This window comes from Microtus pennsylvanicus, chromosome 1, assembly GCF_037038515.1.
Source record: "Microtus pennsylvanicus isolate mMicPen1 chromosome 1, mMicPen1.hap1, whole genome shotgun sequence".
Classification (NCBI taxonomy): Eukaryota; Metazoa; Chordata; class Mammalia; order Rodentia; family Cricetidae; genus Microtus; species Microtus pennsylvanicus.
The window spans coordinates 162268540-162412718 of NC_134579.1; the positions used below are offsets into that span (position 1 = coordinate 162268540).

At 46.0% G+C, this 144179-nt stretch overlaps 1 protein-coding gene across 1 annotated transcript; it reads right to left on the bottom strand.

Annotated features, from left to right (window-relative positions):
• Positions 1–7474: 7474 nt before the first annotated feature.
• Positions 7475–118536, bottom strand: Prep (prolyl endopeptidase). The gene is made up of 15 exons (XM_075944316.1): positions 118338–118536; positions 107697–107771; positions 87246–87379; positions 85424–85554; positions 83110–83319; positions 80112–80233; positions 64275–64380; positions 54407–54598; positions 52547–52744; positions 48026–48129; positions 20277–20413; positions 16299–16393; positions 13750–13881; positions 11056–11212; positions 7475–8220 (listed from the first exon to the last, which is right to left on the bottom strand). The coding sequence occupies exons 1-15, from the start codon at positions 118380–118382 to the stop codon at positions 7926–7928; spliced, it is 2133 nt and encodes a 710-aa protein (XP_075800431.1). The 5' UTR covers positions 118383–118536; the 3' UTR covers positions 7475–7925.
• Between the last annotated feature and the right edge of the window lie 25643 nt (positions 118537–144179).

Sequence of the window (144179 nt, forward strand, 5' to 3'; positions counted from 1 at the left end):
CTGTGACACTGTGCACGTGAATGCTGTCACTATGCACATGGGTGCTGTGGCACTGTCCACGTGAGTGCTGAGACTGTCCACGTGACTGCTGTGACACTCTCCATGTGGGTGCTGTGACACTGTCCACGTTGAGTGCTATGAGAGTGTGCATATGGGGCCTGTGACTGTCCACGCGAGTGCTGTGACGCTGTGCACATGGGCACTGTGACACTGTCCATGCGAATGCTGCGACTGTCATCCATGGGCACGGTGACTCTGCATGTGAGTGATGTGATACTGTGCCCGCCGAGTGCTGTGCTGCTGTGCACGTAAGTGTTGTGAAACTCTGCGTGTGGTGTGGTCAAGACTGGGAATTACTCTGATTCTACTTCAGCACCAGTCATGACTGGTTCAGGCTGCATCTCAGGGCTCTCGACTCGTGCTGAAGCTAAGGGTGGACAAAAGCACTCCTAGCCAGAGACACCAACATCAGCAGGATGGGGCTGGCGAGATGGCTCAGCAGTTAAGGCACTGCTGCTCTTCCAGAGGTCCTGAGTTCAATGCTCAGCAACCACATGGTGGCTCACAACCATCTATAATGCGATCTGGTTCCCTTTTCTGGTGTGCAGGAATATTTAAACACATCTATTTTTAAATAAATATTTAATACAAAAGACAAAAATGATTCGGAAAGGCCAATTTACTTGTATCCATTTCTAAACGTCTGTTCTGGAACCCATGCCTTACCAGGACCTCTCTCCCTACACTGCTAGTCACCAAGTTAACCTTAGGTAAGCTTTACCCAAATGGTGCCATTCCTCACCACCCTGCGATTCACATGGAATAGCTAAGGGCAACTCGAAGGTACAGTGGGTACCAGATGCTGAAGTCTTCACCGACTCTCTCAAAAGCCATTAGACTTTAGCATGTCTTGATGGATCACGGGGAATTTCCCAGTGCTGAGGGAAAGAGCAGAGACAGAGCTGGCTTTGGGAACCATGTGCTCTGTATCCTGCATTTGGGGAAGCAGTTTGCCAGGATCTGTGGAAAAGGCCACTTGCGAAGCTGGTTCCTATTCCCATGTCCTGCTGCTGAGCTGCCTTTAGCCTATCCCCTGGAATTTCCTCGGGTGGTTATGCTTGATGCTGGTCTCAACTTCAGCTTAACTAACCTTAGTTCACCTCGTTAGTTATAGGGAGTAGGGGTTCCTCTTGCCATTTACTAAAGTCTTCAGCACTTAGGAACTAGAGTACAGTTTTGTTTCCATTGTCAACTCCTGTGAACAATTCCCTAAGCTGCCATTAAGGTATTTGTTTACAATTCCAAGGGTTATTTGATACAGATAATGTCTACAAATGGCATCCCAACCCCCACGTCACAGATAAAATAGAAGCCTGGATGTTTGCTAAGACTTAATGGAGTCAGTCAGGAGTGGGCATGGCCTGCCCTGGGGCTTCCTGGATGCCTCTGCTGCGTGCAGACTTGCGGGAGCCAGGAAGAGGATCAGCAGGCTGACTTGGGTCCAGGAACCATTTCAGTAGAGGAAGCTGAAGAGCTTTGTCCTGAGATGTGAACTCTGATGTAAAGACCCCTGCTTAGAATGAATGCCTCTGCCGTCTCAATGACATGAGTAATACACCAGCTTTTTTTTTTTTTTATCTCAACTGCCCATCACCTGCTTTTCTTCTTTGACATTGCAGTACACCCAGGCTATTCTTGGATGACACCCATCCAGGAAGACTTACTGCTGCTTTTCTCTTTCCCCACCAGTTTGACGTCTTTATTGAAGAACAATTTCCACAGCATGAAATGTGCTCTCATGAAGCACATGGTTCAAAGACGTCCTACGTTTGCTGGGCTGAGCAACCTTGACCCTAATATCGCTCAGCAGCGAACCTCTATTTCTACAACTCCATGGACCCTATGAACTGCAATTTCACCAAAATGGAACGTATGTCCCATGGTTGTTTGAGCCTGGCTTCTTTGCTTATCAAGTCTTTGAAGTTCTCCTATGATGTAGCATCCCAGTTATTTGTGGGTTCCTGCTGCTCTTAGCCCCAAACCCCCTTCAAGGAGTTAGGACCACCTGAGCCATGTGGCCTTCTTGCTGCATTCAGGCTCCCGTTGGGTCACTTCTCAGTTCCACCCCAATGGCTTCTCCTGGGTTCATTCTATTCTTTCTGGCCTATCTCCCAACTCTGCCTTGCTCCCTGCTCTCCTTTGGGAGCTTGGTTGTTTCCTGCCTCCAGTTCTGCCCTGGCTCCTGCCCTCACACCATTGCTCAGTCTGTCCCCTCATTCTGCCCAGGAACTTGTTGAAATCCAGCCTCTTTACATCGAATAAAACAGCATTTCTTGTCATGCATTGCACATCTGTCCTACTTGGCCCTATTCAAAGCTCTTAGGTCCTGAAATTGAATTTCTTGTATATTGTTTTTTTTTAAAAAAAACATTTCCTAAATAAAACTATTTCCTAAATATAACACCAGTAGCAGAGACACTGAGAGCAGCAATAAATAAATGGGGCCTCCTGAAACTGAGAAGTTTCTGTAAAGCAAAGGACACAGTCAATAAGACAAAAAGGCAACCAACTGAGTGGGAAAAGATCTTCACCAACCCCACATGAGACAGAGGCCTGATCTCCAAAATATATGAAGAATTCAAAAAATTAGACATCAAAATTCCAAATAACCCAATTAAAAAATGGGGAACAGATCTAAACAGAGAATTCTCAACAGAAGAAAAAGCTCAAGTGGCCAAAAGACACGTAAGGAAATAGTCAACATCCTTAGTCATCAGGGAAATGCAAATCAAAACAACTCTGAGATACCATCTTACACCAGCCAGAATAGCTAAGATCCAAAACACCAATGATAGCTTATGCTGGAGAGGATGTGGAGTAAGAGGAACACTCCTCCATTGCTGGTATGAATACAAACTTGTACAACCACTCTGAAAAACAGTTTGGCAGTTTCTCAAAAAAATGGGAATCAGCTTACCTCAGGACCCAGCAATACCACTCTTGGGAATATACCCAAAAGATGCTCAATCATACTACAAGAATATTTGTTCAACTATGTTCATAGCAGCATTATTTGTAATAGCCAGAACCTGGAAACAAGCTATGTCCCTCAACCGAGGAATGGATAGAGGAGGTGTGGCACATTTACACAGTGGAATACTACTCAGTGGTAAAAAACAATGACATCTTGAAATTTGCATGCAAATGGTTGGAACTAGAGAAAATCATCCTGAGTGAGGTAACCCAGACCCAAAAAGATGAATATGGTATGTACTCACTCATAAGTGGATACTAGCTGTAAAACAAATGACATTGAGCTTATAGTTGACTATCCTAGAGAAGGTGGGTAACAAGGTGAATCCTTAGAATACATATAGACAAGATTGGGAGCATGGGGGTGGTGGGAGTGCAGGGAGGGTGGACGGGGAAGAGAAGAGGAGGGGGGAGAACTTGAGGAAACAGGATAGTCGAGATGAAGGACAGATGAGAGCAAGGAAAGAGATAATTTTGATTGAGTGAGCCATTATGAAGCTAGCAAGAAACCTGGCACTAGAGAAATTCCCAGGAATCCACAAGGACAACCCCAGTTAAAACCCTAAGCAATAGTGGAGAGGATGTTCGAACTGGCCTTGCCCTGTCATCAGACTGATGACTATCTTAAATGTCATCATAGAACCTTCATCCAGCAACTGATGGAAACAGAGGCAGAGACCTGCATTGGAGCACTGGACTGAGCTCCCAAAGTTCAGTTGAAGAGTGGGAGGAGTGAGAATATGAGCAAAGAGGTCAAGACCATGATGGGTACACCCACTGAAACAGTTTACCTGAGCTAACGGGAGCTTACCAACTCCAGCTAGACAGGGAAACAGCATAGGTCTAAACTAGTCCATCTGAATGTGGTTGACAGTTATACAGCTGGGGCAGACTGAGGGGCTACTGGCAGTAGACCACGATTTTTCCCTACTGCCTGTACTGGCTTTTTTGGAACCTGTTCTCTTTGGATGGATGCCTTGTTCAGCCTAGATATAGTAGGGAGGGCCTTGTACCTTCCCCAAAGCAATGTGCCTTACCCCCTCTGAGGAGTGGATGGGAGAAGGGGAGCGGGAACTGGGATTGATATGTAAAATGAAAAAAAGGTAGCTTTCTTTTAAAAAAACAAAACTAAAAACTTTATTTTTATGTGCACTGATGTTTTGCCTGCACATCTATGTGAGGGTGCCAGATTCCCTGAAATTGGAGTTACAGACAGTTGTGAGCTGCCATGTGGGTGCTGGGAATTGAACCTGGGTCCTCTGGAAGAGCAGTCAGTGGTCTTAATTGCGAGCCATGTCTCCATCTCCAGTGTATTGTCTTCTCAAGAGACAGAAGGCAGTGTCTTCATCTGTTTTGGGATGTTGTAACAAAACATCACACACACAGTGGCTCACACACAGAAATGACAGCTCTATAGGTTCAAAAGTCCAAGATCAAGGGGATGACAAGCAGTCTGTTGAGAGGGCCACCTGCCTGGTCCACAAACAGCTCCTTTGCTGCTGTGCCAGACAGGGTGGAGGAGACTCTTTCAGAAAGGCATCAATTCCCAACCCCCAGAGGCCTCCCTCGCCCAATTCTACCACCTTGAGAGCTGAGGTTTCAATATTTAAGTTTCAAGGGGAAGCATCCGGATCATAATAGTCCCTGGGGCTATGGTTCTGTGTACTTCCGGGTCTTTCCTAAATGACGTAAGGGTGTAGCACAGGCTTTGTAGGGCTGCACGGGGACACTCAAAACACATGGTGGTTAGTGCAGAGCAGGGCAGGGAGAGCTCCTGAAACACTGTCATCTAGACTCTCCCTGGGAGCATCCACTTCCTGTGGGAAGGACTTTCTCTTTATACCTACAGACTCTGGAAATGGCCTTGTTCTACCAGCCTTGGTCCTCACTTGACTGAACCCCCAGACGATGTTTTCATGGCCTTTTTCTAGTCCCCCCTCCCCTCACCCCTGTTTTCTAGCCCATCATTAACCCTTGGATGTTTGCACCCTGTTCTGAGGATCACTGTGGTCTTCCCTGGATAGCTCCCCATGGCTGCTAAAGCTGTCAGCAGACGGTGGAGACTGTTGTCAGCTTCCTTTTCCAGCCGGTACCACCATTTGGATGTAGCTGCCTTCAACTGTAGGGCTTCACAATAGTCCCTGTATGAACACATTAAATGTCATCAGTCTTACTAAGGGTAAGATGCTAAGCAGGCTCAGCAAGGCTCCAGACCAGGTAGTTAGACCATACGTGTAGCAGGCACCAACCCCCCCTACACACACACACACACACACACACCACAGGCAATGTAAGTCAGGAGAAGGGCAGAGCATGGACAGAGAAGGGTGGCAACGAGTAAGGAAGACTGGCAGTTCTGGAAAGACCTACCCTCCAATCTGAATCCCAGCTCCTAATTAAGACTGTTTAGATGTTTATGTGCTATGTGCATGTATAAGCCAGAGGACAAGCTGCAGGTGTCAGCTCTCTCCTTCCATCACTGGATCCCAGGGGTTGACCTCTAGCTGCCAGGCTTGGTGTCAAGTGCTTTTACCCACTGAGCCATCTCACCACTTTATCTCCTATGCTTAAAGCTTAAAACAATAAAAAAAAAGTAATCTTGCCGGGAGGTGGTGGCGCACACCTTTCTTTAATCCCGGCACTAGGGAAGCAGAGGCAGGTGGATCTCTGTGAGTTCGAGGCCAGCCTGTTCTACAAGAGCTAGCTCCAGGACAAGCACCAAAGCTACAGAGAAATCTTGTTTTGAAAATAAAAAAAAAGAAAAGGAAAAAAAAAAGTAATCTTCAGTGTATGGGAGCGGCACCCATCTAAAACAGATATGAAAATTAGGTTGGAAAGAAGAGGTGACATATGCTAGGCACTTGGAGACATATTGCTTTGTTTATCCCCCATCTCTGCCAGCAACCAGCAAGAGCTGGGCTTTAAACACAGGCCCTGACACTGCGACAGGTGCCGGGCACCACACTTCCACTCCCAGCTGTCCAGGAGACCTCAGTGGGGAGGTCCTGCTGGATTCTGCAGGAGCTGGAAGGCATCTTGTGTGGGGACAGCTCAGCTACCTCCCTCAGACAACTCAGTAGCCGGCAGAGGCGGCCTTTGGCTTCCCTGGGCAGAAGTACTCCTTCTCTCTGCCGTGCTGGCCAGAGGTCACACTGTCGATTAGCTAGCATCTCTCTAGATTAACACTGCTGCTTCTGCTCTCAGTGTGGCCTGCAGGTGGTGGCATGGGTTTCCTCCAGAAGGGCCACAGAGTCTAATGTTCAATGTTGGCTGCACTCAATACGCATGGTACTCATGTAAGGATTAGTAGACAGCAATGGTTCCAGAACAGAGAAAAACCTTGTCCCACTGTTAAGTTGTGTTTGGTGTGTATAAGCAGGTATAAAGAAAAATGCTGCATCTAATGATTTCGAAGAGCAACACTGCTTAAAGGGCATAAAATGTGCTTTGTGATTGGACACAGTCACTGGGACGAGTAACGTTGTGAGTAACTTTGTGTAAAGTTAAGATCTCTCTTTTAATCACATCTGATAAAGTCACACAAAGACCCCCTTTCTTATACACCAGATTGGCATTCCCCAACTGAGGGACAAGGAACAGTATTTTGTGAGATGTTAAAATACACCTGGAATATTCTTCACAAAGCCTAGTTTGAGGAATCTGCATTGTTCCCTCAGAAATTCCCAGAGAGGGGCAGGGCAGAGGGAGGGAGCAGGGGCTGGGAAATGCTGCAGGCTCCAGTGTAGCGGAGCCTGGGTAGATGACTCTATCTGGACATTCACTCGTGTAGTCTGATTTCCACAAATACTCTGTGACCAAGTCAACACACGGACAAATGGGTGAAGGATCTTAATTTCTCCAGTTCACAGTTTTCCTTTTTTGGGTATGTCTGTGGTCTTTGTGTGTGGTGCAAGCATGTGAGTGTGCAGGTGTGCCCTCGGAGGCCTGAGGATGACCACTGCCTCTTGTCTTTCTCTGGCACCATCTCTCAGCGCTCACCATTTTGGCTGACTTGGATGGCCACTGGATGTTAAAGATCTGCCTATTGCTGCCCCCACTGCCGGGGTTACAGGCACACGGAGAACTTGCCCAGCATTTTACATAGGTGCTGTTACTCAAACTCAGCAGGTCCTTGGCCTTTCATAGCGAGCACCTTGCCTACAGAGCCATCTACCGAACCCCAGTCCAGAGGTCTTTAAAAATAGAAGCATTGAAAATGAAAAATCTCAATCAGATCTTTACCTGAGTAGTAACAGTGGAGATGGTGAGCCATCTCCCTTAGCTGCATCCCTCGAAGTGAGATGAGGTGGATGATCAGCCTCTTTTGGGTGGTACTCATATGCTAACTGTTTGGAAACTAACCTGAAGGTTAGCCTTCATTGTGATAGTCATCCGCATTTGGAGGGCTGCCTCTCGTTGCAAAGGAACCAAAACTAAAGCCTCCACTCTTAAATAGCATTTATTAGTATTGCAGTGGAGTCTCCCTCGAGGTCTCCCATTTATTTAAGGATATATGCTATGGTTAGAGAAGCAACTTCATTACTATATATGAGTATGTCCAACTACGACCCTTACTCAATCCAGGGGTCTAATATTCACATCATGTGCATTGCCATTGAGTTTCTTATCCAAACATGCCCCCTTCTCCCCCCTTTTAAAATATGTGCCTTGATAAAGTGGGAAAAGAACTAAAGAAATGAAACATCAAGGGCTTGCTATAAAGGAGAAGCCTAGAAAAGATAAAATCCCCACGGCAGTTCTGTTCAGTTGCTGTCTGTGAGCGGAGGCACAGTGCTCACACGGGCAGCGTTCTGCCCAGTGGTTTCTTGGTCAGGATGGTGAGAAAGCCCTTGAGGTTTCTTGTGGCTTTTGGGAGGAGCTGGAAATCCCATTTACTGAATCCACTCAATGTTCAGGCATCGCGCTATGAACGCAAACATATCAGAAACTTCTTCTATCACTTTGGCGGTGGGTTTCCCGGCCCCGTGGCCAGCCTTGGTGTCCACGTGGATCAGCAAGGGGTTGCTCTGCTTCCGGCTGCGGCCCACAATGTATTGAAGCGTGGCGATGAACTTCAGGGAGTGCAGCGGGACCACCCGGTCGTCATGGTCAGCCGTGAGGAGAAGCATGGAAGGGTACTGGATGTCGTCTGCCTCTGGAAGCTTCACGTTATGCAGTGGTGAGTATCTGTAAGGCAGAGGAACTTCTGTGAGGACGGATACCAAGGGCAGAGATACCACAGACAAGAGGACAGACGTGCTACACCAGCCTGACCACTGCTGAGGAGGGCTGGAGCTAACAGCATACGAGGGCCATCATTTAGGCCAGAACTGTCAAGGGCTACTGAAAACTGGGCAGCTGAGTCACTTTACTTAGCTCTAACCTTGAAGGGTGAATAAAAAAGGAAGTCACAGGGCTGCTGAAATAACAGAACTGTTTCGAGTATACCATCTCTGCATTGTTTATCTCTTGGCAGAAGGACCTGGAACCTGCCATGTGTCTGTCCTTTAGCTGATCTAACGCTTGTGTGTGTGTGTGGGGGGGGAGCTGCTGCTTTAGGAAGGAAACACCTATTCTCTGGGACTGGCTGCTAACCTGCACACTGAGAAGACCTAGCCCCAAGGTACTGCATTTGGCCAATGGAGGGAAAGTAGTAGGAGACACTTCTAAAGCAGAAGGTAAGGAGACCTTCATTAAGAAGGCCTTTAAGAAAAAAAAAAAAGAGTTGAGTTATAGGATGATTGCTAACAGTTTAATGAAAGGAACATCTAGGTATCTTTTCTTTACATTTTACCCATTATTAATGTCTCGGTTTTCACAGTTTTACACTAATGGATATAATTTGTTTCAGAACAGACTGAAAGTGTAAAGTATGGAAACCATAAATTCTGCTTAGCTTATCACATGAAGTCAAGTAGCCTGAGGCTGTAAGGTTTTGGAAGGCAGTGGGTCCGTCTAAGCAACCCCTGCATATGCGTTAGCTCTCTGCACAGCGTGGAAACCTTGCCTATTAAAATTCAAATAAGTTTTGTGGGAAAATAATTCCCCATTAAGCTACAGGAGCCCCTGCATGGCCCTTTCTAGTTGATGTGCAGGGCTGATCTGTGTGCTCAGTAGCTGCAGGAAAAAGGAAGGTTCAGTCTTGAATGAGCAGCATCAGAACACTGAAATATTAAGTAGGAGTGCCATAAATTCTTCTAGAATCTTCTCCCCTTTTAAAACTATTTAGGAAACATCAGATGCTGTGGAGTACTTTTATTTTTTTATTTTGAGACAGGGTTTCTCTGTAGCTTTGGAGCCTGTCCTAGTTCTTAGCTCTTGTAGACCAGGCTGGCCTTGAGCTCACAGAGATCCCCCTGTCTATGCCTCCTCAGTGCTGGGATTAAAGGCGTGCGCTACCATCCGGTGCTGTGGATCACTTTGACATACAATTCAGAGTTCATCATTTTAAAGGTCTTGATCCTCCAGGTGCTCATCTGCACTTCATCTGAATTATGACTCCTCTGGACACAGCTGCATCAGTGAGCACCGGTGAGTGACCACAGTATTCATTTAGCCTTCTCCCCTTTAAGGATAAAATGTTGTTTCAAAGCACTGAATTAGACACTTCAGATGAAGTTCTAAGGAGGGAAGCTAGTTACAAAAAACAAAACATGACAAATTAAAAGATGTTTTCAATCAGAATTTATGATTTTTCTGAGAAGACTGCGATGAGAAACAAGTTTCTTGTATAGCCTGAGGGAATTCCTAAACAGAGCCGCTAAGTAATCTGTGAATGTTCCACGTGGGCCACAAAGAGCCAGAGAGAAGGAAGATGTCTCTCTTACTGCTGTCCTCAAAGCTGCTGGGGGTCATGAATAAAAGAAGTGTATAAATAAACTAATGCCTCTAATTCCAAATATTTGTGGGGACACTGAGCATAGAAATGGTCTAACTGTGTTCTACGTTCTTAAGAAAGGCAATGTCTCTACTGATACACAGTTTTAGACCATTCTATCTGAACTCCAGTAACAAAGGCTACTGGCACAGAACAGGAGACTCATGCCCCTCTTCCGCCATCAGCACCGTGGACTGCTCGGCTCAGCTCTCTGCTCCCAGTGTCTCAGAGTAGGCAAGGAGTGAGCGGTCAGCACTTCTGGGAACACTGGGAAAGAATGGCAGCCGTTGCTTCTGAGCAGAACTCGGTCTCACACAGCTACAGGGCTGAGGTCTCCATTTCCTCATGGCTATGAATCACAGTGAATCTCAGGTTCCAGAGGACCCTCTTGACACCTGAAAAATCCTTTCTTCATAGCACGACCTACATTAGTGTTTGTCAGGAATCTTAAATAGCCATCTTTATGAAAAGAGTAAATCTGGGGGTTTGGCTGTGACTCAGCAGTAGAACGCTGGTGGAGGAAGGTCATTGGCTAATAAAGGAACTGCCTTGGCCCATTTTATTGGTTAGGACATAGGTAGGTGGAGTAAACAGAATAGAATGCCGGGAGGAAGAGGAAGTGAGCTCAGACTCCACGGCTCTCTGCTCGGGAGCAGACGCCTCAGAGAGGTGCCATGCCCTGCTCCTGGGCAGACGCACGCGATGAAACAAGCCGCCAGGTCAGACATGCTGAGTCTTTCCCGGTAAGACCGGTGCACACAGATTATTAGAGATGGGTTGATTGGGATATCAGAATTAGCCAGTAAGGGCTAGAGCTAAAGGGCCAAGCAGTGATTAAATGAATACAGTTTGTGTGTTGTTATTTCGGGCATAAGCTAGCCGAGCAGGCGGCTGGGGTGCTGGGGACGCAGCCCCGCCGCCCTTATTACTACAGAACACTTCTCTAGTATGTGCAAGGTCCTGGACTCAACCCCCAAACAAACAAAACAGACAAAACTCAGGAAGACAGGAGGGCGCCACCATCTCCATGACACTGCAGTAAATTACATGCAGTCAAAACACCAAATGCTAATCCTGTTGAAAATGGTCACGATTAAGATAGCAGATTTTGAATAGCATATAGGCAAATATTAAAGAAAACATACTTGAGAAGCCATTCGAAGTGTTGCTTGCTGTCTGAGCACCCATAATCAGTGGTCCAGGCATGACCAATGGTAAACTTATGGAACTTCAACATGTCCATCACTCCAACCTGGGCAATAACACAGCCGAAGAGGTCCGGACGTTGATTTGCACAAACAGCTAAGAACCAAGAGACAAAAAGAGGGAAGTGTTCATAATTAAACATCTAGATGAAGCCAGTGCTTCATATCTTCAGGACGCTGGCTGTTTCATCCCTGGAACACAGGCAGAAGTTTTCATAAATGATTCAGGCATGAATCTCCAAGCAGCCCAAGGGAGAAGGCGGGGTCTGCCCAGTAATGGAGCATTTCCCCCCCCCCAGTAACAGTGGGGGGCGACTTGCTACGTTACTGGCTGGCGCTTCTCCGAGCCAGCTTGCTTTCATGGGTAATGGGGATGGGAGGGACTTGTTCAGATCTCAGGACCAGTTCAGCGCAGAAGAGGGGCTGAAATGCAACTCTAACCAGCACTGGTACAGTCTATCCTGTTTTCAGATGCTTTGTTGTTGCTTTTTAGCAGAAAATCTACTGAATATTTGCCAAGTAATAGAATATTTCTAGGTAATAAAACCAGATGCACTGGGCAAGAGACCTGAGTGAGCTGTTAATAAAGCACGGCAATCACTGTTGCTAAACAAGGTCGGGTGCCATGAAGTGGAGCCGGTGCCCTACAGCAGCCAGCGAGGCTGGTTGGAAGCCCACCAAGACCACATGATGAAGGGTCAGTCAAAAGATCTAGACTATTCCTGCCTCTGGCAAAATCCATAGTTCACAGCCTATTCTAATTAGATCACATGTAATAAATAGCACAGAAGCCTGAGTCATCCCCTTAGAAGCCCAGATCCTCTTGTAGGGTTAGGAATGTGCATGCCCAGAACGAGCACCCCATCATCTTGAGGCGGTGCCCAAACGAGCATCCCATCATCTTGCTGCGGCTGTCTTTGTGGATTTCTCAAAGGACTTGGCTTAAGAGGGACAAAGCAAAACCATAGCAGAGTTAGTGGTGAACCAGCAGAGTACGAACATGGCCTTTACAATGTTCTTTCCCGCTAAGCCTGGACTCACCCGTAGTTCTGCTGGTCCTCTTATTTCTATCTATTCAGAATCTATTCAGACTCTGACTACTTATCTTCCAGCGCCACATCTTGGTCCAAGCCAGTGAGTCCTCTCACCTGCTCAGCTTCTCGGCCCTTACCTTCTCCCCATCGGTTCAAGACTCCCAAAGCTTCCTGCTTCCCAGAGCAGAGAGAGAACTCGGGCTGCATTCAAAGTCTGTCCTTTCTGGTTTGGCTTTGGGACACCTACCTGAATCCATGAGGACATGAGCCTCCAGAACCTCTCACCTAAATCATCTGTGTTAGCCTGCAGGACTTGGTTTGTGTCTGACTCATCTGAACAGAAGCAAAGCTCCAGGAAGATAGCAACATCTGTCTTGCTCGCCCATCTATGCCTGACACCTAAAGACATGCATGGCATTTCTTTCTTTCTTTCTTTCTTTTTTTTTTTTTGGTTTTTTCGAGACAGGGTTTCTCTGTAGCTTTGGTGCCTGTCCTGGAACTAGTTCTTGTAGACCAGGCTGGTCTCGAACTCACAGAGATCCACCTGCCTCTGCCTCCCGAGTGCTGGGATTAAAGGCGTGCGCCACTACTGCCCGGCCCATGCATGACATTTCTTGACAACTAAGAAAATTTGTGAGCTGCCCCATGTGAGTCTTAAGACTCCAACGTGGGCCTTCTAGAAGATCAGAGAGTGCTCTTAAGAGCCGAGCCACCTCTCTCAGCCTCACCCTTGCCAAACTGAAACGAATTATTCTGGACAATACAGTTGACATCCACGAGCCAGCTGTGCACTTCTTTAGCAGTGCCTGGGATTTACGCAGGTCACGCATCACTTCACTATCACCAGCTAGAAAACATTTGGCTAAAGACGGTGCTCTGTTGGGGAAAGCGTAAGTATAGAAATTCATGTTTGGACATGTTCCAGATGTTTCAAAGATAAATGAACATTCAACCCCTCAACGCCCAAGAACAGTGGGTGGAAAACGGTCATGTGCTGTGCCGCCTGCACATGTAACAACATTAAACACCTCAGACCCCACTGGACTCAGCCTGCCGGGCGCATGCTCATGAGTATGCCAAGTGCTGCTGAGGGAACAAAAAGTAAAATTTCACTAACCACCAACTTAGAAAAGTGCCAGGCTTAACCCGGTGACGTGACAGGAGGAGGCTATCTAATCCTCAGTGTTCTTTAGATGTGGACAGTCACAGCACATCTGCCTCACAAGGTGCTCAGCAGGTGTCGGTATTCATGCCAACCACTCCCTCCACTTCTGCATTACTAATAGGTTCCTCGTGTGTACCCCCTGTATGTCCACGGCATTTGGCTTCACACAGCATAGGTCTGAACAAACGTTCCATTCCGCGAGGCTCACATCTTACTAGGCCTGAGTGGCAACATCAGGTTCAGCTGAGGGAGACCACGCTGTGGGTTTAGCCCATAGGGAGTAGAGAGGTCAGGGCAGGCGATGCTCAAATGCAACTGAGTTCTGCTGTCTCAGCACCACTCCCATCAGTGAGCCTCCGGGTTAAATGGAGCTGGGGGAAAGCCCTAACGGGGGCAGCTCGTGACTGAAAGAATAAACGCAAACGCAGCTCTCACCCACTAAGAGGCCGCCATTGGAGCCTCCGTTGATGGTAAGCCTCTTGGGGGACGTGTAGCCTTCTTTAACGAGATATTCGGCAGCACACTGAAAGTCATCAAAACAGTTTTGTTTGTTGGCCAGGATACCACCTGTAAAGTGAGAGACAATTAAAAACAGCACAAAAAGCAAGTCTGAGCTATTTGGAGGTTTCCACTGCTGACCAATGTCAACAATGGCTGCATAAGCCACATTGATAGAAATGCCTCAATTTAAATCTTAGGGACTATGGAAATCTCAGCATTTCCACATTGCAGACCCATATAGTGAATTTGTATTTTATTAACAAACTACACAACTTATAAGGCAAGAGCCCCAAAGAGCAAAAGATGATCTACTCGGTGAAAGAGGACATTGAAAAGAAACTGGATGAGCAATGGACCAAGAATGCCCATGCCTGCCAGTCCTCTGAGCTCCACCTAGCACACACCGCCAGAGCTGGTGGCAAGGGCTGTACCTGCTTCCTGCCCTGGAGAACCACCCTCCCTCTACAGTGTTGTGCTCAGCCGCTAATTTAAGGGAAAGCTGAGATTAGGGGGTGCAGCAGCAGAGCATACTGGGGACGCCCGACTGTCACGTGCCCCCCCCCCCCCCAGGGACTCCTGGCGCATCAACACCTATCACCCTTCCCATGTTCCAAACCAAAGAGAGCCCTCAGGGGGAAGGTACAGGTGAAGGCCTCAAAGATGTCTGAAGTAACTGCCTCAGAACGAACAAAGAGCAGACCCAGATCTAATTAGATATTCAAGATTAACCACTTGTGCAGAAATTCAATTAAACATGAAGCAGTGCTACTGAAAGAATTTTTTCACATCAAAACAAATGTTATTAAGATTTTAATAAGCAATTACCGGTGAATTAGAACAGCTAGGATTCCTTAGTTTCCAGGAACAATACCATTTGGTGTATATGTCTATTTTTAAAAGTGCATTACATTTTAAGCTCAATGAGCAGAATGAGAATTAGACACATCAGTGTTCTGCATACCAGGCTATAACTGGAAAAGGTCCCCTTCTGGTCCTTTTATTAGCTTTTTGAAGCAGTCAGAAAGTAATCTGGCTGTAGTCAAGCTCCAACTTGTCTACTCCCAAGGCTTTGGACAATGGTTAGTCTAATTAATGGATGTGTGTAGAAGCAAACCAGGGCAAACGCATCCTGTCTTTTAGACCACAGGGTCCATTCTCCCAGAGGGAAAATCTGGGAGTTGGAGCTGGCCTCAGGATCACACACTGTGGCCAGGATATGTGTATGTATGAATAACAGCACACAAAATCAGATGCGTGGAAGGGGCTACTCTTAGCCTATGACTTTGAGATGTCATAGGCTAATGTCAAATTTATGCTATGTATACATTTTTTCTTTATTTTCAACCATCTTTTCATATCATAGTATGTATTCAGTGTAACTGTGATCCACCTACTATCAAGTCAAAAATCACACAGTCACTCCTGTGTTGTTTCAAATCCAGTGACAACTGAGTGAGGTAGGAGTAACCAATTGTGCTGTAATATTGTCAGGGAGCCTAGGAAGATGTGCTGACTCCAGGGTCAGGCCTTGGCCTCTGCAGCATCTCAGGACCTAGTAGGCACATAGAACAATTGTTTTATAGGTTCACTCTTGTTGCTGACTGATGTGGGGAACCAGGCCTTGGAGGGTGAAGAAGAATGGTCTCAGGTGTTCCTGCAGTTAAAGAAGATGCCTGTTGTTTGGTGCTGATGACAACTCCTAGCCCTAGTGACCTCTCGGCCGTATTGTAAATGCTGGCAGAGTTTGGGAAATGTGAGGCTGGAGGGAGAGTTGCCTTTTGTTCTCCACCATAAGGAAATAACGAGTGAAGAACAATTCTGGTTGCACGGAGTCTGGACAAGGCGTGAGAGGCTCCAGAGAGAAGGAAGAGGCAGGGATTTAAACAAATGACTATCAGTAACAATCCCAACCTGGCCCTCTAGGATGAAGCTGGACTAGTCCAAGAGCTCCATGGGGCCAGCAAACAGATACAGAGAAGAAAACCAGAGAAGAAAAGGGCTAAATTCTGGTGTCCAAAGGCTACTCGGCCTTCCCAACACAATGCTAGGACACGCTGGAAGCCACACATGAAAGCAGTCCCGTCACAGGGCTGTTTCTTTCTCCTAGCAGAAACTGGCCTGCTTTATGCCTCTTCTGAGATAACTAGATAATGCCAAACTGAAAAGCAAGGCCTTCAGGAGGTGAACTAGACACCGAAAGCCCCCACAATCTCCCATACTACCTCAGGTGTTGCTGAAAAACAAAATTCCATTATGTTTTATGAGGACGATGTCTGAAAAATTGTGCTTCATTATCCTAGGCTACCGAGGAAAACAACATATGAAGAGATGTTTTTACTGGAAGAACGGTTTGTGCAATGAGTCTGAAAAGGGCTCTCATTCTGCCAAAAAGCTCTCAGTTCTCTCTACCCCAGCTCTTTCCAACAGGAAGATCAGCACGACCTAGTCAGGTCAGACTCGGTTCTGCAGAGAAAACAGCCCACCTTTATGCCACGTCTCTCCATATTCGCCACCGCCTCTGATGTTAGCCACTGCGAGGACGCCGCCCATGTGTCTCACAAAAATGAGCCTGGACACGCTGAGGAACAGTAAAGACAGTTTAATCTTCCAGCAACCGCCCAACAAGCACCAAGACTCTTCCCCCCACCTCGAAGTAAAATTGTATCCTAAGAACTCTCCATGCAATACAGCATCCAAATAGAAGTCCAATATTTTTATATTACTTGATTAAAGCAGAAAGCGTATAACTTCTGATTACTACTTGCCTGCAAAGCTCACACATGTTCATAAACAGTACCTTTCATTCTTCTGCGCTGGCAAATGATCCACTGTGAGATTCATAGTGCAGACATTACACAGAAACAACCAGAGACCCCATTTCACACGGAACTACCTTTGTAATGACTACCACGGCAAACAGAAGCATCGGGCCAGGCGACTCCCAGCCCCTTCCGACAGTGGACCCGTCAATAGGTAACACCGTGTCCAAACTGCTCAACTTAGATAAAGCAAGCTCCTCTTGCGGACTTTAACTGCACCTCTCTGTGTCTTAGGAAATTTAGATGGCAATTAGACAAAACAGGATGTGCAAGGATGGAGATCACACAGAACGGGAGAAGAACAAGCCTCGAGGCTTGAGATAAGACACTATAGCACAGAGTGTCCAGAAAAAATACTATCTCTTTTGAAACCTTGGGTTTGTTTCTTCTTTTTTCCTCTAACCCTAAAGGTACAGTGATATCTTTCTGTTATAATTATTTTGTTTTGAGCACTATTTCTGATGCTCTCCTTCTTCCTTTTGTGAGGGGTGACAGTGAGGCCACAGAGGAGATGAAAGGGAGTTGGTGTGAGGTAGATACAATTAGACTAATCATGACCAATTCGCCAAAATGACTTCATGATTTGGTCCTTTACATTTTCAGGCACCCCTGACAGTTTCTCTCTTGAAACTATGACATCCACTACAGGGATGAAATGGCCTGGAGGGCCTCTCTTGATTCCTAGCCTAGAGGTCTAAAATGAACTCACTGTACAAATGGAGAGACTGCTAGCGTTAGACACGGGAGACCCACTCAGGGACCACGGGGGTGAAGGGGATGTGGAACAGTGTGCATGTGCCCTGTTATCCCGGGATGAACCATGTGTCACCATCCCTGACGCAAACAGCATTCTCACTGGAAATGCTATATAAAGAGTGGCAAACAATGCCAGAGTTAGGCTAATCTAATAGATACAGACTAGCTTGAGTTTCCAGATAACTGCCTCAGAATACCAACGTGGCCTGCGATTGGACCACTGAGATACGGCTGAGATAGGAGATGGCAGCCCAGAGAAGGGTTGCAAGCAGACAGACTGCAACTTTCAGCCTAAATCCAGGCTGTGCCACCACCACGGCACTCTACTGGAACCCGCAGCATGAATACTGCTCTGTACGATGATTTTATACAAGAGGTCCCTTGTCCTGCCAACCACGGCACTCTACTGGAACCCGCAGCATGAATACTGCTCTGTACGGTGATTTTATACAAGAGGTCCCTTGTCCTGCCAACCACGGCACTCTACTGGAACCCGCAGCATGAATACTGCTCTGTACGGTGATTTTATACAAGAGGTCCCTTGTCCTGCCAACCACGGCACTCTACTGGAACCCGCAGCATGAATACTGCTCTGTACGGTGATTTTATACAAGAGGTCCCTTGTCCTGCCAACCACGGCACTCTACTGGAACCCGCAGCATGAATACTGCTCTGTACGATGATTTTATACAAGAGGTCCCTTGTCCTGCCAACCACGGCACTCTACTGGAACCCGCAGCATGAATACTGCTCTGTACGATGATTTTATACAAGAGGTCCCTTGTCCTGCCAACCACGGCACTCTACTGGAACCCGCAGCATGAATACTGCTCTGTACGATGATTTTATACAAGAGGTCCCTTGTCCTGCCAACCACGGCACTCTACTGGAACCCGCAGCATGAATACTGCTCTGTACGATGATTTTATACAAGAGGTCCCTTGTCCTGCCAACCACGGCACTCTACTGGAACCTGCAGCATGAATACTGCTCTGTACGATGATTTTATACAAGAGGTCCCTTGTCCTGCCAACCACGGCACTCTACTGGAACCCGCAGCATGAATACTGCTCCGTACGGTGATTTTATACAAGAGGTCCCTTGTCCTGCCAACCACGGCACTCTACTGGAACCCGCAGCATGAATACTGCTCCGTACGATGATTTTATACAAGAGGTCCCTTGTCCTGCCAACCACGGCACTCTACTGGAACCCGCAGCATGAATACTGCTCTGTACGATGATTTTATACAAGAGGTCCCTTGTCCTGCCAACCACGGCACTCTACTGGAACCCGCAGCATGAATACTGCTCTGTACGGTGATTTTATACAAGAGGTCCCTTGTCCTGCCAACCACGGCACTCTACTGGAACCCGCAGCATGAATACTGCTCTGTACGGTGATTTTATACAAGAGGTCCCTTGTCCTGACAACCACGGCACTCTACTGGAACCCGCAGCATGAATACTGCTCTGTACGGTGATTTTATACAAGAGGTCCCTTGTCCTGCCAACCACGGCACTCTACTGGAACCCGCAGCATGAATACTGCTCTGTACGATGATTTTATACAAGAGGTCCCTTGTCCTGCCAACCACGGCACTCTACTGGAACCCGCAGCATGAATACTGCTCTGTACGATGATTTTATACAAGAGGTCCCTTGTCCTGCCAACCACGGCACTCTACTGGAACCCGCAGCATGAATACTGCTCTGTACGATGATTTTATACAAGAGGTCCCTTGTCCTGCCAACCACGGCACTCTACTGGAACCCGCAGCATGAATACTGCTCTGTACGATGATTTTATACAAGAGGTCCCTTGTCCTGCCAACCACGGCACTCTACTGGAACCCGCAGCATGAATACTGCTCTGTACGATGATTTTATACAAGAGGTCCCTTGTCCTGCCAACCACGGCACTCTACTGGAACCCGCAGCATGAATACTGCTCTGTACGATGATTTTATACAAGAGGTCCCTTGTCCTGCCAACCAAGGCAAACAACCACCTCCTCAGTGTAGTTCAGTCTCATGTAAAAGATTCTGAGGGCAGGGCCATCTTTTAGCGTCATTAGCTCTAACATAATGAGCAGTTTCAGTTACTGGACGTCCACAGCAAGGCACGAGCGTTTGCGCAGTCAGGTTTATTTAGGGCAGCTGGCTATGGGTCCCGGCCGTCATTAGTCCACAAGTCTCCTCACAAATGGAAAGGATCCTGGGCCAATCAGGAACCAGACTTCAAATGAGTCACTATTCACACTGCTGCTCCAAGTACGAACTCCTTTCATTAAAAATACTCAAGGCAAATTCTATTTCATACTAGGAATGGGATCCTGAGGTTGCAAAACAACTGACAAACTAAACAAATAATAGCAATGAACATATGTCATATAAGCATCCATTATCTGAGAAATAATCACAGAACAGTTTAAAATGGAGGAGCCATAGCCTACTCATAAAATGTGGTTATGGCTAAGTATTAACAATCTATTTTAGGTCTCTGCTGAGAGAATACAATCATTAGCTATGAAGGCATTCCTCTGAAGAGGTGAGAGGGTAGTGACATGCTAGCCAATGACATGCCCTGAGGACAGGAGTGTCCTCTTAAGACCTCAAATGATGGTAATCATTTGCAATCAGGCATCTGTAGACGTCAGAGCTACTTTGGAACAATCTATCCTACTGAGGGCATCAAGTAACGACAACAACAACAAAATGATGGGCTTGTAAAGATCCTATGGTTCCTGAGCAAAAATTCAAGAAATTAAATAAAAGTCCTGCCCTCTGTGAAACACCAAGCAAGCAAGCTAGAACCATGTGATTTAGCAGACCCCACTAAGTGCAGAAGATCATGTAGTACAGGCCGTCAAGTGTCCCGTGCTTACCTGTAGTTGGGTGTGATGGAGATGTTGAAGCCTCCATAGCCATATAAGAAAGCAGGATGTGACCCATCCAACTTGATGCCTTTTTTATGCACAATAAACATTGGGATCTTGGTGCCGTCCTTGCTAGGGTAGAAAACCTACAATAAAGGAAAGCAGAAGTCTTAGCTACAGCATGACGTGGAAAGCACGCACAGGACCTTAAAGGTGAAAAAACAAAACAGTTGTTGAATTCTCGGTTCAACGTGTGCGGCAGCATGGGGGAAATCCAGTACTACCGAAGGGCACATGGGACAGCGAGACCCATTTTCATTCCTCAGAGACAGGTGAGGGCAGAGAGCGTGGACCGGATACTAGGAGAGGAGTCTAGCCTCTCCACCCATGGCAAGCTGGGCAACCTTCCCTTAGCCTCAGTTTTAGCCTCCCTGTGTGTACATCACGCCCATCTCAGGGCCTTCACGGAGCCACAAAAGAGAATGAGCGTTCGGTCCTCGGCTGCTCACCCCCTCAGCACTGGAAAGCCAGACTCTGCCAATCAATTTAATCTAAGGAGACTTCTTGTCTTGAAGACAAATTTCATGTTCAGCTTCCTCTCCAAAGGTCAAGGCACTCAATATGTCTTCATTTTTCTATGTTCAACTATTAAACAAATGTTAGTAAGAACAAAAAAGATTAGCTGAGCGAGCTGACAAGGACATCATGGAATCCTATTATTCTTGGCTAAACAAAGCCATTTTCTCAGGGTTGGTAATTAAGCCTCATAAACCTTTTCTAAATCTGGGCTATCTAGGATAAGTTCAGACAACATTTCCATATTCATTACTTTTGGGATAAAGAATTAAAAGAAAAGGATAAGAACGGGAACATTAAATGCTGCTCCTATGATAAGCAGACTGAGTGATAAGCTACAGGCAGTGATAAACAGAACCCCGTAAATAGCTTTTTCTTTGAGCAGACGTGGTATTTTTACCCCAACTGACAATGGGAAGAGGCCTGGCTCAGCTAGGCTGGAAAAATCCTGCTGACCTCGGTCATGCTGGAGGGCATTGAGCTTCCAGTGGTTCTCAACCTGTGGGTCTCAGTCCCTTTGGGGGTCACACATCAGATATTTATGTCACGAATCATAACAGTAGCAAAAATAGTTATGAAGTAGTACAGCAAGACTTTTATGGTTGGAGAAACTGTATTAAGGCAGCATTAGGAAGGTGAGAACAGATAACATATGCTCTTTTATTTTAGAGTTACCGGATCAAAAGCTTTTTAGGGTACAGCTCTGCACCAGAAAGCTACCCCAAAGCCCTTGGAAACAGAGGGAGCAGGGAGAGGGGAGTGGGCAGGACAGGTGTCATAGGGTAGTAGCATCCTGGTTATATTTTTTGTTGTTATTTTTGGTTAACTTGACAGAAATTAGGGTCACCTGGAAAGCGGAACCTCAATTGAAAAAACAAACAAAATAAATAAAAAATTGCCTCCATCAGACTGTCCACATGCAAGTCTACAGGGTATTTTCTTCATTGCTGATTGTGTGGGAAGGCCCAGCTCACTGTGGGTGAGGCCACCGCTAGGAAGCTAGTTCTGGATGGTAGAGAAAGGCTGAGCCAGCCCTAGTTTCTGTCCTGAGCTCCCATGTTGGCTTCCTCGGAGATAAACAATGTGAATGCCAAATAAACCCTTCCACTCCCAAGCCACTTTTGGTCACGGTATCTTCAGCACAGCAATAAAAAGCAACTAGGGCAGTGTCAAGTACTCATCTGGTTTTGAACAAAAAATTTTTTTTAAACTTGTTGATAAAAATTAAAAAAAAAAACCCAACAACTTTGTTTTTGATTGCTGAAATAAACACTGTTGAGACACGGAGTAAATCCGGCAGTGGAGGATCATGGGAGATGCTGTACAGATTCTGAATTGATCAGAGGGGACAGTTTGTGTAGAGTTATGCTGTGTGGCAGGGGCATTGCTTCTCAGGGTCAGAGAGTAGGAGCCACCTGAGAAGCAATGGCGTCTATGGCACAAAGGAGAAGCTGTGCCCATCACAACGGAAACTTCTGTGTAAAACCTGGTGTTCCCTCCAGCTATGCCCAACTCCATGAACTGTCCCCAGTCCCTGCTCAGCTGCCCCTCCCTGAAGCTCTTGGCTGTCACTCAGGCAGGTGGACATATGTTCCTCTCTCTTCAGACCCTCACCTGCTCCCCACAGTGTGACACTTCAGCTCCCCCATAGCCTTTTCTGCTCCATCCTGTGAGACAGCCACTGCCTAGAGCTGGCCCGTCACGCCCAATCTCACCTGGCTCTAGGACCAAAGCATACTTCTAGAGTGTTATGGAAAGCCAAACAAAGCCCCACATGTCTTCAGTGAAGACCCTTAACCGTGGTTTAAGTTGGTATGATTCTGATGATACAATAACAGTATTTTAAACTGTCAAAGTCGAAAGACAAGCAAACACCCTGTATAAAGGTAATTTCTTCCTTAAAATACATGCATCGCTCCTCTTCTACTAATAACTGAGCCTAAACTAAAGCCCATGCAAGCATTTTGGAAACTGTCATTAAAAGTAGTCAGGGATGGAGAGATGGCTCAGCAATTAAAAACACTGGCTGCTCTTTCAGAGAACCTGGGTGGATTCCTGGTAGCTCACAACTGTCATCTGTAACTCCAGTTCCAGGGGACCTGACAACCTCTTCTAGTCTCTGAGGGTACCATGCACTCAAGGTACAGAGGCATACATGCAAGTAAAGCACATACAATAAAAACTAAAATGGAAGGAATGAAGGAGGAAAGGAAGGAGGAAAGGAAGTTAAGTAAGTAAGTACTCCAGGCATTTCCCATCACACACTGGCTTCCTGTCGAGGCCACGTTGCTGGATGAGAAGAAGCCAACAGATTCCTCCCTTCACAAACACCATCACACACTGCACCAAGTGGATCCCAGGGGGTTTATCATCCTCTTTGGCTGGGGCTAAGCATCTATGAAGAATCATTTTATTTCCAAGCGGCATGGAGCCCCAGACCTTCAGAACTGGTACATTTTCTGGAACTTGCCTAGGCAATCTATCACTTTTAAGGCTCTTAGGACAGCCAGTCACTTGTGCCTTCTTTGCTGTCAGCTTTCCTTGTTCTTTCTTGCCCAGTTTAGGATTCCTGGGCAGCCCTGTGACTGTCATTAATCCCTGAAACCCTTTCATTCTCATCTCAATCCATTGGCTTCTTTTCTCCAGCAGCGGGACAGACACCAGGGAATGGCAGTCGCTTCATCACAATTCAGCAACGCCACGAGCGTAACTGGCCCTGAAAGTGTGATGGGGCTCCTGCTCCATGGGGATCCGTGCACGTCTGCTCACGTGTCTTCCCTAAATGTCTCCTTGCCCCACCCCTCCCGGCCACCATGCAAGTCGATCTAGGGTAACTGCTTCCTAGGCTTTCACGTTCGTTCCTTCTCACCACTCCACACTGGCACCCTCTTCCCTTTCTACCTGAACCACCTGTCTCTGTTCAGCACCTCCCTCTCCACCACTGCCCTCTTCCAATCACCACTTAAGCTTTGAACTTTCTCCCTTTCTGGAGCAAGTAAATAGACTTAAGTGTCTCCACCAACGCCGTCTGTATGTCCCGATCTTGATGTAGGTGGGTCTTCTTTCTATGTGTTGCTTTTATTGGTTAATTAATAAAGAAACTGCTTGAACTGACAGGTCAGAACATAGGTGGGCGGAGTAGATAGAACAGAATGCTGGGAGGAAGAAGGCAGTGAGGCAGAAGCCATGCCTCTCCTCTCTGAGACGGATGCAGGTTAAGATCTTTCCCGGTAAGCCACTACCATATGAGAGTTAGCCAATAAGAGGCTACAGATAACGGGCCAGGTAGTGTTTAAAAGAATACAGTTTCCGTGTAATTATTTTGGGTAAAGCTAGCCGGTGGCGAGGAGCTGGGTGGCGGGAAGCAGCTCGCAGCTCCTTCTACACAATCTGCTCTTCAAGCTGAATTTTACCTTCGGCTTCCTTCGGACTGACCTTACCTGGTGTCACCCAGACTCACAGCTTACCCGTCTCCTGCCTCCTGGATGTCTGACTCTCCCTGCTCCTTCAAGAGTCATCAATGAAGACTGTGGTCTTTCCCTCACTCATCCACACAACCTCTATTCATGGCTATATCCCTCCCCACTTTCACATAAGCCTGGAAGCAAGCCTGCATACCCAAATGAGGGTAACCTCAAAACATCTCTCTTTTCTCTGCACCTGTTCTTTCAGGGTGTCCACTGTGGGCCCCACAATGGGACGACGATGCATTTTTGGAAACTTTTAATGGACGGGAACAACAGCTTATGTGGAGCTAGCAGGTGCCCACTGGAGGGGCAGGAAAAGCCTGTAACCCTAGACTAACGGTTTATCACATGGCTGATGACACTGTCTCCACCTTTCTGCCAGGGGCACAGAAAACAGCCATCCAACAGATCCACTTTTCCAAGGAGCCTGTGATGGGTACATCTTTTATTTGAGTAGACTTTAAGTCCCACCCAAGAGTCTTTTGGACAGATGTCATTTGGAGGCACAGTGAGGTCCCGAGAAAGCTATTTTACACACGAGCTTTCATCAAAGATAATGCAAACAGAAAACAATGGCAAGGTAATCCAGAGTTAAACCATGAATAAGAAAGCTTTTTCCCCTTAATTTGTTTTTCTCCCCCTTCAAAATTTAATTATTTTGGAATCCTGAGGAGCTTGAGGAGAGGGCTCTGCCCTTTGTTGTTGTAAAGAAACAGACAAAAGGCAGGCCTTCTCTTCAGGTCCAGGGCCCTGACACTGTGCCTGACAGCCACCCTGCGCAAAGCCCACCTGTCATAGGTGTCCATCCTCAATGAGCAGCTGAGTGTATCTCTTGTGACTAACCAGCCCACCCAGACCCAGAACCGGGTCCCAGGACTGAGCACCCAGCCCATCCAGACCCAGGACTGAATACCTATTTCACTTAGTTCATCCAGACCCAGGACTGTGCACCCAGCTCACCCAGACCCAGGACTGAGCACCCAGCTCACCCAGACCCAGGACTGAGCACCCAGTCCACCCAGACCCAGGACTGAGCACCCAGTCCACCCAGACCCAGGACTGAGCACCCAGCTCACCCAGACCCAGGACTGAGTACCTAGCCCACCCAGACCCAGGACTGAGCACCCAGCTCACCCAGACCCAGGACTGAGCACCCAGCTCACATAGACCCAGGACTGAGTACCTAGCCCACCCAGACCCAGGACTGAGCACCCAGCTCACATAGACCCAGGACTGAGCACCCAGCTCACCCAGACCCAGGACTGAGTACCCAGCTCACCCAGACCCAGGACTGAGCACCCAGCCCACCCAGACCCAGGACTGAGCACCCAGCTCACCCAGACCCAGGACTGAGTACCTAGCCCACCCAGACCCAGGACTGAGCACCCAGTCCACCCAGACCCAGGACTGAGCACCCAGCTCACCCAGACCCAGGACTGAGTACCTAGCCCACCCAGACCCAGGACTGAGCACCCAGCTCACATAGACCCAGGACCGAGCACCCAGCTCACATAGACCCAGGACTGAGCACCCAGCTCACATAGACCCAGGACCGAGCACCCAGCTCACACAGACCCAGGACTGAGCACCCAGTCCACCCAGACCCAGGACCGAGCACCCAGCTCACACAGACCCAGGACTGAGCACCCAGTCCACCCAGACCCAGGACTGAGCACCCAGCTCACATAGACCCAGGACTGAGTACCTAGCCCACCCAGACCCAGGACTGAGCACCCAGCTCACATAGACCCAGGACTGAGCACCCAGTCCACCCAGACCCAGGACTGAGCACCCAGCTTATCCGGACACCAGGATAAGACAGAGAAAGAGCAGACATCGAAGGATAAGGTTGAAAAGATAATCTGTTTGCAGAGGTGATGCCCTCACAAAGAGCCACCTGCCCTTTGAGAGTGGAGTGGCTAATGCTGAGGCGAGGAGCCTGCAGTATGAGCCCCACCCTGTGGTAAGATGGGGCTTCCTCGTGCATTCTCCAGTCATCTACGCCATAGAGGACCTGTGTGAAGGTCACCTCCACATAAGCTAACCCAGAAATCAAATGAGCTCAGCAGGTGGAAGTAGCCATGCCCAGTTACTATAAGGTAAGATCAGCCATCCCTGGAGGAGGCAGCATACCGGCTCCAGACTGTGCCCAAAGCCTCAAAGGGCAAAGGTCAAGGAGTCTGACTCTAACTAGATTCCACATACACTACTGAGTTTTCTGCACATACACGGTCTTGCATATTTTTGGGAAAACTTAAATTGCTCATCTTAGAGACTCCCGGTAGTGTAACAGTGATACTCCAGGAAGTTTGGGAGAGGATGAGAGAAAGGTGGACACACTCACAATGCGGGGCCTCTGGTAAGCAAAGGGGCCCCATCAGCCCGGTGATGATTCCGGTGATGATTCCGGCACTCCAGGTCTCAGGGGTCAGCACAGTCCTTCACCCTCTCACCTGAGCAGCACCAAGGGAAAGCTGACAGCTGCCAAGCATCACTATGGTCTGCCAGCCTGTCACCTCCTCGCCCACACCCTGACCTATTCACGCTTGTAAATGTCTTCACCAGAGACAGCTATGCAAACGTTGCCAGTGTTCCTACCTGTGGGAACTGGACAACACCATCTCTGTCCTTTCAACATAGTGACTGAGCCTCTAGGGCACCCATAGGACAAGTGTCCCATGTTCGAGATGCTCGCTCTTGCTTGCTGTGCTGACATCACACCCTTACAATGGAGACTCACAGACGCACTTTAAAAGCCCTATTTGACAGAGACGGTGACCACGATTTGACAATGAGTCTCCTTAGGAAGACCACCCTGCTCCAGACACCCAGGGCCACCATGCTGAAAAACAAATTCTTAAATAAGGAAAACCCCACTGGATCTTGCTACGCCCTTCTAGTAAAAGTCTGAACAGAATTTTTAAGATAGAAGAGACAGAATTCACTTCACAGATGGAACAAAAACGAACGGAGAGAAACCCATCCCAACTTTCTTAGTAACTGTCATGCATTCTCAACTCATGCTGATTGTCTAAAAAAAACCCCACAGATTCCTTTCTTTTTATTTATGTCTGTGCAGGCATACGTGTGTAAGTGCTGTAGTGGCAGAGGAGGCTACTGGATCCCGTGCAACTGGAGTTACGGGTGGTTGTAAACGTCCAATGTGGGCCGGGAACCCGACTCTGGTCCTGGGCAAGAGCAGCAAGTGCTTTTAACTACTGATTCATTCCCTCCAGGCTGCTAAGGTTAAAAGTCAATCCCCCAAATTCCTACGTGGATGGCATCTGAAGGTGATGGCTAGGGGGAGGGGAAGCTGGGATTAGATAAGGTCATCAGAGGTGGACTACTGGCTTTGAAGAGGTCTGAGCAGACACCTGTCTGCTGTGTCTTGTCTGTCCATCCTCTGCCACAGTATGACACAGCAAGGGCTTCCTCGTCAGAGTCAGGCCTTGGGCTTCACCGCTTCAAGAAGCAGGGACTGAATGAACTATTCTTTACTAGTAAGCCAGCCTTAGGTATTTCACTTCAGCTACAGAAACCAGACTAAGCAAATAATGAACTAAATTTAAAATAATTTCAAATTCTGCATATCTAAAGCCATGTTCTAACAAGTAGCTTCACGTTTAAAGCCATACTCTAACGAGGAGTACATGTGCTTGTGAGCGCTAAGGTTGAAAATACTAGCCTGCCCTAAAAGGTTGGAATCCATCTGTCCTTCCTGTATTCAACTTTGGGAGGGCGGGATGGAATTTAAGAGCCACCCGTGGACAGAAAGTACACAGACAGTCTATGCTAGACTGCGGTGGGGTTTCAGGGATGGATGGGCATTATTACATCATGGGAGGTTTTGACTTCCTTGCGGGAATCTCCACACAGCCGTGGCCTATATACCAGCCTGTTTTCATTAGAAAGTGCCAACAACACGTATGTGCTACGCTCACTGTCTTGGTGGCAGCTCCCAGTTAAGCCTGGTTATACGTTTCTAGAAAAAAAAATGAGCTTTTTCCTGTTGCACGCTGTGGTGTGAACCCTGAAATAGAAAGGGCAAACTCAGCACAGGAAATAGAAAAAAAAATGAGCTTTATCCTGTTGCATGCTGTGGTGTGAACCCTGAAATAGAAAGGGCAAACTCAGCACAGGAGAGCAAAGCGTGCCGGAGGCACATCTGAACCTAGGGAGGTACCTTTGGTGGGTCACCTGCATCAGAGTCAGGAGCGTAAAAAGCCTGGCAAGTGCTGTGATCTCCTGTGACCAGTGAGAACACACCAGGGGACATTCTCATTAAGTGCAGGGATGTCCCCGTGTGCAAGAAGCCAAAGGAAGCGCCTTCTGTTGAAGAAGAGGAGAGAACGCCATGGCTGTCTGCTCATGGCGTGCATGTGTGCCCTCTGCTCCTGCATGTGACCAGAGGTTGTACACAGAGGGTTAGGACCACTTGCCATCAATCGGTATCTGCTAAGTGAATAACAGAAGGGGAATTGTATGCCGAACAAATGTTCTAAGACAAAATGCCTAGGTCAGCTTGTTCCTGGGGCTCAAACCATTCCTGCCCCTTGGCACGGCAGCCTGGCCTTCCAACAGACACCTACATTCAAACTGTGGGCACCTCTTCCCGGATTTACCTCTGAGGCTTCCCTTTTCAAATATGTATTTTATTTTAAGGTGTGTTTATGTGTGGGGCATAGAAGCCAGAAGAGGGAACTGGGTTCCTGCCCAGCAAGTTGGAGTTAAGGCAGTTGTGAGCTACCTGATGAGGGGTGCTGGGAATCAAACTCAGGTCCTCTGGAAGTGCAGAAGGTGCCCTTAACCACCAAGCCATCTCTTCAGCCCCCAAAGCCTCCCTTTTAATGTGGGTGACTCCCCATTACAGACCTGTTTCCATCCACTCCAGAGCCAACATTGCCTTTGCCCTGGATGAATCCTTCCCAGCTTCACTGCCCTCCTGTCTAGGGAAGCAGCTGTTCCACAAAGCCTCATTCCTTAATTACGACCGACTGAACACTCCGACACCCCTGGCAGCTCATTATACCAATCCCTCCCCCACCCACATCCAGCTGGAGACACTTCAGAGCTCCAGGTCAGGCAGGTGTGCGCTTCCCTTGAGAATCCCTATTGCATAAAAAGAAACCTCAGCTAGTGCCCGGCCATTCACCTCACTTCAGAGCTTGTTAGAAAGCTCTTCCTTACCCGACAGTGTTAAAACATCACCTGGGCCACAAGACAACAAACAAACCAGAACTGGAAGTTAGGAAACCCTCGGAGACCAAACCAGTACATCCTACACAACCTAATTAAATACAGCGCCTTATGTTCAAAAGCAAACACTAGGGGCTGGCCAGATGGTACTGCAGGTACAATGTCCTGCTGCCAAGCCTGATATCCTGAGTTCAATCCCTGGGACCCATGTTGTGCTGACAAGCTACAGTCATCTGAGAAGAAGGAATCTGAGTTAAGAAAATGCCTCCGTAAGATCCGGCTGTAGGCAAGCCTGTAAGGCAGTTTTTGATTTGTGATGGGGGGGGGGGGGCAGCACATTGTGGGTGGTGCCATCCCTGGGCTGGCGGTCCTGGGTTCTATAAGAAAGCAGCCCGAGGAAGCCACGTGGAGCAAGTCAGTCTGTGGCCTCTGCCTTCAGGTTCCTCCCCTGTTTGAGTTCCTGTCCTGACTTCCTTCAATGATGAACAACGAAATGGAAGTATAAGCTGAACCAACCCTTTCCTCCCCAACTTCCTTTCTGGTCAAGGTATTGCATTGCAGCAACAGAAACTTAACTAAGACACACGTCAAGGAGGGAGTGAACCCGACACCAGCAAGTTGTTCTCTGTCACCCCCATCCCCCAAACACACCACAAAACAAGCAGTTGGTCTCTATAGTTTTTACAATAGGGTTTGCTTCGTTTGTAACTTTATTAAGATGCACACTGGTGAACTTGGACTTGTGGAAGAACACCCTTGTAGTGCTTACAGGGTACCACACTAGTGTAAGGACTGGACTCTTTCCTTTGTAGCTGGGGCCATTCTGACACAAGGAGGTAACTGGCCCCCTAAGTGTGGTCAAGAACTCCTGCAATCCCAGCTCAGTGAGCAGAACCATTATTTTCAGACCAGCCTGAGCTGCACAGTGAGATTGTCTCAAAGAAGAAGGAAAGAGATGAGAAAAGCAAAAGAAAACAGGTGAAAAAATTAACCAGCCCAAGCCACACGTCCTGTAAATGATGGGGCTGAGGTCTAAGAGGATTTCTGGCCCCAGACTCCATGTTCTTAGCCACTGTAGACAAGGAATTAGCTAATCCCTGGCCACTCCTTCAGGGGTGCTCCTGAGACCTATGTGGGGCTCCTTCCGGGCCTTTCCCAAGGCTGTGCATCTCTCTGCCTCTGCATTTATCATGGTACTTAGAAAAGTCTGTGTTTAGAAACCACAGGCTAGATAAATGCAGATGCATATCCCAGCTGGGTCCTACAATAAAAATAAGTATTTTAAATGGCCTTTCATTAAAAATCCACACGCACACAGTAGCCTACAGTCTGGACACAAAATGCTTTGCTGGAAAATAATAAAATTAGGTTTGGCTAAGGGCTGTAAAAGATTATATATACTTTTTAAGGTCGCAAGTTGCCAGCTTACTACTAATAAAAGTATTTAACATCTGACATTTTCCTTATGTTTTGCTGTTGACCGATTACTTTAGCAATTTAGGGCAGAGAGCTTTATGGATCTTAAACTGTTTAGCTCTGGTAATTTATTGCAAGAGATTGCACCTGCATCATAAAACCAACAAGGATATAGAAACTCAATTTAAATTCTCATTAACTCAAAACTATAGCAGCATACTTATTTATTGTATTAGAAAAATACAATAAATAACAAAAAATGCTTTGACTAGAACATTCAATTACAGAGCAGAAGGAAAGCCACTGTGTGGCTTAAATTTTTGTGGCTGGTAGTTATTCATTTCTTAAGAGGGCAAATTGTTAAAGACAGCCAGATGTTAGTGAGGAGAAAGGGAGTGGGGTCTGTGAGGTCCAGTATGGGAGGATTAAACAGGATACATAAAAAGTAGCCCTGAATGAATGGTGCTGCCAAATGTCCTAGAAATATAATCCCAGCAAAGCATCTATAACCATTATTTTATTTGCACAGTCAACATAAAATTCATACTCAGTGTGAGATACTGAGGAGCAAGAATACACAAAAGTTGTCTTAAAACAAAACAAACAAACAACAACAACAAAAACAAAAATCCCAAATGGTCAGAATCTGAAGGGGTGAGTGAATCTGGTATTGGAAAAACCTAAGGCTGCTATGATCCTCTGCTCTGAATCTTTTGGATGACACACACTTCCAAAATAGATATCCCAGATGAGTCAGAAGAAAGGGGTCCATGATAGATGGTTTCAAGCTACTTAAGGAACAATCTAGGAGCCCAGGGGCACCACGGCTCTGCAGCCCCCAACTGAGAAACGTGAGCAGTCCTTGAGGCTGGACTTGGATGCATGCTGGCAGCGGCAGGCTGCAGGGCGGCTGTCAATTAGCAGGGACTGCCCAGGGGTGCAGAAGCAGCAACACACCGCAGCTTCTAGGAGGTGGCTCACCAGGGGGGAGGAAAAAGAGGGCTGCCGAGGAGGATGGCAAATCACAAAGTTCAAAATTCCTGCTGGGAGGGTACAAGATCAATTCCTTTCTGATTTCTATTCTAAATTGGGCTGTGCAAAGTGTCCCTTTGTATTTCTGCATGCAGATCTCAGGAGTGAAACTGTATCCTTGCCCTGAGAGCTAGCATGATAAAAAGGCTTTGTCTATTGCTTTGAAATGTTCCTAAACACAGAAAAATATACTTTTAACCACACACAGCCTTTTTATCATCAGTGGTAATCAAGGAAACGAAAAGGCAGGGATGAATAATGGAATCGTATTCATGGGTGTCTTGAATAGAACATCGGATGCCATACTGATGATAGATAAAGCACCAGGGTGTGCAGGAAAGCTGCCTATAAAGCCAGCACACACTGAACAAAAATCCCCACTGAGTGAGCTCCACAGAACATTCCTGATGGCTGACACACAAAGCTGGGCTCCACTGGAAGCAAGTGGGCTCCCCAACCCTACCTACGGTGCTGTTTTCATCCCCTGCTCCAGGCTGGCGAGGAGAGAACTGGTTGGTGTCCCCATCACTGCTCTGCTACATTAGATCCCCTCCCCCAACACTTCTCCCTGGCTTCCAGGAAGCACACTGCACACTGTCCAGGTTCCTCTTCCTTCCTATTGGCGTCCCTGCAGACCTCACACTTCACTCAAGTTTCCACCTGCATGTCCCTGCAGCTCTCTGAGCTCCTGGCAGGTAGATGACCCAGGGCGTATCCCACACAGGCCCTTCCCTGGCTGCTTTGCCAGGGACAGACCCAGCCCATGGAGTCTGGATGTGGGCTCCTTTCCCATCACAGGTTCTAGCTGTGCAGAACTGCTGTATTCTTGCTTCCCTGCTGTGCAGGCTGCTCTCCTCGGGAAACCTTCCTAGGTACTGCTTCCCAGAGTGGTCCTAGACCTAACAACTGTGCCCCACCTCACCTCCCCACACACATTAAACTGCCAGACACATTTTATTACTTTCCCATTTTCCCTAGTAAACGCCATCTTTCCTTGTCGTCTCGACATGACCAACGCTGCCAGATAAAAGGCACAGTGCTTAAAGAGGGTCTAAGAAAGAAGTATCTGTTTCACCCTTCTCCACTCCACCATTCCCACTCACCCGGGTGAAGCAGGGGTGGTGGTGGCTCCCACTTTACAATTCCATACTGTTTACAGCAGGGTGTGTCAGCAGAGTGACCATCATCATTATCACCCTTGTACGGGGAGACTTTGGGAACTCATTTAGAGTAAAGCCAGGAAGAAGGGCATTCTGTAAGAAACACAAATGCTGCCAGGAATCATAAAGAAAGTCTCGTTTTGTTTCTCTTAAAGCGAGGCGGCGCTCTTCCTGCTTTGGTTATAGAGCAGGAGAAAATCATTTCTAAAGACTAGCTCTTACAAAAGCAATGCCACAGGAAAACTGGAGCTAATGTTTGTTTTGTTTCCAGTCGGTTCTGACTGGACAAGACCAGAACAGGGAGGTGCTCTAACAGAAACGCTGCAGGAAGGAACGGCCCTGTGATGCCAGGTTCCTGGCGACAAGCGTGTTTCACAGTCCATCACCTGTCATGGCTGTTCTCATTCAGTCAAACATTTATGTGCATCTGTTCTGTGCTCCGAGCGGACAGCAGTGGGTTAACTGCACTCCACTGGGAAGAAAGAAACAAGAAGACAGCTCACGGAGGGAGCAAAGAAAAGCTGGACACAGGGAGGAAGGGCTAGGAAGGGCTCTGTGGTTCATGACGGTGTCTCTGATACACTGGCCAGGTCAGGGTGATGTGGGCGTGGCGTGTGTGTGTATAAGTCAAACAAGGTGGCCAGTATGGCTGTCCTCTAACAGGCAGGAGGGAGAACAATGGACATGAAACAAAGAGACGACCAGAGCCAGAATGGGCGGCGGGAGCCTGTGAGCACTACTCAAGGCCAGACTTAAGAAGTCACAGTAGCCTATGAAACAACGGCAAAGTCCTGTTCTCTTCTCCAGTGAGCTAAGAATGAGTTGCTTTGTCCGTGGGTACCAAGCCTGGCAGGGAAGACAGCGGCTACAGGATCAAAGACAACAGTAACTACTCACCTGTGCAGCCCAACAAGAGCTCTCCATCCTACGGGGTAATACATTTACAAGAGACTACCGTCCATCCCTGCCACCCCAGGGATAGAGGCGACTAGATGGCTCATGTTCTTCCATTTGAAAAAAGAACATATTTGAGGCAGTCTAGCTGTAGAGGTTAACCCTACCCCGATATACATTAGCTCTGCTCTCAGCCTTGCATCTGGGAAAGTCCCAGGAAGCGCCACTGCTCTTCAGAAAGAGCTTGGCCCCAGAGCAGGAGAGACAGGGAGCAGGAAGAAGGATAAAGGATGGAGGGCCAGGGGACCAGAGGGACGGGACTAACGGCAGATGGAGACCAAGACCCCTCTGGCTGAAGGGCTACCGGTCATCCTGTCTCCTGTCTGTCCTCTTCTCACAGACCCAACACTGGGCCTGACCATGGGTTCCTGGATCCAGAAGGTCCAGAGACAGATGCTGGCAGGCTGAGCCACAGGAAGCATGCCTGCAGGACGCCCCACAAGGCAGGAAACATTCCTTGACAAGAACACTGTGCTCAGGGCATACACACTCATGATTTGGAATGTGGCAGAGAGAGTAAATAATAAGGTCCACGGAGAAAAAGAAAAAAAGAATTTTTTTTTTAAATCTGCTTGTATTTTTTAAGGAAAGCTCTTGGAAAATGAAAACACACAATAACAAAATAGATTGTTTTTCTTGACAAGATTTTAGGTAAAAGAATGAGAGAGCGGTGAGGTGACCCACAGAGCCCACGGAGGTTGTCTTGATTCCTGGCTCCACCCCACTCTGACTACTCTCGAGGTCTGCCCTGGTGAGGTGGTGGTGTCTGACGTGACCTGTGGGAGATGCCACTTCTAGACAAAAGGACTGAAGGTCTCTGTGGAGGTCACATTCTCTGCCTCAGTGGCACTGGGAGAAGCAAAGTTTGTGTGGGAAAGCTCTGCAAGCAGGTCCTGGTGGAAAGAGCCTGAGATGATGTCTGATAACAGGCCATGCACGCGTGGACAAACGTGGTCCTTAGGCAAGAGTACTGGCTTAAGGCACACAAAAGGCCAATACCCAGGGCTCCCAAAATAAATGAACAAATGAACAAACGAAAGAACGAATGAGTGAGTGACTATCTGACCTCCAGCTGTAAGGCCCTGACACTCTGGACTGGTTTGTTAACAGCAATGAACAAGCTGTGCTGGCTGGAATCCGAGTATAATATTTCTCACACTTTTCCTTAACTCCGAGCTCAGACCACCAGCTACTGAAAGCCTCGCCTATACAATAAGCTTTATGAGAAGGGGGAAAAAAAACTTATCTTATTGAAAAATGCATCTTTGTTTTCTTGGCGCAGCTATGCACATTATTCTTCAGGAACAAATGGCAAATTTGAAGATAAGCCAGAGAAGTAAGAGAGCATGACAATCAGGAAGCTGCTGTAGGCCACGGCTGATCAATGTGCGGTGCGTTCAAACAACCCACAAGGGAGTTTCCTCTTGCAGGATCAGTGCAGGACCGCGCGCCCATCAAGAGGCAACGCTACAAGTTCCACTCAACCCTCCTGTCTTTCTCCAGCACGGCGCTGATGCTCTCGAGAGCTGTTCTCGTTACAATCACCAGTGATGGTCAAATCTAGAACCGCCTCTTTCCTCCTTACTCCACCAGCGGACAGCACGGAGTGCGGTCAGCCATCTTTCCTCCTTACTCCACCAGCAGACAGCACGGAGTGCAGTCAGCCATCTTTCCTCCTTACTCCACCAGCAGACAGCACGGAGTGCAGTCAGCCATCTTTCCTCCTTACTCCACCAGCAGACAGCACGGAGTGCAGTCAGCCATCTTTCCTCCTTACTCCACCAGCAGACAGCACGGAGTGCAGTCAGCCATCTTTCCTCCTTACTCCACCAGCAGACAGCACGGAGTGCAGTCAGCCATCTTTCCTCCTTACTCCACCAGCAGGGGGCGCAGTCTGTCACTCTCCTGCCTCTGCATCTACCATCTGCATTTTCCTTCCCTTCCTTACTAGTTTCTCTTCCTTTGCTGGCTTTTCCTTGTCCAACCAACCCCCAGAAGATGGTGTCTTAGTTATTTTTTTTTTTATTGCCCTGACAAACCGCCATGAAAAAGGCAACATAAAAGAAAATGCTTAATTTGGGGCTCATGGTTCCAGTAGGTTAAAGTTCACGACCGTCATAGTGGGGAGCATGGCAGCAGGTAGGCGGGCAGGCTGCAGGCATGGTGCTGGTGCTGGAGCAGAAGCTGAAACAACAATCTTGAGGTAGAGAGTTAAGTGGGAATAGTGTGAGTTTTGAAACCTCAAAGCCCTTCATAGGGGCTCCTCCAACAATGCCACACCTCCTCTCCAAACAGCTCCACCAACTGTGGGGACCAAGCTTTCTAAATATGTGGGCCTACAGGACCCATTCTCAAACTGCTGTGAGTATCCATCCTCCTTAGGGCCCAGTCCTGAGGCTTCTCCATGCCTTATAGTCTTTTCTACCATGTGACTGTGTCTTGTCACTGTATTTAAATAACACAATGAAGATTCCCACATTTTAAACTCTAATTCAGATCTTTCCTGTGAGTGTAAGGCTCAAAGCACTCACTATATATATAATATATAATAACCACTTTATGACAGTTGATAATGTTCCAAAACGACATAAATTTGAAAATCATGTTCCTTCAGAACCCATCCTAGCCAAGCTACTGCCAACACATTGATAAGTGGTACTTAGATGTGGAGTCAAAGATTCATCTCTGCTATGGCCCCTTTTCCCTCACCATTGCAATGCCCAGTGTCTGACTCATTCAGGCTGTCCTCTCTATTACCAAGCCTACTGCTGTAGATGTCTCTCCCTGTTCCTACAGCAGCACCATTAATTTGCTCTCTGCAAGACGGAAAAGGACTTTCTTTCATTAGAACCATGCCACTCTCCACTCCAAGACTTCAAAGTGACTCCTACTACCCTTGGAATCAATGTAAAATTTGAACAGGACTACAATGCCTTGTCTTCCTCCACCATCTTGTTCCCCCTTCCTCTGTAAGCATATACTGTTTTCCAGAGCCTTTGCTTTAACATTCTAAGCTGTCTGTCACCCCAAGCACAGGGTTAAATCCTTGTTAGCCCCAAGTTTCCCACATAAGTGACCTCCAGAGGGGCATGGCCCCTCACCATCCCTGGTTGCAGTTCTTCTTTAGTGTATTAAGGGCCTTCCTGATACATGCATTGCGGATGTTTACTTTCTGTTTTGGACCTCATAAGGGTGAAGGCACACCTCCTAAGATCATTGCTATAGTCCAGTGTTTAGAACTCTGCTTGACATGTGGTAAATTATTAGTGGAAAACAACAGGCAGGAGGGATGGATGGCTCTCCTCCATCCTATACCCATCAGTCAAAGCCAGCAGATTCTCTGATGGTGGAGTACAGAGTGAGGTGTGCAGCCAGAAGGAAGAGCAGAAGCAGCTCCAACAACACCTGGAACACCCACCATAGGTCCTACCAGAAGGAAGAGCAGAAGCAGCTCCAGCAACGCTTGGAATACCCCGTCATTGCTCCAACCAGAAGAAAGAGCAGAAGCAGCTCCAGCAACACCTGGAACACCCCGCCATTGCTCCTTCCAGAAGGAAGAGCAGAAGCAGCTCCAGCAACGCTTGGAATACCCTGTCATTGCTCCTTCCAGAAGGAAGAGCAGAAGCAGCTCCAACAATGCCTGGAATGTCCCGCCATAGCTCCTACCTTTGAGGATTCTGAGCAGGTGTCAGATCCAACATAACCAAACCAAACCATAGATTCTCAAAGGCCACTCCACCACGGTTCAGATTACATGTGCTCTATCCAGCCTTTCCCAAATATTTCAATCATTTATGTACACAGTAAAACTCTGGAATGGATAGACCCAGCTTACACAAAAAGGGTCTGTATTCAGACAGCACATGCATACATATAATGGCTTTCCCATTTGTATCTGACATGACTTCAGAATCATCTACTATTTGAACTGGGATTAAAGATCATATCCTGTTTAAAAATATGCTTTCAAGCACACCCACATACACTCCAGCATACACACTTGCAGATGTCCACAGCCGAGGTGTGGAGGACTCGGTGTCAGCTATGGTTTGATTTAGCAGATCCTCGTAGAGAGATGATCTTCAATGTTTCGGAATTAACAAGAGGATGCTTAGCAGTGCAGCCCGAGTACATGACTTATAAGTATTTCTTTTCAAACATCAACCAAGAGAATGAAGCAACTGTCTCTCGGGTCTTAGGAAAGCCCCAGTGTGTTACATCAACTTCTACATGAGGATCTGGAAGAAGCAGCCAAGGCATCAAGCCTTGATTGGAAGAGCCTGACAAGGGGAGCCAGCACAGCTTCTCACAACAACTCAAGTGTTCCTCTCAAGAAATGAGGTAACACACAGAGCCCAGGGGCACAGGCCTGGCACACAGTGCGAACATCCACACTGTGCTGCTAAATGACAGCTGGTGCCTTAGTCTGTCCTTTGCTCCAGACTGACCTCCCGAGGGCAGGAACAATAAGAGAACTTGAACAGAGATGAGAACAGCAGTCACAGGGCTCAACTGAAAGTGAGCCTGGACCGCTCGGCAGGGAGATGGCACCTGGGCAGCGCTAAGTGAAGGCAGGCACCGAGTACACGGCTCACACTCCTTTGTTTAGGGATATCCAAAGCCAAGTCTCTAAGAACAAAATGTAAACCCGCGTAAGATGACCAGGACCCGCAGTGTCCAGCACGGACTCTCACATGGCCTTCCACGTGTATCATCAGGATAGCACATCCATGCTGTTCTGTACATTTGCTCAACACCAGGCATGAGCTGGAACGAGCGAGTCCGCCTCTCGAAGCACAGGCCAGGGAACTCACAATCAAGAGACTACACTTGTGGAAACGGACAACTTTCCATTCCTCTGCTCAGGCCAATGTCAGTTACGCTCGTTATGGCTTTCCCCCAGGGGTGTAATGGAATATCCTCAGCATTGGAGATATTTATACACACATTGTCATCCACTCATCCCCATCCACGTGATCATGGCAGAGCAGAGCGGAGGGGAAGAGGGAGCAGGTTAGGAGTCCACACAGGCTCCTACCATCTCTTCTCTCACTTTACCCTCAAACACAGAGTGGAGCAGGACTCTGAGAACAGCTGTCCAGATGGCCACCGGTGTCCTCCTGGAATGACCGACAGAACAGCCTGCAAGTGTCAGGGACCAGACTGAGAGAGGATGTAGGTTCTGTCAGTAAGATCCTGCTTCTAGCCTCCTAACTCTTGGTCTAGTAATTGCTTACTAGAAGGCAGAGCGATACGGATGGACACTGGAGTGGATGCACACCTGCAAGGCGGAGCGGAAGAGAAAGCCACCTGCCTGGCTGCAGAAGCTGCTACCCACACACGCTGCACAGGAGCCAAGATCTTAGCTTAGCTTCCATAATAGGAGCCTGAGGGAAATAACAAGAATAAAAGCATACACAGCTTCCATTCATTTTTGAATATATTTAAATGGACTCAAGCTTCCACGTGTGGTGATCAAGATTTTAAAATGCAAGTAAGGCTCTGTAAGTAAGTGTGAGTGTGCCGTGTGGCATAAGCCACAAATGTGTGAATGGCAAGCCAGTGAAGTCCCCGTAACATGAAAGAGTGAACATAAAAATACCACAAGATCTCTGTCTCCTAAAAGTTTTACGTCATAAGTAATGTACTTACAAAATGTAAACTTTACAGAGAGTACTTCTATTATTTAATAAGTTCCACAAGAATATACGAAGTACTTACTTACTAGACACTGAGCACAGAAACAGTTTTAGAGGCAAGAACGACGATTTAGGAAATCTACAGCCCATTAGTCTTTTTCCCATCCAAATTATTATAGAGGCAAAAGAAAACAAACACCAAAGGCACACCTCGAACTCTTTCAGAGAACAACTAACTTAGTCAACAGCCATTCTAGAGACTGAGACCTCCCTATGTGTGAACTCTTCATGGATACCGTCAACCACATTAAAATCTAAGACGCCACAGCTCTGTTCTAAGGGCCAGACCCCACGAGGGGACATGCACACTATGCAGGAAAAAGGAAAGGGTAGCTATGAAACTAGCAGCCCAGCTCTAGGATACAGCTCACCTGTGCCATGCCTCCCTCCCTCACAGTAGGCCCTGCAAGGAGGGACCATGTTCACAGACTAGACAGAAAGAGGGAGTTGGTTATCTTAAGTGGGAATCTGGTTCTGGCACCAAGTGAAATGCCCAAAGAGTCGTGTGGGCACTGGCTTCCCTTGTGGCCTCACTGACCCAGACAACCCTTCAGAACTCATCTTGAACCTCAAATACGTCTATATCCTCAAGACACAGATTTATCCCTTTGAAGAAGAAGCATGTCGTTGTCAAGAGCTTGTACTGGGACAGGAGAGACTACTGGTTGGTAAAGGGCCTGCTATGTATGCAGGAGAAGCTCAGTTCCCACTCCCAACATCCTCCTAAAAGCCAGAGTCCATAACTCTAGCTCTGGGATGGGGTTGGAGTGGCAGACAAGCGGATCTGGGAGACACACTGGCCTGCAAGCCCAGCTGAATTGATGATCTCCAGGTTCAGTGGAAACCCCGCTTCAAGACTAAAGTGCAAACTGATGGACGAAGATACACAGTGTTTACTTCTGACCTCCACAGTCACACACATATATGCAACTATCACCCATATGCACACATCCACACAAATATGAACATATACATACATCACACATCCACACACACAAAGTGCTTCTGTCTTTGTAGCATGTGATCACTAATCTCAGTCATCGTACCGTAAACCAGAGACCTCCTGAAGGTGAAAGGATGGAAAAAAGTACTCCACACAAATGCTGCTGTCATAACAAAATAGATTTTAAACCAAAACTAATCAGAAAAGATAAAGGACAATTCATCCTGATCAATGGAACAGTTAACCAAGAAGACACTACAATCCTAAACACCTATGCTGAACCCTGGGACTCCTACCTACATCCAAAAAACATACTACTGGGCCTAAAGACACAGACCAACTCCAGTTCGGCACACCACCAGAACTAAAGACAGCCTGACTACAGCATGCATACACAGACCATCTCCGGTTCAGCCCGCCACCGGAACTAAAGACAGCCTGACTACAGCATGCAGACACAGACCAACTCCAGTTTAGCCTGCCACCGGAACTAAAGACACAGATGACCAACTCCAGTTCAATAGCAGTAGGTGATTTCAATACCCCACTTTTCCCAATAGACCGATCATCCAGACAAAAATAGAGAAACATCAGAACTGAATTATTCTAATACATCAAGGGACCTAACAGTCCATCCAAACACCAAATACATGCTCCACTCAGCCGCAGGCTGAAGCCTCTCTAAAGCAGGTCTTATGCCAGGACACAAAACAAATCTTAAATTCAGGAGAAAGTTTAGTAACTCTGTGCACACCCTCTGACCACAGTGTAGTAAACTCTAAAACAACAGCAAACAAAGTTCTAGTAAGTACATAAGATCAGTACTGAATAACAACCAATTATCGAATGAAGAAGTTAACAAAATTTCAATGGTCTATGAGTTTTCATTTTTTTTCCAACTCTAAGAGTGATATATAGGTACCTGGCCACCAGGGGGCGTGGAGTCCTCTGGTTTCAGGGCATATTCCAAACACCTAGTTGGCTCCTATTCTGTCCTATGCGAGGAGCTGCTAGCTGTCATTGATACTCAATCCTGTTTCCTTGACAATAAGCTCTAAGTTTTAGCTGGGCTCGTCTCTCCCCTTAGAATTTACACTACATTTCACACCTCCTTGCAACTAGGCCTTACTCTTTCCCCATAACTTGCCAGCAGCTGAGACCTATGTCTCTTTCTAGCACACAGCCATAGCTGGTGTGGGCTGAAGAATGGGTATAATGGGGTCAAACCCCCAGCAGCCATGAGACCATGAGTCATGCTGGGAATAGAGGCTATGCGAAGCTGAGCAACAGAAGATGTGAGGAATCCTTGACTAGCTAGGACCCCCGTGCACTCTCCTATGACCTTCAAGGCATGAACATTTTGATTTACTTTTCTGTGTTCAGAGTGCGTCTACACTGAAAAACAGTTTGGTTTGTTTGTCTGTTTTGTTTTGGCTGTTTGAGAAAGGATGAAGGCTGCCTTGAACTTAAGATCCTCTTGTCTGAGAGCTGAAATTACATCCAGACTGATCTCATTTTTAAAAACAATTGTGAAAATGGCTGGTGGCAGGCACATTATGCCACTGGTGTTTTTGAGTATGCAACGAATAGAGTCATGATGCCACTGTTTTCCATGGCAACGGGGCATAGGGGCAGAGTACCTGCCTCAGTATCAGCAGAGCTCACAGCAGCCTTGACACCTCCCAAAGTCACAACTCCTAGGGAAATACTGCACCTGCATAAGCGACTTTATCACATAGAACAGAAATTCAGTAATATATGCAGATAGCTGAAATACAAAAAAATTTTAACACATTAAGCATAGATTTCTTCACTCTTACTTAGAGAAGAGAGTCGCTGGAGTATATTCAGATACTGCTCCATTTTCAGGTCTATGATCTGTTTCTTTCATTTCGGTCCGAGGGGAAAAAAAACCAATCTCTCAGCTGGCTGAACCACAATGAGACTGTGAGAAGCCAGAAGTGTATTCTGGCTACGCTCCATTTCTTTGTTATGCCCTGCTCAACCAGAGCACACAATTCCATCTACTGATGACATGGGCCAAAGGCACTGCTATCACACAGAATAGTGAGGACTAGAGGCTTAGCTTCTTGAATTGACTGGGAAATTATGGAATCTCACAGCAATGAAGAAGCAGACGCATGCTCCGAGTGACAGGAGGTGGTAAACGGTCAGTGATTATAAAAACGCTCACACCTTACACACCCCTCTCAGTCTCCACGTGCTCTTAGTCCCCAGCCAGAAGCATCTCCACATACAATAGCATCTTTCCCTGGACCACGGCAGTAGCATCCTCAGATCTTTATGCTCAACTCTCAGGCCTGACTGTATTTTCCATGGAATGGCTGCATTCACATAGTCCCTGGCAGTATTATAAATACAGTATTTACCAACAGACTAAATAATTAAATTCATTTTGCTAACAGGGAAACTCATTGATGGCAATACATATAGATAGGTTTTTCAGGCAACTTCACAAATCTGTTTCCTAAGATGGCATTACTAACTTATCTTCACTTCTTTTGAAAAGACTTGGGCAGACAGGTCCTAATCAACCAGATATGATTGTTTCACAGTAAAAGGCAGAGGAAATGATGATCAACTAGGGATTTAATAAACCCACCTAAAACTATAATTCTTACATGGACCCCCATACGAGAAGAGAGAGTAGCAAGTCTTTTAGAGACTTGTTTCTCGGGTTGCTGTGAACAGTACCTTAGAAAATTAGCAGAAAAAGTGTCTCTGATGCACTCGGTTTTCCCAGAGCTGCCACCAGGATGGAGACATTGACTTTGTTCTGTCTGCTGACAAAACGCAGCGCCACGTCCTTCACCTTCCTGGGCAAAATGAACAGGTCTTGGGAAATACGGACTGTTTAACAAACACCCTTTCCCCGGGGGAGGTTCTAGCCATGGGTTTCCTTGCTTGTTCCCCACCATCTCCTTGGTTTGGTCCTTCGGCCTGCTGCACCTCCAGGAAGAAGGGACCTCTAGGATGCAGGAGGCCATGGGCATGACCAGCCCTGCAGGCTACTCCTCTCTTCTAAAATCACACGCCTCACAGATGGCAGAAGGGAAGCAGCCTAGGAAGGTCTGTTCAAATTACACACGGAACAAATAGAAACTGAGCCATGTGGGATTGAAAGGGCCAACACCCAGAGTAACTGAAAATAAAAAGAGTTCTTGCAAAACTGCTGCCTTTCCTTACCATTTGACTACACACTGAGAGGATGCTCTTAATTCACACATGAAGCTCGCCCCCTTCTGCAAGTCAGTGAGCTCATCCAGGCTCCTTAAACATGTACACAGGCTAGGTACGGCTCAGGCTTGTGAGTACTTTGCACAGCCCAGAGCGGAAAGAGTGTCTTCTACTTCCCCTAAATAAAAAGCTCTTACTACCCAGGAAGGCCAGGCTTCGAGCCATGGAGCGTCAGGGACTGAGGGATTCTCGAGTTGTGCAATGACACAGGCACCGTCCCCTGGGAATCTCAGCTGCTGCACGCACAGCTAAGGGATTTGTACTCCACACAAGCACTTGCTCAGCTCCAAAGCTTTACCCCCCCCCCATTTGAACTGGAAAGAACGCATATACCACCCTCATCAGGGAAGTCAAAGGCAACAGCTGACAGTGTACCTTTTCTACAGGGCCAGGTGACACATGTGTGGGGCAGCAACCCCGTACAGAAACCCTCCCAGATGACCAAATGGCAAATGGAGCTGGTGTCCAACCTGTCCAACTGATGTAGAAAAATTACACGAACACTAGCTATTTCTATAGTACTCAATCTATATATTACTTCATACACTCCCAAAAGGAAAACTGTTTCCAATGAAAACAGAGTGGCAGAAAGGCCATGCGACTTACCCAATGCCACTCAGTACGTCAGGCCTGTCTGAGAGGGCTTCTGATTTTAAATACTATTCACACAGACCACAATGCACCAGCCAAGTTTCTTCAGTGTTCTAACATGCTAAGTAAATTAGGGCATGTATAATGGGTCTGCTCTCCAATCTAACAAAATGCCAGCTTGCTAATAGTTAAAACAGAACATAGATGGTAAACCACAACCCTGTACCAAACCCAGCTTCTGCCTGTTTTGGTAAATCAAGTTTTATTTACAGTCTATATCTAGCCCACCAACTGACTAGTTCTAAAAAATTGAGGACAATTCATGCCATCTTAATTCTAGTGTCATGGGAACACCTTTGGGAGCATTCAAGATTCTTGAACCCAAGATCTACTGCAGTCTTTTTGATGTGCTGGTTCCTGATCTGTAGCCTGTGTGATTCAGCCTTCCAGGTGGGAGTGCCTTTTATTTTCAGCTTCTTTGAAATGTTTATTATTTTTTTAAAAAGTTATTGAAAAGTTCTAATTGAATTTTTTTTCACACAATGTAATTTTGACTGTGTTTTCTCTTCCTGCACCAGTTCCTCCCTATCTGTTGGTGGAGGCTGCTCGTTCATTCCCAGCCGTCCAGACCCAAAATAATCACACAGAAACTATATTACTTGTAATACTGTTTGGTACTAGCTTAAACGTTATTTTTCGCTAGTTCTTACATCTTAAATTAACCCATTTCTATTATTTTATATTTTATACAAGGCTAGGGGTTCACAGGCAAGGTTCCAGCGTGTCTGTATCTTGTGGTGGCTACATGGTATCTCCCTTTGACTCCACCTGCTCTCCCTCTATGTCCTTTACAGCCTGGCTAATATTCTGTTTGGACATTGGCTGAAAGCAGCTTTTTTTTTTTTATTAACCAATGGCAATAAAACATATTCACAGCATACAAAGGGGAATCCCATATCACCTCCCTTTGCATTGATCTTGGCCTAATAATACAAATTTAGAATTAATTTTGTTATTATTTCTGCACTTCATTAAGGTATTGTGTTTGTGCAGCTCATTTAAAAATGTAATGTATAATTAAGAAATACACATTAAAAATGTCATCTATAATAGTCAAGCTTGTAGTCATGTTAGCTAGGTTTCCTAGATGTATAAAGATATATTTCGGGGGCTGGAGAGACAGCTCAGGTTAAGAGCATTGCCTGCTCTTCCAAAGGTCCTGAGTTCAATTCCCAGCAACCACACGGTGGCTCACAACCATCTGTAATAGGGTCTGGTGCCCTCTTCTGGACTGCAGGCATACACACAGACAGAATATTGTATATATAACAGAAAAATAAATATTTTAAAAAAAGATATATTTCAGATGGATAGATATTCTTCAAAGACTATCAGAATATGGCATTTAAAATGCTTTAATAACTTAGGGCTTTTCATGACAATGAGATTCACCTGCTCCTGGTAGCATACTTACTTCAAGAGGAAGATGGGCATTAAAGAGGCTTCTTATGAAGTCTGTTAGCCATTTGGACAAAGAAACTGCTTTCCCTGGATTGTTTGATGTTATGCGGTATAAATTGGACTCACAGGACCCACAGAGAAATGACTGCTAAACTTGCCTAAAGGTGAGACAGAAAGAGTCTGCCAGACATTCTGCAGGACACAGAAGAAAGTGACTGACAAACTGCCAATATAGGTAAAATTGTCTTTAAAATTTCCTGCTTCATGGGAAAGTCTGCTGGATACTATGGGCCTGTAAGGCTGAAAATGGATGCTCCAATGTTAAAGAATTCTGGGTGAGATTGTCCAAGTATTGAGATGTCTCTGTCAATTCTAGAGTTTTGGAAGTTGCTTACAAAGCACTTCCTCTTTACTTAGGTTATATTATATCCTTCTGGAGTCTTTGATGGAGTTTAAAAAAGATAGTTATAATTATAAAAAATAAATTAGATATAAAACTTTAGACTCACAAATATGGATAGATAATAGGTTATTTTCCTTAATTTGCCAAATGTCAATGGACTAAATATTGTAACTATAATTCTTGCTTGATAACTGCTTTGTTATTCTAATGTTCCTACGTTAAAGTCAAAAACCTTCCTTTTTATTTGAACAGAGAAGGGGAAATGGTATGAGAAGTCCTTCTGTATATGTGTTGCTTTTATTAGTTAATGAATAAAAGAAGTGATAGGGCATAACAGAGCTAGGTGGAAAAACTAAATTAAATGCTGGAAGAAAGTAGGCGGAGTCAGGGAGACGCCATGTAGCCACCAGAGGAGACAGACACCCAGTAAACCATGAATCTTGTAGTAAAACAATAAAATATAAAAAGTGGGTTAATTTAAGATATAAGAGCTAGCTAGCAATATGCCTACGTAATTGGCCAAGTAGTGTTTTAATTAATATAGTCTATGTGATTATTTTGGGTCTGGGCAACTGGGAATGAACGCGCAGCCTCAGCCACCACCTACCCACCCAATTTTAAGTTTTCCTCTTTCTTTATAACAAAAGCAAAATTAAAACCCCCACTGAAAAACAAAAACAAAACTCCACAAAAACAAATCAAAACAAGCAAAAGACCAGTAAGACATACAAGCACACAAAATTCTCAAACAAACAACAACAACAAAAACGAGGCAAAATTCCTATACAAAACACCATTGAGATTGCTTGTAGCTGGCCAACTACTCTTGCGCATGGGAACTACCTGGAGTGTGGCTAATATCCCCAGTGAGATTCCACTGGTGAAAACTGGATTTTCCTTCGCCACCCATTAAAGACAGCTTTCTTCGTTAGCAGTGGGACCTGGGTAGGCCTTGTATATGTCACCACAGTCTCTGCGAGGTTGTATGTGCATCATCCCTATTGTGTCTGGAATGGGTGCCTTTCAACACACCCTGCACTCTGTGGGTAATCTCTCACTGCAAAGGAACAGACACTCTTCGCCATGTCAATCAAACAGCAATTCATTTTCCGGAAGACTCAATACCCTCGTGGAGCTAAAGAAGCCAAAAAGAGAGTTATGCTGGAATGACAGCGACCAGGGACCGAAGTATGGTGTCTGAACAATTTTTTTTGCTCATCCATTCATTCAGATGTGCTGCGAGTGCCTGCTCTACTGAGCAGAGACATACAAACTTCAGACTGGAGATGAAGACACTTTACATGGAGCAAATCTCTTGAAGACCTGAGCGTGTAGTCAGACAGACACAGACAAATGGTGTTGGTTTTCTGTCAAGAACAACAGCCCTGGGAGCAGAACCCAAAGGGCAGTGACTATAGGGCCTGCTTACTGCTGAGCCCTAAGCACTTGGCTCAATGCCTAGAAACAGTGGGAGCTGCAAACATATTTGTCCTCTGTATTACCATGGGTTAGCTCTGTGGGTTTTGACAAGGGGGAATGTGAGCAGGAGCCTGTGAGTCACATTCCCCAACTGTCCTGCTAAAGACATCAATTTCGCCATACCTGGATTGTCTGATAATCAGAAGCATCGATTCCCTTCACCGTCACCTCGCGGAAAACCATGGGTTCCAGTTCCTCTTTGGTAAGATCACAGTGGTAAATGACACCTAGAAAGGGAGGAAGTCTTAGGTTAGCATCCAAGACTCATGAAAAACGAGGGCTACAGGGATGCTAGGTGGTACCCGAGGCTAGCACCAGGCAGGACCCTATTCCATCAGCACCCTGGTAGGTGTGATAGGCAGATGAGAAGAGTCTGCTATGAGTGGTACCCTGGAAGAGCGGAGGTCTCCTCATCAACACTACCTACTGCCTCCCCTCCTCCAACACCGTGATGGTACTGTTTACTATTAACCTGACTGTGTTTGGGTCACCTAGTGGCCACACCTTAGGCGTTGCAGAGAGTATTTCCAGGAATTTAACTGAGGAAGGAAGACTCACCCCACCTGTGGGTAGTGCTATCCCATGGATTGGGGTCCTGGATTGAATATAAAGGGGACAAAGGAAGAAGGCAGGTAAGCACCATTGTTTGGCTCTCTGCTACCTGATTTGCCCTCGTGTGAGCAAGAAGCCAACTCTCAGGCCTTCCCTGCTGTCTTACCTACTTTTAGATTGCTGTGATAAAACACCATGACCAAGGTAATTTAAAGAGAGAGAGAGAGAGAGAGAGAGAGAGAGAGAGAGAGAGAGAGAGATATTTAATCTGGCTCAAAGTTTCACAGGGTTAGAGTCCATGATGGTAGCGTGGTTGAACAGCCCAGAGCTCACAACCTGATCTGCAACCATCAGGCAGAGACAGACTGGGAATCCCACCAGACTTCTGAAGCCTCAGAGCCCACCCCCAGTGACCCACCTCCTCCCACAAGACCACACCTCCCAATCCTTCCCAAACAGTTCCACCAACTTAGGACCAAGAATTCAAATAAATGAGCCTATGGAGACCATTCTCACTCAAACCACCATATCCACCATAGGGGATCCCACACCTTCAACTGTGAGCCTTCTGTCCAGTATTTTGTCACAGCAACCAGAAAAGTAACTAAAACCAACGCCACCCTGAGCACTCACTGCAGAAAACTCATACATCCCTGGGGATTTGAGAAAAGGAAGGATACCTAACCGACCTCAACAGCTTTTCTCCAACCCAGGTCACAAAGCAATGCCCCCCACACCCATGATAAACTCATCTGGAGTCATTTACCTGAAAGGGCTCTGATGGGAAAGTCCCACGATCTACTCAAGGTCTACAGCCAGTGGGGGGCTCTTGACCAGTCCTTTTGGGCTTGTGCTACCTGGCACACACCCAGCCAAGGACACAAAGGAACAAAGGTGATCCATCACACGTCATTTCAGAATCAAATTTTCAGCTGTCCCAGTAATTGCGGAAATTCCAAATAACTAATATATACCAAGAATTTTAGCTTATTAAAACCACTAATGAAAATTCTACTTCCTGAATTTAATGCTGCCCTCTTAATATTTAAGAAGTACATCAAAGAAACAATGAGGGAGTGAGTCAGAGAAGCTGGTGTGGAAACCTTAGCTCATACTTGAAATATACACTGTCAAGGGGAAGACAAATTGGTCCCAGGACCCCAGTGCTTGCTGGAATCCCACAGGGCACAGTGAAATCGACTGCTCATGGATTAAAATGACAGCTCTCTTTCCTCTCAACCCCTCCATGGTAGGTGTTTCTCCAGCAGCTGAGAAACAATAGTCTGTATGTAAGTAACTCTGACAGTTAATGAGGGGTTTTGGTTTGTTTTTTAAATCAGTACAAGGTACACACACACACACACACACACACACACACACACACCTCTGTATTGGAGAGAAAAATAGGTTCCAAACATCGCAACAACAATAAGATGGAACAAAGAGCAAGCATGTGCCACACGATCACCCAATTTGTCCTGATGTCACCACAAATAAGGAAGGATTCGGGAGCTAGAATTAAGAGCTCAGTGAACTCAGACAAGCCACCAGAAACTGGAATTAAAATCCCTAATGAAAGATGAAGAAGAGGAGACAGACTCTCCATTCCTGTCTACTCAGACGGCACAATTCTCAAGGCAGAACGAATACACAACCGGGGCTGGCTGTCATTTAAAGAGAGTAGCCGAACTTCCTCCATTCTGGACAAACATACACAGGGATAAAATACATCATAAATGTATTTTATCACTACTCCCTGTGTATAGTCATCTCGGTTAGCCCAAGTTAGTTTACTGCACATTCTTTTTGTTTGTTTGTTTTTGTTTTTTCGAGACAGGATTTCTCTGTGGTTTTGGAGCCTGTCCTGGAACTAGCTCTTGTAGATCAGGCTGGTCTCGAACTCACAGAGATCCGCCTGCCTCTGCCTCCCGAGTGCTGGGCCTACTGCACATTTTTAATACTATAACATGAACCACTGTAACCATGTCTGTCCCTCTTGATCATGCAGACAAAGTGAGCTGGAAGAAAACGTTCTGGATCACAGTCAGCAGAGGCTGCCTAGGAAATGATTTCAAGATTGAAAGAAGGACTCGATTATAGAAGTTCCTTACGGTAGAGGAAGTATCTGGCCTTAAGATGATCCCTGATAAAAAGCAGCGCCATTACAACAGTAGGACAGAGGCAGGGAGAGCGGCTGGTGCGGACTGAGGACGGAGGCAGGGAGAGCGGCTGGTGTGGGCTGAGGACAGAGGCAGGGAGAGCAGGTGATGTGGGCTGAGGACGGAGGCAGGGAGGGCGGCTGGTGTGGGCTGAGAAGGGAGAAGGGGTAGTTAGGGAGGACAGCACTCTGGGAAGAGGTGCGAAAAGAGTGTCGGCAGGATCTCCAATGCCAACATGAAGAGAAACAGGATCCTGTAATTTAGGTAAGTATCTTACCTGCTCTATTACAAGGCAGGATTTAATGGCACAAAAAAAAAGTAAAAAAAAAATTACAAAAGCCAAGGCTCTTTAAAAGGTTTTGTCTTTTCCAAAGCACATGTTTATTTATTATTGGACGGCTGCTTTGCACTTGGCTTTAGAAGGCCTGAGTCTGGAAATCCACTCTCTGGTTTTAGGTGTCTATTACATCAAGAGAGAAGGGAAGGATGGGGGAAGTGAGCGAGGAGACAGAGAGACAAACAGCACAGCAGTAACAAATGAACGCTTTCCCGGAAGCAGCCAGCAGCAAGCAACTTTTCCCTCCAACCTCCACAGCCACGGCCACAGCCAGCAGTTCATTGTTGGCACAGAAACATCATTTCCCACTAGGACAACAAGCTCTTTTCTTCAGATAATGATGAAATAAACGGCCACATGGGGTCACTGGAGGAGCCTGGATTTCTATTAAGAGCAGATGAGTCACCCTTATTTGTCTTCTCTCTCCTTTGTTCATTTAAATGACTGAAGACAAGAGTTTAAAGCACAATGTTTAGAACCAGAGGAAGCTTGAGAATAAAGCGTGGGCCCTGTGACAGCAGGGATGGGGGTGTCCCCCTCGCTCACTGGTTACTTCTGAGAACCAGGTTCTGGGTGGGGGGTAAAAGTCAGGGTTCCTGACTTCCAGCTTTGGGTCTGCTTCTACTCTCGTGGGCTCTTGTGCTCCCCTCAATCCCCTGAAAGGTACTTGGAGAGTAAAGCCTGATTCACCCCAACCCGCTGACAGAGCACCACTCTCTCAGCTGTAACAATCCTGTCAGCAGACTGTCAGGCTAAGATTTCTTATGAACTCAGAGGCGCAAACAGAGTTGCACCCAGACGAGGCACCACTGCAATCTGGTCAAATCCTGAAGGAAGGATGGTCACTTCATCACTCTCGCCAGAGACTGCTCCGTCTACCAGCAAATAATGGCGACCAAATAGGAGGGCAGAGAGCGCTCCCCAAGAACCTGGCAAATGAACAAGACAAGTGTGGGAGCGGGTCTGCCCGGTCAGCTACAAACTGCCAACTGAGCAGACTCCTGGGGCAAACACAGTCTGTGTGCGGCCACAACTCTATACAGTGGAGGAGAGAGAAAAGTCCACGCAAAGCAAATGAATGTGACCAGCTCCGCAGAAAGTATAAAACAGAATTATTTTACTTGAGAAAAAACTAACTCATCCCACAAAGTGAAAATCTCATCTTCGAAGTATCTTCCTTTTCTAAAAGATCTGATCTGAGACAACACACTCCCCCTCCCCCCCATGACTTCACTTTTAGAATTAGTTTATTCTGGGAGGCATTCTGTATGCTGGGTGTGGCTGTTCAAGGGGTTTGTCCATTACCTACCCTATACATCTCTGTTCAGATCAAGGCCTGGACTAAGACTTACATTTTGTTGGCACTGAGAATAACAGCGGTTCCCACAGAAGGTAACAGGAATATGGTTTTTAGTTTCCTTTGTTCTGAATTCCTGATTCCCTCTAGATAGTTTTGTCCATAGCCCAGCCTTGAATTCCCGGTTCCCTCTAGGTGGTTCTGTCCATAGTCCAGCCTGTGTTAGGCACAAACATCTTCACACTGCCTGCCCCACTTCCCAGAAGACTCCCCCTCACCACCAGCGAAGGACCTCTCACCTGGAGACAGAAAGGACGTGAACTGGTAGAAGATCTCCGAGTCCTTTTTGCGCCCACTGTACCCCACCACGCTGCCCACGTCCAGCGGGAAGGTCTTGAGGAGAGCACCTGTGGTCAGGTCGTGAAGCTGCAGAATATTCTTCACGTCGTGGAGGTAGCACAAGACCAGGAAGTTGGACCTGACACAAGCCACCCACTCTGAAATGACAGGGAGAGAAAACCCAATGCTGCTTTGACAATCAGAGAGCACGTCACTTAGTGAACTAAACAGCAGAGCTAAAGCCCCGCTGCGTGTGCCATGGTGACACCTGCAAGGTCCTTTCAGGATCTGTTTTAACCCTGCACCCAGTCTTCGCGGGGCACAGTGGACGCTGTCGTGTTCACCTATGGCACTCATGGTAACACGACAACACAGCACACAACAACAGAGTTCAGTCTTGAGAACCGCATAGTGTTTAGGTCGCACTCACGGCCACCCATGGCTGTGTGAGTCCTGCAGACTGGACATGAGACACATAGCTGCAAATATCCCTGCCTTGGAGCAGGTGCGAGCATGGCAGCTCGGCAGTGCTCCCGGCTGTACCACCTCATGCATATAGCTCTGCCTCAGTACAGACGGGTCACCTGGCTCTCCACGTGACAGTGGAAGGGTTCTGGCACAGCTTGCCGAAGGGAATGAAACGGTCCAGCCTGCTCTGCAACTCATGACTGAAACGGTCCAGCCTGCTCTGCACCTCATGACTGAAACGGTCCAGCCTGCTCTGCGACTCGTGACCAACTCAGCATCCAAAACAGGTCAGGGTAGACGGTTTTGAAGAATGCAGGAAGGTGCTCCTGGCATGCTGTAAGCATCTCTCCCCATGCTGAGGAGTCTGGGAGAGACTACAGCCTGGCACGTCTACACTGTGGCAGGATAGAGGAGGGGACCAGTTGCTACCTTAGTGGAAAACCCGTGCTGAGCTGGGGCTCTCAAGTTGCAGGTGTGAACTCTGCAGGGAAAAGTGGGTGGGGCTGTCTTGGGGCTTGTCTGACTGGCGTGGGGGTTCAAGGCAGGGATCTTAATACTTAATACCAGATGGTGGAGGGGTGCAGCCCAACGCCCAGGCTGGGGAGAAGCCAAGCAAACTCAACTTCCTCAAGAACTACGGATGTTGTAGAAAGACACCATGGGAGCCTGTGACCCTGAGATCAGCTCTCTGCTATCCACGCCAACAATATCAGACATTTCTGCATAGCACGGTGGACAGGAGTTTCTCACAGGTCCAGATGTGAACCTGGATCTGCATGGCTGCACAGACATCTAACTCCCTAGAAAACACACGGCAGGAGTGCTTTAGCTGAGAAGGGCTATTCTGGAGCCTGGGCACGGCTCTCCCCACACAGAGTATACTTCTGTATGGCCTCAGTTCCTCACTCGACTTACCACAGACGCTCACTTCCCGCAAGCAAACTCTTCATTGGTCTGAAGAACTGAACTCTTCTGTGTGATAATCTCTCTAGACTAGTGAGTCATTTAGTTAAATTCTGTCTTCATGCACACATTTATAAGTCAGCACATAATTTTTGGTAAAATGCTTAAGTGCCTGTGGCAGCTTTCAATTAAACACAGGGGCAACCTAGTCTCTTTTCTAGCAAGACGGCTGGAAGTCCACCCTCACTTCTACGAGAGGCGGAAACAGCCAAAGGCGACACAAAAGAGTTGTCCTTCTTTTTATCAGAAAGTGTGCACTGTTTAAGAACGACATTCTTAATAATCACAAGCCAAAGGTTCAGTACTGAGGAACTAGTCACCAGACCGTGAAGTGGGCCAACCTGATGATGCTCCCACAAGCCCAATTTCCCAGCAGCCACTGCTCTTACCTAAGACATCTTTCTCGTGCTCGGGAACAAGCACTTTCCACTTAGACTCGTCAGGGTCCATGAAGTCGATGTTGATCAGACGGTAATTAGGAGAATTGCGGTTCGTCTTGAACGTGAACACCGTCCCCTCATTGGTTACGTAGTCATATTCTCCTTCAAAATTGTCTATCAGCTTTACCCACTTCAGGATTCCTGCGGAGACACAACGCACTCCTGTCACCTCTGATACTGTAAGAAATGATGCAGGCTTCCTTGGAGGGAGGTGAGGGGCTCTTCTCTTTCTATAAAGCCTAAGACACAGATGGTACCGGGAGCTCCAACACAAGAATGAACAAGGGCTAGCTGTGAGTGGGGGCCAAAGAGCACTTGAACACTCTGGCGCTAAGGGGGCCCATACCTGCTAAACCCTCTTCTGAGCAAGTCTCAAATCAAAGCCTGGCTTTCCACCTCTCCTGCCACCCTACAAAGTCATCAGTCACCACCTGCTCCACGACAGTGGCCCTCAACCGGAGTAACAGACACACCTCTTGGAAGCAGCATTTACAAGGTCTACATTTTGGTTTTGGTGGCTGTGACTTGGGAGGTGAGGATTGCTACTGCCATCTAGTGGTAGAGATCAGATATGCTGCTTAAAAAAATGCTACCACCCACAAGTCAGTCCATAACAAAAGTCAACAGTGCCAAGTTTGAGAAGCTTTGGCCTATAGTGTTATCTTTCTGAATGGTTTCCCATAGCCACTCTTGATTTACTCTATTCCAGTCAGCAGGATGTCTTAATGTTCTAACCTGGTCCACAATGGTGCCTTTCCCATTACACTCTGAATAAAGTCCCCACACAACACAAGTCCCACCTAAGTCAATGTTGGCACATGCTAACTCTGAGCTCTAGGGGTACTCAGGCTCTGTCCTCTGAACGGGCCAATCTCAAATGGCTGGTCACTTCTAACAAGCACACACTTGGTGACACTGCTCTCCAATAGATAGCTTTGAAGATTCCTTGCTACTTCACACTCAGCTTGCAGGCATTTCGCAATACATAAGAGCTGCATTGAATGAAGCGAGGCACACTTGGAAATCCTTTATTCCTAAGAACTGGCACAGAGTGGTCATCACTAAACATCTTACCCACATTCGCCAGCATCCTGCAATGGCTCTGTAAACCTTAATGATCAGGCTCAGTGACAATCTTAGAGAATTTATCTGGGAAAGAAGTCCACAACTTTAGATATTCTCCAAACATCTCCCAACTTCAACTGCACAGCAAACTTCCATTTTAATCTGGACCATTCGTTTCTACCCCAGTGCATTTGGTAAGTACTTTGCACTTGTGTCTTATTTGTAACCACAGAATAGCTTTACATACAGTGTCGTTGCCTTAAACAAATCAGGGAAAGTGTGATTCAAACACGGGAGACCAGTCCTGTGGTCAGATACTTGGATCAAAATCCCAGCCCTCCCTCTGGTAAGTCACATGACTTTGAATGATTTCTTTATTCTCTGTCTAGCTTTATTTCCTCAACCATCAACTAAGAATCACAGAAAACATGAAAACAGGAAAAATTATTATTAAAGTGGTTGTTAGTATATCTACTGCACAATAAAAATTCAGTGAAACTGTTTTTAAAAGTAATTGGGATTAAGACCAATAAAACCAGCAGTAAAAATCTAAAACCTTCCTAAATGTTGGCAGTAACCAGTTAAAAACACTGAGGAGGGCCTTCTAGTAGAGGCAGTCATAGGACACCTAGAAATGTACCTAGCATGAAATGTGGGGTCTACACAAAAACAAAAAAGCAAGCAAAACCACCGAGCTTCTTCTAAGGAAACATTAAAATAAAAACACAGCACAGCCCCAAGAGACAACGACCCCATTGGAAACAGAGAAATGCGAATGTAACGTCATTCTGAGACTCAGTTGGGAAAACAACGCATAAGGACAGCCAGGTAGGAGCTCATCTATGTTGCTGACCAGTCCAACTCTGTCCGTCACGTGCACGTTCACAACACCGCAGTTCTGCCTCCTTTTACTCCTGCACACAGGCTTCACTGTCACCTCCTTCCCAGCAGAAACATCGGAGACAAGTCAGTCTCAGTCTCTGTCCCTGGGTTCCCTTGCACATTCCATTTCTGTCCTCTATGATTTCTGGTCCCTTTCTGCCAGCAACAATGTATCTGGAAGGCCCTGTGTAAGTGTTTACAGTACTGAGATTGTTTCAGCTCAAAGGCTTCTCAGAATACATACTTAGACACTCCCGGAGCAGACCTTACAATAATGCTTCATATGAGGTCAAAATGCACATGAAGCACAGCTAGACTTCTTAACTTTTTAAGTGGCAAATTGCTCCCCTCAAACGAGTACTCGGTAGGTGATCCACTCTATGGCAACAGTAACTTGCTCTCTCTCTCTCCCTCCCCCACCCCCCCACACCCTCATGTCTTAGAACAGCAACAATTTAAGTCACTAGCTGCCAATCAAACATTTGAAGATAATCAGAAAGCTTCATTTGTGGATACCAAATCTCGATCCAGTGAAATGTCAGATTGCTTAAATATTCCCCTGCCAACAAAGCATTCATGATGTAAACGTTTATTTCACAGTATAACCTTCTACGGTTTCTGCTTGAAAAGGTCGTGGAGACACTGACATTTATCACAATCCCAACCCATGCGAAGCCACTCGAGTACACACCAGCCCCAAACACTGCAGGAAAGTCCTTTGTAGTGCACACAGGGGAGCCTAAAAAGAAGCAACGGTCCTCAAACCATCAGGTTCTGCTGCACAGCAACACCTCAGACAAGCCTGTGGGCATGTCACTCTGCTCTGAAGAGCTGACTAACTGTGAACATACACCGTGGGTCTGTGGTGCATCCGAGCAAGAAGCTGTGACTTGGATTTGTGCAAAAACAGGTGTAAGATGTAAAATGCTTTCATTTAAATTAACTTTATTATAAGAAAACAACCTGGGACTTAAAAGCATCACACCAGAAAGCAACCAAACCCAAGTCTATATATGCACCTCAGTGGACTTCTATGCAGTAAGGACAGACGTGTGGCAGCTGTGGAGTGCCACGCTGGATTTGACACGCTTACAAATGTGTTTTACACACTTAACTACCACCAAAGCTGAAACATCCATGACAGAGTTAAAACTAGAAAAATAATCAGCTTTCCATCCTCTTTCTATCTTGTGTCCATCACAGCATCGCCTAGTGTTTAGCCTTTCTTCTTCTCTCTTCTACATGTTATACTGCACCCATGTATATCTTTGTTTATATATATGTAAACATATTATATATAATAAATATACATTAAAATATATATTTAAACAAAGATACATACACATACATTATAGAGGGAAATTGTACTTTATTTTCTCTTTCTGAGATTGTACGAACTCACTGAATATTATGCATTCTAAATCCATCCATTTTCCTGCACATTTGTGGTCGCATTTTTCTTTAGAGCCGAATAATATTCCATTTGATACACACACCAAATTTTCATGATCCATTCATTTGTTGTTAGACATCTAGGTTGCTTCCAGTTCTCTGCTATAGTGAAAGCAACAAACAACACCACCAGCAATTAACTACAGGCTGCAAATATCACTATGGTAGTGTTGAAAAACAGTTCAGGGCCAGGCCCTCACTGGGCAGGACATGTCAAGCCTGTGAAGCCCCATGTGCCCCAGAATCCTGTTCTAGTCTTTGATGGAAAAATAAGAAACAATTCATTTAAAAAGAAAAAGGAGGAAGAGGAGGAGGAAGAGGAGGAGGAGGAGGAGGAGGAGGAGGAGGAGGAGGAGGAGGAGGAGGAGGAGGAGGAGAAGGGCAGTGCTAGTGCTAGTGCACGCCTTTAATCCCAACACTTGGGAGGCAGAGGCAGGCGGATCTCTGAGTTCGAGGCCAACCTGGGCTACAAGAGCTAGTGCCAGAACAGTTACAAAGCTACAGAGAAACCCTGTTTCGGGGTGGGGGGAAAGAATTTAAAAAAGGTATTTTGGGTACACCATGGGGGCTTTTTCATTTTTGCTATTTACAAGTGAGAACCCTGTTGAATTAAAAGCACAACATGAAAATTAGTTTCACAAAAGAGACACGGCTTTAATTCCTTAACCGTTTCAGGTTTTGCTCACTTTGTCTGTACGTGCCACTATTCACTCTGAGGCCAACAGAATTCAATTCCCAAACCTCTCCACCATAAAGTTAATGTGGCTTTTTTGTTAGGCCTGCTTCTCGCTGGGGACTGATTTGTCTACTGGATGGAGATTAACTTAAAATAAATCCTCTTATGGTTTTCTTAGAGCAAAGACACACTTCCATTTCTTTCTTTAACAATGACTAATAATATTAACTACATCTCATGGGGAAATTGTGGCCGTCTCTAATAACAGAGTTAAGATGCTTTTATATTATACAAAAACTATACAGAATTGGCATGTCCCATAGATAACAGAATCAAGGTGATGTCAGATGCTGAGGCTGAGTGGGGAGAAGTCTCCAGCCCCCCCCCCCCCCCGCTGTAAAGGACTTCTTTATCCTTGCCTGAAGCTGCATGTTTATTTGCTTAACTTTGCCTGTTGCATTACATCCGCCCCCTCCTTGCACCAACTCTTACAGTGCCCCACCATTTGTGGACTCTGTTTCTATAATTACTATTGTTATGCACACACGTATAAATATGACCTGCTCAGTGTCTTTAGTGTCCTTGCATGGATATCTTCTCAAGGCTTACATCTGGTACTGTGTAACCATACAGGGGCTCATCCAATGGAAGATTGGCCCCCTCTTTCACCAATCATCTGGGGGTCCTAAGAGTCCTTCCATCTACACTGACATGTCAACTACTGTCGCGTGTAGGTATTTTTTAAGAGACCACAGTGCTGAGACTCCTTGGGTGCGCCTTCTCTATCATACACGCAGACTTGGCAACAAGCATCCTGTCCTCTGGCTCGTGCAGCTTTTCCACCCTCTCCACTGTGATATTCCCCAAGCCTCAGGTGTAGGGGGTGTGACGCAGAGATAGCAAATGGAGCTAGGCACCCAACAGTTAGCAGTTCTCTGCATTTTGATCAGTTGTGGTTTTCTGTACTGGTCTGTCTGCTGCAAAAATAAGTTTCTTTAATGAGATGTGAGGGCTACAGTAATCTCTGAATACAGGGAAAGTATTTAAAATGTAGCTAGAAATTACACTGGTTTGACAAAGTGACCACGACTTCAGCAGCCATTTGTAATTTCCTAAGTTAACAGTAAAAGGCAGGAATTCCCTCCTATTGAATGGCCCACTCAGTCTTGTGACTCAAGGGTGTCACAACTGGGCAGGACTGCAGAGCGCCTTCCTAGCCATGAGAGCTAGCCCTCAGGCTCAGTTCCAGCTCCATTCCTTCAAGTCCTACACCCACAGGTACTTACCTTCAAGTTCTGGGAGGCCACCAAGGGCAAGAGCAGCTATATTTTGGGGAAAACTCTTGGACTTCCCCAAGGAAGTTTTTCATGACTGTTACTAGGATTTTCACTAGGTCTATGGCTCTCGCAGTGTGGCATCATCACCCCATCGTGTAATTTCATTTAAGCTACACACACAAAGTAACTTTGAATAACATAAAATAACACGGCTTCTATAGCTTTTAAAAATATGCTTAGTGTTATTTATCTTTCTTCCATTCCTCTTCCTTCGTATACATCTGTGTTTTTACAGGCTGCTGTGAAGCACATCCAGCTTGCAAGCCCCTTGAGGAGAGAAAGTGCTACTCACGGGAGAGGGGCTGAGAAGACTAAAGCAAGGATCTGCATGTGTAGCTCTGAACCTGCTCCCCGGAAACATTACAAATGCAGCATTTAGTACCCCAATTACCCCAGCATTCTTCAAGTGATGAAAATGGAACATGATGCCTCTGAACAGAATGACTTTAAGTCATCTCTTAAAATCTAATTTTCCTCTACTGAGGCATACAGCCATTTTCCTAAGAAAAGTCTATATTTATAATCAATAATTTAAAAATGATGAGTTCCCTAAGCCACTGGGTTATATGAATTAATGCACAATTTTCATGACATATCTAATATAAAGGGTTCAAAAGTTTAAGAAAAAACATAGCATAAATATGGATTTTATTATTAGTACAGAAGGAGGAAGGCTTATCAGGCAGGGTACCTGGACATGGGTCTCTTAAGGGACCTTAACTAGTTATTTGCCACAAGCTGGTGCAGCTATCAGGAGACCATCAAGCGCTGTTCATACGCACGCATGTGTGCGCTCACGCTCATGCGTGCACACACACATACACAATCAGAGGGTGAAAGACAATGAGGTCTAGGTTCATGCAGCTCACTGAAGTGAATTTTTCACTTCTTAAGGTAGGCAACTTTGTAGTGTCTTAATATTTAATTTATTTTTCTGTCCTTGAGGTTCAGACTTATCAAAAGGAATACTCAAGGTTTACTAAGGTAATACAGAGATTTTTTTTTTAAAAAAAGTTCCATGTAATTTTTAGTTACCATATTTTCTTGACTAATTCAGCCACATTTGAGGTAAACGGTAGGTACATTTAAATCCAATGGCTCCCCTTCCTTTTAAATAGAATGACTAAGTAGCTAAGGAGCAAGATAAGAAGCAAGAGTGAGAGAGTGAGGTATTCATTCTTACCAATCAGACACAAACCCTGAGACCCTTCCCACCAGTTGTCCACAGAGGCACACACGGAGAACTCTTCTGATTATGAATCAGCGGGGCAGTAAACAAAATACCAAAACTTGTATTTAGAGTAAGTTGATTATTGGGAATTCAAAACAAAACAACAACAACAAAACCCCTCTAAATAGGCCCTTAACCTACTATGCTGTTATCTAAAACAAAAGTACTGTGATTCCAAAAACCCACTTCTGTCAAGGAAAAGCAAGAGGGAAGGATGGAGCCTTCTATATGCCAGGAACCCAAACCCTAGTCACCCTTTTCTCTGCATGTTCACTATTGCTTATAATTAATTCCCTGTAAAACAGGTATATTTTTTTCCATTTGCAGACATGGCTATCTTGAAAGGGAAAAACAATCTTCCAATCAAGATACTCAGCTGTAATTACGGTGAACCATGTAAACACCTTCACAATCACCATTCCCATCTGCCGTCTCCTTTGTAGAGAGACATTGATTTAATCCCTTCAAGTAGCCAAGCACACACAGTACAGCACTTAGCTGCTGTGCGATTCACAGTCCCTGATCCAACCAGACAAACTGAACAGACACCAAAGAAAAACTGCATCCCTACTGAACATTAGACTGGGCCACTACCCCTAAACGATCCAGAACAGCGACTTTATATCGCATTCATACTGCCTTAGCTCTTAACAGTAATCTAGAGAGGATATGAAACACACACAGATGTGGAAGGTGGATTCTGGTGTCCGCCAGGAGAGAGTCCTGGAATCCAAGTCACAGGGACATCAAAGAACAACTCTATGGTTTCTTTAAATAACTGTAGCCATGTGACTGATCCGCAGTGAACCAGCGATTACTATGAAAATAACAAACAAGATGCCGCCACCCCTGCTCCTTGCAACTGACTCTTGAGCCTATGTATGAAACTGAGCAGCTCAGTAGGTCAACCCCAATCACTGTGGGGTTTCTGCTATCCACAAACGTAAGGCCAGTAAAGCAGCGACTATGAAAGCTGAGGCTGGAGAGGTGGCTCGGAAGTAAAGAGCATTGGTTTTTTTATGAAAGAACTCCAGTTGGACTCCCAGCAACCACACGGTGGTTCACAACTGTTCATAACTGCAGTTCTGGGGATCAACATCCTCTACTGGAACAGACAAACATTCAGGCAAAACACCCCTACACACACACACACACACACACACGCACACACACACGCGCACACACACACACACGTGCATGAATAGAAAAATTTACTAAATAAAAGAGATGGCAGGCCCTGTATTACTCAGGATCCTACAGCTGTCACTGCAGAAAGCTCATTCTTAAGCAGCTCACAGCTTAGCTCCACCCAACCAGCCAGTCACTCAGAAGTCAGCGAGCTTCTGAGGAGGAGGGAACAATGACCTGCTTTCAGTGACCTCTGAACTGTCCAGCTCAGCAACCTTTTGGAAACTGAACTCAGGTCAGTGCCACAGAGCCATCTGCTCTACGTCTCTAGTTAACCTAACACACTACCTTAGGTGTTCCTGCCAGGGTGTTTGCAGAGGTAAAAGAAAGCACAGGATATTGTTCTTGACAAAGCAAGGGCTTTGCTCAACAACTGAAAAGTCAAAGGTTGACCACGAGGCTTCCCCAGAGAAGAGATTCCACTTGGGGGCAGGGGCATCAGCCTGTCGGACCGTCCTGAGAGCTGGCCCTACTGTGCTCACACGTGCTTGAATGATTCCCATGACCACAAAAGCCAACCCCTGCAGCAGTCCCCTTCCTATTCATTCTCTCCCCACCCCGTCTCGGCTTCTCTCCTACACACCTGCACAGGCCACCTACCTCACAAACACAACACTGCTATCTGGTATTAACATGGACCTAGCGATTGCAGCTCGGTGTACAAAGTAAACGGAGCTTCCTTACCTATTGGAAGTTGAGCAATTTGTGCTTTTTAATTTGTTAGCCTGTATCCTTAACAGCACAAGCCTACCTAATGATGTAAAGACAAGGTAAAGTTATAAACAGAAGATGCAAAACACCTGTCTCGAGAAGGAGCCCTCTTTCTGGGACTTTTAAGAAACCAGGAGAAGCCCAAATCCTTCTACCACCTGAGAAACACAGGGTGTGGGCAAAGAGAGGCACAGAGTTTCATTTGGGTGCAATCTCCAGAGGTTGCTCAGTTCTACAGAGACCCAGTGAAGAATTGTGGCTAGCGGCTTGCTCCTTACAGAGAATGGGAACACCAATGTGCTTGTAGTTGAGGCTAAAATAGGTGTCCCTGCCTTTTAAAATAAAATAAATAGCTTTACTGTGTATGCATTTATTACTGATGTAATAAATTATTGACCCTCCTGCTGCACGGCTGACCTTTGCTCAGCAGGTTAAATAATGTAATACCCAATCAGAAAAAATTATCTTTGTATTAGAATGTTGAACACTATCAGCGAGACACATAAATTATTCAGAATTGTATTTAGAATGGTTTATTTTGGAATCCCGTGTGAAGCCTCTCTGAAATAATCCGTATTTTACACTAATTTCTTAGGCACCTGGATCTAGTAGTCAGCTTATGTGAGAACTTTTCAGGGCTGGTCAAACTTCAACATCGTAAATTATGGAGCCGATGGCTTAAATGCCTGATCTTAGTATAGCAGATCACCTTTCAAATTAAATCAGCTTCGGTCCACGCTGGCCACAGATGCACACAGATTCATCTGTCACTGCCTCCCGGGTGCTGGGCTTAAAGGCCGGTGCCATCTGCCCGGTGACTGCTCTCAATTTTTAATAGGCTGGTTCTGCGCTCACTATGGTGACATATAAGGGAGCCTTCAGAAAGCAAAAGTGGGCTGTCACTGTGTACACAGCTCAGGAGGGGCCATGGTGTAAATACCCACCTTTGTATTAGCCACATGCCTGGGACAGTTTGCATCCTAAGAACTCTATGACTATAAACTGCTACAGGTCAAGGTGCCAGTGTCTCCTCACCACACAGGACTTCATCACCAGCAGGTGCAGAAGACACGCTTAACCCCCATCTACACGGGAAATTCAGATAGCCAGCTCCACCTCACTTGCCCTTATCACATGCAAAAGCACAAACATTTGCATGACCTGAGATGACGTGGTAGAAAGGAAGACGGCTGGCTCAGAGTCAACTGCAAGACTGACATACCACCCTTCTAACGGGGCATCCTAGGGGAAGTACATCGATCTTCAATAACTTACCAGTGATACCGTTGGATTCCTGCTGGAGGTCACAGTACCACAGTCGGTTTACCGGATCACATCCCTCCCAGATGGATAACAAGACGTAGCGACCATCATCCGAGAGCTATAGAGAGACAACAGTGCGGGGCTGAGTAATGTGGACTTGTTTAGCGGCCTGTGCAGTGGGTGTTCCCGTTCCCATCACTATGACCAAACAGCTGACAAGAAGCTCCTCGGGGTAGAAAGAACTAATCCGAGTTTACGGCTTAAGGGGTTACAGTCTGCCATGACGGGGAAGGCATGCAGCAGAAGCTTGTTCACATCCGACAGGTCAGGAAACAGACACAGACGGGAAATCAGGATGGACTACAAACTTCAAGGCCCTCTCTGCAATGACACACTTCTTCCGGCTAGGCCACACCCTTCGATGACCTACAACCTCTCCAAACAGCCCCAGCAGCTGGGGACCAAACGTTCAAGAGGCCATGGAGGACACTTCACATGCAATTCTAACAAACGCTTAGGAAAAAAGTGAATGCGTCTTCACTCCAAACTCAGGACCCGAGAATAAAGTTGCTTTAAGAAGTCCCATTAGGATAACAGAATATGGCGATTTTTAAAAAATATTTATTTATTTATTATGGATACAATATTCTTTCTGTGTGTATGCCTGAAGGCCAGAAAAGAGCACCAGGGCAGGCCCCACAGGGAGGTGTCTTGGCATGGGCAGTCATGGCAGTTACTGCTTTAGTTTAGAACTGTCATTTTATGTCACTTTCTTTTTGTTTGTTTGTTTTTCCCGACAAGGTTTCTCTGTGAAACCGTCCTAGCTGTCCTGGAACTAGTTCTTGTAGACCAGGCTGGCCTCGAACTCACAGAGATCCACCTGCCTCTGCCTCCCTAGTGCTGGGATTAAAGGCGAGCACCACCACTGCCTGGCTGTTGCTTTTTATTTTTGTTTTTTTTAAATATTTATTTATTTATTTACTATGTATACAATATTCTGTCTGTGTGTATGCCTGCAGGCCAGAAGAGGGCACCAGACCCCATTACAGATGGTTGTGAGCCACCATGTGGTTGCTGGGAATTGAACTCAGGACCTTTGGAAGAGCAGGCAATGCTCTTAACCGCTGAGCCATCTCTCCAGCCCCCTGTTGCTTTTTATTAATCTACATGTAATGAGTGTTTTATTATCTGGAGGCTTTTACTACTTTCTTGTTACTTCCATGCATTTGCAAGTCAATTACAACAGTCTTGGCTGTAATGGTGTACTTGGATTCACTGCACTTCTTGGATCTGCAGGTTTGTATATTTTATCAAATGTGACTTTTTTTTCTTCTTCCACCTCCTTTACATTTTAAGAACACCCTTGTCTCTATCCTGGCATTTCAAATAGACATTGTGTTTCACTCGGTCCTGTCTAACATTTTCTAAGAGCCTCTGTAAACTAATGCGATAATTTTTTTTAAAAAAATATTTGCTAACTCCTTTGCCATTTCTGAATCTGTTCCTATGATTAAGGCTTTTTCTGGCTTGAGGTCACATTATTCTGCTTCATTAAACGTGTATTGACTTCTGAATTAGATTCTGGGCATGTGGAACACTGGAGTTTTTTCTTCTTTCTAATCTGACTATAAAATGTTTTCAGTCAATTAATTTCCTGGCTCCATCCAGGCTTGCTCTCCAGCCTCACTGGCTAGGGTCGCAGCCTGACTGGGAGAGTGCGGCCTCTCTAGGGCCCTGGGTGCTCAAGCTTTGTTAATTGTGTCAGAACATGGCCACCAGCCTGTCAAGCCTTTAGCAGGTATCAGTTTACAGTTCCTGGGTGTTGTGCTGAGCCTAAATCAGGGAGCACCATTCAGTGCACACAGCTCCTGATAAACAGCTGAATCCACGGGGGACCTTCAAGTGACCCCATAACCCTTCCTGGGATGTCCCTACCTTCAGCCCCTGACTCCACGGACTCAAGCAGCTACAGTCTCTTTGGCTCTTTTCTTCATCCCTGTGCTGCGGTCCCTAAAACACCATGGGGCAGAAGGCTGGGGTGACAGTAAGAATGACCCACACACATCAGTCCCAACTTTCTGCCAACCAAGTTCTGTGAACTGCTGTTTGATCTCTCCAGCCATGCAGGGCAGGAGCCGAGGCTAGAACCATACACACTGGTGCGGCCAGTGACGAACACCCCAATGTCCAGTGCACCTACTGAAAATGAGTAAGACATAATTTGGTTTTCAATATCCAATCTGAGACTCTGAAGTTTTACAAACCATGGTTATCAATTCTTTCAAGGGTTCTATTCATCCTGCTTCTTCCTTTTTCTTTGTTCCTGTTGTGGGGATTGGCCCTGGGGCCTTCATCCACACTAAGCATAGGTGCCACTAGTTAGCTACAACCCCAACCCTCTAGTAAAAATATATATCTTTTGATACAGTACCTCATGAAGCTCAGGCTGGCCTTGAACTCACTATGCATCCACGGGTGACCTTCAATTCCTTCCTGATCCTCCTACCTCCTCTTAAGAAGTGCTACAACCACACACATGTACACTATGACAACGCCTGTCCCCAGTCACCGAGTGCTAGGACCACACACACGTACACTATGACAGTGCTTCCTCTTACCGAGTGCTGGGACCACACACACGTACACTATGACAACGCCTGTCCCCAGTCACCGAGTGCTGGGACCACACACATGTACACTATGACAACGCCTGTCCCCAGTCACCGAGTGCTGGGACCACACACACGTACACTATGACAACTCCTGTCTCCACTTACCGAGTGCTGGGACCACACACATGTACACTATGACAACTCCTGCCTCCTCTTACCGAGTGCTGGGACCACACACATGTACACTGTGACAACTCCTGTCTCCACTTACCGAGTGCTGGGACCACACACATGTACACTGTGACAACTCCTGTCTCCTCTTACCGAGTGCTGGGACCACACACATGTACACTGTGACAACTCCTGTCTCCTCTTACCGAGTGCTGGGACCACACACATGTACACTGTGACAACTCCTGTCTCCTCTTACCGAGTGCTGGGACCACACACACGTACACTATGACAACTCCTGTCTCCACTTACCGAGTGCTGGGACCACACACACGTACACTATGACAACTCCTGTCTCCACTTACCGAGTGCTGGGACCACACACATGTACACTGTGACAACTCCTGTCTCCACTTACCGAGTGCTGGGACCACACACATGTACACTGTGACAACTCCTGTCTCCTCTTACCGAGTGCTGGGACCACACACATGTACACTGTGACAACTCCTGTCTCCTCTTACCGAGTGCTGGGACCACACACACGTACACTATGACAACTCCTGTCTCCACTTACCGAGTGCTGGGACCACACACATGTACACTGTGACAATGAGTGCCTCCTCTTACCGAGTGCTGGGACCACACACATGTACACTGTGACAACTCCTGTCTCCTCTTACCGAGTGCTGGGACCACACACACGTACACTATGACAACTCCTGTCTCCACTTACCGAGTGCTGGGACCACACACACGTACACTGTGACAACTCCTGTCTCCACTTACCGAGTGCTGGGACCACACACATGTACACTGTGACAACTCCTGTCTCCACTTACCGAGTGCTGGGACCACACACATGTACACTGTGACAACTCCTGTCTCCTCTTACCGAGTGCTGGGACCACACACATGTACACTGTGACAACTCCTGTCTCCACTTACCGAGTGCTGGGACCACACACATGTACACTGTGACAACTCCTGTCTCCTCTTACCGAGTGCTGGGACCGCACACATGTACACTATGACAACTCACAATCAACTTCTTTGTGAACTTTTCTTTTTCATTCAGAATGATTTGAAAGTCACACATTTTACTTCCCCTCAGCTTTTAAATAAGAAAGCTAACGAGCTAACGTTCAGATTTTTAGTCCCACAGTTTTAGACTGTCCTATTTTAAGAGCATCAGAAATCCACAATTATAATTCTATTAACTATCACCCAAAGCAGCCTCCTTAACACTCGCTCACATCTTTGTTCTCCTGTCCTTTGAGCGCAGACAGATCCTGTACAGCCTGCTCCTTAAGTCACGGCACCTCAATCACAAACCATGTCCACTTCGGCAGGAGGGCCTCAGTCAACTGAGACAACAGCAACATTCCTGCAAGAGGCCAGACCTGGGCAGCAGCTGCTGCGAGCCCATCCCAAACCCATCAAGTACTCCCTTCAGCACTCACAGACTACTAGTCACAGCGCTTCCTATTTAGTCTGAGGCAGGAGTCCCCGGGCACCTTCCTCCTGAATCATCACAATTCCGAGATCTTAAAGAGCCACAAAAATTTGCTTAACTGGAAACACCTTTGCATTTTCAACGTTCAAGCCGGCAACCTTAAAATCACCTATTTTCTGTTTTCCTCAGAATGTGCAGATTAGAAACAATACCTTTCTCCACTAAAAAATAACCAGTAACAACAGATGCTTAGCCTCTTAGACTATTTTAAGACAATTTTAAAGATGATTTATTTTGAGAGATCACTGGGAAGACAAACACTCTAACATGAAGGTCTTTCTGACTCTAATGCATAATCTAACTTTCTTTAAAAGCCAGAGAAAAGGAAAACAAGGAGCAAGAGAAGCAGCCCATGGCTCCCTGAGACGAACAAGGGCCCCTGCTACAAAGCATCCCTGTTTTCAGCAATAAGATAGTGGCTATAGTAACCCTGCTTTCTGCAAGCAGCCCGACTAAAAACACTGAGCAAAAGACAGATGGTAACATTAATCTTACCAATTATGAGATATGGAATTCCCAACTTTTTGGTTTTCACACCTTTTATTTTATAACATTTTAAGCAAAATTCACTTAAAGTCATCGTCACTTTTTACTTGATAAAACATTAACATAAGCAAACCCCCAAGAATATCACTATAAATGAGACAGAGTTGTCTGCTGATATTAGATCTACTTTCTTTTCTGACAGTATCGGTAGGGATCAAAGCTGGAAGTCACCATTCTTACTACTATAAAGTTTAATATGCTGGCATGCTGACAGCCTAGTTCTGTGACGTCATCTGGCTTACATTTAGAGTGCTGACTTAGTACAACTAGAAAATAACTAAGGAATAATAATAATAACAATAACCTGCTGGTATCTGTATATGAAAATACCTAGACAGAGGGAAATGTCTAGCTGTACAAAAAATATGGAGTTCTACAGATAAGCTAAACAACATCTAGTGATTTATGGGTAATAGGTTTTCATTATCCTCAACCAGGATATTTGAGAAACAAACGCAGAGCCTAAATAGTCACCTGCCTTGCTCCTTCAAGCTTAGGACACACCCTGCTTCCTGGCACCTTTCTCTAGTCTGGGCTTTCTCAGTTGTGCACTGCCCTGCACGAGATTAGCACTGCAGTCCCCAACAAGGGGAAAGATTTGGCTTGCTTTGGTTATATTTACCTGGATAAACCACCAACAAAATGGGGATCCTGGTGTGACCACAGTGAGATTCACAAGCAAAACCTTTTTGATAATAAAGTCTATTCTTTTGCCCAGAGTGGATGAGGGTAGACCAGGATCCAATGTGACCAATGGTGGCTGATTTTAGGATCATCCAGGTTTTAGCCAGCTTTCTATTTTCTCTCCCAAAGGCAAACCACCAAACATGGACAGCTACTCAGGGGAGCTGGGGCTGAGGATGTGTCTACTCAAACAATATTATTCAGGGGCTATCCAGTGGCTGCCATGGAACTCAATTCTAGAATACACAGAAAATAAGGACAGGGCTTTTGAGAGCTTATGATAAGATGCTTGAGACAGACGGACAGACAAGACAGACAGACAAAGGATGAGCCACATCATTGAACATGAGTAACCTGAAGTATGAAGTATGATAGCCAGAGAGGAGCAACTAATGGAGGAAAGTGTGAAAAACATCCCAGAATGCTTTGGGGAAAGATGTCCACGATTCCTAGGGAGGAGTCAGTTGGTTCAAACTGTCCATCCTTACAACTGCTTATCCTAAGCATCAGGGACCACCACCAGGGAGCTATCTAGTGCACACTCAGGCTGTATGCAATGCACTTGTTCTCAGTGTCCACCTCCGCAGGCAGAATAGGGCACTGGTGTGTTTTTAAAAATTAATCCATATGACTTTCACTCCTAGCACCAAGAAAAATCTAAAGCTGAAGAATTTAACTATTATCAGTCTAAACACGATCACAGTCAGGGTAGCTGGGTTTTCCCAAAAGACCTAAATGAGCAAGCCTTTCTACCTGAGTCTCAGAGTAAAGGAGAAATTAACAGAAAAACGATTACTATTTTAAACTCCCAATCGTTCATCTACAAAAATATCTACATTAACATCACACGACAGGACAAACACCCCACTTTTGCATACACAACAATTCATCATACGTTAATTAGAGAAGGATTCAAGCTCCTGGAGTTTCTGGACTCAAGTCACCCAGCCCATGTTAGCACCCAAACAGGACATAAAATCTCAATTTTATCTACTTAGAAAAGAGGATGAGTAAGTTTATTTTCACTCTTGTCTACGGGCATTTCTCCAAGATAAGGACGGTACTTTGTTCTGTATGTCATAGAACTGTGTGTGTAAAAGGTGTAGGGAAAGCATTGACACCTGAAACTGGAAAACACAGAAGAAAGGAAATGGATTTTTAACAGCTTTCAGAGTTAATTATGTTCCTCTCAGAGCAGCAATCTCTACCAACTTTATTGGATTCCTTTTATATCAGCTTTGAATCATAACAACATCACTTTGATATTGAGCATGTTTCCAACCCCTAATTAAGAAAAACGTTTAAATGCCAAACTACATGCAAATGATGAGCTCTCAGATAGGATTCATGGATGGCATAAGAGCCAGTGTTGGGCGGATAAGCAGCCACGCACGCAAGTGTGCACGACCAACCTACACATTCCTACGCTTTTCTGACAGGCAGCCATATGGCAGGCTAGCCAGTTCCCCAGATAGTACACTACTACGGTTCAGGAGAGCCTGAGTCTATCCAAACACCTTTGAAATGCTGCCTGGTAAGTTAGAATGGTGGCATGGGGGCGGACAAACAAAACCTACTTAAAATAAAATACTGCAGCTCCTGACAAGGGAGAGCCACTTACGCTCTAATCCATCGTTGTTTTTCTTTCCCGGTTGACAAGCTTGGTTATTCAAGAATCTACCATTTGCTTTCCTTCCTCCCTTCCTGACTGAATTTAAGGTTCATTCCTCAGGAGGAAATGCACGCCAGACACTCTGAAGAACCAATGGTTGGGGAAGTCATAGGGCCCACAGCAGAACCTACAACTGCAAATGGACACAAACTGCCCTCTGAATCTCTATAGCCACAGATTAAAGCAGCTCTCAGAGCTCACTGGAGAGGGGCTGGGTTGTTTTCTGTGTGGTGGATGATGGTTAATCCAAAAAGTCAATGGTCAAAGTCCAAAGTGCAAGTTCAGTGGAGTGCCCAGACACAAATGGAACCACACCCTCCCCAAGGCTCAGGGACCACTGCAGAAGAGGCGCAAGAAGACAGTAGGAGCCAGACAGTACCTTCTGGTCCAGGCAGAACTGAAGCACCCATTGACTCATGGCAACAGCACAGAACCTTCACAGAGTCAAGTCGCCATCCCTACCCGAGGAGCTACTGACAACTGATAGCTTCCAAGGGAGGGAATGTCACTTTTGGCGCAGGGTTTTTCCCCTAGTAGGCTGACCACACTCTGGTGGACTGTGGGTGCCACATCCATGAACGTATGGGCAGCACAAATCTAAATCGGTGAGTTATTAAAAAGACAAAAAAAAAGCAAGAAGGCACGCAGTTGGGAGGGGTGGAACAAGTGGGAAAAAGATGTGGGTGTAAGTAGTGTGTAGATATGATCAAAATATATCACATGCATGCATAAAATTCTCAGAATTATTAAAAATTGATTATATTTATTCAAACTTTTTTCATTCAGTATATTTTGATCATATCTTTTCCCCTCCCACCTCCTCCCAAGTCCTTCCCCCACATCTACCTACCCATCAACAGATTGTAGGAGCCTGGGGTGGTGGACAACACAGCAGGCTGATGCACATATGAGTTTATACAGACTGGGACAGCACACAGGACCCGCACAAACTCAACCAGAGGCAATCAAGCATGAAGAAGGGGAAGTGAGCTAAAGTCCCACCAGGAAGCTATTTGCCTTTGGTACCTGCTGGGAAAGATTAAACCAGCTCTCTTTATTGGAGTGTCACTAGAATGGATGTCTTGGATACTTTTCTGTTGCTGTGAAGACACGCCATGGCCAAGGCAGTTATAAAACAAAGCACTTAATTGGAGGCTTACAGTTTCAGAGGGTGAGTCCATGCCCACCATGGGAGGGAGAATGACAGCAAGCAGGTGGGCAGGCATGGCGCTGGAGCTGAAGCTGAGAGCATACATTAGAGCCACATGACAGAGAGCGACTGTGGTCACCCCCAGTGACACACCACCTCTAACAAGGCCATACCTCCTAATCCTTCCCAAACAGTTCCACCAAGTGGAGGCCAAGAACTAAAACACATAAGCCTTGGTGGGGGGCATTATCATTCAGATCACTACAATGAGAATGCCAACCACACTCCAGGGCAGGCTACATGCCCATTTTGTGTGTGTGTGAATTTCCCATGTGAATATATGCGTAACATGTATAATTGTGTATACAAGTGTGTATTTTTTAATTATAAAGGATCACAAGTCAATGTATAATCAATGTACAGCTTATGGCTATATGTGATAAATATTAAGATTCAGGATTGCCAAAAAAAAAAAAATCTTTCAGGAATAAGGTGTGACAGACAGAGTTAGGACCCCAGTGTGAGACTCAGCTGTCTGCATGCTTCTAGCTTTTACGCTTTTACACAATCTTTGCTCTGCAGCACCCCCTGCTGGGGACACTGCCTCAGGACACGGGGATTTTTGTTTGTTTGGGTTTTGGTTGTCTCAATCTGAAGTGTTCATGGCAGAGTAGGTCTGAGCTAACCTAAGACACAACAGTCTCTCTCCTCCACTGTGCCCTTCAACTTCACTTCATCACGTACAGCAAAGAGCCGGCATCTTCCCATCCAGTCAAAGGACAGCTGACTTCTTGTGTTATCACCCGGGGGCCCAGGCAGGCACAGCAGTGTGACTGCACAGGACGGACTGTGAACAGAGGTGGCCTGAGGTCCCTGGGAGGCAGGTGAGCAAGCAGTGGTGATCACAGCCTGAGGGACCAGGGACCAGGTGATCCACAGATGTGGGACGGAGCCACAGGGAAAGCTGTGGTCTCAGTCATCCTGACAGATCCCTGCTGAAAGGTGTGCACCTTACAAAAATACCCCAGGAGGAAACAGAAGCATGGCAGGAGGATGCAATGGGTAGCCAGGGACAAGAGCAGAGGCCCCAGAACTACAGAGGAGTGCCACTGGGAAGCTGGCACCCGGACACATGCCACAGCTGAGCAGCCAACACAAGTCAAGCTGGCAAATGGCTGTAGGCAAGCCACCCCACCCCTTCCTCTGATTCGTTCCTTTACGGCTACTGGGGAAACTAAAATGGGAAGCACACCTTCCCTACCTGCCTGACACCCAAGTCAGCCGGCACAGGAAGACAGCAGAGAAAATTAGATTTCAACTTGCACCACAATGAACTCTAGTGACTGCCACCTGTCTGCCTGCCCTACAGCACTTCTCCAGCCTCACCCCAAGCATGAATGCCATGCCTCCTTCACCCAGAAGTCATCTTCTCAGTCAACAAGCTCTCCAGACTACGGAGTCCCTGGTGAACCCTGCACCCACAGACCCTCAGGGCCCTGGGACAGAAGCACTGAAACACTGGTACATCCTGTACCCACAGACCCTCAGGACCCTGGGAGAGAAGCACTGAGACACTGGTACATCCTGTACCCACAGACTCTCAGGACCCTGGGACAGAAGCACTGAAACACTGGTACATCCTGTACCCACAGACTCTCAGGACCCTGGGACAGAAGCACTGAGACACTGGTACATCCTGCACCCACAGACCCTCAGGACCCTGGGACAGAAGCACTGAAACACTGGTACATCCTGTACCCACAGACTCTCAGGACCCTGGGACAGAAGCACTGAAACACTGGTACATTCTGCACCCACAGACCCTCAGGGCCCTGGGACAGGAACACTGAGACACTGGTACATCCTGCACCCACAGACCCTCAGGGCCCTGGGACACGAACACTGAAACATTGGAACATCCTGCACCCACAGACCCTCAGGGCCCTGGGACACGAACACTGAAACATTGGAACATCCTGCACCCACAGACCCTCAGGGCCCTGGGACATGAACACTGAGTCCCTGGTGAACCCTGCACCCACAGACCCTCAGGGCCCTGGGACAGGAAAGAAAGGACTCTGACTGCCTGTTTGTTTACTTATTTCAACTTCCTACATCTGTGTGTAAACAAGCACCCTTCCTGTACTGCCATTTTTTTTTTTTTTTTGGTTTTTCGAGACAGGGTTTCTCTGTGGTTTTTGGTGCCTGTCCTGGAACTAGCTCTGTAGACCAGGTTGGTCTCGAACTCACAGAGATCCGCCTGCCTCTGCCTCCCAAGTGCTGGGATTAAAGGCGTGCGCCACCACCGCCCGGCTTGTACTGCCATTTTTTAAATGGTCTTTGCAGTCATTTTGTGTGGCCTCTTCCTTTCTGATGAGAGGCAATGTGCACGGTGCTCATAAGGACATACACAGTTTGGGACTTCATCCATTCATCCATCCATCCATCCATCAGTAATTCTGGCTGTGGTCTGCATGTTAATATCTGTGCAGGGACTTGATGTTGTCTATGCATGAAGCAGTCACCTCCTCCTCAACGCTGTGGTCCAGACCACATTAAGCATTAGGCCAACACAGTCAAGTTGATTAAAAAGACAATAGGATGCCCACAAGTACTTAAAATTGCCTTTCTTTTTGTTTGTTTAGCTAAATGTATACATGAGATACTTCCTATTTGTAAATGTTAGATGCTCATAGCAGCATCATGTTAATACTACAGGTAGACCCCCACCCCTGTATCTCTGGATGGATGAATAAAGAAAAATGTATACACACATAGTGAAATCTTGCTCAGCATCAAAACGAAAGGGAAATCTTCAATATGCATCAATCTTGAGGACCAGGTGAGTGACATGTGCTAATTACAAAATGACACTGAGGAATACAGAATAGTCACATATACAGAGACCGGAAGTGGAGGAGCAGCCACAGAGAACACAGGATAGTCACATATAGAGAGACTGGAAGTGGAGAAGCAGTCACAGGAAACACACAATAGTCACATATACAGACAGGAAGTGGAGGAGCAGCCACAGAGAACACAGGATAGTCACATATACAGAGACCGGAAGTGGAGGAGCAGCCACAGAGAACACAGGATAGTCACATATACAGACAGGAAGTGGAGGAGCAGCCACAGGGAACACAGAATAGTCACATATACAGACAGGAAGTGGAGAAGCAGTCACAGAGAACACAGAATAGTCACATATACAGACAGGAAGTGGAGAAGCAGTCACAGAGAACACAAGAGTGGTCACACATAGAGACAGGAAGTGGAGGAGCAGCCATAGAGAACACAACACACACACACACATACACACACACACACACACACGAAGTAGAGGAGCAACTGTCAGGTGGTGTAAGAAAGAAATAATTTTCATTGGCAGTGAATTTCAGATTTGCAAGATAAAAAAGTTGTCAAGATGGATGGAGGAGATGGTTGCAAATGAATGCCACTGCCCTTAAGATGTTAAATTTTGTTTATTTATATATTTATTATTATTATTCTATACTTTTCAAAGTTTAAAAACAAATCTGGCACAAATCCAGCTGCTTCTACCAGACTCAGGTAGAGGTTTGTGCCGACAGTTGCATGTTAAGCTCTCTTTTCTTCCCTTCATGGATTAAGAATACTGGTGTTCAATTTCAACATTCGTGCAATCATATCAACCAAATAAAACGGATTAAAACAGATATGCTGGGAGTAGGACTGTAGCCCAGTGGGAACAGTGCTTGCCTAGCATGCACGAAGACCTGGGTTTCATTCAACACCACACAAGCCTGGCAGGAGGCATATACCCCTCCACCCAGCACTCTGGAGTGAGAAGCGGCAAGGTCATAAATCAAGTTCATCCTCAGCTATAAAGTGAGCTCAGGGCTAGCCTGGGATACATAACAAGACCATCTCAAAATAAAACAAAAGCAAAAATGTTCTGCTGCAATGAAATCATTATTTCCAGTGTTCACAAGTTCTCTAGGAGATCGAGTTTTCTATTTTATGAAGAGGTCAGAGGGAATAAAATTTGAATACTAAATATACTATTTTAAGTTTCCATCATTGTACTCCTGTTCAAAAGGTAAAGAGAAATACATACTACTCAACATTTTACTTTTTTGGTAGCATAACCTCCCAATTGTTTTTACTCAGATAAAGGTGAAAATGTGCAGGAAATCACACAGCAAGAAGTTAACAAGAAACAGTCTACTGAGATGGGAGATAAAAAAAAAACATGTAAGAAAAATGATGGTAGTAACTTGGTGTGTGTGTGGGGGGGGGTCCTTCTGCCTGTGTGTTGCTTTTATTGGTTAATGAAACTGGCTTGGCCTATAGCAGGGGAGGAAGAAGGCAGAGTTAGAGAGAAGCCATGGAGCCACTGCCACATGGTGATAAAGATTAATAAAAATGCGTTAAATTAATATAAGAGTTGCCCAGTAAAAAGCTAGAACTAATGGGTCAAGCAGTAATTTAATTAATACAGTTTCTGTGTGATTATTTTGGGTCTAAGCTAGCCAGGTGGTCGGGAAGAACAAGCGGTTCTCCCTCCAACAGTAACCACACAGGAAAGGTTGGTTCCCTGAGGAGCTAGGGCAAGAAAAAGCACAGCAAAAAAGCATTTTGAGGAAACAGAACAAAAATTCATTTTGAGCATATTCCTTTAAAATTGGGAGCGTTTTCCTGAGAATGACCAGACAGGAATATTTTCAGAGTTGGTCGTGGGACTTCTGTGACCACTGGCTGTTGAGTGTGACTGGGCTCCTGGGAAGCTTCTTCCACAAGAGCAGGATGCACATGGCCCGGGGCTGGTGATGTGCTGACTCCTGATCCAGGTAAAGAACAACTGGAAACACTACCGTGAAGACACACAGACAGACACACGGACAAGAACTGCCACTGTGCTTGACCTTCAGCCAGGCTTGGGAATAACAGTTTTAAATTTAAAATGTTCCTTTCCAGCTGAAGTCCTACTTCCCTCTCAGAACAGGGAAGGTCCTCGGTGTGCTATCATGTCTCTGGTGGATTCTTACCCACAGTGGGATGCCACATCCCACTCTCAATAGGACACAGTGTTCCCCTTACTTTAATAGCAAATTTCCCTTAGATCACAGAAAGAAACTCTCCATCTTCACCTTACTGGGAGAACTGCTAAGTTTCTTCACAGCTGACTCTCTGGACACAGAATACAACATGGCCACCTATTTCAAGAGCATATCATTTCAGTGATTACTGCTAAGACTGCCCTAAGGAATGCACAAATATTCACAAAGTGGGAAAATGTCTAAAAGATGCCTTATGAGAAAATATGGATGAAGAAAGCACATGGAAGAGGCTCTTTACATGGAAGAGGCAGCAGGAAGCAACTGAGAAAACTCCGGTGCTGATCTCTGACTGTTCACACTTTTCTTTACAACACCATCTACTTCTACACATGAGTGGAGAGCCCAGCACGGCCAGCGTAATAGAGGCCTGAGTTTCAGGTTACTGAGACCACCCAGGAATGGACCGTCCAAAGAGAGAACACCTAATGTTCCAAAGGAAATCCCCAGTGTTCCAACTTGATGTCTCTTAGCCCACCACACACCCATCCCCTTTCACCAGGGCACCACTAGACAAATGTCAGCCAATCGCGGGTCCTGAACCTTAGAAATCCCTTACCACAACCTCTGCTACTATAAAAACTCCACCCCCACTGAGCTAGGGTCTCTCTGATCATATCAATGCATTGGATGCATGGAGAGTCAGAGTTCAAACTTGAATAAAGGCTTTTACTTTTACGTATGGGACTCGGTCTCCTTGCTGGTTTTGGGAGGACTCTGAAATCTGGGTATAACAATAAACATGGTTTGCTTTTACTAAGATTTTAATGTTGATCCTTAGCCATCAGGGAAATGCAAATAAAAATTACTTTGAGATTCCATCTTACACCTGTCAGAAAGGCTAAGATCAAAACCACAAATGACAGCTCATGCTGGAGAGGATGTGGAGCAAGGGAAACACTGGTGTTGGAAATACAAACTTATACAGCCACTTTGGAAATAAAAATGGTGGCTTCTCAAAAAATTGGCAATCAACCTACCTCAAGACCTAGCTATACCATTCCTGGGCATATACCCAAAGAACTCTCTACCATACCACAAGGTTCAACTATGTTCATAGCAACCTACGTGCAATAAGCAGAAACTAGAAACAACCTAGATGCCCCTCAACTGAAGAATGGATAAGGAAAATGCGGTACATTTACACAATGGAGTATTACTTGGCTATTAAAAATCAATGGCATCAGAAAATTTGCAAAGAACAGAACTAGAAAAGATCACCCTGAGTGCGGTAACCCAGGCCCAGAAGGACAAACATGGTGTCTACTCAGTCATAAGTGATTATTAGCCATAAAGTAAAGGAGAACCAGGGCTACAAGTTATAGATCCAAAGAAGCTAAGTAACAAGGATGGTTCAAGGGGGAATGCAAGAATCTCCCTCAAAAGGGGAAATAGATTTTTTGAGGGTGGACTGGGGGTGGGTACTGCCTGCGGGGACAGGAGGGAACAAGTGGGGGGTGGGGAATACTGAAATGACTAGAACTGGGGAGCATTTTGGGGGTGAGGTGAAAACCTAGTGCAATGGAAATTCCATAGATTCTACAAGAGGAACCCTAGCAAAGACCCCTTGTAACGGGGGACACAGAGCCTGAACCGGCTGGCCATCTTCTGTACCAGGCAAGGCCTCAAGTAGAGGAACTGGGACACCAACCCAGCTACAAAACCTTCACCTACACTGTATCCTCCCTGCAGTGCTTTGGTACCAGAGCTGAGAAGAATCGTTATCAAAGAGGCCAGAAAGACTTCATCCAGCAACTGATGGGAGCAGATGCAGAGACCCATAGCCAAACACTAGGTAGAGCTCAGGGCCTCCTGCAGAGGAGGGAGGAAGGATAGGACTAAAGGGGTCAGGGACACCAAGAGAACATGGCCCACAGAATCAACTGGCTGGGATTCATGCGGGCTCGAAGAGATCGGAGAGCCTGCAGGGGTCTGACCAGGTCCTCTACATGTATGTTATGGTTGAGTAACTTGCTATTCTTGTGACATCCCAAACTGCGGAAGTGCGGGCTGTCTCTGACACTTTTGCCTGTTTGTGGGACCCTTTTCATCCTGCTGGGTCTCCTTGTCTAGCCTTGATATGAAGTTGGTGCCTGATATTATGGTAGCATAGTATGCCATATTTGGTTGATGTCCTGGGAGGCCTACTCTTTTCTGAGGGAGTGGGTGAGCAGAGAGGAGATGGGGGTGGATACAAGAAGAAAAGATTTTAATGTTGAAATTAACAGTTAAAAAGGTTTACCATCTTCATTAATAATCAATTTGATTATTAACCACTATTTTAAAAACATTCTTGTACTTCTGCCATCTATGGGACATCTACTACCACATCACAGGAAGATTTATACGTGAACCATGCGACAAGGTCTTTGAGGATGAAATTTCGCAGTATACAATACCTCGGCTCCCCCCATCCATTTGGGCTCATCGGGGAACTCAGCACACAAAACATCTTCTGACTGATCGGTCCCCAAGACATGGTAGCAGAGTTTCTGGTGGAGATTGGTGGATGTCTCTGTCCCTGAGGAATAAAACATGTTCGCTGAAATACAGTTGGCAGTTTCAAGAAAATCTCCACTACGTCCATCACACAAGGCTAAGAACATTTCAAAGGTTGAGTGTATGGCGGCAGGACACAAGGTTAACAGGCAAGTCAGTCACACTCTTACACAGCAGCAACGAATGAGGAATTGTTACCATAGCAACCAGAAAACTCACTATACATCTAACAAAGTATGTACAGGGCCTATATAAGGAAAATTATAAATCATTCCAAAGAACTAAAATAACTAACACAGAGAGAAACTCCACGTTCATGGAGCAGAAGGCTCAGGACTACCAGCACATCAGTTTCTCTGGATCTGACTCCAGATTCCAGGATAGTAAGCCGTGGATAGGGACCGTCCTGGCGGTTTCGTTTGTTCTGACTCCCCTCAATGATGGAGTGCTACCCTGAAATGTTAAGGTGAAATAAACCCTGTCCTCCCTCAAATTGCTTTGGTCATGGTCTTTATGCCAGCAACAGAACCCAAACTAAGACATAAACAAACGATTCTAAAGTATACGTGGAGGAACACGAAGATTCAAAATAACTATGAAGAACAAGGTTGGGGGACTGAAGCTGTACAACCTCTAGACTTGCTGCCATCTGGGATAGCAGTGTGAACCAACAAGAGGTACCTACTACATAGCTACCAGACCCTGAGCGCACTCAGACACTGGTGGGCAGTCAGGAGCTCTCACAAATGCCACAGGCTTTGGAGGAAGATGGTTCTGTGGTTTCTCACCCTAAGATCTGGCAGTTGTGCTACTTAGAACTCATCACAACGTCTGCACAGAGATCTACCTATGATAGCAACTTGGCACATAACCGCTGAGACAAGGAAACCACCCAGGACAAAGGAAAGAGACAGGCAGGCATGGTGATGCGTGCCTTTAGTTCCAGCATTCGAAAAACAGGCGGATCTCTGAGTTTGAGTTCAGCCTGGTCTACAAAGTGAGTTCCAGGACAGCTGTGGTGGCTTGAAAGAAAATGGCCCCCAAAGGGAGTGGCTCTATTAGAAGGTGTGGCCTTGCTGAAGGAAGTGTGTCACTATGGGGGTGGACTTTGAGATCTCTTGCATAAAGCTTCCCTCAGTGTGACACTCTCAGCTGCAGCATGTCCTCCTGCATGCTGCTGTGGCCCCATTCATGATCAAAATGGACTGAACCTCTGAAACTGTAAGCGAGCCCCCTTAACTAAATGTTTTCTTAAAAAAAAAAAGAGTCACCATGGTCGTGGTGTCTCTTCACAACAATAATAAACCCTAAGACAACAGCCAAGGCTACACAGAGAAATCCTGTTTTGAAAAACTAAAATAAAAATAAAAAAAAAATAAAAGGTTGGGCTGGAGAGATGGCTCAGAGGTTAAGAGCATTGCCTACTCTTCCAAAGGTCCTGAGCTCAGTTCCCAGCAAACACATGGTGGCTCACAACCATCTGGAATGAGGTCTGGTGCCCTCTTCTGGCCTGCAGGCATACACACAGATAGAATATTGTATATATAATAAATAAATAAATATTTAAAAAATAAATAAATAAAAGGTGGAGGGCAAGAATCATGGCGTATGGAACTAAGAATTAAGGAGAGGAGCTGATTTGAAGAGGCTATATTCTGTATATTCTGTATAGCGCCATCTATGGAACTAAACCAGACAGAAAAGGCCAGTGTGCCCAGCACAGTGGCACAAGCTTGTGTCTCCTGTACCTCTCGGCTAAGACAGAAAGATCTAAGTTCAAGGTCAATTTGGGCAACAGTGAGACCCTGTCTGAAAAGGAAAAAAAATTAAAGATCAGGGGCCACCAGGCACCAGGGAAGGGAGAAAGAACTAGGTAGAGTTCAAAATACTTTCGAGGCACTGAAAATCATCCCCGCAACACTGCACTGGGGACACGCCCTAACATGCTGTAACATGCCATAACATGCACAGGATGTACAAAGTCAAGAGTATACCTAACCCAGGAGCGGTACACGCCTTTAACCTCAGCACTCAGGAGGCAGAGGTGGGTGGATCTCTGTGAGTTCGCGGCCAGCCTGGTCCACAGACTGAGTTCCAGGACAACCAGGGCTACACAGAAAAAGGTTGCCTTGAATATCCAACAACAACAACAAATTAAACCTAATATAAACTACAGACTCTGGGTAAAAATGATGATGTGTTACTGAAGGTTTGCTAATTATAAGTTATCAATTATTCCTCACTCTGGTAAAGACACCAAAGATACATGTGTGTACCTTTTAATTCTGCTATGAATTAATGCATTAAAAAAAATGTTAGGCACCAGCTGCCTATCACCATAAAGTAATTTATGTATATTTTCTGATTTTAAAGACTATTCAGAGACTAAACTTTATCTTCTCATTGTGAAAATGTACTAAGCTATCAGGGCAATAACTAATATTACCAAAATGTAAAAACCGCTTTATAATCTTTAAGGACACACACTCTTTAAGGAACGCTGGTAGGAAGCACAACATGAACTGTGAGTTCGCGGCCACATAAGATTGCTTATGTCAATCATAAACCCCTTCATTACAGCCTGAGAAACTTTTATATACCACACCAAAAAATAAAATAAAATAGGAACAGCAAAATGAGACACGGCCTTCTTAAGGCAATCACAATGACTAACCTACCTGCGGCCTCCAGGCTGCCACTGCACCTGGGGCTGCATGCAGTCGATGAATGGAACCAAATATAAAATAATACACAATGTGAGAGTATGTTTGGTAACTTGATTGCTGCTGCACTGTGAAAAGGTTAGACACGCAATGTCAATCAAAGGAGCTTCCTTTTCAGTCATAAGAAGCCGCATGGTCTCGTATAACGTGCTTCCCTGAAGCGCTGTTCACATACCGTCACTCTTCCCATCCTGCTGCGGGTATGAATTGTAGAACATCCCCTTGCCGTCATGGGTCCAGGCCATACAGGTGAACTTGACTCTCTCCAGCACATCAGGAAGCTCTTTGGCACCATCGACTTTCATGAACTTGATCGTCACCCAGTCTGAGCCACTGGCACTCAGACCATAGGCAAAGTATTCGCCGTCTTCACTGAAGGCATAACCTACGGGGCACAGAGGTAGTCAGATGTGGCATATAACTATTCATCTTGCCCGCTGTCGTCGTCCACACTACCAGAGCTGCCTGAAATAGCCTGGAGACTGAACGTGGCAATGGAGGAAACAGGAAGCTAGTAGTGAGCAAACCTGGGCTCAGCTGACGCCTGGAAGGAATTACCATTACGATGACCTCCTCAGGCCATACTTTCTTCCTTTAGAAAATGACGCCTTGGATTATATGCCCATTAAGATACTTCCATTTTGAAATTATTATAAGTCAATGGGTAGCTCAGTTAAAAGCAGAGCTCATCTGGGACAAGCAGCATATTTTATTTATGCCCTAAAGGGAGTAAGTAGGGGGGAAATCTGCCTTTATAGTACTGACTAAATTATGATACATAGCATATACCAGAATTAAATTGTACCCATTAAGTAACTTTTGGGATGGACTCCAAAGCATCTGAGATCAGTCTATAGCCTCATTTCGGAGCATTACTGGTACCATGACATCACAGGCCCAGGTAAACATAGCTGGAGGGTTTGCAAGGAAGGATCCTGGTGTGCACATTCCGAAAGAAGCAGAAAGCACCTCTCGGTGGACTGTCATGCCAGGTCTAAGTCCTTGGGGACCCAACAAGGCTCCCATCCAACCTGCGAAAGTTTCTTGATAAGTGGTCATGCTTTATGTTGGCTTTTATAGTTCAGGCTATCAAGTTATCCTCGTAGAGTAAGGTTTAGATACCAGTGATCCTCCTGGGAAGCTTGCTAAACTTTATTGAGGATCTAAAATTTATAGGACGCTCAATTATTATCATGGAGCTTTAGTTAGTAGGAAATTACCTTAAAATCTGCTAATACACTTATTGAAAATTTTCAGGGAAAAAGAAAAAAATTATTTGGATTAAAATCATACGTAAGGAATCATATGCCAGGTCTCAGGCCTAATTCACCTTTGCGTCGATCATGTCCCTATTTGTAGCGGACACCTAAAGAAACCATTGCCCTGTATGTATCACTGAGGTGAGAGGTACTGCACACAGCCCTCCCAGATGGGCTGCGAGGCAGACTTCAGTAAAAAAACACACAGATTCTAATACAGAATACGCGACTACCTCGGAACCATAGCATTAAATTAATTCTAAACCACAGGCTCAGATTCATGGAAATACTAATATGGATAGTCGGTGCCTCACCTCCAAAACAGTTACACACTAAGCCTAGTTGGGAGGGACGAAGAGGACCACCAAGTAACAGAGGCACAGCTAGAAACGGCAGGAAATACCTGCAGAAAGGTCTTCGTACGGATCCAGTGAAACGGGTCTGTCATTCCCTTCCTACTAAGCGGCAGACACCACTGTTCAAATTGCACAGTTCTAGGGAGTCAACCTGCACTGTGCTTTGGCATAGACCAATGGACAGTATAGGAGAGACACTGAGCCCTCCTCCTTAGGAACAGCTGGCATATCAAGAAGTAATTTAACCATGAAATTACTAAACCAGAGGACTCAAGAATACCCCACTTTTTCCTTATCCTAAAAATCCACTCATAGCACAAACCGAGGTTTATCTTCTCTACAGCCTGCAGGAGGCAACACTGGGAGCAGTTACTGCAGACATGGGGCACCAGCAGGCAAGATGCACTTAGACTCGGGTTGTATGGCAACATCTTCAGAGACAGGGTACTAAGAGATTCAATTCCACAAAACTGGGGGTTTTGCTTTTAATTCTAACTGTGAACTACCTAGGCTTTAATACTCTGATCACTCTCCCCTGTTTATAGCTGAACATTCCTTGTACAGCTGGAAATTTCCTGCAAGAGGGTCTAAGTGTTTCTTGTCAGATGGGTCTCAGATGTTATGGGAAATGATAATGCTAATTCAACAACCCAGAAGTGAATCTGGGTCTAGTGTGACTTATTTTCCAGTTCTGTTTCATGCCATCGGGGTGAGAAAGATGAACGTGACTATCCATGTGTTCTAAATACAGTATGCAAAGTTAGCTTTCCTGACACTGTGTGCATCTGCTCTACAATATGGCTCACACCCAGCTTGGAATCTCAAGACTTCAGAGCTCCAAGTGGCGCTGCAAGGACTCCCAAGGGCCCCTTACCTCGGAGTGCTACTGTGCCGTCATCCGACAGAGTGTTGGGGTCGAGGAACACCCTGGCTTCCCCCTCTAACGAGTCCTGCACATACAGCACACGCTGGTTCTGCAAACCTGTATTGTAAAAATAAAAATACCTGGGGACAGAAATTCCCTGTATTTAGCTGTGGTATTTTCCGTTTGTGGAGAAGAATCAAACACATGAAGAAGCAAGTTTCACAAGACCACACACAGAAAGAAATAGGTGCAATCAAGCTGAGACAGGGACAGCAGATGAGATGGAAGTCCCTCCGGCTTCCTATGTGACAGTTTGTTACTTGAATGGCTTTCTTTCTGTATGCAAATAATTTACTGTAGTTTGGCTGGAGACAAATGAAGACCAGTTTGCTAAAAATAACACTGGCAGGCAAATACAGCCGTACCTACTTCTTCTAAATGGAGAAGAAAGCAGATTTCCCACTGTAGCACTCTGGCCCGCTTCCACAGCCTGGCTGGCAGCCAGGTATGAAGGTCATCACACTTCTACAGAGAGAAGGGGCTGTGCGTTCACACTCCATGGGCCACAAAGTCACCACGCTCACCAAACAAACGGGCAGGACTGTGTTCCAGTTAGACTTAATTATAAAAGCAGGTGGTAGCAGGGTTTGGCACACTGGCTACTTTGCTGCTATCTGCGTGAGATGGGGAGGCCCTAAGATTCCAGAGTAAACGTGTGAAGGTACATCCAAAAAACAATAGATCATGTCCAAGTGGCTGCGAGAAAGAGATAAACTGGAGGGCTAAATTCACAAGCTCCACTTTGTGACCCATTCTTGGATCGAAAAAAGTACATATAATAAAATGTCCTCGGGAACTACGAGCCAAAGATAATATTAGGTGGAACCAAATCTCCCCTGTTGTTTATGAATCACAGGCTCACCAACTAACCACAAAAATGAGGATTCTCCATAACCAGCTTTCACAGGCTATATCACTGCCAAGTGTCTTAACTGCTATTTTATAAATATGAATGAACAGCACTTCACAGTACAAAAACTATTCTCAGGTTCAAACACAACAATCGCTTCCTTTTATAAACTGGTAAGTTAGTGCAAAGGTGCACTTCATTTGTTTGACACATGGCCTCACTATGTAGCCACAGTCTGGAACTCACAGGGACCCACTTGCCTCTGCCTCCCAAGTGCTCGGATTAAAGGCTTGCGCCACCACACCTGACCTGTACAAGGCCATTCATGGGAGCTGTAGAGATTTAGAGATGGCTGAGTGTGCAAAGTGCTTACTGCGTGAAAACCTGAGCTGGAATCTTCAACACTAACATAAAAGCTAGGCACTATGGTTCGTGTCATAACCCAGCACTGGTAAAACTCCAGGGTGTGAAAGGGACCCTATCCCTCAATAGGGGTAGAGGCAGGGAGTTGTGGTGAACAACTTTACTCCCAGACCCCAGAATGCAGAGGCAGGAGGATCTCTGTGAGTTTGTGGCCAGTCTGGCCTACACAGTGAATCCCAGAACAGTCAGAGCTATGTAGAGACCCTGTCTCAAGGAAAGCAAAAGGAAGGGTGAAAAGCAATAAAGGAAAAAAACCTAATGTCAGCCTCTGGTGTGGGCACATTCCCTCACTCTCCCACACACCAACACATACACACTCACCTCCCTCCCTCTCTTTCTCTCTCTCTCTCTCTCTCTCTCTCTCTCTCTCTCTCTCTCTCTCTCTCTCTCTCTCTCTCACACACACACACACACACACACACACTTTAAAAAAAGAAAAAGAAAGAAAACACCAAGCTGGAAAGTAAAGAGGGAAGGCATGCAGGCACCCTCACATACCGCTTTCCTTTCTTGAAGTGGCAGCTGTACTTGGGGTAGTCATACAGTTCAGTCATTCTCTCCTTGTATAATCCTCGGATTGGACACTGCTCAAGAAATGGCACCGTGATCTTGTTCTGTGCCTCCACGAAAGCCTGCAGAGAATTAAAAAGGACAAAAGGCAAATCAAATGTAAAATGTCCCATGTGAAAGCAAAAGTGTTACTTCTGAGGGTGGATGGATCATGAGGTTGCCTGTGACTCAGTCAGTAGGACCAGTGACTTCAGAGAGAGACAAAGACAGAGAGAATGTGTGTGTGTTCTATGCTAGAGGTATTTCTAGACTGGTATGGGCTACAGAAGGATATCCTATTTCAATAACCAAGCAAAATATAATTTTCCCCTTGATACAACTGACTCTTACATGGCACCACCTCAACTAATGCTTACAGGGCAAGTATCAACTTATTAACGTCTCACCTTTAGAGAAGATTCTTTTATCCTTCCTCCCTCCCCAGCCTGTGTGTGTGTGTGTGTGTGTGTGTGTGTGTGTGTGTGTGTCCGTGCACACTGTGGGACAATGCTCTTGTACACTGTAAAGATTTGTCACTAGTACTGGTTTAATAAAACACTGATTGACCAGTAGCCAGGCAGGAAGTATAGGCAGGGCAACCAGACTAAGAGAATTCTGGGAAGAGGAAAGGTAGAATTTCAGTCACCAGCCAGAAGCAGAGGAAGCAAGATGAGAATGCCTTACTAAGAAAAGGTATCAAGCCATGTGGCTAACCATAGATAAGAATTATGGGGGGGGCTGGAGAGATGGCTCAGTGGTTAAGAGCATTGCCTGCTCTTCCAAAGGTCCTGAGTTCAATTCCCAGCAACCACATGGTGGCTCACAACCATCTGTAATGGGGTCTGGTGCCCTCTTCTGGCCTGCAGGCGTACACACAGACAGAATATTGTATACATAACAAATAAATAAATATTAAAAAAAATTATGGGTTAATTTAAGTTAGTTATTAATAAGCCCGAGTTAAGAGGACAAATAGTTTATAATTAAGATAAGCCTCTGTGTGTTTCATTGGAACAGCTGCAAGACTGGGTAGGATACAGACTTCCATCTACTAGAGAGAGAGAGAGAGAGAGAGAGAGAGAGAGAGAGAGAGAGAGAGAGAGAGAGAGAGAGAGAGAGAGAATCCCACAGCACCTACAAGGAGGTCAGAGGATGTTTTTCTCCCACAGCACCTACAAGGAGGTCAGAGGATGTTTTTCTCCTTCCATCATGTGGGTCCCAGGACTGGAACTCAAGTCATCAGGCTTGGTGGAGACAAGTGCCTTTGCCCACTGAGCCAAGTCTCCAGCCAGAGCAGAGTCTTTTATGAGGCCGAATTCCATAGAAGAAAGCTAGATTTTGGAAGTGGCTGGAAAACTATCCAACATTATACAGCTAGGGAGTGAAACTGGCTTCTGATCTATGCTCTTAATAAACACACTATATACAGCTTAGTCATATCCTCAGACTTTATTTATAAAGTCCCAAGGGTTCAGCTTAAAGCCCCCGATCAAATTTAGGAGAAAATACCTAGGCAAGCATTTCAATGACTTTGCTTTATCATATTATCTAAAACCTACCACTATGTCAACTCTCATCAGAGAACTTCACTAAAATGTGCAATTGAAAGTTATTTAGATTTAGAAGAATAGAAGTGGCTCTGGGTAAGAATGTCAACAATCATGGTTTATAAGAAAAGGAAAGGGGCTGCAGGAAGTCGGGAGACCTTGGGGATGAAGGCCTCATCCTTGCAGTCAGTTGTAGCCTGTAATGCAGAGTCACAGTTTAGCTAGCACTTACCGATTGTACAGAATACTGGGTTTCACCATGGCTTCTTCATACATGCATATAATGTACTTTGAACTAATCACTGAACCCCATGACCCTCTCCTGTCTTCATTTGCCTAAGTGCCCCTGTAATTCACATCTGGGTGTCATTAGAAAGGAATCAGGTGTAACTGTACCGGAACTATGTTCAGTGGGCTTTGTCAGATGTCTACAGGCAGAAGAGCAACCGGGGGAGGCCAGGAAATAACTGAGCATGTGATGTCCTAGATGGCAAAACACAGCATCCCCTTCAGTCCATTTCTGGATACAGCTTAAGCTGCCGAGGCCCATCCAGGCTCCAAGTGCTATTTTAAGAGGACAGATAAGTCTGGGTTCTCCTACTGCAATCTCACGCTGAGAGAAGTGGTGCCGCAACCCATTAATGTTTATGACTTCAAAGGAGAAGAATGCTGCATATGAATACAGTGATTAACAAGGTTTTTGTAATTCAAGAAACGTAATTCAAACAAACTAAAATTGAGTCCCTCACAATATGACTCTCAGTTGTTTATTGCTATGGATGGGCAAACTCTGCTCATCTCTGGGCTACAGAGTCAGACTCTGCTCAGAATTAGACTGGTTTGGCCCTGCTCTGCTTTTGGAAGGTCCTTCAGCTATGAAAGATGTGTGGGTGTGCACGCGCATACGTATGTTTGTGTATTAATATTGTGCATGTATGTGTGTGGACATGTACTACATGTCTGTGTGTTGTATAACAGTTTCTTCCTAGATTAAAACATTGCATCCTTCAGGGAAGCTCTTTAAACAGGAAGATAAACTCAAAAACTCCTCAGGAAGTCCCTGAAACTGACCAGATTCACTAAAACCTGTCCCTTCCAGAGCAAGCAGAGCCAAGCTGCAGAGAAGTATCTCAAAGGAGTCCAGCTGCCAAGATTCACGACAAGCTGAGCTGCAAAGATTCTTAGACCAGACCAGCTGCCCGAAAGAAGGAGAAATCAGTCAAGCTGCTTGGAATAGGTTGAGACCAACTGAGGCACCTGGAAAAGATACCCTAAGCTGCTGAGCTTCCTGTAGGCTGTGCAGTATGCTCCAGGTACCCAGCTCTGTGAACTGTCAGTCATGCCGGGGTGGGCTTTGGTGAAGTAGCTGTCTTTGAGTCACTTCTCTTCTGTAAGTAACCCCAATGAAACTCATGGCTCACCCAGCTGGACTTTGGTGGTGTCCATACTCTGGTCTACCGTGAGCAGACATGAATGTTGCATCTCCCCCGGAAAAGTTTTGTCACACAATAACATGTGTAGAGATCAGAGGTCAACACTGAGTGTCTTCCTCAATTGTTCTTCATCTCATTTTTTTGAAGACAGGGTCTCTCACTGAACTTGGAGCTTGTCAATAGCTAGGCCACCTGGCTGACAAGCGGAAGGCATCTTCCTGCCTCTGCCTCTCTAGCGCTGAGATTCTTGGTGTGTGCTGCTATGCCTGGCTTTTTATACAGGTGCTGGAAACTCATGGTTGTGTGGCAAGACTTTACCCACTGGACAGATACCCAGTTCCTTTATGTTTATAAAGGGTTTGGACAGGGGGCTGGGTAGGTGGGTGTTGCTCATTGGTAGAGCACTTGCCTAGTATTCGAGACCCTGAGTTTGATCTCTAATACTTGAGGGAAAGAAAAAAGGAGGGAAAGAGGGGAGGAGAAGGAAAAGAAAAGAAAGAGGAGAAAACAAACGAAGGAAGGACAAAGAGTGAACTGAAGATGGGGAAAGAGGACAGGACTGTGGTGACAAAAGCAGTTACTATGTGGCCCTGCAGTTTGCTGACCCCAGCTGGCTCACCAAGGGTGAAGGAGGAAACTGATTTTTATATAATCCACACAGTAGCAACTGTTTGGAGATCAGTGTCCAAGAGTGTGGCCTAATTTTACACTATGCTGCTTCAAAGACAGAGACAGAAGTGAAGTGTTAAAGCTACCTGGTAAAGTCACCCATCACGTGGACCTCAACAGTTTATTCTTCTTGACTATATTAAAAAATATATATATATATATATATATATATGTGATACATATCATAATAATGACTATATTAACAGTATAGTAGAGCCTGAGATTGCTTTATACTAACAACAGAAACAGTGACACATACATACTGGATGTGGAGATGAGGGAGAAGGGATGGGTGGCCGAGCCACCTGTGAGATTTTCTGCCATCCATGGGGCATTCCTCGGGGTCTAGCATGCACTAACACAGATCTTGGCATTGCTGACAGCACAGGTGATGGAACTGAGGCAAAATCTCTGCCATCACGGGGCACACAATCTATTGAGATAGACACAAAACAAACTGTACAGTTGTTCAGCACTCAGCTCAGTGGAGCAAGGCTGCTGCTCAAACGACCACTTATAGACCACGTTAGTCCCCAACTGCTCTAATTCCTCGATTGCTGGCTTCTAACAGGCAAGGTGAGACAAGGGTTGGAACTAAAACTGTTGAAATCCTTATAACAGTTTGACACACTGACATTTTTGTCATGTTTTATAATGGCCAACCCTGCTTTGGAAATGTACAAACAAGAACTTGAAGACACAGAAAGAAGGTGTTTACTCCGTCAGGAGGCCAGGGAGGGAAACTCCTGGAGAAGGAGGGAATGTCCTCAACTGAGATCTGAGAGCTTGGGAGAGTTGCCAGGCAAGGCAGGGCAGAGGTGTGGCAAAGGCAACAGCAGGTAAGTGGCCCTAGCAAGAGAAGACCCTGACAGGTGTGAGGAAGAGAAAGGCCAGCATACTGGGAATGAGCAGGAGAGGAGGCACCAACTGAGGATGGATGACCGGTGTCCAGGACGCAAATATAAAGGTTTAGTCTTTCATCCAAAGACAAATGAGCCACAAGTGAGCACGGGCACAAGAAATGCGGTTATCTTCTTAAAGATCTTCACAGTGAACGCACTATGGGACTACAGAAGTGAAGAGAGACCCAGGCGGGAGACTGAGGCAAAGGTCCAGGCTAGACTCAAGTCAGTGGAGCAGCTGTACTAGGAAGGAATGGGAGCATCCACGACCTGAAGTAGAAATAAAGATGAGACACAATGTACATCAGTCTGCAGTGCTAAGGGCAACTCTTTTAGAGGGCCCTGCCAAGTTATTCTAAGAAGGGAAACAGTCTGAGCCATAAGCAGGACTCCCAGAAAGCTGAGAACCTGGCTGATACCCCCTTCTCACTTGGGGTGCTCACCTCTGTATATCCAGCCTGGCACCAGGCTGCACTCTGGCCTCAGAGAGTCCGGGGAGTCAGTGTTCAACAGACTGTGATCGGCACTGTTTCCTGTTGCTTCTCTGCCCCGCCCCACACCCCAGGACCACAACAGGTGCTCCCCACTGTGAACACATCCTAGCTGTCCTCACAGGGACGGGACATGCAGCTGCTACCCTGGGCAGAATCATGCTGCAAGGGATTTTCAACTCGGTCCAGTTTTGTCATCTCCCACCCACAAACGTTAGATGACTACCTTAAATAGAGCAATATTTAAAGACTGACGTCTTCCAAGTCAAATGCTGAGATGCAAAACCCAGCAGTAAAGCTTACCGTCATCCCTTCTTCATAACTTAGAGAGCCCTTCGTGGGGGTGGGGGTGGGTTTTCTGTAGAGCATTTTAACTTGTCTTTCCTGGGATGTCCAATTCTTTTGCTCTTAATTACATACAATATATATTGTACATACATATATAATAGTTCTGACTTCTTGATCTAAAAATAAGTTTGGGAGAAGAGAGGTCAAGGGTGAGGGTAAGGAGAGGAACGCAGCCAGGTGGTTTGGGAAGATGTGATAGAGTGAAGGGAGTTCAAACCCTGCTTCTCCATGGGGGGCTTCGGCCACCACAGTATAACAAGTAGAATGTACTAAAGTCAGTGAGACATGGCCCCTTAAGACAGGATATGCGGGGAGCCTCTGCATTCAGAGGGGTAGTCACTGAGACACAGTCCCTTAACATAGCATATTTGGGGAGTTTCTGAAGGGGTAGTCACTGAGACATAGCCCCTTAACACAGCATATTCAGGGAGTCTCTGAAGGGGTCGTCACTGAGACACAGCCCCTTAAAGCATATTCGGGGGTCTCTGAAGGGGGTCGTCACTGAGACACAGCCCCTTAACACAGCATGTTCGGGAAGTCTCCGAAGGGGGTCATCACTGAGACACAGCCCCTTAACATAGCATGTTCAGGGAGTCTCTGAAGGGGTCGTCACTGAGACACAGTCCCTTAAAATAGCACGTTCGTGGGTCTATGAAGGAGGTTGTCACTGGGACACAGCCCCTTACCATAGCATTTTCCGGGAGTCTCTGAAGGGGGTAAAAACAAGGCTTTTTTTCTTATCCGCAGATGAATATATTTGTTTATTCAAAGCAACAAACTCTCCTCACCTTACTTGCTTTGTTATTATATTTACAATGAAGCCCAGGCTATGAGCAGTGCCCACACCTGTAATGCCAGTACCTGGGGAAGCAGAGGCAGATAAGTCATGAATTCCAGGTTGGCCTGGGCTACGAAGTAAGACCTCATGGAAGAGATGGGTGACAGAAGGGGAGAGGGGAGTTAGATCTGCGGCACACTGTGACTACATTTACTCAGCAGGCAGGCAGGCCCTCATCTGAGGTAGAGCTTGTGAAGTGCATTCTTAACACAGCTAGAATGTAAGAGCAAGGCTACCTAGATAAGCGTGTCTGTGTTTGGGAGCTGAAGACTCTACAACCTATCTGTGACCCGACAGTTCAGGTTATCCCTGACACACTGTACTTTTTCATAAACAAAATAATCAAGACTGATGGTAAGAGCCACGGACACAATCTCATCACTAGCTCACTAGACACGGAATCAAAAGAAGCCACCTTCAGTGGGAGGAGTAAAATGGAGGCTATCGGGGGTCAGAGGTCAGGGTGGTGGACAGTGGGTGTCACTGAGGAGATGTTGGTCAAAGGACACAAAGGTTCAGTTAGGAGGAGAAGGCTCAACAAATCTGGTGTATCCCGGTGACCAGAGTTGACGACAGCGCTGCACACCTGAAAACTGGCTAGAGGAGACTGTTTCCACCAGAGCAGCGGTATGTAAGGTAATACGCTGCACAGCTTGATTGAGACATTTGCAACCTCTAAATGCATGAGACCAGGTTGAAAAGAGCAAACAAGTGACTTTTAACCTGTCAACAAAAACACGTACACACTTAAGGAGGAGGGATGTACATCCACTACTGATTGGCTTATACGAATACACGCATTCTTACTTTGCCTTTCTAAGATGAGGTATAAACCAAAAATGTGGTTCACTAAAAGAAGACACCCTTTCCACAATTCTTGCATAAATGAATAAACATGATGCCCACCGTGACCCAGTAACTAAACGTCTCCACATAGCATGGTGCCCAGCAGAGAGATGAATCAGGGACAGGACAGGACACAAGCTACAGAAGAGCAAGGGAAGGAGAAGCCACCTCCAGGGCAGGATGTGGCCTGCAGGCCGTCGAGTGACCAGGGATTCTGGGGACAGGCCCTCCACAATCCTGCCTTTTCAAATGCCACCATCAAGTAAGGACAGTGTGTCTACATGCCACAGACCGGAGTAATTCCTACTCCACAAACTATCAGCCCTCCACACCCCCCTCAGACTCATGCATCAGGAATCAAAGAATCTGGGAAAAACAACTACATCTTACTAGACACATACAGGCTTCCCCCTCCCCTCATCAATACTCCTTAACCAATCCCTCAGATATTTACGAAGGTCTGCACGAGGTCTTGCCGGTGATCCGGGGTTGGCTGCAGTGCACAGGGAAAGTGCAGTCACAAACCATTTACCCTGGGAAACTGAGCATTTGAAGGGTCTGGTGTTCGTGGAAGGCCTTGGACTCGGCCCCCGCAGATGCCCAGTGATTATCATAATTAGCGAGTAAACCAGCTTCTGGAGGAAGTGGCTGGTGTCCAGCAAGGCCTGGCAGGAAACCACATCCAGCCAGAGTGCAGAGCTGAGTGTCTGGAAAGCCAGTGAGGACACACATGTGGATCCCTTCTACTCTGGCAGAGCCCAGCAGTTCCTCCTCCTTCCAAAGCAGGGCACTCACAGACAAAAGCAGCCCAGGGACGGCAGAGCTTGCACGCAAGGCCAAGAGACCCAGGACCTGAAGGGGCTCATGGTCAGCAGGCCACATGGGCCCCTCAAAAGCCCAGCTCGTCTCCCTGCAGGGTTCTGCTTACCCCTGACTCCGCTTGTTTTCTCACTTGTTAGTTACTGTCAACCAAGGGGACAGGAAGGAGAAACCCTCGTTTGACCAGAGAGTCAAGCACCATTCATCACCTAGTCAAAGCTAAAATTGCCATCTCATTTGGGTCTGAGGCTTTACTGACCAAAAGTCTGGTAAAGAAATTTAAAACTCAATCCTAAATACCCAATTATTAAAAAATCGAAACATCCCAACACTCGCGAGGCCTCTGTGAGTTGGGGCCAGCCTGGTCTACAAGAGCTAGTTCCAGGACAGGCTCCAAAGCTGCAGAGAAACCCTGTCTCAAAACACAAAAAATAAAAAAAACAGCAGAAAAATTAAAACAGAAGACACATCCTCTCCTGAATAATCAATAAGCAAAACCAACACACAGTAAGTATATTTGGAAAATAAACACAAGACATGGAGCAGGAGATACGGCTCAGTGAAGTGATTTGTGCAGACTGGAGAACATGGGCTGGGACCCACTCACTCAGCTTGGCTCCAGTCAGCCTGTCTAGGTGAACTGGGGAGCTGCAGACTGAGCAAGAGTTGTCTCAAAAATGAGGTGGACACATGTGACAACTTCATGTGTACTATCTTACATGGAAACGTTATCTGTTCTTTCTCTCTGTGTCTCTCTCTGTGTGTCTCTGTCTCTCTCTCTCACACACACACACACAAACAATTATAAATTAGAGAACTGGCCAGAAAGTGTGTGTGTGTGTGTGTGTGTGTGTGTGAGAGAGAGAGAGAGAGAGAGAGAGAGAGAGAGAGAGAGAGAGAGAGAGAGAGAGAGAGGGGGACGGACGGACAGACAGACAGACAGACAGACAGACAGACAGACAGAGAAAGACTGACTGACTATTGGAAGGTAAAGATCATAAAGTGTGCCCAGCAAGTGATTCTTCTAGGTACCTTTAGGAAAGAAAGTCTGACCCCTGCTGGCCAACCAGAGTATCTACTCCTCAAATCCCAGGCCAGTGCAGAATCCTCAAGGGAGAGGCTGCAGCTGGGGTAAGGTTCACCTGCATGACTCTCACAGGCACTGGCAGAGGCCACTTGCTCTAGTCCACAGGATTTTATTAGAGCTGCATAGGGCAAGGGCTTGGGACTGAGTGCACTGGATATGCTGAGCACTGAGAGCAGAGATCTAGCTCACGGTGCTAATGACGAGCACCTGATTCAGGGAGGTGCCCTGTACTCCCGCAGAACGCCAGGATGGAAAGCAACCAACAGTTCTGCCCTCAGTCTTAGACTCTAAAGTCAGCTCGTGCCCCACGAGGCCTTATCGTCTGCACCTGCTCTTACTCAGGATCCAGGGTCCCAGTGCTGGCGGCACCTCAGCTGGAGCAGCACTCCAATTCCATGCTGGCTCCAGTCTGTGCTATCTCTCTGCAGTTCTCTATAAGTACACCCAGTTCATCTGAATGGCAGTTTTCCAGCAATTCTTGTCTAAATAGATGGGAGGTAAACACTGGGAGACAGATCACTTCATCTTAGGAGGCAGCAGGCTGTAAGGACTGTGAAACACAAAGAACAAGACCTTCTGTCCCTACCACCACAGCAGCCAGCTAGGAAGCAAGAAATGACCTAATGAACAGAGCCCGGTTCCAGAAAACACCACAAGCACTTCCAGATCAGACCGAACCTGAAAACACACATACCCTGGGCTCCACGAAGCAAAACTCTGCTACAAGCTGCTTTCCTTGGGGTTCAGCCATGCTAATCACAAGGCCTGACAGTTCTAGGAGCCCACAGTTTGCTGAACAAGGTGAGAGCGGTCACCCAGAACCAGGAGAGGCTGACAGGAGCTTGTTCCAGGGCCGACTGAGAAGCCTAAAAAAAATGTCTACAACAAAGAACTTATCATTGAGGAAAACTAAACTAAGCATTCATTTTTATTAAGAGAGCCTGGGACACATTATTTATTTATTATGTATACAGTATTCTACCTGCATGTAGAATACTGCAGGCCAGAAGAGGGCACCAGATCTCATTAGAGATGGTTGTGCTCCACCATGTGGTTCCTGAGAATTGAACTCAGGACCTCTGGAATAGCCACTGCTCTTAACCTCTGAGCCATCTCTCTAGCCCCAAGCATTCATATTTTAAAAAGAAAAAGTAACTAAGACACTTATGAGTAAAAATTTTAAAAGCCAAAATTTGTAAGTCAAAGAACTTTTTTGCTTAAAAGAAAAAGTACATTCAGCCTCAGCTCTAGTCAAACTAAAGGGGAGTGAGGAGACAGAGTTCAGAAGGGACACAGAAACAACCCCATGGGGAGATGGCGGAGCACAGCGCCCAACCTCACACTAGCAAACTAAAACGCCTTGGTAAAATGGACGGTCCCTGAGAAATACCGGTGGTTAAAACGGATCCAACAGAAGTCCCGAACAGAGTGGTGGAAAACTTCGGGAAGGCTCAAAAGTTAATCATAACATACGGAGTTGTCCCACAGCTCTACGGAGGAGGTCTTCAAATCCCCAAGAAGCGGGTAACTCCCATGCTCTGTAAACTGCCCACCGGGAGTGCGGGGACGAGCACTTGCTAAGTGCCTGCCACTCTGATGATAGGCTCCGGCCCATTTAATCATTTAATTTTCACAACTACGTGAGGTGGTTTTCTTCAAATTACACGGAGGGAGAAAAGAGTAAAAATATGACCACACGACCCCTCAAATTGTGGAGCTAGAATTCATCACCGTTTTCACCTCTAAAGTTGTTCATTTAATGGCTACATATAACCACTCGGATAATCAGATCCCAAGGTCTGTAAGGGTTCTAGGAGTTGCTAGACACCATAGGGTAGAAAGAAAAATCTGGAAAGGAAGACCAAGTAAGAAGCTGATAAGCATCTAGATGCACAACCAGCCTACAGTGGGCATGGGTGAAAACAAGGAGAGAGGGGAGCGTTTGCAGGCACAGCTGAGTGCCCAAGATTCGCGGTGACTTAAGAGCCCAGATCCAAATACTCACGTTACACAGAAGTCCAAGTGTTTTGATACCTGGGCTTCCCCAGTGAGAAAAACTAGGCCTCCCCCCCCCCCACACACACACTCCTACACATGCTGGGATTTACAAAGATGCTATATATAAGAGAGAGAGTGGAGCAGCAGGGCCTGGCAGGTGGGCCCTACATAAACCTAAGGCGGCCATTACATAAACCTAATGCTCTAATCATTGTCTTAGCCTCCTCGGAGTCAGTATTCCCGGGCTTCCTAGGTCTTAAAAACTAAGGATGGGAACTGAGATTTCCACCACAGCAGGGCGCTCCAGAAGAGGAGCGTCCGTGCCTTCCACTGGTACCTCCAGTATCGTCCACCGCAAATGGACTAAGAGCAACTAAATGTAAATGTGTGTGTGGGCGGGGGAAACAAGAGGTTGAGAGGCAGTTCCCTTTGCATGAGACCTTTCAGTTCTTTGTCTGGGGCTGGAGTGACTGGGACCTGCACGTTACGCACACATAACCAGTGAGCGGTGGGACCTCCATGTTGTGCACACATAACCAGTGAGCGGTGGGACCTCCATGTTGTGCACACATAACCAGTGAGCGGTGGGACCTGCACGTTACGCACACATAACCAGTGAGCGGCACTTCTAGCCACAGTTGTCACCTGATGCCAGCATCTCAGAGAAGAACCACAGACCACGGGGAAAACATAAATGCTCCACGCCAGTGTCTTTACACATCTTTCCAGTGCCTTGGGGTCGGCTTTGCTACCAAGGAGTCTGCTCGGATGGTAACCAAACGGGACTGAAGTGCGAGCTGCCACTCAAGGTCCCCTCAGCACTGGCCTCTAAGAGCTCCAAGGCATCCCTCTAGTCCACATCACCCCGGGCACCTCACAACGGCACACTGCACACCACAGCCTTGGTACAGGGGCTGAGGACAGGGACAGGGAAGGTGAGGAACAGGGGAAGAAAGATGACAGAATGAGACTCGGGGCGGCGGCCATCTACTTCCCTTCCTCGGTTCCCACCGCACCTTTTCTCCTCCCACAGGAGAGCCAAGAGCAAGCACTTGTGTGGAGGTTGACTGACAACCCCCCCCCGGGGGGGGGGTACAGTTACTGGAACAAGGGGCAGAGGGCTCCATCACTGCAGACAGCCTTAGTAGGGGTGACTGTACAGTGAGTTCCTACACGGAAGCCTGCCTGCTCCGAGTGCGGCCCTCAGCCCATCCCTGCAACCGCCCTCAAATCCTGGCTGGGAATTCCTCACTTGCCTAACTTGTCCAGAATCGGTTTCTACTGCTTACATAAAAACGCTAGTACAAGGCCAGTGAGCTGGCACACACAATCCTGAGGACCTGAGCTTGACACCCAAAACACACATACACACAAGCGTTAATAATAAAATTAAATAACTCAAAAGCCCTGGGACAGAGGCAGACAGGAAGAAAGCGAACCAACAGGGAAGGAATCGCTGGGCACCAGCAACTTCCTCATACCTTTGACAGTTTCGCCAGCGAGAGATCAAAAGGAATTTGTACCCGAAATACGCAATCTCAAGTGTGGGTTTAGGTAAAGTATGTTTACAAACGGACCCTGGCTACACACTCCCACAGGAGGTAATGAGCCATTTGCGACAGAAGTCCTGGAGGCTGCAGTAACATGTGGCCGTGTGTTTACTGAGAGCCTGTTCTGTCTCCGTTTGATAAAGTGGCACACAGTGTAATTCTCCATCCAGGTCCTGACATTAATGAGTGGGTAGAAGTGCTTTTCACAGGCCCACTTTGCCAGTGGGGTTCGCAATGTACCAATTAGAAGGGAGACACCAAACAGCTTTGAGGTGACCGCTGGCCCAGCTTAATCATCACACTTAAGAAGACACTGAAATCAAGTTTTCAAGTAGGGTGGCAATCAAGACAAAGAACGTATCTTTTTCTTCTTTTTTGTAAAAAATATCTAAACTCAAATAAAAGGGAAATCTGGCTAAGTTTGCGGAGGAGATGAAAAGTCTTTAAAGTCAAACTGAGGTGCTGACTAGGAAAGCAAGCTGGGGGGCCGGTACGCTGTATACTGTGGGGTCTTGGTTTACTCACCGTGTATATTAAATGGAGTTTCACATACATAGCGCATGTTCTCACACGGGGGTCATAATGCCACAGCTACATGAATAAACAAAATTTTATTTTTTATAAGTGTGCGCACTCACACATGTATATGTGTTCACACACTTGTGCATGCAGATACACGTGCGTACGTATATATAAAGATTGGTGTCAGGTGTATTCCTGACTGGCCTCTAGGTACTGTAGCAGGATCTCCGGCTGAACCCAGACCTCACTGATTCAACTAGTCTAGTCAACCAGAGTGCTCTAGGGCAGCAGCGCTCAAGGTGGGAGTCAACAGCGCCCTCACAGGGTCACCTAAGACTACCAGAAAACACATATTTACGTTACGATTCATAGCAGTCGCAAAATTACAGGTAAGAAGCAGCAACGAAAATAATGGTTTTATAGTTGGGAGTCACCACAACATGAGGAGTTGTATTAAAGGGTCGTGCATTAGGAAGCCTGAGAACCACTGTCCAGGACTTCCCGGCTTCTTCCTCCCGTGCACTGGAATGACAGGGAAGCCACCACATCCACTCCACTTTTACATGGGTTTGGGGGACCTGCACAGCAGCCCTCACGGTTGTACAACAAGCGCTTTGCCCCTGAACTGTCTCCCCAGCGCCCATTCATTGTTCTTATAAAGGAAATGAACGCTACACTTAATAGCTTCCTTAGGTCCCAGAAGTACACATAAAACTCAGGGCCTGCTTGTGCCCTCTGATTTCTAGGTCATCTAACAAACATTCCATTCCACCACAGAAAAGCATCCTCTATGCTGGAGGAACAGAGCAGACACCTCCATCTGTCATGAGGACTTCAAAGAACACAGTAACCCAGACGAGTCTACAGCTGAGTTTCTGCCTGCCTCCCGCCAGCGCTCATGGCTACTTCACAGCCCTGGATGTCCTCTGAACATGCTTCCACTCCATGGCTTTCCTGCAACCTGCATGGGGAGATGATGCAGTCAGAAGGATGCCTGTTCACCTGGCTCTGGACCACACCAGGGAAAGCTCTTGCTCCATGTAGACCTAGGCCAGACTAAGATACACAGCTGCTCCTGGTTTAACACTAGAGAGCAAAACTAAAGCAAACCAAGCACATGGAAAACTGATCGCAGCCGCTGCAGGAACGGAGCCCGAGAAAGTGGGTGCTTTTCTCCTGAAATCTGTCCTCTGCTGGTCTACCCATAGAGGTCATTAATCTCATAGGAACTACTGGATTATTTAAATGTCCTAGACAAGGAAAGGAGAGGCACTGGAGAAATGAAAAAAGGTAGGACACTTCCAAGTTTCTTGTCCCCAAGACGGAAGGCAGTCTATCCTACCTTTCAGCCCTTGCCAGCAGGTGTAATGGGTACCATAAAGAACCCGGTCAACAGAAGACAGGGAAGAGAAGGTACGAGATGCTCAAGGAAGGTGCACTGACCTACACATTCTCTAAAACAAATGGCAGTTCATCTTCTTTGTTTAGAAAGGAGAACTATACACACAATGCTTTGTATTGATTTTTTTCTGGGTGCTATTAAGAATTCTCTCAAGAAACAGAAGGGAAATAGAGCTGCTAGTCTCTCTTTGCCAGGAGTGGCTCTCAAGAGGAAAAGCCATCGGAGACATGCAGCTGGCTATACATTTGGCTCCTCAAGTGCCCAATCCCCAGGCGTTTTGATGAAATCAGAGATTGACTCGGCAGGCAGAATTTAAGCAGTTATCTCTTGAAAGGTATAAATGCGTCTTTTCTCTGTGCCCGTCTCCTTCAGCCACACGGCACCAACTCCAGGAAATCAGTTAAAAGGGTGAAGATACCCTAAGACGCACAGGACAAAGGGAACGTGATTACAGACGCCACTTCAATCTAGACCTGAAGGTTACAAAGCCAAGCCTGGGAAGTAAGAAGAAATGATTGCAATGGGGGTGGGAGGCCCGGGGAGAGACAATAAAAGGTGCCCTGTGGACTCTTGCCAGCTCCTGGTAGAACAAACACAAGTTTACTACTCCTGCAGGGGCCCAAGATGCCAAAAGCAGGAGAAGCCAATTCTAAAGACCCAAGGGTGGGGCAGAGGAAGAGGAGGGTCCCCTTACAGATACACAGGAGACAGAGCTCCTCCTGTATAAGGCATAGTGATTTCTGAAAGGTGCTGGCCTTGGCAGCCAGGCCACCACTGATCTTTGAGACAGTGGTTTACAGAAGCTCTTCACTTACCTGATAAACCTATGGGAAGTTTCAAACAAAGTGAGTCGGAACTGCATTTACTAGGCCCAACTTACCAAGGCGCAGCACTGGCAACATGATACACTATGAAGCCTCGGTGGCTGACTCTCACTCCTGTGACTGGATGCTCTGGGGCCACAGCTGCCACTATGGCCAGCAAGCCCCACACTCCGTCACCGGCTGAGGAAGACACACTAAACCCCCAACTACTGCTACCGCTCACCGCACACTGCTTTCCCTAATGCAGCGCTGCAAAGCCAGGAAGTCTTCATCAATGCCTGTTCTGGGGCAGGTGACAGAGGGGAAAGGAAGCACATCCAGGAACATGGAGAACTGCTTGTGGGCAGGCACAGAGACTAGGAAGCACAGACTGACTTAATTTATGTATTTATTTTTCACATCACAGGTAAGAACTGAAGGACTGCAAACCTCTCTGAGACTCAAGCATTTCATGCTGAAAACGCCCTTGGTTACCTGATTCTCATATAAACCAATGAGATTTTCCTGCGCACGAAAGAACCCTTCCATTCTAACAGTGAGCAGATCCTCTCCTGGGGCAAGGACACTCACAGACAAAAGCAGGACAAAGGATGGCAGAGCTTCCTCCAGAGGCCAAGGGACTTAGGACCTGGGAGGGGGAGGGGGAGAGCAGTCACAGGAGCCAGCAAACAGGGCAAACCAAACATCAATATATAACTGCTTCCCAGGACACACCTAGAAATCGAAGCTAAAGGAATGGAACACTACGCTTTTCAAGACAATGGGAAAGCCTATTTTTTTAAAGCATCTTTTATTTTTTCACTACTCGCTGAACAGTAACACAAGCAAGCATCAGACAACACGAACAAGCATCAGACAACATGGAAGCCTTTACCCTCAGAAGCAAAGTCTGTTCAGCTGCAGCAGTGATGACTTCAGTTCTCCACTACATAGTGTGGTCTTTCCCTGTGGTCCCATGGCTCTCTCATCCCTGAGACATAGCTGATTCGTGCTGGGCCCCAAAAGCCTTTGACCTGTTAGCATTACAACCTCAGGATAGGCGCCTGTCTCCTCTCCAGGGCCACCTCCCCTCAGATCAGGAAGGCACATGGTTGGCAGGTTACATGGGGCCCCCTAGAATCCCAGCCAAGTCTCCCTCCCAGGCTCTGCCTCAGACTGTGCACTGCTGTAAAATGGGTGACATTTTAGCATTCAGCAGTGACAACTTGAAAGGTGTCACCCTGTCCCCGTTGGAGAGTTTTCCAAGTTATAGGTCCACTAAGTGCCCAGTCAGAGTTAGACAGCCTACATTAAATACTAGATTAAATCACAGACCAATTCAAGACCCAGTACAAAAAAGCTTCAAGCATTTCTGGCTTCTGACTCGTTTCACTGAAAATGTGACAAGTCGGCTTTTGCTGCTGTTTTGTGCAATCTGTGTAAAAACTCTCCTCTTGCCACCAAGTGTGGCTAACACTCCTCTGGGGAACCGCTGACGACGGCGAGTGGAAAATGCTCCTGCTGCTTTTCTAAGATGCACAGAGGGGCTGAGAATGCAGCTAGGGGGCCCAGTGTCTGCTCAGCAGGCAGGGGACCCGGGTTTGGGGGGCTGTGGGGACAATTCAGTTGGTAAAGTACTGGACACATGAGTGTGAGGACCTGAGCTTAAATCCCCAGCTCCCACATAAAAGGCTGGGTGAGGTGGCATGCCCTGTCATCCCAAATCCCAGGGCTAAGGAGGCAGAGAGCAGAGGGTCCTTGGGGCTTGCTGGTCAAATAGTCTAACCACATCAGTAAATAGTAGGTTCAGTGCGGCCGACAACAGACACACACGCACACACACACACACACACACACACACACACACACACACACACGACAACCCTGTGTCCCATCTCCTATAACCGTCCCACCCAAAGAAAGAAAACACACTCTTCCCGGTTTTCCTTTTAATCTGAAAACAAAAGTTTAACTCATTCCATTTCAAGTAAGACACTGGACTGCCTTCGAGGCCTTTTTAGAAGAACAAGGAAGCTGTGCGTGAAGCAGCGAGCAGGCAGAGTAGCCACAGCTGCCGTGTGAGCAGAACCGTGGAGTGGAGGGTGATAGGCAGTCACAGACATGTCCCTTCAACCATCATCCCCAAGACTCATCCAACCCAACGGACTAGGGATTTTTCTTTCTATCTTTCAACTTATATTTATTTATTTATTTTTATTTTTTTATCTTTAGTTTCTTGAGACAGGGCTTCTCTGTGTAGCCGTGGCTGTCCTAGAATTCATTCTGTGGAACAGGCTGACCTCAAACTCACAGGGATCCACCTGTCTCTGTCTCCCGTACTGGAATTAAAGATGTGTGTGCCGCCACCATCACCTGGCTTCCACTTTTATTTTTATTTTAATCTTTGATAACTACTCTGTTGCTGGAAATACAGCAGAAGGTGACCTTGGCTAGTTACTTAATTCGCACTTAGCAGTTCAATTTCTTTACTATAAAATGTGGGAGGAAAGATCTACTTCAGAGTCCAAGAATCAAATACGCTAGGGTAGGCAAAGCTCTCCGGGAAGTGTCTGACACACAGTAAGCATACAATAAATCTGAACCATGAAAATAATAATGCGTTATTAGCATCCATCAAAGGCGAACTGCATCACTAATTAGCAAAATGTCATCTATTAACTGGAAGCTTGGCACCCACTAATAAGTGGCTTATAATCCACAGGGCCAGTCATTAGAAACAGAGGAACACACCCAAGTGCGTCTGGCCAGTCTTGGACAACCAGTATCAGAGGCTGGAGAAACCCAGGTCGGACCAGACATCTCAGGCAAAGGAACCATCACTTCACTGGGGACAGTTTTCTGGGCAATGTGCCGGAAACCCTTAGGAGAAACGTTCAAGTCCAGGGTCACTCCTCAACTGTGAGAATTTGGTCTTTCTTGAGGGGAGTTGGGAAACGAATGGTGGATTGCAGACTGGAAAACCTCAAGGTGGCCGGGCGGTGGTGGCGCACGCCTTTAATCCCAGCACTCGGGAGGCAGAGGTAGGCGGATCTCTGAGAGTTCGAGACCAGCCTGGTCTACAGAGCTAGTTCCAGGACAGGCTCCAAAACCACAGAGAAACCCTGTCTCAAAAAAAAAAAAAAAAAAAAAAAAAAAGAAAACCTCAAGGTGAAGGAGCGCTGAGTTCAGGAATGCAGGGCAGGAAGAACCAGGGTGAACAGAGAAGGTGGCTCCAGTCACATGGGATGCGGAAGCTGGCACAGCCAAGTGGAGCAAGCAAGCCCCTTTGTGCGGTGGGAGGAAGGAGACAGAAATGGCATGAACTCTGGCCAGAGAGATCCCTCCTCTGCCATGTCTCATATGCCCTAGGGGAGCCTACAGCAGTTCTCTCCTTGCTGAAGCAGGGAGAGCCCAATTCCACCAGCTGCCGCTTTCCAGAGAATGTAGGCAGATTTGCAAATCTGAATTCAGTTTACTGAATGGCGTGGTGCCGTGGGCCCATGACACACGGATACAGGATATGCAGACTGGACTGAAAAATGACCTGGGCACCATGTGAATGTTTTTTTTCTTTTTAATTAAAATTTGAAAAAAAATGTAAGGGGGACATATGTGCTCGAATCCTAAAGACACCCAACTTTGTGAAATGGCGAGTATTTCCCAGCTGGCAGTGGGGGAAGGAGGGGATTTATCTGGCCTGCAGGCTGTACAGACCATAACAGCAGGAAGCAGGGGCAGGAACTGCAGCTGAGACCATCCAGGACACTAATTACTGACTTGCTCCCCTACCTTTCTTGTACAGCCCAGGCCTACCTATTTAAGGATGGTACCATCCATGGCAGGCTGAACCCTCCCATCTCAACAGTCAAGAAAAATGCCCCCACAAACTTATCCATGGGCCAATCTGATGCAAGCAATTCCCTAGCTGAGGTCCCCTTTTCCCAGGTAACTAGTATATGTCAAGTTGGTAGAGACTAACCAGGGCAATGAGCGTATTAGAAACAGTACATGTTTGTGTGTTCTCCTTTGCGTTCTCTGTGTGTGTGTGTATGTGTTTACATATGTAGATGGGTGTTGAGTGCCTATGGAGGCCAGAAGTCTACTGACCCTGTTAGATTGGCTCACCAGCAAAACCCCTGGATCCTGGCAACTCTACCTCACCAGCTCTGGGATCTCAGGGTATACCCAGCTTTCTATGCATGTGGATGATCTGAACTCAGGTCCGCAGGCTTGCGTGGCACTTTACTGATAAGCCATTTCCCCAGCCCCATAAAACACGTCCTCAGGGACAAAGTGTGTGGCTACACCTCAAAGAGGTTAGGAACTTAAGATGACTTTGAGAGCCAGCTGTGGTGGTTTTATCCCACACCTTTAATTCCAGCACTCTGGAGGCAGACAGGAGGATCCCTAAATTCAAGGCTAGCCTGGTCTATAGACAGAGTTACAGGACAACCAGGAAAGAAACCCTGCCTCGAAAAACAAAAGAAAACATAAAGGTGAATTTGAGACACAGTCGTCCCTCCCAAGGAAACCCAATCACTTAGTATATATAACTGACAAATTCCACAATGCAAAGAAACACTCTCCACCTCACAGCGTTCAAGCAGAAACGAGACTTCGGCTGAGCCCTTGAAATGTTTCTCCAAATCAACAAAAGAAATCTTATGTTCTTAAGAGTTTTCCCTCTGCCCTGACTTCAGCAACGCCTAACGATATTCTCCTATTCACAATCTAGTTTTTTTTCTTTGCTGTGTTATAGCCAGCACTGATTATCAAAACTACCTGTCTGTCTAATGTGCAGGATTTTTATTTCTTTGCCCCAGCCCAAGATGTACTAGGCCATTTTTCCTTCGTGCCATGTTTTTCTCTGGTACAACCTTTTTCTTCCGTTCCTTCTCACATTTTCACTGCAAATACACTGGTGAGCAGCGTCAGGACAAGCCACATTTCCTTAACATTGATTCTCTCTGAGGACTGAATGTGTTTTCTCCTTTTTTCTCTCACAAAAAGTTGGGATACCCATAGGTACACACCCTGTTCCAAGGCAGAAACACAGGAAGACACAGGAAGGGAAAGCTCTAGGAGCTACAGACATCAGCATGTGAGGGCTGGTCACTAAGGCTGCTGATCTTGAGCCGAAATTACCTTTGTCTGCTCGCTGTCTGGGTCTTCAAGCCAAGCATAAGGATCACAAATTTTATGTCCATGATAATCCTGTACCTGCAAAAGACAAAATGAAGTCTTGAATAATCAGTGCCCAAGACCAGTTAAAAATATATATTCTCCATGCGATGGAGAAACGGGAAAGGGCCAGACAATGATACTAATGGGCTCATTGGCAACACGTCTGCCCAAATTACCACATGAACCAAAGTTGGCAGCTTCTCAACGGTGTCAAGCCACTCTTCATGAAAAGAATGTTTTAGCAGGGGAGGAAAGAAAGATGAAAGGTCCGAACAGGAAAGGGCTCCGTCTTTACAACAGGGAACAAAGGCCGGCTGCTGGGCTAAAGAAACTCAAAACTGTGCGGCTGGGGTGAAGCACGGAAAGACACAATGCAGGGTGCACACCAGACGGTCACATCTGGAAGGAGTCACCACACACATCCGTCAGCTCCTAGTCACACTCAACTTGGCTAATGAAATCAGCTCCCTCCAACAGGGCATATGATCAGTTTTGATTTTGGGTCTGAACTACTAAATGCAAGTTTCTAATTCATACCATGGTTCTGCTTCCCGCTACTGAAGCTGGCCTACACACCATGGGATGTGCTCAAACCACAGCCTCTTTTGTACTGTTGTGTGATCATTTTTATCACCAATACACAGCACAAATGTCACCACACACTCACAGCACAAATGCCACCACACACTCACAGCACAAATGCCACCACACACACACACACACTGCACAAATGCCACCACACACACGGCACAAATGCCACCACACACACACACGGCACAAATGCCACCACACACACGGCACAAATGCCACCACACACTCACAGCACAAATGCCACCACACACACACTGCACAAATGCCACCACACACACACAGCACAAATGCCACCACACACACAGCACAAATGCCACCACACACATGGCACAAATGCCACCACACACATGGCACAAATGCCACCACACACACACTGCACAAATGCCACCACACACACAGCACAAATGCCACCACACACACACACGGCACAAATGCCACCACACATACACAGCACAAATGCCACCACACACTCACAGCACAAATGCCACCACACACACACACTGCACAAATGCCACCACACACACACACGGCACAAATGCCACCACACACACACTGCACAAATGCCACCACACACAGCACAAATGCCACCACACACACACAGCACAAATGCCACCACACACTCACAGCACAAATGCCACCACACACAGCACAAATGCCACCACACACACACAGCACAAATGCCACCACACACACACAGCACAAATGCCACCACACACTCACAGCACAAATGCCACCACACACACACAGCACAAATGCCACCACACACACTCACAGCACAAATGCCACCACACACACACACAGCACAAATGCCACCACACACTCACAGCACAAATGCCACCACACACAGCACAAATGCCACCACACATACACACAGCACAAATGCCACCACACACACACAGCACAAATGCCACCACACACTCACAGCACAAATGCCACCACACATACACACTGCACAAATGCCACCACACACACACAGCACAAATGCCACCACACACTCACAGCACAAATGCCACCACACACACTCACAGCACAAATGCCACCACACATACACACTGCACAAATGCCACCACACACACTGCACAAATGCCACCACACACACGGCACAAATGCCACCACACACACACAGCACAAATGCCACCACACACACACAGCACAAATGCCACCACACACACACGGCACAAATGCCACCACACACACTCACAGCACAAATGCCACCACACATACACACTGCACAAATGCCACCACACACACACTGCACAAATGCCACCACACACACACAGCACAAATGCCACCACACACACTCACAGCACAAATGCCACCACACACACACACAGCACAAATGCCACCACACACACTCACAGCACAAATGCCACCACACATACACACTGCACAAATGCCACCACACACACTGCACAAATGCCACCACACACACACTGCACAAATGCCACCACACACACACTGCACAAATGCCACCACACACACACTGCACAAATGCCACCACACACACACAGCACAAATGCCACCACACACACACTGCACAAATGCCACCACACACACACAGCACAAATGCCACCACACACACTCACAGCACAAATGCCACCACACATACACACTGCACAAATGCCACCACACACACTGCACAAATGCCACCACACACACACTGCACAAATGCCACCACACACACACTGCACAAATGCCACCACACACACACTGCACAAATGCCACCACACACACTCACAGCACAAATGCCACCACACATACACACTGCACAAATGCCACCACACACACACTGCACAAATGCCACCACACACACACTGCACAAATGCCACCACACACACACGGCACAAATGCCACCACACACACACTGCACAAATGCCACCACACACACTCACAGCACAAATGCCACCACACATACACACTGCACAAATGCCACCACACACACACTGCACAAATGCCACCACACAACACGGCACAAATGCCACCACACACACACACGGCACAAATGCCACCACACACTCACAGCACAAATGCCACCACACACACTCACAGCACAAATGCCACCACACATACACACTGCACAAATGCCACCACACACACTGCACAAATGCCACCACACACACGGCACAAATGCCACCACACACACGGCACAAATGCCACCACACACACTGCACAAATGCCACCACACACACTGCACAAATGCCACCACACACACACAGCACAAATGCCACCACACACACACAGCACAAATGCCACCACACACACACAGCACAAATGCCACCACACATACACACTGCACAAATGCCACCACACACACACAGCACAAATGCCACCACACACACACAGCACAAATGCCACCACACACACACGGCACAAATGCCACCACACACTCACGGCACAAATGCCACCACACACACACAGCACAAATGCCACCACACACACACGGCACAAATGCCACCACACACTCACAGCACAAATGCCACCACACACACACAGCACAAATGCCACCACACACACACGGCACAAATGCCACCACACATACACACAGCACAAATGCCACCACACACACAGCACAAATGCCACCACACACACACGGCACAAATGCCACCACACATACACACTGCACAAATGCCACCACACACACAGCACAAATGCCACCACACACACACGGCACAAATGCCACCACACACAGCACAAATGCCACCACACACACACAGCACAAATGTCACCACACACTCACAGCACAAATGCCACCACACACACACTGCACAAATGCCACCACACAACACGGCACAAATGCCACCACACACACACACGGCACAAATGCCACCACACACACACTGCACAAATGCCACCACACACACACTGCACAAATGCCACCACACACACACACAGCACAAATGCCACCACACACACACACGGCACAAATGCCACCACACACTCACACGGCACAAATGCCACCACACACACACAGCACAAATGCCACCACACACACACAGCACAAATGCCACCACACACACACTGCACAAATGCCACCACACACACACAGCACAAATGCCACCACACACACACAGCACAAATGCCACCACACACTCACAGCACAAATGCCACCACACACACACTGCACAAATGCCACCACACACACACAGCACAAATGCCACCACACACTCACAGCACAAATGCCACCACACACACACAGCACAAATGCCACCACACACTCACAGCACAAATGCCACCACACACACACTGCACAAATGCCACCACACACACAGCACAAATGCCACCACACACACACACAGCACAAATGCCACCACACACACAGCACAAATGCCACCACACACTCACAGCACAAATGCCACCACACACACACTGCACAAATGCCACCACACACACACACAGCACAAATGCCACCACACACACAGCACAAATGCCACCACACACACACACAGCACAAATGCCACCACACACACAGCACAAATGCCACCACACACTCACACAGCACAAATGCCACCACACACACACTGCACAAATGCCACCATACACACACACAGCACAAATGCCACCACACACACACACAGCACAAATGCCACCACACACACACAGCACAAATGCCACCACACACACACACAGCACAAATGCCACCACACACACACAGCACAAATGCCACCACACACTCACAGCACAAATGCCACCACACACACACACGGCACAAATGCCACCACACACTCACTGCGCAAATGCCACCATACACACACAGCACAAATGCCACCACACACACACACAGCACAAATGCCACCACACACTCACTGCACAAATGCCACCACACACACACACAGCACAAATGCCACCACACACACTGCACAAATGCCACCATACACACACACAGCACAAATGCCACCACACACACTGCACAAATGCCACCATACACACACACAGCACAAATGCCACCACACACACAGCACAAATGCCACCACACACACACAGCACAAATGCCACCACACACACACACAGCACAAATGCCACCACACACACTGCACAAATGCCACCACACACACACACAGCACAAATGCCACCACACACACACAGCACAAATGCCACCACACACACACAGCACAAATGCCACCACACACACACTGCACAAATGCCACCACACACACACACAGCACAAATGCCACCACACACACACAGCACAAATGCCACCACACACACACACAGCACAAATGCCACCACACACTCACAGCACAAATGCCACCACACACACACACAGCACAAATGCCACCACACTCTCACAGCACAAATGCCACCACACACACACACGGCACAAATGCCACCACACACTCACTGCACAAATGCCACCATACACACACAGCACAAATGCCACCACACACTCACAGCACAAATGCCACCACACACACACAGCACAAATGCCACCACACACACACAGCACAAATGCCACCACACACTCACAGCACAAATGCCACCACACTCTCACAGCACAAATGCCACCACACACACACACGGCACAAATGCCACCACACACTCACTGCACAAATGCCACCACACACACACAGCACAAATGCCACCACACACTCACAGCACAAATGCCACCACACACACACAGCACAAATGCCACCACACACACACTGCACAAATGCCACCACACACACACACAGCACAAATGCCACCACACACACACAGCACAAATGCCACCACACACACACACAGCACAAATGCCACCACACACTCACAGCACAAATGCCACCACACACACACACAGCACAAATGCCACCACACTCTCACAGCACAAATGCCACCACACACACACACGGCACAAATGCCACCACACACTCACTGCACAAATGCCACCATACACACACAGCACAAATGCCACCACACACACACACAGCACAAATGCCACCACACACTCACTGCACAAATGCCACCACACACACACACAGCACAAATGCCACCACACACACTGCACAAATGCCACCATACACACACACAGCACAAATGCCACCACACACTCACTGCACAAATGCCACCATACACACACAGCACAAATGCCACCACACACACACTGCACAAATGTCACCACACACTCACAGCACAAATGCCACCACACACACACTGCACAAATGCCACCACACACACACACGGCACAAATGCCACCACACACACACACGGCACAAATGCCACCACACACTCACAGCACAAATGCCACCACACACACACTGCACAAATGCCACCACACAACACGGCACAAATGCCACCACACACACACTGCACAAATGCCACCACACACACACAGCACAAATGCCACCACACAACACGGCACAAATGCCACCACACACACACACGGCACAAATGCCACCACACACACACACGGCACAAATGCCACCACACACTCACAGCACAAATGCCACCACACACACACTGCACAAATGCCACCACACAACACGGCACAAATGCCACCACACACACACTGCACAAATGCCACCACACACACACAGCACAAATGCCACCACACACACACACGGCACAAATGCCACCACACACACACACGGCACAAATGCCACCACACACACACTGCACAAATGCCACCATCACTTGGACACCTGAAGAAATGAAACTGCTGCATGTTTTCGGAGCCTTGTGGGAGGGAGCCTCTGGAACTTCTGACAGCACAAAGTCCAAGGCCTGGCCAACCCCAAGGACCAGAGAAGGGGACTGGAAGACACAAGCTTGCTCCCCATCACCTCCACGTGAGCATGCCTGAAGACACAACCCAAAGTAAAATGCATTACGTAATCTCTCCACCTCAGGGTCAAGATGAATCCAATGAACTAAAACCTACCACTGTCAGCTTCTCCAGTCTGGTCTGTGGGTGACCCTAACCCTGGGTAAGACTTCTGGCATTGGGTGACCTCTCTCACGATGAATTCGTAACTTGTCTCCTTGCTTTATGCCACAGTGCCAGAAGGCCAGGGCTATTCCCCAAGGAATGCAAACTCTCCTGAAAGGGCACCTGAATGACCTTTCTAGTGCTCCTCCATACTCAGGGTCTCCTGCCCAGAGCCCTGGCTGTCTGCATTTCTCCCTATCTGGAGCCGCCTGAAAGAACTGGAGGATGCACACAAGAGGCTGGGTGAGCAGGAAGGTCTGGAAGGAGTTGTTATACAACCGACAGACCAGAGCAAGAGACCTAGAAACAGATTAAACCCGCTCCCCAAGCAAGGGTCTACATAAAACCGACTTTTCACCTTTATCACTCTCAATTCTGGCTGACTGCCACTCAGTGAAAGCATTTTAAGATCTTCTCATCTACCAATCTTTCCCACGTGGCACCTTGAGTGGCTATATAATAGGTTGATAGTAAAAACTTTCTCTCTGTTGTCAACACAGAAATCAGAGTTTGAGAGTCCTCTGAGGGGCTCTGGGCAGCACAGGACTGAGCAGCCCGCCTACAGCCATGCACATTCAGGGGCAGGGCTGTGACCAGCCAGCCAGCCCTCAGTACAGACCAGTCTGAAAGTGCCAAATTAACTTTTCATAAGAAAGTACAAAAGTTAAGAAATGATAGCAGTTCCACACCTAGGAGAAAGTGTTTATTTATTGAGCATTTACCGACCATTCACCACTTTGCTATGTAAAACTGGGCAAATTTACTTCAAAAAGTTGCTGCTGGGCGGTAGTGGCACACGCCTTTAATCCCAGCACTTGGGAGGCAGAGGCAGGTGGATCTCTACGAGTTCAAGGCCAGCCTGGTCTATAAGAGCTAGTTCAAGGACAGCTAGGACTTACAGAAAAATCCTACCTCAGAAAACAAACAAACAAAAAAAAAGAAAACAAACAAACAACAACAAAAAAAACAGCAAAAAAAGTTGTTGATATTTCCAGGTTACAGATTGCAAAACACAATTCAGAGAGGTTAGTAAGAACAGAGGTCAAATGGTTTACTCTGTACAGACAGGAGACTGTGAGTTCATAATACTCTGATAATACTCTACAGATTTCTTCCACACTAGTTCAACCAAACCTGGCTGGGAGGTGAGGAAACTAAAGCCAGAGAGAGCTAAAGCAACCAGGGTCTGAGGGCTAACAAGTAGGGTGCAGCCTTTCTGTGGCTACCGCCTAAGCCTGTGGACCTAACATTTCGTTGTGTACTTAACTACTAAGCCTGATTGATCAGGCGTAGCCCAGAAAGTACATGGCTGGACCCAGAGCATCACACGCCAGAGTGCTTCCCAAATCACCCTCGAGATGAAGTCAGCACCTGTATCTTCCCAGATCCAACACCACCTTCCGATGTTGGTTATCACACAGACATTAACCAAGACAAGAAACTATTCTCCAGGTGGCTCCCACTGTCGAACCCCAGGAGCCACAGTCCACAATGCCCTCTTCATTGTCCCCCCCTCCCCCTTAATAAGACTATGCACCACAGAGTGATCTCACAGCCACACCCCTTGAACAGAAGTTACATACATCCAGTTCATCACGATTTAATTCTGGAAGCCATCCTTCACCTCCCCAAGGGGCTGTGAGAGCCTGGAGAAGACCCTACACTGCTAAAGCTGTTCCATACCACACTGGGCTGCTTCTCTATCCAGCTGCCTCTGAACCTGTCTTTCCACAAGTGGTGTGGGCATGAGGGTTTTCCTGTTGCCCTACAAGTAAAAGCAACATCATGGCTGTTCAGAATTACACAACTATGGCTCCATTTTAATCTCAGGTTCAAGAATGTCCTTTCTCCCTTAGCCAGTCAACTCTCAGACTCAATTAGGAAATTATTTCCTCCTTCTAATAGAAATTCGCCCCACCCTTTTCTGTGTTCTCCTCTCACCCAGTACCCTTCCATGAGGGCTTGTGTGTCCTGTAGCAAGCCTAAATTTCCTGACCTGTTAAATGAGAAACAGTGATGTAGAAGAGTCAACGGCATTACATGAGAAGGGCCACACTTTCACATCTCTGCTCATGAAGACACAGGTCCACACACGGGCTTCACGCCAGCTACTCATTTACGGGAAACTGATTAGCAGGGCTGAAAATGCTCAAGGGAGAGAAAGAACTACAGAAATTTCCAGCGTTAAGTTTCAGGGACCAACCCCCCCTTCCAAAAGCGACAATGGAGCAAATGCATGAAGTCCCACCTGGGAGTTGGTACTAGACACCTCCTGCAGCAGGAAAACACCTCCCATGTAGGTCATCAGGCCAACACAACAACTCCACGAAAGCCACAGGCTGCACCTGGCTCCTACTTCTTCACCAAGGCCACAGGCTTAGGGGTACCATGAGATCTTTAGTGAGAAGGAACTAGAGTGTATCAAATTCTAAATACCCTCTTTACAGTTGTGTGAAAACCTTTAGAAAACTTCACAAAATCCCTATTTGACCCTTTAGGAATTATTAAACTACAAGATTAGTACAGATTAAAGTAGAGAAGCATTAAGCAAGAACCATCCTCAACCCATCCCAAGGTTCAAAAAAACAAAACAAAAAACCAAAAACCACTAAGACTGTATTTAGTAATACCACAAAATGGTAGTGGTTATATATACATATAATTCATATTATTGATAATATATTATATGTGTGTATATGTATATATGTACACACGTACATATATACACACATCTGAAAACCAAGAGTCAAGATTCTGAGTCAAGACAATTCCCCATCTTCCATGTGACCCACTGCAGAGCTAGGTTATCTGAATGGCAAGTCTTCCATCCATGAGCAAGTGAAGTCCCATGTCAGCCCTAACAGTCCATGTAGGAGAAAGGAGACCTGTGACAGCTGTGTGCTTTGCCCAGATAGTGAGGGACACCCCCAGAACAGCATACAGGTTTTCTGGGAGCTAACCGGCCCCTTCCTCATCCCACCAGGATTACTTTACTCCTATAGGCAACAGAAGCAGCCTTCCCCTGTAGGAAGGGGGTTTCGGGAATGGTTAAGACAAATTCAATAAGCAAGCAGCTGAACAGGCGAGAAACATGGTTACCAGATGGTCACTGGTGAGGGAAACATTGCAGCAGATATTTGAAGTTCACTTGAAAACAAGACGGTCCCACATTCAAGCCTTTACCTCAGTGTGCTTCAGAGTACACTTTCTGGCATAAACCGGATGAAAGTAAACAGAAAAAAAAGGCAACTGTATTATACAAAAATATTTCTACTATATTTCTATTTTAAGTAACCTGACAAATTGGCCTGTGAGTGCAGGAATCACAGCCATAATATTTGTTGGACTTAATCTACCTCTTCAATGCCAAATTTTTATACACAGGCACACACACACACACACACACACACACACACACACACACACACACACACACGTGTTTGCCCAGAATTGTGAATTTCACTGTGTCTGAAGTTCACCTGCAGCTTAGGTAAACAGTTATTCTTGGGGCAAAACTTACTCTGCCAAAGGCCTTCCCTGACCTAACTTCCTTCCTTAAGCAAACTTGGATGGTCTCAGCATACTGTAGCCTAGCCCCTGCTCCTTCCCCACCACTCTGTCTCCTCACTTGCACCCCAGCAACCAACGCCCAACACCCGACTCCGGGCTGGGCATCCTTAAACCGGAATGAATGAGCTTCAATTCTAAGGACTGGCAAATCCCAAGTTCTCAAAGTTTGCTTTTGTTTTAAAATCTTACATCATTTCCCACGCGCGCACACCAGCATCCACTTTCTCCTACCACCATATTTAAGCCAGAAGGCTTGCCCTCCTAGAGACACAGGGGTACATTCTGTGTCCCCAGGAGCACCAGGCGCCCATGCTTGCCGGTCTGCCCTAGGGGCCGGGCGGCGCTGACCACAGGCTCGCTCGGGCACGTGGGCCAAGGCCACCCGCCCGGTCCCGCGCTGGGAGGAGCCCCGCGACCCCAGCCGGCTCGGCAAACAAAGGCCGGGAAGCGGTGCGGGGTGCAGGGACGCGGGGCTGCGGGAGCCAAGCTGCGGGCGGCGCGGGCCCGGGGGCGCGGCGCGGGGCGAACGGGGTACTCACGGAGGTCTCGTCCCGGTACACGTCGGGGTACTGGAAGGACAGCATGGCCGGGGCCGGGCGCGGGCTGCGGGCGCTGCGGGCGAGGCTGGGCGCGGACTGCGGCGGAGGGCGGCGGGCGAGAGAGCGGGCGGGCGGGCAGCTGGCGGCCGGCGCGCACGGGCGGACTCGGCGGCGGGGCTGTACGCCAAGCAGGAAGACGCTGTCGGCGAGCCCGGGAGCCCCTCCCCGGCGGGCGGGCCCAAGCGGCGGCAAGAGGGAGAGGTGTCGCCGCGCGGGCGCCTGAGCGGGCGCACAGCTCCCTCTGCAGGCTCGCCGGCCGCGCCCGCGCCCGCGCCGCCAGGGTGCACGGAGGAGCACGCCCACGCCAGCGCGCCACGCCGCCCGGCGACCGGCTTCCCGGAGCCGCGCCCCTCGCCTTGCCTCTCTCCGCGCCGGCAAGGGAAACTTTGCCTCTTCCCCGGCCCTGGCCTCCTTTCCCTCGCCTGCCACTCCGGACTTGGAGGACGGTACGCTTCAAGGTGAAGGCAGCACACCTTCCTCCACCCCAGCCCTTGATGGGCACGGGGAGCCCGGCCGCCAGGCTGCGGAGGTCCTTTGGAGGTGCTGTCAGGACGATGGATGTGCCGGTGTTGGAGATTTACTGACGGACAGGGAACGAGGTGGGAAGGCTGCTGGTTATTTTGGGTCCCCTGCTTACCCTGCCTGGCTCCTCCCTTCTGACCCGGGTTTTGTATTCTGAGCACCAATGTTCCTGTGCTGGAAAGAGGCAAGATACCAGCCTGACCCATGAAAATTTAATAACTGCACTTCTTTACCCCTGGACTAACGATGGTTTGTGTTCGGGCCTCGATTTGTAGACTATCCAGAAGAGGCCTTTTAGCCCCGGTCCTCATAGTATGGGCACACGCCTTCTTACCAGTCCTGGGGAGGAAAGGGCCATCAGAAAAAGCCTGCCTTGTGGGAGACCTGGCTCTGGTGATTTCAGCAGTCAAGACTCACTCTGTAAGCTAGCACTGCTGAACCCAGCCAGGAGGGACTACAGCTCCTGCCTTCTGTGAGTGCTTCTAAAAGATTATCCCAAGGACACTCATCCAAGACAACAAAGAGTTGTTACCTCATTAAACTTTGGAATGAAAACTGTTATTGTCCCAGTTTTACTGTTGAGATAAACTGGGCCTTTCTTTTCTTCAGAGTTTCACAAATAGTAGGGTGTAAGAGAGACAACCAGGATTCGGTCTAGTGCTAATATTCATTTCTAACCCTCTGATGCCTTGCCCTCAGAAGGCAAAGAGAGATGCAGCCTGTAGTTTGCAAGGGCACCCCTTAGCAGGAGAAGCTTGACTTTGACCACTCATAGCCCCGGAACTGCAGTAGCAGCCCTATGTTTTTGGTCCCTGTTACTGTGATGAAACACTGACCAAAATCAATGCGGGGAGGAAAGGGTTTATTTTTGCTTAGAGGTTACAAGCTGACTCACTTGGCAACCTACCTTTGTGAGCACAAGCCTACCTGCTCAGGGATGGTACTTCCCACAAAGGGCTAGGCCCTCCTACATCTAATAACAGTCAAGAAAATGCCCCACAGACGTGCCTACTGGCTAATCTGATAGAAACAATTCTTCCGTTGTTCCTTCTTTCCAGGTGTGGCAGGCTGCTAAGATTAGCTGTCACAATACCCAAGGAAGAAAGGAGCCTCAGATATCACTCACTTTCTTTCCTTTTAGTCAATCGAGTGCCCAGCTCCTAGGGCCTTGATGAAAATGTGCACTCCCTGATTGCACGCCCTTTATGGTTTCCAAGCTGTAGATCTGGGTTGTCCCTTTTAATCCTGTGGCACAGTCTGTTTAACAGAAGCAGAACAGGAGTCTCAGCTACTTAAATACGAAGCCCCCCAAGGTTTACATTCCTCAGTTGGTCCTAAAGTTCACCAGAACCATTCTAGAAATGGAGGTGCTGTCTCCAGAATGAACACCAGAGTTCCTCCATTACCACGGAGCATGGTGGAGACGTGGGGTACCTCCAGGGCAGCCTTTGGCATCACCTCAAACGTTGTCCCTCAGAGGCCGGCTAGTGATCAGGTACTTCTTTGCTGCTCAATCCCATCCCACACTGCTCATCAAAGTGTACCTCCCACCAAAGCATTGTAGTCTGTGAAAGAGGGTGGGGCAGGCACCAAAATCCAGCCCCCCACTTGCCATACACCAACAGGCCCTGGCTATGTTCACCCCGAACAGGGAGTATCTGTTCCTGCAGGCCTGTCCTTGTCAAAAGACATTTTTCTGATTTCCACAGGAGTTCTCCCCTTTAGCATCCCTCAGAAATGATGCTGCATTCATAGGAATGATGCTGGAGATCCCGTTTTGGATGATGTACACTTCCATTTGACCCCAGTTTCCAGGCAGGAAGTTAACCGCCTCACTGTCATGCGGCCCTTTTGGCTGCCTTCCTGTGAAGGTATATGTAAGGTATTTCCAAGTGTGGCGGTTATTGAAAATTCACATGCATTTTTTGTGTACCTAACTCTGCAAGTTATTAGGAGTTTGACATGGTCCTAGAAAGAGTGAGGTCTTCTTTCAGGCCAAATCACTAATAGCTTCCTCACTTTCTTTTAGAGTCAATATTGTCATATAAAGATCTGGAAAATGTTGGACCCGGTGGTTTCATAAAATTAAGAATATTTCTAAGTGAGAGCTACTCTGTGAGCAAACTTGCAGAATGTAGGAATGTAGTGACATTTCATTTGTAATTTAATAAATAAAGCTTGCCTGAAGATCAGAGAGTACAACAGCCCCACTGGTCAGCCTTTCAGACCAGGCAGTGGTGACACACACCTTTAATCCCAATAGCACTAGTTTGCCATAGAAACCGGGTGGTGTATGCCTTTAATCCCAATGGCGCACACCTTTACTCGCAGCCCTGGAGAGGAATATAAGACAGGAGGAGACAGCTCTCAGAATCTGAGATTCTTGGAGGCAGGATCGCCATTTTAGGCTGAGGTAGAGGTAAGAGCCAGTGGCTGGCTGTTTTGATTTTCAGGTTGAACTCCAATTTCTGTCTCTGGGTTTTTATTAATTGGACTACGTAGGATCTTCACAAGTGACTCTGAATTAGTGAAATTTCCCTGAGGAATGCTGCCCATATGTCATGAACAGATGGAGTGATCATCTATCCAGTGAAAGGATTTTCGTAGTTTTCTCTGTTTCAAACCCTTCCTGGACACAGACGCGAAGTGAAGGCCTGTCACCCTGCTGAATCCCTAGACTGACCATTCCATGCCCTGTAATGTTCTGGTGAAGTCTCAGTTGTCTTTGAAGGCTATGGGCAATAGGTGGATATGTAGGTCTGCACCTCATTCTGCCCCTGCTGAATTAAACACTGAAGGAGAGCACAGGGTTGGATTCAATCCAGATAACAACGTGGGCAGAGGAAGCCTATCATAGAACTTTATGGCATTTCTAATGAAGTTCCAAAGTTAGACATGTTTGTGATTGGAAGAGAAGAGCCTTTTCCGTGTTGTTATAGGAGAGAATTCAGGTATGATTCCACATGTAAAATGAACCTTGCTTATTTATAGAGAACAATTATATCATCTAGTCATCTGCTGTTTTAAATTAAGAACTGAGAACTTAAAACAATGAAAACTACCAGTTCAAAATTACTGGCTACAAAGTTAGATCTGTAGGAAGATTATTAGAAGAAAGAAAATAAGATAACGAAGCTAAAAAAAACCAGCACTGGTTTCCTAATGCCAAGAAAGATTAACAGAAACATACACACATGCACATACACATGCATGTACACGCACGGGCACACACACACACACGTACACACACAGAGAGACCATATAAAAACATGCAGAAAAAGTCAAAGCTAGGCATGCTTTACTAAATGGTTCCCTTGTACGCACTCATGAGCCATCACCCTGCAAAGAATGATTGCATCAGAATTGCCTGTCACAAAAGACCATCTTTGAAGGAAAGCATCCAAACACTTTTAGGAAGACCTAACTTAGAGGTCTTCTGTGATTCAATCAACACTATGTAACTCAATCAACTAAGCAAGGGACTCTGCTGGCTGGGGGTTTGTTTTCATTTAACAATGTTTTCACACCTTCGGCCTCTGTATTGAAGCTCAAGCCTGTAAATTACCTTTCCTAAGTTCTCTCGTTAGCTTTTTTTTTTCCAGGTTCTATCAAAGGAAGGAAATAGATTAGAGGAGGGAGTAAAGAAAGACACTTCTTTCTTTCAGTTAGGTCAGCTGAGGGCAGGAAGCTGCAGCTCACTGTTCTCTGGTGCTGCAGTCGTTCTGGTAGGTCAGTAAGGTGGGGTGGAAACATCCCAGGAGCACCTGCGGCTACCTGAGCAGTTTCAAAGGGATGGAAAGTTGCCAGGCTCTTGTGGAATTAGTGAGAGTGTGGACTTTGGTTTTCTTACATCCTAGCCACAGTAATAAGTATGATAAAAAGTAATAAACATTAATTCTGGCTGCTTAAAATATCTAACGTAGCTTCTGTTTGTCTTCCTTGACACTCTCTACCATGAATATAAGCGATAGAAAATGACAAAAATATATTTAGGCTGTCTGTGGATTTTATATATTTGAAAAATAAAGCACAGAACATGAATGGCTAGATAGTAAATGTTTCAAGAGAGGAACAAAACAAAATTACCCCCCACACAGTAAGTTGCAAGGAATTAATAACAATAATGACCAACTAAATTTGGAAATAAAAATCTAAGTTTTAGAAATGGAAAACATTGGTAAAATAAAAATTATGGATAGGTCAAATATGTAGCTAGAATTAGTAAACTGGAAGAAATCTCCATGAACATAAACACAAGTAAGCAAGGGGTGTGAAGAAAGGGAGCCATGAAATATCAAAGTAAAGAAATTTAAGTATTTCTGTGGGTTCAAGAAAAAGATGGCCTTTAAGGAGAAGTGAAAAGGTAGGACAGGTACTGAGGAAAATATCTGCTCCACAGAACAGTCCTTCTTCTGCTGAAATGTGGATAAGCAACACAAAAGACAAGTAGACAGAAGATACCAATGGACAATTTATACCAATTGAAACACAGTCAGCGAACACTCAGAGATGAGTCACATTAAGAACTGGGAAAGCTAGACATGGTGGTGTACACCTTGCATTCGGGCACTTAGGACGCAGAGGCAGGCCACTCTGTGAGTGGGAGGCCAACCTGGTCTGCATATTGAGTTCCAGGTCAGCCAGGGCTACACAGGGGGCTGGGACTGGGGAGAAAAGAAGGAGTAGGAGAGAACTGGGAAAAAAGAAATCACAATCACCGTGAAGTTCATATTCTGCCTATCCAGGACATAGGAAACATGCAGTATCACACACCAAGGATGCAAATCTTAAATAGTGCTGATGGGAACACGAACTGCTAAAGCCATATAACACTTTATCTTATGAAAAGCAATGTAAAATGTAAAGTAAATACTAAGTGGTACAGTCTTTAGGAGCAAATATACCACCATAATGAAAGCTTTAAATTTCTCCTTGGTTTTGTTTGGTTTTCGGTTTTTCAAGACAGTACCCTGGCCATGTGGCCAAGAAAAGAAGATGGGTTTCAGGGACACTGACAAGCTCCTGCCTCATTCAGGATTGAAACACACACATACACACACACACACACACACACACACACACACACACACACTACATTGTAAGCTGCACGTGCTGGCACTGCAGCAGAAAGATTGTGAGTTTCATCGCAAATCTGAGAGCTACCTAACAAGATCTGTCCTGAAAACAACAATGAAGCAAATACTCTTAAGGAATCAAAATCCCATCTTAGAAAACCTTTGATAAAGGTTTGACAAGTTGACTCACAAGTTAAACAGGAAGATATATACATATATGAAAGAAATTTAAACGGAGTTGTCATATAATAAGAGAGACCATACCCCAACTAGACATCTTATGCTACCAGGTAAAACCTCCAGTTGAGTCATTGGTGAAAGGGGCACTATTGACCCCGCCCCCACCCTCAACGCTACAGGCTTTTGCCAAGGCTATCGTTAATCTCCCTAACATGTGGCAAAGTTCTATTGCTAAGAAACAAATAAGTCATCAAACTTGGTGAAATCAAGCTGGTGCCCAGCTAAGGCTTCACCCTGACTGTGGTAGTTTGAATAGGTATGGATCTCATAGACGCATGTATTTGAATGCTTGGCCCATAGGGAGTGGCAGTATCACAGCAATACACTAGTCCTTGGTGTCAATAGAAGTCCCTGGTACCAACTTCTATTGGTACCAGAGACTTGGGTATTGCTGTCATAGGCCTGACTATATGTTTGTTTGAAGGAATATGGACTTTGGGACCAGGGATTAGAAAAGCAATTGAACACTTTAAGTGGTGCTTGATGGACCATTCTAGAAGGAACATGGAAGACAGTGGTGCTGAGGGTGATTTGAACTGTGGGCATCTGGATCAAGAGGAAAATTAATCATCAATATTACCTATACAAACTCTGCAACCTACAACACTGATCTGCCTGCAAGATATACTGTGCAATTGAAAGACCTGGATAAATCCAGACCCCGCCCCCCCAGCAGGAAGAGAAGAATCAAAAATCTAGGATTAGCCGGTTCAGTGACTGTGTTTCAGGAACTAACTGAAGATAAACTTAGATTGTAATCTTGAGAATAATCTAGAGAAACAGGGAGTTTCCCCCTTGTAATTATCATTGTACTGTGTTGTAGGAACTAGCTGATTATGACCTTGGGAGTGGTCCTGAGAGGCAGGGAGTTGCCCCCTTGTGACCAACACTGGATTTTCAGAATTTTCTAAGACCCTTTTGGATTACTGGGCTGTGGTTTCTTCCCTTAAAAACTCCTTCTCCCGGTCACTCGGGGTCGAACTCTTCCCCTGCATGGGTTATGAGTCTCGGCCCCAGTGCACTGGTTCCCGTCTCATCTCATCAATTAAAGCCTCGTGTGATTGCAGCAAGGACGGTCTCTCGTGAGTTACTGGGGGGGTCATGTTATCCCAAGACTTGAGTGAGAGTCTCCCCAGCACTGGGGGTCTTTCACAATAACTGCACAAATGTTATGGGAATAACCAACCACTTTCTGATTGGATTCAAGGGCCACTCCATAAGATGGAACCCTTACCTTATTCTGCTAAAGTGGCCAAGAACCTACTTCTATTATTCTGCTAAAAGGACATAGCAACAAAGGGACTCCTGGTGACATATTGCTATACCCATAGATAAAAACATTGTTCAGCACTCATCAGAGAAGCTGCTTCTTTTAATGGATCAAAATCAACACAGGAACCCACAACTGGACAATGTGCAGAGTGAGTGACTTCGGAGCACTCAGCCTTAAATGGGACGTCTTTATCAAACTCCTCCCCTTAAAGCTCAGGGATCTATATGGAAGAGGAGGTAGAAAAATGATAAGAACCAGAGGTAGGGGATGACTTCAAAGCAATGGTATCATCCAGACACAGCTGGGCTATTATACATGTGAACACGGCATCATCCAGACACAGCTGGGCTGATATACATGTGAACACGGCATCATCCAGACACAGCTGGGCTGATATACATGTGAACACGGCATCATCCAGACACAGCTGGGCTAATATACATGTGAACACGCAGAAACTACAATAGCAAACATAAGACCTGCACGGAATCAAACCAGACACAATCCCAGGGCAGAAAAGGAAATGTGGGCCCAAACTTCCACCCCAAATCAAGAAACTATTTGCAATTTATATTTGCAAAAAAAGTCCATTTTCTCCAGTGGAGTGTCACTGGGTATATCAACCACATTCTAGAGCAGGCCTCATAACCAGGAAATGGTGGCCAACACAAACTGAATTCCATAGTTTTTTGTGTGCTTTCTGTTTCATTTAGGGTTGGGTTTTTATTTTTTTGCCCTCTTGTTTTATTTTTGTTTGTTTTAGTTTAGTTTTTTTACATGGATTTTAATTTTTTGTTTTGTTTTGAGCAAAAGAGAGAAAAAGCATGAAGCTGGTGGATAGGGAGGTAAGTAGGACCTGCAAGAGTTGGAAGTAGGGAAGGAATATGGTACAGCTATATTGTATAAAATGTTATAATTATTTAAGACTTGTTAAAAATTAAATGAAAATTTTAAGGCAAATAGTAAATGATACTATGGATAATACAGAGAAATATGAGAACATTACAAATAACATATTTGAAACAAATATTTCAAACAACATATTTGAACATTACAACAAACATATTTGAAAAAGTGCATGTTGTAGAACTTGTAGAACACTTTGAAAAGTGGAATCAAATAAAAACCTGAATTGACCTATACCAGTCAAGACATTAATAATAGAGATTTTTCCCCACCAAAACCCCATAAAAGGGTATCTCAAGAAACCCAGGGGCAAGTTAGGAAGTCCTGAGTACAGCAAAGGAGGGAGGAAATTGCAGAGCACTGTATTACGTTCTATTACCATGGGGTGCTGGTGGCCATGTCAGAGGAGCAGCAGATGACAGTTGACTTTGAGGTGTCAGCCCACCAGGAAGAAAATCCCTAATAGGTGAATCTCAGATTGACAAGGCCCTAAGACCACAGACTCCAGAATCTTTGGCTTCCGCTGTGCCTTTAAATGTTTTCTGCAGCCATCTTTCTCTAGGATCTGGCATGGTGTGAATGGGTGTGGGGAGATCCCCACTGCCTGCAATGTAGTATGTTAATCTCACGGAAATATCTCCTTCTACTGGGCATTTTTACTTGTGGATTATTATGAAGATGATTCCTTCCTAAGATGCACTGTCTAATCATACTGTTAGTTTATATAAAATTTTGATGATAAAAAATAAGATAAGGAAGTCTCACACAACTGTAACACATGGGTTTCTCTTGAGAAGCCAAAAAATCTGTGACTTAGGTTAATGATTAAGAAAAACAATTGAGTCCCAGTAGCCCAGATAGTTTCAATTCTTTTAATCTTAGTGCTGGAAGATGTGTTCACAGTTTTCGGAATGCATCATAGCTGAAACAAAGCTTTGAAAATAATTTAAAGTTAAACTAAGATTTTTACCAAATAGCTTTGAGGTAGAAAACCCAAGAAGATAATTTAAAGTTTTAGAAAGGCACATAGTTCAATGTGGAACTCACTAAGGTCAGGAAACAAGAACAAAGCAGCCCAATTATCACTAGCTGAAGTGCCTTTCTTGCTAGGATGAATCGATGAACAAAGGTGATGATAAATTCCATGTACCTATTTTTGCCCTCAATATCCTGATATTCAAAACTATTGATAAGTGGGTATACACACGAAAGATTTAAAGTAGAGCTGGCTGATTATTTAGATTTGTGGTTCCTTTAAGATTTCTTATGAGATTAGCTTTCTTTTTTATTTTTCAATAAGGTCACCTTTCAAGACAAGTAATAAAGTGATTGGTTCTTTCTTTATAACTGCAAAACATAGCCTGCCAGTAAAAGAATATCTGACTGATTACACATTGTTAATCTATAACAAGTTGCTTGGGTATGTGGTGTGGAAAGTCCTTTTGTGTTTGTGTTGCTTTTATTGGTTAATGAATAAAGAAGCTGCTTTGGCCTGTGATAGGGCAGAATAGAGCAAGGCAGGAAAACTAAACTGAATGCTGGGAAAAAGATGGCAGAGTCAATGAAATGCTATGTAGCCGCAGCAGGAGACAGAGTGTTGGAACCTTGATGATAATTCAATGCCACGTGGTGATACACAGATTAATAGAAATGAGTAAATTTAAGATGTAAGAGCTAGCTAGAAAGACGCTTAAGCTATTGGCCAAACAGTATTGCAAATAATACAGTTTCTGTGTGTTGATTTCAGGTCTGAGTGGCCAGGGAACAAACAAGTGGCCTCCGCTTACAGGTTTGTATGTATGTGGGTTCTTAGATAATTTGTTTTTCACAGGTAATACATAAAATGTTTAATGAGAGGGATATGGAAAACATTCTGATTTTTACTTGTATTCATTATAATCATTCACTTGAAAAACAGAATATAACCACATTGTAATTTTTATATTGCTCGAAAGACTTTGCTGGGGTATATAAGCTGTGAGAGAAAGAATAGAGTTAAAATGAGTTAGAAGGAAAACATCAAAAATGAGAGAATAAGAAAGGATAAAGATAGAGTTAGAAGGAAACATCAAGAATAAAGACAGAATTAGAAGGAAAAATCAATGAGAGAAGAAACTCACCAGGAATATAAAGAATAGAGAATGCAAAAAAGAAGCCGGGCGGTGGTGGTGCATATCTTTAATCCCAGTACTCGGGAGGCAGAGGCAGGCGGATCTCTGTGAGTTCGAGACCAGCCTGGTCTACAAGAGCTAGTTCCAGGACAGGCTCCAAAACCACAGAGAAACCCTGTCTCGAAAAACCAAAAAAAAAAAAAAAAAGGAGTAAAGAAAGGGTCTGGAGTGGAGTGTTTTTTCTCTTAATCCACTCAAAAATAAAAGTCTAGTATGTGCCAACTCTGTGGATTCCCTCTGAGCCCTGCACTGCTGGAGACTGGCCCTCCAGGCAGTGTTAGTGGGGTAAAATCTGTTGAAGACTGGAAGAGAGAAGCTAGATGTGGTAGTGCATTGAGAGGCTGAGGCCCTGAGACAGAATTGCCCAGAGTTTGAGGCCATCTTGGACTACATGACAAGACCTCCCCCTTCCCTTCTCTTTCATACACACGAAGAAGAAGGAGGAGGAGGAGGAGGAGGAGGAGGAGGAGGAGGAGGAGGAGGAGGAGGAGGAGGAGGAGGAGGAGGAGGAGGAGGAGAAGGAAGAAGGAGAAGGAGAAGGAGAAGGAGAAGGAGAAGGAGAAGGAGAAGGAGAAGAAGAAGAAATTTATAAATATGCACAAGGAGAACAATAAAATGAAATAGATGCTAGGTCATACCACATTAAGACATCAACTAAAATTTATTAAAGGCTTAAACATAAATTTTCAAATTGTCAGAGATTACAAGAAAAGACAAAAGAAAGGCCCCCGTGTCATTGGTTTAGGCAATGACTGTTTGCACAGACAACAAAAGTAGAAGGGATCAGCAGTGCCATCACAGGCAGACACGTGTGCAAAGAGAAACCACCAAGTGAGTGAAGGGAAACCTACAGAATAGGAGTAATATTTGCCAACCACACATTTAATAAAGGGTTAATATTCAAAATGACTAAGCGATTCAAACAACTTTATATCATGTAAACAAATAATCTGATTGTGAATGGATAATCAGCCAGGTGTGGTGGCACACAGCTGTGCTGTTAGCTGCCAAGGAGAAAGGCATCCTTCTAGATGTAAATCTACCTAGAACAATGATCACCTTTGTCCCAGCATCTCCAGAGTACAGCCTCTTCTGTAAAATTTACTCTATTTTCTCTTAGACATTAGTTCATCCTTTAGCCAATCGCTGTGGCCAAAGAACTAAAATTTGAATCATGCCTTACCTTCAGGATCTTGTCATAAAACTGATGGAGAGAAGGATACTGAACAACAGTATAAAAAAATGATAACTTCAAAGTCAACGAGGAAGAAGTGAACTTGTCTCTGATGACGGTTGATTGCATGAAAACCCTGAAGTGATGACAAAAACTCTTGGAAATGATAAACGAATTCTTTAAAGTGGCAAAACGCGAAGTCAAAGAGGAGACCTGGAGGCAAAGTCAAAGAGGAGAACTGGAGACGCTGCACTGCCTGGTTTCCAAAGACACTGCAAAGCTGTGGTTAGCAGAACAGCACATTATTGGCATGAAAACAAAATTATGGTCAGTGGAAAGGGGTGCAGAGTCCTGGAATAAGGCCATGGACCTACTGACCAATAGATTTTGACAAAGGTGTCAGGAACACACAACTGAGAAAGGGTAGTCTGCTCAATAAATGTGAGGAAAGCAGGCTCTCCACAACAGAAAAAAAATGAGCTGGGGCCATTACCCCACCCCTCAAACAAGAATCCATTCAAAAGGTTTAAATCCTAAAGGCTCAATTTCAAGGCTTAGCTACAAAAAGAATAACTAGAAAATTCATGAGCTGGAAACACTATCAGGCTGAGTTTCAAGGGTATAATCCAAAAGTACAGCTAGCAAAAGAAAAGTAGGCAAATAGGATTGCATCAAACCGAAGATTTTGTACAGCATAGGAAACATCATGGTGAAGAGACAAGTTACAGGTGGGAGGAAATATTGCAAGTCACACTTTAGATACAAAATCGGTATCCAAGAAACAGAAAACATCAAACAACTCGACAGAAAAGAAACAAAAATAAACCTGCAAATAACTTGATTTTAAAATGTGCAAAAGACATGAATAGAAATTTCTCAAAAGATGTACAAATGGCCAGCAAGGACAAAGAAAATGATTACTATCAATAATCAAGGCCCGGGGTGGTGGTGGTGCTTGCCTTTAATCCCAGCACTCAGGAGGCAGAGGCAGGAGGATCTCTGTGAATTCAAGGCCAGTTCAAGGTCTACGAGAGCTAGTTCCAGCACAAGCTCCAAAGCTACAGAGAAACTCTGTCTCAAAAAAACCACACACACACACACATACAAAAAAAATCAAGGAACTTCAAGCAAAAAACCACAGTGAGATACCCACCTGGTATGATAGCCTCCATTGTAAAAGAGAAAGTACTGGAAAAGTGACTCAGCAATTAGGATGTTCTTTCAAGGACCCAGATTTACAACATCCGTATTGTGTCTGACAACCATCAGTTTCAAAGGATCAGTCACCCTATCTGGTCTCTGAGGGTATCAGGCATACACATAGTCACATACATACATACATACAAACATGCAGGTAAAACATGCACACATATAATATAAAAATAAATCATATAAAGAGAAAGATAGTAACTGAGGACATGAACAAAGAAAACTTTTACTGTTGATGGGGATGCCATTTTGGTAAGCAGCGCAAAGTTTCCTCAAAATGCTAAAGGTACAATTAATATGTACGCCAACAATTCCACTACTGGGTAACAGCCAATGGGTTTAAGATCACTATGTCAAAAGTATACCCTCATTGTCATGCTCATTGCGTTTTTCATAATAGGCAAGATAGAAAATCAACTTTTAACTGCTCTGAATACTACTTAGCTTTAAAAAGAAGGAAATCCAGCCATTTGTGTCAACATAGATAACCCTAGAGGACACTGTAATGTCCTGCAATGAGCCAGGCCCAGGGAGATACATACACTAGCATCTCATTTAAGTGTGAAATCTCAAGCAGGCAATCCTAGTTAAAGAGAGTGGAGTCTTTGTTTCCAGAAACCAGAGGAGCAGGACGGGATTGTGGAGTGTCAGAACACAAAATTCAGATTCAGTAGGAAGAAATATAAAAAGAAGAAAAAGGTGGGAGTTCTAGACAACAGATTCTGGCCCCCTTGGCCAGTTCCCAAAAGCAGAGGGAAGACACAAAGTCCCCACTCTGAGGCAATGGCGCCCCTCAGGCTCAAGACAAAGCTTCAAACCATTCTCTGGGACCAAGGAACCAAGAACCCAGATGGACTCTGAAGCCTCGCAAACTTGAAGACACCAAAGTCAAGCTGTAAATTCTCACGTTTGAGGCAGGACAAGACAGAGCTTGCATTGTTTGTGATTCGCACGACAGAGCAGGGTGCAGACTGGCACGGGAGGCCGTCCTGATGGCTTCACGAAGCTCGTGGCATCCACAATCAGCAGTCATTCGTGAGTTATTTAGGAGGCAAGGCATGCTGATTCCCCGGTACGGAACCGCTCAGGGCCAACGCACCAGCAGTCATGCCGATGGCCTTAAAGGGAAGATATTCCCGCTTTTATAGGAACGAAGGAATGTTTCGTAGCTTGCGAGTGGAAATGCTCATTTGCCCCCTCCCTGAAGTCCTTGGAACCCCAGGAAGTCATCCCCATGCGTTTCTCCCCATTTGTTGGGAGAGACTCCTGGGTGCTGGACGTGGATGGGTGTGTGTTTATGCCTTCAGTTCTGGGGTTCACCTGTAGATACTGATAGCTTAAGGGTCTCCTGAATGCCCCCTGGCTCTACAATCCAGACAGTGCAATTCGGATTTAAAGGTAATTCAGTAAAATTTACTCTCTGTTCTCTGTATACCACCCATGGGGGAAAAAACAAAACCTCACACACAAACCCTTACCTAAAGAGAGGTCCAAGGGATTGGAGTCAAGAGGATAAAGGAAACAGTGCCTTCACATTGCCACCATGGAGGAGCAGGACAGGACATCCTGTAGTCTAGTCCTCACAATTTCAAAGCCTACTCATCAGGAATAGTGAGCTCTCAGACAATTCCTCATCTTTTTAAAGCAGCCGATTTCACGGGCAACCCCTCACTCCTTATTCTCCAATAAGACATACCGGCGTCTGCTAAACTCAACTCTTAAGCACCTGCCCTTTGGAGTCTCAAAATTCAGTGCACTGCCCCCTGCTGGCCTGACTCAGATTTGTTCCCTGACTTTCTTGAAGGTGGCTCCTTGGTAGACTTTTCATCCTGTTGGTAAGTGACAGATGCTAGCCTTGTCTTAAATTGATTTTCTTGACCTACCTGTTTGCCTCTGGCTAGCTTTGCTTGCAGGGTGAAACTTTTAATGCAAACAGAACCTAGCAAATGACAGGCTTTTCTTGCAAAAGTTTTCTAAGGCTCCTGAAAAGTGAGACTTCTCTTCTGAAAAACTCCCCAACTCAGGGCCCAATTCCTATAGCTCTATGTTCTTTCAAGGCCCAGATTTGAGGTTTATTCTACTTTTTAAGCCACAGATTCTCGCTTGGTCCTTGAGTATATTGCCACCTAGACCTTAAAAGGGACTTAAGAGACTTGTCTGGGGATCCCTTGATTTTCCTATGACATCAAGTACATCTAGTTTGTTCTGATTGAGCCTTTCCTCCAGTCACCCACCACAAAAGCCTTGTCCCTTGTTCATATCTCAGGGTGACTCTGTCTTCAGGAAGAAGTCAGAGCTTACTTTTTCAAAGATTATCTACTAATAAATCAATTTATTATCACAAAACAGAGTAAATTGGATTGCTACTGAGAATTTACCTGGTAACTCACAATGTCACAATAATATTTTTTAAATGTCTTTACCTTCCTAGACTCGGATATTCAGAAATCCATGAATCCTAGGTTTTGTCTCTTATTCGCTGGCCTTCATGATTTGGCATTGCACTCAAATCGACTGTCCTTCAGAGTTACAGCTCAGTCTCCACTCTGAGGTTGACCTGTCTTTTGCCAAAAGGATTTCAAAGATCCCCATTCCCGATATACATTCAATCCTCTCGTTTGCATTGGTCTTCTTGGGTTTTTCTGATTGTTCCTCAGAGGAAAAAATGCTCCTTCTTAGGCACATCTGAGTACACCCTGGAAACTGGACAGAGGAGTCATGCCGAGTCTAAAGGCAAACAACAGGCCAAGGTTCAGAACCTCACCTCGGTTTTCCTTTAATAATAAAAGCCCTTTCCAAAGAAGATAGTCATATAACAAAAACACATACGTAACATCTGTGTTCAAGGGAAAGAAACAATGGAGCTACAAAAGATGCAAAGGATATAAAAACATCACCTAGTTCCCAAACACTATCAATAACTAGTCTTAGGATTTTGATGGCTGCTTTGTGAATAAGTCTTAATAGTATCTATTCAATGCAAGCCACAGTCCAGGCACCATGCTACAACTAGCCATAAACAAGATATACACAGCCCATGCTCTCAAGGAACTGAGATTCAGAGGGGACAGTGTCACGCAACTACGACGTAGAGCTTTGCAGCCTTTATGACATGGTACTGTGGGAGCAGTGGTCTCCTGAGTTTTGGAGAGCTGTCAAAGCACTGGTAATGATTAAGCTGAAATCTCAAGAATGTGTAAAGGTAAAACAGATACGGATCTGGAGGGAGGGTGGGATGGGGAGAGATAGTGAAGAATGTTTAGGAAACACTCTGTGGAGATGGCAGGAGTGAAGAGGAATGTATACAATTGAGGGGATACGAGAGCTGGGTGTGGTCGGTGCACATGTGCACAGCAGTGCAGGAGCCAGGAGAGAAGAAGCCGGAGGAGAAAACAGGTTTCCTATATTCCTTGTAAGAAGGAAAATAGAGCACCTTACTTAATAGTAAGTCACCTCTGTGCAGGTCAGATAACGTGATTGATGTGATCAAAATTATGAATGGGGACAGACCTTGCTGCAACAAGAGTTCAGTGACCCGGGAAACAGAGAGTTCATTTCCTTCTCAAGTCCTAGGACTTGAGTGGTTTCAAGTCAGCACACAGAGACCAGAAAGAGAAACACTGGCTCAATGTATTACAGTCTTCTGTCTCTATCAAATTATAAAGAAATCTGAAAAGTGGACCCTGGCCATGCGGCCAAGAAAAGAAGATGGATTTCAGGGACACTGACAAGCCCTTGCCTCAGTCAGGACAGAAAAACCCCTGCTCAACTCCCAGCAGAGTCTTTGGTCTGTCACCTCTGCCTTTCTCCTGTCCTTTGTCCCTGTTTCATTTCCACGTTCCTCACATTGGTGTACTGAGGCCCTCTTGGGATATTTTTGCCAACTTTAGTCTTTCTGCGATGACTTTTGTACTTTGGTCAGCAACGAGCTGTTTGTTTGCCCTGCTTGTCCTGCTTTGAGAAAGCAGTCCAGCCTTGCTGGTCAGCTGGACGAACTAGACATTCTGGTTGGTGAATCAGCAGGTGGCACTCTGTGTCAGCAAGACACCCATTCTAACACCACACGCATGCAGTGAACGCCTGGATTCAGTCACGCTCAGGGGAACCCGACAACACTGGCTCTCGTGACCTACTTCCTCAAGACTTCAACTTTCAAAAGAGTGACTACGCCCAGGTTGACCAGTGGGTTGTTAAACACAGGGATGTCAACACGCTCTGAACCGACTGCCAACAAAAGCATTCCCTTTGTGTCACGCTTTCTTCAGAATGGACTCAGGAAGGACAAAGAAGTTTGACCTGTCTGGGTTGGAGGGCGGCAAGCCGCTGTCCTCAGGGTTTCTCTCCAGGAGGTGAAGAAAGAGGCCTGGGTGTTTTAAAATGAGAGTTGAGGTGACTGCCCTCATAACCACTAATTAGTCCTATTTGCTCTTAGCAAACCAGCTCCCCTTCAAAGGCCTCATTGTTTGGCAGCTTCTGTCTTTCGCTTCTGTCACCTGCTGAGGTGTCCTTTCACTCTGCATCTTCCAGGCTGTTTTCCGCAACACTGTGAGCGTGCGGATGAAAGTGTTAGAGGCAGATCTGGAGATGGGTCTCTTCTATGCTCAACACTAATGCTCACAGCAGTATAAAGGGACAGGGAATGTCTTAGTGAGGAAGTTATCTCTGCATGCCTGTGGGTCTGCTTCTTTTTGTTTATGTCCCCAAACAGATGTTTACAGATCATAAGTCTATGGTCACGACTCATAAAGACCTCTGTAGTCATGACAAGGGAATAGTTTCATAGGTAATATTTCTAAGATAATCGGAACGCTAAGGCTCTCCTTTTGCCTTCATTAATATATAAGCGTCTAGAAATCCAAGCAAGGGATGGGTTTTCCCTGATGCTAATTTGTAGTAAGCATTGTAATTATGAGAGATCAGTATTTTTCTATTACCTAAAACCATCGCTATTGACATCTGATTCTTAGTCATAATTCAAACTAAGCCGTCTGTGCGAATACAGCAGTACTTGCTTTCTCAATGCCCATCTTTTATTTTGGTAGTCTTAAAAAAAATACATTTTCCTAAAACTTCTCTTCCAAAAACCCCCTTTCTATTTACCTCAATTAGACGCATGATTTTTTTTCAATACATTATATCTGTGTCATAGATGTGGCTGCATTCTCGGAGCATTCAGGTTCTAGAAGCCACATAATGTGAAGTTTAATAAACCCCAAATCTCAGTGACTTAAGTCAATGAAAGTGTGTTTCTCTCTCATACTTCATGTCCAGTGTGGGTAGGACAGGAGCTCTTGTACCTGTATAGTCAGCCAAGGACCAGATCCAGGGCTCCAACCTAGTGTGTGTACCAGCCAAGGACCAGATCCAGGGCTCCATCCTAGTGCGTGTACCAGCCAAGGACCAGATCCAGGGCATCCTAGTGTGTGTACCAGCCAAGGACCAGATCCAGGGCTCCATCCTAGTGTGTGTACCAGCCAAGGACCAGATCCAGGGCTCCATCCTAGTGTGTGTACCAGCCAAGGACCAGATCCAGGGCATCCTAGTGTGTGTACCAGCCAAGGACCAGATCCAGGGCTCCATCCTAGTGTGTGTTCCAGCCAAGGTCCACATCCAGGGCTCCAACCTAGTGCGTGTACCATGACCATCCTGTTTGAGAAGCATTGGAACACATCGAGGCTTGGAAATCTCTTCTTAGAAGTGTGTGTGTGTGTGTTTGTGTGTGTGTGTGTGTGTGTGTGTTTTGTTTGTGCTAGGTTGGCCAAAAAAAGGGCAGGGCCACAGGTAAACCAGTAAAAATGGTTAAACAGACAAGTACCTCCTTCATTTAGATATATTTCACAATAAAGAGTCCCACACATCTCAGAAAGGAAAAAAGGGTAGGTAATGACTTCTTAGATACATAATATACATTTTGTACATAATAAATCTCAACTTTTATAGATAAAAATGTTAAGATCCAATAAACTTCAGTTAGTTTAGATTATCATGATTGTTACTTCCTCCTATTTTTTTTAAAGAAATTGTTTCCTTTTGGAGATTGTATACTTGGTGATCTGTAACCACAGATTCTAGCAACTGTGGATTGAAAGTTTTTGCCAAAATACTTGCATCTGCACCAAACATGTCCAGATTTTCTCTTGTCGTTAGGCCCTGACCATTCAGTAGAACATTCATTTGTAACTTTTACACAGTATCAGGTATTAGGTTTTACACTGCATTTAGAGGTGATTCACACACGCAGGCGGTTGCCTCAGCCCCCTTTCCTCACATCAGGTTCTATGCAAACACTCGGCCACTTTGGGTGAGGGAATGAATGCTGTCGGATTTTGCTTCCCTGGACTTGGTTAGTGATGGGGAAGCCTGGATCCAGTCTTCTGAGGATACCAGTAGACGACTGTATTTGTTTTGTTTTTTTTTAAATATTTATTTATTACGTATACAATATTCTGTCTGTGTGTATGTCTGCAGGCCAGAAGAGGGCACCAGACCTCATTACAGATGGTTGTGAGCCACCATGTGGTTGCTGGGAATTGAACTCACGACCTTTGGAAGAGCAGGCAATTCTCTTAACCACTGAGCCGTCTCTCCAGCCCAGACGACTGTATTTGAACTGGTGAAATTAACAAGCACCCATTTTGTCCTAATCCTGGTGCTTAGAGTCATGGTAACAAAACAGTATCTCTGCAGCTCTGTCACTGTCACAGTAGTTGAGAGAACTCCAAACCCCTTCAGAGCTTCTCCAGAGTAACTCCAGGCATCACCTGTGGTATTTCTGCGTGCTAATAAATGTGGTCAGCCAGGTGCCACTACTGACCTAGCTCTGCCTTCCTGAAGCCCTGGCTCCCACTGAGCCTTTGAAGCTGCAGCTTTCTTCTTCCAGGAGGATGCTGATGCCTGGGGAACAGGCCAGGTACCAGACCCGTTTCCACTCCCATAGGGAGCCAGTACCTCGAGTCTCACTAAAGTGTAAAGAGTTCTTTACCATTTTTATTGACTCTTGTTCCAGCTCTTTGTTGTTTATACCCAAGCTTGCACGCTCCGACAGAAGCCAAGCTGAGGTCAGGGTCTTCCACTTCAGAGCTGTGGGCCTCAGCCCTCTTTCCTCACATCAGACTCTGAGATCCACCTGCCTTATTTTCCATATTCTCAAACTTTCGTCAATGTCATGGCACGTGAACCCACACTCGCCGCAGTACTTTAGAGGGGGTGTGGAATGGTTTCTCTATAATACGACAGAGGATGGGGCTAGTTGTTTTGGTGCATTTGCACACGTCAGTGTTCCCGGTGTTGTGTAAGACACTCTGCCCCCTACACAACTTGGAGACTAACGTGTAAAGAAAAACAAACTCAAAACCCAGGGTCCAGCCTATATTATCTCCCCAGGTCTATCTCCCTTTCTGTGATCTTGGGAAAGTCTCGTATTCCTTCTAGGTCCTAAACTAGGTTGTTTCAGCACTTGAAAAAATGAAGGAAACAGAGCAGACAGGGTTCTAAGGACTTTTTCAGCTATGCTTGTGATTTGTGGACAAGATTTATTATTTGTGATTACTGTCAACAGGTGGCAGCAAAGCCCCAGCTTTCAGCATGTGAAGAGCAGCCCTAGGCCACAGCGGCGACATTGCAGACTTATCTTAGGAAACTTTATTCATTCTAATTCCGATGAGAAGAGGAAAACTCCACAGTTAAAGGCTTTCTGGCAGCAAGAAGGTTCGGGCCAGCTCTATTGCAATGTGAATCGAAAGGCAGAGTTTGAAGAGGAAGAGTCAATTTCCTTATATTTTAAAATGGAAATCATCACTTCCTAAACCTTTGGATTTAGTACTTTTCCTCCAGCCGTTTCGTCCAGTTAAGAGTGAGTAGGACCGGGACTGCCATATAAGGTGATGTCCAGAGTCTGTACTTGGTGCCTTTGCTGTTTTAGCTTAGATATTGAGGACGGACTCACACTCACTCCCTAGGAGTTTCTTTTTCAGGTTTAAGTGTAGTGTTATAGTAAATGAGCATATGAAAGTTCATGTACATAGCAACATTACAATATTATTTCAGTTTATATTTGCCATAGCTTGGGAAAAAATGACTCTCAAAGCCTTTTGAAAAATGTGAATTCTAACTTGTTTATTAAAATATTCCTAATCTCAATGATTTAAAATGAAGCGCTGCTTTGAAATTATTACTGTCCATGTTTTGCTGAGATCTGTGAGAACATTAACTTAAACACGCCGGTGGGAGATGGAGAGATGGCTCAGTGGTTAAGAGCAATGGCTGCTCTTTCAGAGGATCCTGGGTGTGACTGCCAACATCCACATGACAGCTCTCATCTGTAACTCCAGTGCAGAGGATCTGACATCCTCTCAAGGCCTCCAAGGGCGCTACGTCCAGGTAGAACACAGACATACATGTAGGCAAAACGCCTTAAATAAATCACAAAAATTTAAAAATGAAAATATGATGCACACCCATGGATAATACCAAGCAAATATATTCATGCCACTTGGTTCCATTTCATTGAATATTGTTAACAAAATGGTTGTTTTTGAAACTGGCAAAATACTATGAAAAATTCTCTAAAACATAGTGACTATGCCCAGTAAGAGTCTGTTAAAGCAATTTATAGTTTTATAATAAATATTAAGATAATGCCATTCTGAAAATTAGAGACAAATTAAGGAAAAATAAAACACCTTGAATCCTATTTGTATATTTAACTGCCTCTTGATTTCTCTGCTTAACATGACTTAGTCCAGACAAAAATAAACCTAACCTTATCATGGGAGTTTAGTGACTGAGATAATCAAGACGCTTAATCTAGAAATGGTGTACTATTTATTAGCAGTGCTTGAATCTTCACTAAGTTCTCTGTATAAAAGTATGCTAAGTTAAATTAGCCATTATCAAATTGATCACCAAGATTAAAGAGCAGCCGAGAGACAACGGAAGAAAAAGAGAGATACAACTGTGCTGGCTGAATTAGAATAAATGCCTGAAAAGTGATCAAAAGCCTATTTCTCAGCTAAGTCACAAATCCTTATTTTAAAGCTGAAGAAATTTAATGGTTAAATGATCAGCAGCAAGTCGAAGATACTGCATCCTGTGTTTGGGGCTTTGTAGCTGACAGTGTGACTCTCTGCCTGGATTGTGTATCTGCTACTTTTAAACAAGACAGAGCCTTCTGTCTAACGCCACTATGTCTAATAAGGTACCTCCTAGCCACTTATGACTGCTAAGTGTAAATTAACACGAATCAATGTTAGTCCCATTGTAGTAGCTGTATTCCGCAGCTGGGCCACCCAGATGTACTGCTGTGTATCACTACAGAAAACTCCACTGCTGGTGCTGGTGGCGTCTGTGAACACCATGGCTGCCTACCTACTCAGGAGTCTTTTCTGTACTCAGTGCTTGGGCATTTCCAACTAGAACATGTCTAAAAGGCACACGATTTCAAATCACTCTTTCCAACTGGTGATTTCTCTTGGATGCCCAAGCTGTGGATGTTGGCTTTTATGGAATGGCTGCTGTGTATCATAAGTCAGACCTCGTATTGCTTTCGAGAGGCAATGCCTCCAAGGAATCCTTTTCACTGTGTGAAATGGCAGCCATTTTTCACCACTTACCATAGAACAATTCTTTGTCCTCTCTAGAAGGAGCTCACTACTGTCTTTGGACCTAAAAGCTAAACTCATTCAGCTCCTACTAGGTAGCTGTGCCATCAAGGAGAAAATGGGCGGCAGCACAATAGGCCACCCTCTGATCCATTTCGTCCCCGAGTGTCTGATCTGCCGGTTCTTAAGGAGTGCAGCCGCAGACACTGCAATCAGAGTAGGTTCTGTGACATCTGCTCCTTGACCTGTGAGTGGACCTTGTGAACGTGCCTGCCTCTTCTACGTCAGGCCATCTGCTGTGAGTCAGGCGATTCAAAGAGCTGCACATTCCCTTCCTGAGCCTGGGATTGAAGAAATTTGTTCAACCGAGGGCTGTATTTTGCCTTCAGTGAAAACACTTAATTTTACTCTCAGTGAAAACATGTTATTTTTAAGTAGTCCTTATCTACTATGCTTCAGATCAGATCAGAAGTACTTCAGATTCAATGCTTTTTTCAATATTAGCATTTTTTGGAATGCCCTTAGGGATAGGATGCAGGTAAATTCATGGAATTCTTTTATAGTTTTCGCATGTCTGATACATAGCTATAGTTTGGATCTTAAAAGTCCCCTAAAGGTTCATGTGTTGAAGGTGGGGCCTTTAGAAGTAACTATATCAAAAGTGCTTTATCCTTATCAACTGCTTAATCTAGTGACGTGCTCACAACTTAAAGGTCTGTGTGCAGGTGGTGGGAAGCGTAAGAGGCGGGGCCTAACTACAAGAGTGAGTCCCTGAGGACATGTCCTTAAAGGGTATATTTTCCCAGCCTCTTTCTCTCTTGAGCTCTCTTTCCTGGCTTCCGTGAGTCAGCAGCTTTGCTTTACTTCCCGTCATGATGCTTATTCTTGCTGCAGGCCCTAGCTCTAAGTCACGTGACCATGGACCGAAACTTCTAGAACCATAAACACAAACCTTGCCAATTTTTACGTTGTTATCGTAAGTATTTTGTCACAGCAACAGCAAGCTGGCAGAGGTTTATTACGACATTTCGAACAATTTGCGTATGATGTAGTCTGTGTACACTGAACCTTCATGTTGGAACTCAAAATGTTTCAGAAATTGAGACACTTGAAGTTTTTGGATTAGGGATGCTGGACTTGTAAGAAATAAAAAAAGGATTTTAACAATTCTAAATGACTACAACAAAGTATTCAGAGGACCCAAATGAGTGTCTCTAGAGTTGGGGTTCTTGACAGGCACGGTATTTAAAAATTATCTAGTAATTATCTAAAAATGATCTAGTCCTGTAAGGTGGACTTGGTTAAATTCTTTAGTTTCATCTTTCAGCAGAGATCTGGAGTCACTCCAGCAAGCAATGAGAAAGTGGAAAAGAATGCTCTTCCCTGAAGCTAGTGGGGATCTAGCACCCCTATAGGTAACCGAGAGGGGCACCCATGACTGGAAGGCACTGTAAATGCTTTCTCTCTGGCATGTTCCTGGAAGCTGCAAACTTGCTCCCTCTGTGAGTCCATAAATGCCTGAGCCCACCAGCACTGACACATCAGGGGCAAAGAGCATTTTTAAAGCAAAGTCTCAAGAAATGTGATTTTGAAAGTCCCCTCTCACTTTAGAGTTTAAAGTATTGGTAAATCATTGGCAATTATATAAAATTTCTAGCTACGAATCTGATCTTTCCATAGGAATTAGCAAATTAAAAGTGAGTACAGTAATGAACAGGGTAGATTCAACACATTCACTTTGCGATTGGGGCTTTTTTTAAGAACTTTAACTTAATATGATCACGTGTGTGCATGATCCTTTCACCATTACATTACTGTAGGATAATGCTTTTGTACACTGAAAAGATTTGTCACTCATATTGGTTTCGTAAAACACTGATTAGCCAGTAGCCAGGCAGAAAGTATAGGCGGGGTAACTAGAAGAAGAGAATTCTGGGAAGAGGAAGACAGAGATATAGCCATCAGCCAGATGCAGAGGAAGCAAGTGAAAATGCCTCACTGAGGAAAGGTACCAAGCCATGTAGCTAAGCATAGACAACAATTATGGGTTAATTTAAGTTGTAAGAGTTAGTTAATAATAAGCCTGAGCTAATAGGTCTAACAGTTTATAATTATATAAGCCCCTGTGTGTTAATTTGGGACTGAATGGCTATGGGGCCAGGAAGGACAGAAACTTCTGTCTACATTACATGGGTTGAGGGCAGGACCTCAAGTGTCATTGACCTGCTTGTGGTTGGAGTTCTTGATAATCAGGCATGGCATCACAGGGCCCTGTCCATCAGCTCCTCTATAGCTTGTTCATAAAATAAAAAGTTATATGAGTGTGCTGCACATCTTCTAAGCCTCAGATACAATTATTTTATATATTAAAATTTATATTAAGTATATATAGATATAGATATATAATAATATTTTTAGTGGGACAGCCAGATCTCACATGCTTAAAGAAATCTTTAATCCCTATAATTAGAACATGAAATTGCTCATCTCTTACTCCTACTTCATTTCATTTTAACTTTCGTGTATGAATAGTTTTAGACTTACATGAAGGTTGCAGCGATGGCACTGAGAATTCCCGTGTACTCTGCAGCGGCTTTTCTGTTATTGATACTTTCTATTCTTGTGGCATATTTGTCTGTAAAGGAGTCAACATTAATGTGCCCGCGTCAAGGCCCACTCCCTATTCACATTTACTTAGTTTATACCTAACTTTTTGTTTTTCCTGCTCCAGTACAGATCCTATCCAGTATCTTATCCAGACATGACATTTGACTGTCATGTCTTCTTAGAGGCTTCTCAGACCCGATGTTTCCTGGCCTTGACAGTTTTGTGGAGCACTTTCATAGTATACTGCAGGAAAGCTCCTCTGGGATGTATTGGACAATTTTCTCACGATAGGGCATCGGTTATGAGTTTGGAGCGCAGTGAGCAGAGAGATGAAGTCCCAGTCTCATCACTTCACCTGCTGTTACCAGACTTTCCTCACTCTTGGGCTTAACTTTAATCTCCTGGTCACCGTGGTGTTGTCAGGTGTCTCTGATGGCAAGTGACCTTTCTTTAGAATCCTAAAAGTCTTGTCTTTAGAATAAAATTGTGATGCATGGCCCACACTTACCAAGGTGGTTTACGTACCAGGGACTATTCTGCTAGAGCAAACTGACCCTCCTTCCCAACAAATGACAACTGCTGATTGCTCCACAGCGAGGCACAGCATTGTTTTTACAACTCTCCTCTTCATGAGGAGTCTTGGTCTGGGTTGGATCTGTGTTGGCTTTGTGCATGCTGTCACAACCACTGTGAACTCATATGTGCAGCTGCCCTGCTGGGTCTAGATGTTTCCTGGTAGCCATCCATTGCCTCTGGCTTTATACTCTTCCAACCCCCTCTTCCACAATAATCAGTTAGCTGTGTGTGTGCTTGTGCACACGCGCTCATATGTGTGTGTGTGTGTGTGTGTGTGTGTGTGTGTGTGTGTGTGTGCAGTATATATCAGTATATATGTTACCTTTAAGGCTGAACATTCTGCAGCCTCCTACTCTCTACACCTTGGCCATTTGTAGTTCTCCACGTCAGTCACCATCTACTGCAAATAGAAGTTTCTTACATGGGGACT

What these genes read in the sequence shown, in the direction of transcription:
- Prep (XM_075944316.1), bottom strand. Translation starts at nt 118,382, where the DNA reads ATGCTGTCCTTCCAGTACCCCGACGTGTACCGGGACGAGACCTCC. An exon ending in TGTACCGGGACGAGACCTCC is followed by an intron (nt 107,772 to 118,337) that starts GTGAGTACCCCG and finishes TGTCTTTTGCAG; the next exon opens with GTACAGGATTATCATGGACA. An exon ending in CAGACAGCGAGCAGACAAAG is followed by an intron (nt 87,380 to 107,696) that starts GTAATTTCGGCT and finishes AATTCTCTGCAG; the next exon opens with GCTTTCGTGGAGGCACAGAA.